The sequence below is a fragment of the Pseudophryne corroboree genome, chromosome 11 (assembly GCF_028390025.1).
Source record: "Pseudophryne corroboree isolate aPseCor3 chromosome 11, aPseCor3.hap2, whole genome shotgun sequence".
Lineage (NCBI taxonomy): Eukaryota > Metazoa > Chordata > Amphibia > Anura > Myobatrachidae > Pseudophryne > Pseudophryne corroboree.
This window is the reverse complement of record NC_086454.1, coordinates 366,420,130-366,564,308: the sequence shown is the minus strand read 5'-3', so window position 1 is coordinate 366,564,308 and position 144,179 is coordinate 366,420,130. Positions and strand designations below refer to the sequence as shown.

The 144,179-nt window shown below is 43.8% G+C and overlaps 1 protein-coding gene across 1 annotated transcript; it reads left to right on the top strand.

Annotated features, from left to right (window-relative positions):
• Positions 1-32,871: 32,871 nt before the first annotated feature.
• Positions 32,872-112,521, top strand: LOC134969848 (uncharacterized). Its single transcript, XM_063946053.1, has 3 exons — positions 32,872-34,405; positions 62,613-62,699; positions 112,339-112,521. The coding sequence occupies exons 1-3, from the start codon at positions 32,983-32,985 to the stop codon at positions 112,380-112,382; spliced, it is 1,554 nt and encodes a 517-aa protein (XP_063802123.1). The 5' UTR covers positions 32,872-32,982; the 3' UTR covers positions 112,383-112,521.
• Positions 112,522-144,179: the final 31,658 nt, after the last annotated feature.

Here is a 144,179-nt window from a genome sequence, read left to right as displayed (position 1 = left end):
ATAATAAACACCGGTCTCATCTGTGGTAAGAGATATATAAGTATCAGCGGTAACAGCGTCACGATACACATTGTTACTGATAATAAACACTGGTCTCATCTATGGTAAGAGATATATAAGTATCAGCGGTAACAGCGTCACGATACACATTGTTACTGATAATAAACACCGGTCTCATCTTTGGTAAGAGATATATAAGTATCAGCGGTAACAGCGTCACGATACCCATTGTTACTGATAATAAACACCGGTCTCATCTGTGGTAAGAGATATATAAGTATCAGCGGTAACAGCGTCACGATACACATTGTTACTGATAATAAACACTGGTCTCATCTATGGTAAGAGATATATAAGTATCAGCGGTAACAGCGTCACGATACACATTGTTACTGATAATAAACACCGGTCTCATCTTTGGTAAGAGATATATAAGTATCAGCGGTAACAGCGTCACGATACACACTGTTACTGATAATAAACACCGGTCTCATCTTTGGTAAGAGATATATAAGTATCAGCGGTAACAGCGTCACGATACACATTGTTACTGATAATAAACACCGGTCTCATCTTTGGTAAGAGATATATAAGTATCAGCGGTAACAGCGTCACGATACACATTGTTACTGATAATAAACACCGGTCTCATCTTTGGTAAGAGATATATAAGTATCAGCGGTAACAGCGTCACGATACACATTGTTACTGATAATAAACACCGGTCTCATCTATGGTAAGAGATATATAAGTATCAGCGGTAACAGCGTCACGATACACATTGTTACTGATAATAAACACCGGTCTCATCTGTGGTAAGAGATATATAAGTATCAGCGGTAACAGCGTCACGATACCCATTGTTACTGATAATAAACACCGGTCTCATCTGTGGTAAGAGATATATAAGTATCAGCGGTAACAGCGTCACGATACACATTGTTACTGATAATAAACACTGGTCTCATCTATGGTAAGAGATATATAAGTATCAGCGGTAACAGCGTCACGCTACACATTGTTACTGATAATAAACACCGGTCTCATCTGTGGTAAGAGATATATAAGTATCAGCGGTAACAGCGTCACGATACCCATTGTTACTGATAATAAACACTGGTCTCATCTTTGGTAAGAGATATATAAGTATCAGCGGTAACAGCGTCACGATACACATTGTTACTGATAATAAACACTGGTCTCATCTATGGTAAGAGATATATAAGTATCAGCGGTAACAGCGTCACGATACACATTGTTACTGATAATAAACACTGGTCTCATCTATGGTAAGAGATATATAAGTATCAGCGGTAACAGCGTCACGCTACACATTGTTACTGATAATAAACACCGGTCTCATCTGTGGTAAGAGATATATAAGTATCAGCGGTAACAGCGTCACGATACCCATTGTTACTGATAATAAACACTGGTCTCATCTTTGGTAAGAGATATATAAGTATCAGCGGTAACAGCGTCACGATACACATTGTTACTGATAATAAACACCGGTCTCATCTGTGGTAAGAGATATATACGTATCAGCGGTAACAGCGTCACGATACACATTGTTACTGATAATAAACACCGGTCTCATCGTTCGTAAGAGATATATAAGTATCAGCGGTAACAGCGTCACGATACACATTGTTACTGATAATAAACACCGGTCTCATCTATGGTAAGAGATATATAAGTATCAGCGGTAATAGCGTCACGATACACATTGTTACTGGTAATAAACACCGGTCTCATCTGTGGTAAGAGATATATAAGTATCAGCGGTAACAGCGTCACGATACACATTGTTACTGATAATAAACACCGGTCTCATCTGTGGTAAGATATATATAAGTATCAGCGGTAACAGCGTCACGATACACATTGTTACTGATAATAAACACCGGTCTCATCTGTGGTAAGATATATATAAGTATCAGCGGTAACAGCGTCACGATACACATTGTTACTGATAATAAACACCGGTCTCATCTTTGGTAAGAGATATATACGTATCAGCGGTAATAGCGTCACGATACACATTGTTACTGATAATAAACACCGGTCTCATCTTTGGTAAGAGATATATAAGTATCAGCGGTAACAGCGTCACGATACACATTGTTACTGATAATAAACACCGGTCTCATCTGTGGTAAGAGATATATAAGTATCAGCGGTAACAGCGTCACGATACACATTGTTACTGATAATAAACACTGGTCTCATCTTTGGTAAGAGATATATAAGTATCAGCGGTAACAGCGTCACGATACACATTGTTACTGATAATAAACACCGGTCTCATCTTTGGTAAGAGATATATAAGTATCAGCGGTAACAGCGTCACGATACACATTGTTACTGATAATAAACACCGGTCTCATCTTTGGTAAGAGATATATAAGTATCAGCGGTAACAGCGTCACGATACACATTGTTACTGATAATAAACACCGGTCTCATCTGTGGTAAGAGATATATAAGTATCAGCGGTAACAGCGTCACGATACACATTGTTACTGATAATAAACACCGGTCTCATCTTTGGTAAGAGATATATAAGTATCAGCGGTAACAGCGTCACGATACACATTGTTACTGATAATAAACACCGGTCTCATAGTTGGTAAGAGATATATAAGTATCAGCAGTAACAGCGTCACGATACACATTGTTACTGATAATAAACACCGGTCTCATCTTTGGTAAGAGATATATAAGTATCAGCGGTAACAGCGTCACGATACACATTGTTACTGATAATAAACACCGGTCTCATCTTTGGTAAGAGATATATAAGTATCAGCGGTAACAGCGTCACGATACACATTGTTACTGATAATAAACACCGGTCTCATCTTTGGTAAGAGATATATAAGTATCAGCGGTAACAGCGTCACGATACCCATTGTTACTGATAATAAACACCGGTCTCATCTGTGGTAAGAGATATATAAGTATCAGCGGTAACAGCGTCACGATACACATTGTTACTGATAATAAACACTGGTCTCATCTATGGTAAGAGATATATAAGTATCAGCGGTAACAGCGTCACGATACACATTGTTACTGATAATAAACACTGGTCTCATCTATGGTAAGAGATATATAAGTATCAGCGGTAACAGCGTCACGATACACATTGTTACTGATAATAAACACCGGTCTCATCTTTGGTAAGAGATATATAAGTATCAGCGGTAACAGCGTCACGATACACATTGTTACTGATAATAAACACCGGTCTCATCTTTGGTAAGAGATATATAAGTATCAGCGGTAACAGCGTCACGATACACATTGTTACTGATAATAAACACCGGTCTCATCTTTGGTAAGAGATATATAAGTATCAGCGGTAACAGCGTCACGATACACACTGTTACTGATAATAAACACCGGTCTCATCTTTGGTAAGAGATATATAAGTATCAGCGGTAACAGCGTCACGATACACATTGTTACTGATAATAAACACCGGTCTCATCTTTGGTAAGAGATATATACGTATCAGCGGTAACAGCGTCACGATACACATTGTTACTGATAATAAACACCGGTCTCATCTTTGGTAAGAGATATATAAGTATCAGCGGTAACAGCGTCACGATACACATTGTTACTGATAATAAACACCGGTCTCATCTGTGGTAAGAGATATATAAGTATCAGCGGTAACAGCGTCACGATACACATTGTTATTGATAATAAACACCGGTCTCATCTTTGGTAAGAGATATATAAGTATCAGCGGTAACAGCGTCACGATACACATTGTTACTGATAATAAACACCGGTCTCATCTATGGTAAGAGATATATAAGTATCAGCGGTAACAGCGTCACGATACACATTGTTACTGATAATAAACACCGATCTCATCTTTGGTAAGAGATATATAAGTATCAGCGGTAACAGCGTCACGATACCCATTGTTACTGATAATAAACACCGGTCTCATCTGTGGTAAGAGATATATAAGTATCAGCGGTAACAGCGTCACGATACACATTGTTACTGATAATAAACACTGGTCTCATCTATGGTAAGAGATATATAAGTATCAGCGGTAACAGCGTCACGATACACATTGTTACTGATAATAAACACCGGTCTCATCTTTGGTAAGAGATATATAAGTATCAGCGGTAACAGCGTCACGATACACATTGTTACTGATAATAAACACCGGTCTCATCTTTGGTAAGAGATATATAAGTATCAGCGGTAACAGCGTCACGATACACATTGTTACTGATAATAAACACCGGTCTCATCTGTGGTAAGAGATATATAAGTATCAGCGGTAACAGCGTCACGATACACATTGTTACTGATAATAAACACCGGTCTCATCTATGGTAAGAGATATATAAGTATCAGCGGTAACAGCGTCACGATACACATTGTTACTGATAATAAACACTGGTCTCATCTATGGTAAGAGATATATAAGTATCAGCGGTAACAGCGTCACGATACACATTGTTACTGATAATAAACACCGGTCTCATCTGTGGTAAGAGATATATAAGTATCAGCGGTAACAGCGTCACGTTACACATTGTTACTGATAATAAACACCGGTCTCATCTATGGTAAGAGATATATACGTATCAGCGGTAACAGCGTCACGATACACATTGTTACTGATAATAAACACCGGTCTCATCTGTGGTAAGAGATATATAAGTATCAGCGGTAACAGCGTCACGATACACATTGTTACTGATAATAAACACCGGTCTCATCTTTGGTAAGAGATATATAAGTATCAGCGGTAACAGCGTCACGATACACACTGTTACTGATAATAAACACCGGTCTCATCTTTGGTAAGAGATATATACGTATCAGCGGTAACAGCGTCACGATACACATTGTTACTGATAATAAACACCGGTCTCATCTTTGGTAAGAGATATATAAGTATCAGCGGTAACAGCGTCACGATACACATTGTTACTGATAATAAACACCGGTCTCATCTGTGGTAAGAGATATATAAGTATCAGCGGTAACAGCGTCACGATACACATTGTTACTGATAATAAACACCGGTCTCATCTTTGGAAAGAGATATATACGTATCAGCGGTAACAGCGTCACGATACACATTGTTACTGATAATAAACACCGGTCTCATCTGTGGTAAGAGATATATAAGTATCAGCGGTAACAGCGTCACGATACACATTGTTACTGATAATAAACACCGGTCTCATCTTTGGTAAGAGATATATAAGTATCAGCGGTAACAGCGTCACGATACACATTGTTACTGATAATAAACACCGGTCTCATCTTTGGTAAGAGATATATAAGTATCAGCGGTAACAGCGTCACGATACCCATTGTTACTGATAATAAACACCGGTCTCATCTGTGGTAAGAGATATATAAGTATCAGCGGTAACAGCGTCACGATACACATTGTTACTGATAATAAACACTGGTCTCATCTATGGTAAGAGATATATAAGTATCAGCGGTAACAGCGTCACGATACACATTGTTACTGATAATAAACACCGGTCTCATCTTTGGTAAGAGATATATAAGTATCAGCGGTAACAGCGTCACGATACCCATTGTTACTGATAATAAACACCGGTCTCATCTGTGGTAAGAGATATATAAGTATCAGCGGTAACAGCGTCACGATACACATTGTTACTGATAATAAACACTGGTCTCATCTATGGTAAGAGATATATAAGTATCAGCGGTAACAGCGTCACGATACACATTGTTACTGATAATAAACACTGGTCTCATCTATGGTAAGAGATATATAAGTATCAGCGGTAACAGCGTCACGATACACATTGTTACTGATAATAAACACCGGTCTCATCTTTGGTAAGAGATATATAAGTATCAGCGGTAACAGCGTCACGATACACATTGTTACTGATAATAAACACTGGTCTCATCTATGGTAAGAGATATATAAGTATCAGCGGTAACAGCGTCACGATACACATTGTTACTGATAATAAACACCGGTCTCATCTTTGGTAAGAGATATATAAGTATCAGCGGTAACAGCGTCACGATACACATTGTTACTGATAATAAACACCGGTCTCATCTTTGGTAAGAGATATATAAGTATCAGCGGTAACAGCGTCACGATACACATTGTTACTGATAATAAACACCGGTCTCATCTATGGTAAGAGATATATAAGTATCAGCGGTAACAGCGTCACGATACACATTGTTACTGATAATAAACACCGGTCTCATCTGTGGTAAGAGATATATAAGTATCAGCGGTAACAGCGTCACGATACCCATTGTTACTGATAATAAACACCGGTCTCATCTGTGGTAAGAGATATATAAGTATCAGCGGTAACAGCGTCACGATACACATTGTTACTGATAATAAACACTGGTCTCATCTATGGTAAGAGATATATAAGTATCAGCGGTAACAGCGTCACGCTACACATTGTTACTGATAATAAACACCGGTCTCATCTGTGGTAAGAGATATATAAGTATCAGCGGTAACAGCGTCACGATACCCATTGTTACTGATAATAAACACTGGTCTCATCTTTGGTAAGAGATATATAAGTATCAGCGGTAACAGCGTCACGATACACATTGTTACTGATAATAAACACTGGTCTCATCTATGGTAAGAGATATATAAGTATCAGCGGTAACAGCGTCACGATACACATTGTTACTGATAATAAACACCGGTCTCATCTTTGGTAAGAGATATATAAGTATCAGCAGTAACAGCGTCACGATACACATTGTTACTGATAATAAACACCGGTCTCATCTATGGTAAGAGATATATACGTATCAGCGGTAACAGCGTCACGATACACATTGTTACTGATAATAAACACTGGTCTCATCTATGGTAAGAGATATATAAGTATCAGCGGTAACAGCGTCACGCTACACATTGTTACTGATAATAAACACCGGTCTCATCTGTGGTAAGAGATATATAAGTATCAGCGGTAACAGCGTCACGATACCCATTGTTACTGATAATAAACACTGGTCTCATCTTTGGTAAGAGATATATAAGTATCAGCGGTAACAGCGTCACGATACACATTGTTACTGATAATAAACACCGGTCTCATCTGTGGTAAGAGATATATACGTATCAGCGGTAACAGCGTCACGATACACATTGTTACTGATAATAAACACCGGTCTCATCGTTCGTAAGAGATATATAAGTATCAGCGGTAACAGCGTCACGATACACATTGTTACTGATAATAAACACCGGTCTCATCTATGGTAAGAGATATATAAGTATCAGCGGTAATAGCGTCACGATACACATTGTTACTGGTAATAAACACCGGTCTCATCTGTGGTAAGAGATATATAAGTATCAGCGGTAACAGCGTCACGATACACATTGTTACTGATAATAAACACCGGTCTCATCTGTGGTAAGATATATATAAGTATCAGCGGTAACAGCGTCACGATACACATTGTTACTGATAATAAACACCGGTCTCATCTGTGGTAAGATATATATAAGTATCAGCGGTAACAGCGTCACGATACACATTGTTACTGATAATAAACACCGGTCTCATCTTTGGTAAGAGATATATACGTATCAGCGGTAATAGCGTCACGATACACATTGTTACTGATAATAAACACCGGTCTCATCTTTGGTAAGAGATATATAAGTATCAGCGGTAACAGCGTCACGATACACATTGTTACTGATAATAAACACCGGTCTCATCTGTGGTAAGAGATATATAAGTATCAGCGGTAACAGCGTCACGATACACATTGTTACTGATAATAAACACTGGTCTCATCTTTGGTAAGAGATATATAAGTATCAGCGGTAACAGCGTCACGATACACATTGTTACTGATAATAAACACCGGTCTCATCTTTGGTAAGAGATATATAAGTATCAGCGGTAACAGCGTCACGATACACATTGTTACTGATAATAAACACCGGTCTCATCTTTGGTAAGAGATATATAAGTATCAGCGGTAACAGCGTCACGATACACATTGTTACTGATAATAAACACCGGTCTCATCTTTGGTAAGAGATATATAAGTATCAGCGGTAACAGCGTCACGATACACATTGTTACTGATAATAAACACCGGTCTCATCTTTGGTAAGAGATATATAAGTATCAGCGGTAACAGCGTCACGATACACATTGTTACTGATAATAAACACCGGTCTCATCTTTGGTAAGAGATATATAAGTATCAGCGGTAACAGCGTCACGATACACATTGTTACTGATAATAAACACCAGTCTCATCTGTGGTAAGAGATATATAAGTATCAGCGGTAACAGCGTCACGATACACATTGTTACTGATAATAAACACCGGTCTCATAGTTGGTAAGAGATATATAAGTATCAGCAGTAACAGCGTCACGATACACATTGTTACTGATAATAAACACCGGTCTCATCTTTGGTAAGAGATATATAAGTATCAGCGGTAACAGCGTCACGATACACATTGTTACTGATAATAAACACCGGTCTCATCTTTGGTAAGAGATATATAAGTATCAGCGGTAACAGCGTCACGATACACATTGTTACTGATAATAAACACCGGTCTCATCTTTGGTAAGAGATATATAAGTATCAGCGGTAACAGCGTCACGATACCCATTGTTACTGATAATAAACACCGGTCTCATCTGTGGTAAGAGATATATAAGTATCAGCGGTAACAGCGTCACGATACACATTGTTACTGATAATAAACACTGGTCTCATCTATGGTAAGAGATATATAAGTATCAGCGGTAACAGCGTCACGATACACATTGTTACTGATAGTAAACACTGGTCTCATCTATGGTAAGAGATATATAAGTATCAGCGGTAACAGCGTCACGATACACATTGTTACTGATAATAAACACCGGTCTCATCTTTGGTAAGAGATATATAAGTATCAGCGGTAACAGCGTCACGATACACATTGTTACTGATAATAAACACCGGTCTCATCTTTGGTAAGAGATATATAAGTATCAGCGGTAACAGCGTCACGATACACATTGTTACTGATAATAAACACCGGTCTCATCTTTGGTAAGAGATATATAAGTATCAGCGGTAACAGCGTCACGATACACACTGTTACTGATAATAAACACCGGTCTCATCTTTGGTAAGAGATATATAAGTATCAGCGGTAACAGCGTCACGATACACATTGTTACTGATAATAAACACCGGTCTCATCTTTGGTAAGAGATATATAAGTATCAGCGGTAACAGCGTCACGATACACATTGTTACTGATAATAAACACCGGTCTCATCTTTGGTAAGAGATATATAAGTATCAGCGGTAACAGCGTCACGATACACATTGTTACTGATAATAAACACCGGTCTCATCTATGGTAAGAGATATATAAGTATCAGCGGTAACAGCGTCACGATACACATTGTTACTGATAATAAACACCGGTCTCATCTGTGGTAAGAGATATATAAGTATCAGCGGTAACAGCGTCACGATACCCATTGTTACTGATAATAAACACCGGTCTCATCTGTGGTAAGAGATATATAAGTATCAGCGGTAACAGCGTCACGATACACATTGTTACTGATAATAAACACTGGTCTCATCTATGGTAAGAGATATATAAGTATCAGCGGTAACAGCGTCACGCTACACATTGTTACTGATAATAAACACCGGTCTCATCTGTGGTAAGAGATATATAAGTATCAGCGGTAACAGCGTCACGATACCCATTGTTACTGATAATAAACACTGGTCTCATCTTTGGTAAGAGATATATAAGTATCAGCGGTAACAGCGTCACGATACACATTGTTACTGATAATAAACACTGGTCTCATCTATGGTAAGAGATATATAAGTATCAGCGGTAACAGCGTCACGATACACATTGTTACTGATAATAAACACTGGTCTCATCTATGGTAAGAGATATATAAGTATCAGCGGTAACAGCGTCACGCTACACATTGTTACTGATAATAAACACCGGTCTCATCTGTGGTAAGAGATATATAAGTATCAGCGGTAACAGCGTCACGATACCCATTGTTACTGATAATAAACACTGGTCTCATCTTTGGTAAGAGATATATAAGTATCAGCGGTAACAGCGTCACGATACACATTGTTACTGATAATAAACACCGGTCTCATCTGTGGTAAGAGATATATACGTATCAGCGGTAACAGCGTCACGATACACATTGTTACTGATAATAAACACCGGTCTCATCGTTCGTAAGAGATATATAAGTATCAGCGGTAACAGCGTCACGATACACATTGTTACTGATAATAAACACCGGTCTCATCTATGGTAAGAGATATATAAGTATCAGCGGTAATAGCGTCACGATGCACATTGTTACTGGTAATAAACACCGGTCTCATCTGTGGTAAGAGATATATAAGTATCAGCGGTAACAGCGTCACGATACACATTGTTACTGATAATAAACACCGGTCTCATCTGTGGTAAGATATATATAAGTATCAGCGGTAACAGCGTCACGATACACATTGTTACTGATAATAAACACCGGTCTCATCTGTGGTAAGAGATATATAAGTATCAGCGGTAATAGCGTCACGATACACATTGTTACTGATAATAAACACCGGTCTCATCTTTGGTAAGAGATATATACGTATCAGCGGTAATAGCGTCACGATACACATTGTTACTGATAATAAACACCGGTCTCATCTTTGGTAAGAGATATATAAGTATCAGCGGTAACAGCGTCACGATACACATTGTTACTGATAATAAACACCGGTCTCATCTGTGGTAAGAGATATATAAGTATCAGCGGTAACAGCGTCACGATACACATTGTTACTGATAATAAACACTGGTCTCATCTTTGGTAAGAGATATATAAGTATCAGCGGTAACAGCGTCACGATACACATTGTTACTGATAATAAACACCGGTCTCATCTTTGGTAAGAGATATATAAGTATCAGCGGTAACAGCGTCACGATACACATTGTTACTGATAATAAACACCGGTCTCATCTTTGGTAAGAGATATATAAGTATCAGCGGTAACAGCGTCACGATACACATTGTTACTGATAATAAACACCGGTCTCATCTTTGGTAAGAGATATATAAGTATCAGCGGTAACAGCGTCACGATACACATTGTTACTGATAATAAACACCGGTCTCATCTGTGGTAAGAGATATATAAGTATCAGCGGTAACAGCGTCACGATACACATTGTTACTGATAATAAACACCGGTCTCATCTTTGGTAAGAGATATATAAGTATCAGCGGTAACAGCGTCACGATACACATTGTTACTGATAATAAACACCGGTCTCATAGTTGGTAAGAGATATATAAGTATCAGCAGTAACAGCGTCACGATACACATTGTTACTGATAATAAACACCGGTCTCATCTTTGGTAAGAGATATATAAGTATCAGCGGTAACAGCGTCACGATACACATTGTTACTGATAATAAACACCGGTCTCATCTTTGGTAAGAGATATATAAGTATCAGCGGTAACAGCGTCACGATACACATTGTTACTGATAATAAACACCGGTCTCATCTGTGGTAAGAGATATATAAGTATCAGCGGTAACAGCGTCACGATACACATTGTTACTGATAATAAACACCGGTCTCATCTTTGGTAAGAGATATATAAGTATCAGCGGTAACAGCGTCACGATACACATTGTTACTGATAATAAACACCGGTCTCATCTATGGTAAGAGATATATACGTATCAGCGGTAACAGCGTCACGATACACATTGTTACTGATAATAAACACCGGTCTCATCTGTGGTAAGAGATATATAAGTATCAGCGGTAATAGCGTCACGATACACATTGTTACTGATAATAAACACCGGTCTCATCTTTGGTAAGAGATATATAAGTATCAGCGGTAACAGCGTCACGATACACATTGTTACTGATAATAAACACCGGTCTCATCTATGGTAAGAGATATATAAGTATCAGCGGTAACAGCGTCACGATACACATTGTTACTGATAATAAACACCGGTCTCATCTTTGGTAAGAGATATATAAGTATCAGCGGTAACAGCGTCACGATACACATTGTTACTGATAATAAACACCGGTCTCATCTTTGGTAAGAGATATATAAGTATCAGCGGTAACAGCGTCACGATACACATTGTTACTGATAATAAACACCGGTCTCATCTTTGGTAAGAGATATATAAGTATCAGCGGTAACAGCGTCACGATACACATTGTTACTGATAATAAACACCGGTCTCATCTATGGTAAGAGATATATAAGTATCAGCGGTAACAGCGTCACGATACACATTGTTACTGATAATAAACACCGGTCTCATCTGTGGTAAGAGATATATAAGTATCAGCGGTAACAGCGTCACGATACACATTGTTACTGATAATAAACACCGGTCTCATCTTTGGTAAGAGATATATAAGTATCAGCGGTAACAGCGTCACGATACACATTGTTACTGATAATAAACACCGGTCTCATCTTTGGTAAGAGACATATAAGAATCAGCGGTAACAGCGTCACGATACACATTGTTACTGATAATAAACACCGGTCTCATCTTTGGTAAGAGATATATAAGTATCAGCGGTAACAGCGTCACGATACACATTGTTACTGATAATAAACACCGGTCTCATCTTTGGTAAGAGATATATAAGTATCAGCGGTAACAGCGTCACGATACACATTGTTACTGATAATAAACACCGGTCTCATCTATGGTAAGAGATATATAAGTATCAGCGGTAACAGCGTCACGATACACATTGTTACTGATAATAAACACCGGTCTCATCTATGGTAAGAGATATATAAGTATCAGCGGTAACAGCGTCACGATACACATTGTTACTGATAATAAACACCGGTCTCATCTATGGTAAGAGATATATAAGTATCAGCGGTAACAGCGTCACGATACACATTGTTACTGATAATAAACACCGGTCTCATCTATGGTAAGAGATATATAAGTATCAGCGGTAACAGCGTCACGATACACATTGTTACTGATAATAAACACTGGTCTCATCTATGGTAAGAGATATATAAGTATCAGCGGTAACAGCGTCACGCTACACATTGTTACTGATAATAAACACCGGTCTCATCTGTGGTAAGAGATATATAAGTATCAGCGGTAACAGCGTCACGATACCCATTGTTACTGATAATAAACACTGGTCTCATCTTTGGTAAGAGATATATAAGTATCAGCGGTAACAGCGTCACGATACACATTGTTACTGATAATAAACACTGGTCTCATCTATGGTAAGAGATATATAAGTATCAGCGGTAACAGCGTCACGATACACATTGTTACTGATAATAAACACTGGTCTCATCTATGGTAAGAGATATATAAGTATCAGCGGTAACAGCGTCACGCTACACATTGTTACTGATAATAAACACCGGTCTCATCTGTGGTAAGAGATATATAAGTATCAGCGGTAACAGCGTCACGATACCCATTGTTACTGATAATAAACACTGGTCTCATCTTTGGTAAGAGATATATAAGTATCAGCGGTAACAGCGTCACGATACACATTGTTACTGATAATAAACACCGGTCTCATCTGTGGTAAGAGATATATACGTATCAGCGGTAACAGCGTCACGATACACATTGTTACTGATAATAAACACCGGTCTCATCGTTCGTAAGAGATATATAAGTATCAGCGGTAACAGCGTCACGATACACATTGTTACTGATAATAAACACCGGTCTCATCTATGGTAAGAGATATATAAGTATCAGCGGTAATAGCGTCACGATACACATTGTTACTGGTAATAAACACCGGTCTCATCTGTGGTAAGAGATATATAAGTATCAGCGGTAACAGCGTCACGATACACATTGTTACTGATAATAAACACCGGTCTCATCTGTGGTAAGATATATATAAGTATCAGCGGTAACAGCGTCACGATACACATTGTTACTGATAATAAACACCGGTCTCATCTGTGGTAAGAGATATATAAGTATCAGCGGTAATAGCGTCACGATACACATTGTTACTGATAATAAACACCGGTCTCATCTTTGGTAAGAGATATATACGTATCAGCGGTAATAGCGTCACGATACACATTGTTACTGATAATAAACACCGGTCTCATCTTTGGTAAGAGATATATAAGTATCAGCGGTAACAGCGTCACGATACACATTGTTACTGATAATAAACACCGGTCTCATCTGTGGTAAGAGATATATAAGTATCAGCGGTAACAGCGTCACGATACACATTGTTACTGATAATAAACACTGGTCTCATCTTTGGTAAGAGATATATAAGTATCAGCGGTAACAGCGTCACGATACACATTGTTACTGATAATAAACACCGGTCTCATCTTTGGTAAGAGATATATAAGTATCAGCGGTAACAGCGTCACGATACACATTGTTACTGATAATAAACACCGGTCTCATCTTTGGTAAGAGATATATAAGTATCAGCGGTAACAGCGTCACGATACACATTGTTACTGATAATAAACACCGGTCTCATCTTTGGTAAGAGATATATAAGTATCAGCGGTAACAGCGTCACGATACACATTGTTACTGATAATAAACACCGGTCTCATCTGTGGTAAGAGATATATAAGTATCAGCGGTAACAGCGTCACGATACACATTGTTACTGATAATAAACACCGGTCTCATCTTTGGTAAGAGATATATAAGTATCAGCGGTAACAGCGTCACGATACACATTGTTACTGATAATAAACACCGGTCTCATAGTTGGTAAGAGATATATAAGTATCAGCAGTAACAGCGTCACGATACACATTGTTACTGATAATAAACACCGGTCTCATCTTTGGTAAGAGATATATAAGTATCAGCGGTAACAGCGTCACGATACACATTGTTACTGATAATAAACACCGGTCTCATCTTTGGTAAGAGATATATAAGTATCAGCGGTAACAGCGTCACGATACACATTGTTACTGATAATAAACACCGGTCTCATCTGTGGTAAGAGATATATAAGTATCAGCGGTAACAGCGTCACGATACACATTGTTACTGATAATAAACACCGGTCTCATCTTTGGTAAGAGATATATAAGTATCAGCGGTAACAGCGTCACGATACACATTGTTACTGATAATAAACACCGGTCTCATCTATGGTAAGAGATATATACGTATCAGCGGTAACAGCGTCACGATACACATTGTTACTGATAATAAACACCGGTCTCATCTGTGGTAAGAGATATATAAGTATCAGCGGTAATAGCGTCACGATACACATTGTTACTGATAATAAACACCGGTCTCATCTTTGGTAAGAGATATATAAGTATCAGCGGTAACAGCGTCACGATACACATTGTTACTGATAATAAACACCGGTCTCATCTATGGTAAGAGATATATAAGTATCAGCGGGTAACAGCGTCACGATACACATTGTTACTGATAATAAACACCGGTCTCATCTTTGGTAAGAGATATATAAGTATCAGCGGTAACAGCGTCACGATACACATTGTTACTGATAATAAACACCGGTCTCATCTTTGGTAAGAGATATATAAGTATCAGCGGTAACAGCGTCACGATACACATTGTTACTGATAATAAACACCGGTCTCATCTTTGGTAAGAGATATATAAGTATCAGCGGTAACAGCGTCACGATACACATTGTTACTGATAATAAACACCGGTCTCATCTATGGTAAGAGATATATAAGTATCAGCGGTAACAGCGTCACGATACACATTGTTACTGATAATAAACACCGGTCTCATCTGTGGTAAGAGATATATAAGTATCAGCGGTAACAGCGTCACGATACACATTGTTACTGATAATAAACACCGGTCTCATCTTTGGTAAGAGATATATAAGTATCAGCGGTAACAGCGTCACGATACACATTGTTACTGATAATAAACACCGGTCTCATCTTTGGTAAGAGACATATAAGAATCAGCGGTAACAGCGTCACGATACACATTGTTACTGATAATAAACACCGGTCTCATCTTTGGTAAGAGATATATAAGTATCAGCGGTAACAGCGTCACGATACACATTGTTACTGATAATAAACACCGGTCTCATCTTTGGTAAGAGATATATAAGTATCAGCGGTAACAGCGTCACGATACACATTGTTACTGATAATAAACACCGGTCTCATCTATGGTAAGAGATATATAAGTATCAGCGGTAACAGCGTCACGATACACATTGTTACTGATAATAAACACCGGTCTCATCTATGGTAAGAGATATATAAGTAACAGCGTCACGATACACATTGTTACTGATAATAAACACCGGTCTCATCTTTGGTAAGAGATATATAAGTATCAGCGGTAATAGCGTCACGATACACATTGTTACTGATAATAAACACCGGTCTCATCTTTGGTAAGAGATATATAAGTATCAGCGGTAACAGCGTCACGATACACATTGTTACTGATAATAAACACCGGTCTCATCTGTGGTAAGAGATATATAAGTATCAGCGGTAACAGCGTCACGATACACATTGTTACTGATAATAAACACCGGTCTCATCTTTGGTAAGAGATATATAAGTATCAGCGGTAACAGCGTCACGATACCCATTGTTACTGATAATAAACACCGGTCTCATCTTTGGTAAGAGATATATACGTATCAGCGGTAACAGCGTCACGATACACATTGTTACTGATAATAAACACTGGTCTCATCTGTGGTAAGAGATATATAAGTATCAGCGGTAACAGCGTCACGATACACATTGTTACTGATAATAAACACCGGTCTCATCTATGGTAAGAGATATATAAGTATCAGCGATAACAGCGTCACGATACACATTGTTACTGATAATAAACACCGGTCTCATCTTTGGTAAGAGATATATAAGTATCAGCGGTAACAGCGTCACGATACCCATTGTTACTGATAATAAACACCGGTCTCATCTTTGGTAAGAGATATATAAGTATCAGCGGTAACAGCGTCACGATACCCATTGTTACTGATAATAAACACCGGTCTCATCTTTGGTAAGAGATATATACGTATCAGCGGTAACAGCGTCACGATACACATTGTTACTGATAATAAACACTGGTCTCATCTGTGGTAAGAGATATATAAGTATCAGCGGTAACAGCGTCACGATACACATTGTTACTGATAATAAACACCGGTCTCATCTTTGGTAAGAGATATATAAGTATCAGCGGTAATAGCGTCACGATACACATTGTTACTGATAATAAACACCGGTCTCATCTTTGGTAAGAGATATATAAGTATCAGCGGTAACAGCGTCACGATACACATTGTTACTGATAATAAACACCGGTCTCATCTGTGGTAAGAGATATATAAGTATCAGCGGTAACAGCGTCACGATACACATTGTTACTGATAATAAACACCGGTCTCATCTTTGGTAAGAGATATATAAGTATCAGCGGTAACAGCGTCACGATACACATTGTTACTGATAATAAACACCGGTCTCATCTATGGTAAGAGATATATAAGTATCAGCGGTAACAGCGTCACGATACACATTGTTACTGATAATAAACACCGGTCTCATCTTTGGTAAGAGATATATAAGTATCAGCGGTAACAGCGTCACGATACACATTGTTACTGATAATAAACACCGGTCTCATCTTTGGTAAGAGATATATAAGTATCAGCGGTAATAGCGTCACGATACACATTGTTACTGATAATAAACACCGGTCTCATCTTTGGTAAGAGATATATAAGTATCAGCGGTAACAGCGTCACGATACACATTGTTACTGATAATAAACACCGGTCTCATCTTTGGTAAGAGATATATAAGTATCAGCGGTAACAGCGTCACGATACACATTGTTACTGATAATAAACACCGGTCTCATCTGTGGTAAGAGATATATAAGTATCAGCGGTAACAGCGTCACGATACACATTGTTACTGATAATAAACACCGGTCTCATCTATGGTAAGAGACATATAAGTATCAGCGGTAACAGCGTCACGATACACATTGTTACTGATAATAAACACCGGTCTCATCTGTGGTAAGAGATATATAAGTATCAGCGGTAACAGCGTCACGATACACATTGTTACTGATAATAAACACCGGTCTCATCTGTGGTAAGAGATATATAAGTATCAGCGGTAACAGCGTCACGATACACATTGTTACTGATAATAAACACCGGTCTCATCTGTGGTAAGAGATATATACGTATAAGCGGTAACAGCGTCACGATACACATTGTTACTGATAATAAACACCGGTCTCATCTTTGGTAAGAGATATATAAGTATCAGCGGTAACAGCGTCACGATACACATTGTTACTGATAAGAAACACCGGTCTCATCTATGGTAAGAGATATATAAGTATCAGCGGTAACAGCGTCACGATACACATTGTTACTGATAATAAACACCGGTCTCATCTATGGTAAGAGATATATAAGTATCAGCGGTAACAGCGTCACGATACACATTGTTACTGATAATAAACACCGGTCTCATCTGTGGTAAGAGATATATAAGTATCAGCGGTAACAGCGTCACGATACACATTGTTACTGATAATAAACACCGGTCTCATCTGTGGTAAGAGATATATAAGTATCAGCGGTAACAGCGTCACGATACACATTGTTACTGATAATAAACACCGGTCTCATCTGTGGTAAGAGATATATAAGTATCAGCGGTAACAGCGTCACGATACACATTGTTACTGATAATAAACACCGGTCTCATCTGTGGTAAGAGATATATAAGTATCAGCGGTAACAGCGTCACGATACACATTGTTACTGATAATAAACACCGGTCTCATCTGTGGTAAGAGATATATAAGTATCAGCGGTAATAGCGTCACGATACTCATTGTTACTGATAATAAACACCGGTCTCATCTGTGGTAAGAGATATATAAGTATCAGCGGTAACAGCGTCACAATACACATTGTTACTGATAATAAACACCGGTCTCATCTTTGGTAAGAGATATATAAGTATCAGCGGTAACAGCGTCACGATACACATTGTTACTGATAATAAACACCGGTCTCATCTGTGGTAAGAGATATATAAGTATCAGCGGTAACAGCGTCACGATACACATTGTTTCTGATAATAAACACCGGTCTCATCTATGGTAAGAGATATATAAGTATCAGCGGTAACAGCGTCACGATACACATTGTTACTGATAATAAACACCGGTCTCATCTATGGTAAGAGATATATAAGTATCAGCGGTAACAGCGTCACGATACACATTGTTACTGATAATAAACACCGGTCTCATCTATGGTAAGAGATATATAAGTATCAGCGGTAACAGCGTCACGATACACATTGTTACTGATAATAAACACCGGTCTCATCTTTGGTAAGAGATATATAAGTATCAGCGGTAACAGCGTCACGATACACATTGCTACTGATAATAAACACCGGTCTCATCTTTGGTAAGAGATATATAAGTATCAGCGGTAACAGCGTCACGATACACATTGTTACTGATAATAAACACCGGTCTCATCTGTGGTAAGAGATATATAAGTATCAGCGGTAACAGCGTCACGATACACATTGTTACTGATAATAAACACCGGTCTCATCTGTGGTAAGAGATATATAAGTATCAGCGGTAACAGCGTCACGATACACATTGTTACTGATAATAAACACCGGTCTCATCTATGGTAAGAGATATATAAGTATCAGCGGTAACAGCGTCACGATACACATTGTTACTGATAATAAACACCGGTCTCATCTTTGGTAAGATATATACGTATCAGCGGTAACAGCGTCACGATACACATTGTTACTGATAATAAACACCGGTCTCATCTTTGGTAAGAGATATATAAGTATCAGCGGTAACAGCGTCACGATACACATTGTTACTGATAATAAACACCGGTCTCATCTGTGGTAAGAGATATATAAGTATCAGCGGTAACAGCGTCACGATACACATTGTTACTGATAATAAACACCGGTCTCATCGTTGGTAAGAGATATATAAGTATCAGCGGTAACAGCGTCACGATACACATTGTTACTGATAATAAACACCGGTCTCATCTGTGGTAAGAGATATATAAGTATCAGCGGTAACAGCGTCACGATACACATTGTTACTGATAATAAACACCGGTCTCATCTTTGGTAAGAGATATATAAGTATCAGCGGTAACAGCGTCACGATACACATTGTTACTGATAATAAACACCGGTCTCATCTGTGGTAAGAGATATATAAGTATCAGCGGTAACAGCGTCACGATACACATTGTTACTGATAATAAACACCGGTCTCATCTGTGGTAAGAGATATATAAGTATCAGCGGTAACAGCGTCACGATACACATTGTTACTGATAATAAACACCGGTCTCATCTGTGGTAAGAGATATATAAGTATCAGCGGTAACAGCGTCACGATACACATTGTTACTGATAATAAACACCGGTCTCATCTTTGGTAAGAGATATATACGTATCAGCGGTAACAGCGTCACGATACACATTGTTACTGATAATAAACACCGGTCTCATCTATGGTAAGAGATATATAAGTATCAGCGGTAACAGCGTCACGATACACATTGTTACTGATAATAAACACCAGTCTCATCTGTGGTAAGAGATATATAAGTATCAGCGGTAACAGCGTCACGATACACATTGTTACTGATAATAAACACCAGTCTCATCTTTGGTAAGAGATATATACGTATCAGCGGTAACAGCGTCACGATACACATTGTTACTGATAATAAACACCGGTCTCATCTTTGGTAAGAGATATATACGTATCAGCGGTAACAGCGTCACGATACACATTGTTACTGATAATAAACACCGGTCTCATCTTTGGTAAGAGATATATAAGTATCAGCGGTAATAGCGTCACGATACACATTGTTACTGATAATAAACACCAGTCTCATCTGTGGTAAGAGATATATAAGTATCAGCGGTAACAGCGTCACGATACACATTGTTACTGATAATAAACACCAGTCTCATCTTTGGTAAGAGATATATACGTATCAGCGGTAACAGCGTCACGATACACATTGTTACTGATAATAAACACCGGTCTCATCTTTGGTAAGAGATATATAAGTATCAGCGGTAACAGCGTCACGATACACATTGTTACTAATAATAAACACCGGTCTCATCTGTGGTAAGAGATATATAAGTATCAGCGGTAACAGCGTCACGATACACATTGTTACTGATAATAAACACCGGTCTCATCTGTGGTAAGAGATATATAAGTATCAGCGGTAACAGCGTCACGATACACATTGTTACTGATAATAAACACCGGTCTCATCTGTGGTAAGAGATATATAAGTATCAGCGGTAACAGCGTCACGATACACATTGTTACTGATAATAAACACCGGTCTCATCTGTGGTAAGAGATATATACGTATCAGCGGTAATAGCGTCACGATACACATTGTTACTGATAATAAACACCGGTCTCATCTATGGTAAGAGATATATAAGTATCAGCGGTAACAGCGTCACGATACACATTGTTACTGATAATAAACACCGGTCTCATCGTTGGTAAGAGATATATAAGTATCAGCGGTAACAGCGTCACGATACACATTGTTACTGATAATAAACACCGGTCTCATCTTTGGTAAGAGATATATAAGTATCAGCGGTAACAGCGTCACGATACACATTGTTACTGATAATAAACACCGGTCTCATCTATGGTAAGAGATATATAAGTATCAGCGGTAACAGCGTCACGATACACATTGTTACTGATAATAAACACCGGTCTCATCTTTGGTAAGAGATATATACGTATCAGCGGTAACAGCGTCACGATACACATTTTTACTGATAATAAACACCGGTCTCATCTGTGGTAAGAGATATATAAATATCAGCGGTAACAGCGTCACGATACACATTGTTACTGATAATAAACACCGATCTCATCTGTGGTAAGAGATATATAAGTATCAGCGGTAACAGCGTCACGATACACATTGTTACTGATAATAAACACCGGTCTCATCTTTGGTAAGAGATATATAAGTATCAGCGGTAACAGCGTCACGATACACATTGTTACTGATAATAAACACCGGTCTCATCTATGGTAAGAGATATATAAGTATCAGCGGTAACAGCGTCACGATACACATTGTTACTGATAATAAACACCGGTCTCATCTTTGGTAAGAGATATATAAGTATCAGCGGTAACAGCGTCACGATACACATTGTTACTGATAATAAACACCGGTCTCATCTTTGGTAAGAGATATATAAGTATCAGCGGTAATAGCGTCACGATACACATTGTTACTGATAATAAACACCGGTCTCATCTTTGGTAAGAGATATATAAGTATCAGCGGTAACAGCGTCACGATACACATTGTTACTGATAATAAACACCGGTCTCATCTGTGGTAAGAGATATATAAGTATCAGCGGTAACAGCGTCACGATACACATTGTTACTGATAATAAACACCGGTCTCATCTATGGTAAGAGACATATAAGTATCAGCGGTAACAGCGTCACGATACACATTGTTACTGATAATAAACACCGGTCTCATCTTTGGTAAGAGACATATAAGTATCAGCGGTAATAGCGTCACGATACACATTGTTACTGATAATAAACACCGGTCTCATCTATGGTAAGAGATATATAAGTATCAGCGGTAACAGCGTCACGCTACACATTGTTACTGATAATAAACACCGGTCTCATCTGTGGTAAGAGATATATAAGTATCAGCGGTAACAGCGTCACGATACACATTGTTACTGATAATAAACACCGGTCTCATCTGTGGTAAGAGATATATAAGTATCAGCGGTAACAGCGTCACGATACACATTGTTACTGATAATAAACACCGGTCTCATCTGTGGTAAGAGATATATACGTATAAGCGGTAACAGCGTCACGATACACATTGTTACTGATAATAAACACCGGTCTCATCTTTGGTAAGAGATATATAAGTATCAGCGGTAACAGCGTCACGATACACATTGTTACTGATAAGAAACACCGGTCTCATCTATGGTAAGAGATATATAAGTATCAGCGGTAACAGCGTCACGATACACATTGTTACTGATAATAAACACCGGTCTCATCTATGGTAAGAGATATATAAGTATCAGCGGTAACAGCGTCACGATACACATTGTTACTGATAATAAACACCGGTCTCATCTGTGGTAAGAGATATATAAGTATCAGCGGTAACAGCGTCACGATACACATTGTTACTGATAATAAACACCGGTCTCATCTGTGGTAAGAGATATATAAGTATCAGCGGTAACAGCGTCACGATACACATTGTTACTGATAATAAACACCGGTCTCATCTGTGGTAAGAGATATATAAGTATCAGCGGTAACAGCGTCACGATACACATTGTTACTGATAATAAACACCGGTCTCATCTGTGGTAAGAGATATATAAGTATCAGCGGTAACAGCGTCACGATACACATTGTTACTGATAATAAACACCGGTCTCATCTGTGGTAAGAGATATATAAGTATCAGCGGTAATAGCGTCACGATACTCATTGTTACTGATAATAAACACCGGTCTCATCTGTGGTAAGAGATATATAAGTATCAGCGGTAACAGCGTCACAATACACATTGTTACTGATAATAAACACCGGTCTCATCTTTGGTAAGAGATATATAAGTATCAGCGGTAACAGCGTCACGATACACATTGTTACTGATAATAAACACCGGTCTCATCTGTGGTAAGAGATATATAAGTATCAGCGGTAACAGCGTCACGATACACATTGTTTCTGATAATAAACACCGGTCTCATCTATGGTAAGAGATATATAAGTATCAGCGGTAACAGCGTCACGATACACATTGTTACTGATAATAAACACCGGTCTCATCTATGGTAAGAGATATATAAGTATCAGCGGTAACAGCGTCACGATACACATTGTTACTGATAATAAACACCGGTCTCATCTATGGTAAGAGATATATAAGTATCAGCGGTAACAGCGTCACGATACACATTGTTACTGATAATAAACACCGGTCTCATCTTTGGTAAGAGATATATAAGTATCAGCGGTAACAGCGTCACGATACACATTGCTACTGATAATAAACACCGGTCTCATCTTTGGTAAGAGATATATAAGTATCAGCGGTAACAGCGTCACGATACACATTGTTACTGATAATAAACACCGGTCTCATCTGTGGTAAGAGATATATAAGTATCAGCGGTAACAGCGTCACGATACACATTGTTACTGATAATAAACACCGGTCTCATCTGTGGTAAGAGATATATAAGTATCAGCGGTAACAGCGTCACGATACACATTGTTACTGATAATAAACACCGGTCTCATCTATGGTAAGAGATATATAAGTATCAGCGGTAACAGCGTCACGATACACATTGTTACTGATAATAAACACCGGTCTCATCTTTGGTAAGAGATATATACGTATCAGCGGTAACAGCGTCACGATACACATTGTTACTGATAATAAACACCGGTCTCATCTTTGGTAAGAGATATATAAGTATCAGCGGTAACAGCGTCACGATACACATTGTTACTGATAATAAACACCGGTCTCATCTGTGGTAAGAGATATATAAGTATCAGCGGTAACAGCGTCACGATACACATTGTTACTGATAATAAACACCGGTCTCATCGTTGGTAAGAGATATATAAGTATCAGCGGTAACAGCGTCACGATACACATTGTTACTGATAATAAACACCGGTCTCATCTGTGGTAAGAGATATATAAGTATCAGCGGTAACAGCGTCACGATACACATTGTTACTGATAATAAACACCGGTCTCATCTTTGGTAAGAGATATATAAGTATCAGCGGTAACAGCGTCACGATACACATTGTTACTGATAATAAACACCGGTCTCATCTGTGGTAAGAGATATATAAGTATCAGCGGTAACAGCGTCACGATACACATTGTTACTGATAATAAACACCGGTCTCATCTGTGGTAAGAGATATATAAGTATCAGCGGTAACAGCGTCACGATACACATTGTTACTGATAATAAACACCGGTCTCATCTGTGGTAAGAGATATATAAGTATCAGCGGTAACAGCGTCACGATACACATTGTTACTGATAATAAACACCGGTCTCATCTTTGGTAAGAGATATATACGTATCAGCGGTAACAGCGTCACGATACACATTGTTACTGATAATAAACACCGGTCTCATCTATGGTAAGAGATATATAAGTATCAGCGGTAACAGCGTCACGATACACATTGTTACTGATAATAAACACCAGTCTCATCTGTGGTAAGAGATATATAAGTATCAGCGGTAACAGCGTCACGATACACATTGTTACTGATAATAAACACCAGTCTCATCTTTGGTAAGAGATATATACGTATCAGCGGTAACAGCGTCACGATACACATTGTTACTGATAATAAACACCGGTCTCATCTTTGGTAAGAGATATATACGTATCAGCGGTAACAGCGTCACGATACACATTGTTACTGATAATAAACACCGGTCTCATCTTTGGTAAGAGATATATAAGTATCAGCGGTAATAGCGTCACGATACACATTGTTACTGATAATAAACACCAGTCTCATCTGTGGTAAGAGATATATAAGTATCAGCGGTAACAGCGTCACGATACACATTGTTACTGATAATAAACACCAGTCTCATCTTTGGTAAGAGATATATACGTATCAGCGGTAACAGCGTCACGATACACATTGTTACTGATAATAAACACCGGTCTCATCTTTGGTAAGAGATATATAAGTATCAGCGGTAACAGCGTCACGATACACATTGTTACTAATAATAAACACCGGTCTCATCTGTGGTAAGAGATATATAAGTATCAGCGGTAACAGCGTCACGATACACATTGTTACTGATAATAAACACCGGTCTCATCTGTGGTAAGAGATATATAAGTATCAGCGGTAACAGCGTCACGATACACATTGTTACTGATAATAAACACCGGTCTCATCTGTGGTAAGAGATATATAAGTATCAGCGGTAATAGCGTCACGATACTCATTGTTACTGATAATAAACACCGGTCTCATCTGTGGTAAGAGATATATAAGTATCAGCGGTAACAGCGTCACAATACACATTGTTACTGATAATAAACACCGGTCTCATCTTTGGTAAGAGATATATAAGTATCAGCGGTAACAGCGTCACGATACACATTGTTACTGATAATAAACACCGGTCTCATCTGTGGTAAGAGATATATAAGTATCAGCGGTAACAGCGTCACGATACACATTGTTTCTGATAATAAACACCGGTCTCATCTATGGTAAGAGATATATAAGTATCAGCGGTAACAGCGTCACGATACACATTGTTACTGATAATAAACACCGGTCTCATCTATGGTAAGAGATATATAAGTATCAGCGGTAACAGCGTCACGATACACATTGTTACTGATAATAAACACCGGTCTCATCTATGGTAAGAGATATATAAGTATCAGCGGTAACAGCGTCACGATACACATTGTTACTGATAATAAACACCGGTCTCATCTTTGGTAAGAGATATATAAGTATCAGCGGTAACAGCGTCACGATACACATTGCTACTGATAATAAACACCGGTCTCATCTTTGGTAAGAGATATATAAGTATCAGCGGTAACAGCGTCACGATACACATTGTTACTGATAATAAACACCGGTCTCATCTGTGGTAAGAGATATATAAGTATCAGCGGTAACAGCGTCACGATACACATTGTTACTGATAATAAACACCGGTCTCATCTGTGGTAAGAGATATATAAGTATCAGCGGTAACAGCGTCACGATACACATTGTTACTGATAATAAACACCGGTCTCATCTATGGTAAGAGATATATAAGTATCAGCGGTAACAGCGTCACGATACACATTGTTACTGATAATAAACACCGGTCTCATCTTTGGTAAGAGATATATACGTATCAGCGGTAACAGCGTCACGATACACATTGTTACTGATAATAAACACCGGTCTCATCTTTGGTAAGAGATATATAAGTATCAGCGGTAACAGCGTCACGATACACATTGTTACTGATAATAAACACCGGTCTCATCTGTGGTAAGAGATATATAAGTATCAGCGGTAACAGCGTCACGATACACATTGTTACTGATAATAAACACCGGTCTCATCGTTGGTAAGAGATATATAAGTATCAGCGGTAACAGCGTCACGATACACATTGTTACTGATAATAAACACCGGTCTCATCTGTGGTAAGAGATATATAAGTATCAGCGGTAACAGCGTCACGATACACATTGTTACTGATAATAAACACCGGTCTCATCTTTGGTAAGAGATATATAAGTATCAGCGGTAACAGCGTCACGATACACATTGTTACTGATAATAAACACCGGTCTCATCTGTGGTAAGAGATATATAAGTATCAGCGGTAACAGCGTCACGATACACATTGTTACTGATAATAAACACCGGTCTCATCTGTGGTAAGAGATATATAAGTATCAGCGGTAACAGCGTCACGATACACATTGTTACTGATAATAAACACCGGTCTCATCTGTGGTAAGAGATATATAAGTATCAGCGGTAACAGCGTCACGATACACATTGTTACTGATAATAAACACCGGTCTCATCTTTGGTAAGAGATATATACGTATCAGCGGTAACAGCGTCACGATACACATTGTTACTGATAATAAACACCGGTCTCATCTATGGTAAGAGATATATAAGTATCAGCGGTAACAGCGTCACGATACACATTGTTACTGATAATAAACACCAGTCTCATCTGTGGTAAGAGATATATAAGTATCAGCGGTAACAGCGTCACGATACACATTGTTACTGATAATAAACACCAGTCTCATCTTTGGTAAGAGATATATACGTATCAGCGGTAACAGCGTCACGATACACATTGTTACTGATAATAAACACCGGTCTCATCTTTGGTAAGAGATATATACGTATCAGCGGTAACAGCGTCACGATACACATTGTTACTGATAATAAACACCGGTCTCATCTTTGGTAAGAGATATATAAGTATCAGCGGTAATAGCGTCACGATACACATTGTTACTGATAATAAACACCAGTCTCATCTGTGGTAAGAGATATATAAGTATCAGCGGTAACAGCGTCACGATACACATTGTTACTGATAATAAACACCAGTCTCATCTTTGGTAAGAGATATATACGTATCAGCGGTAACAGCGTCACGATACACATTGTTACTGATAATAAACACCGGTCTCATCTTTGGTAAGAGATATATAAGTATCAGCGGTAACAGCGTCACGATACACATTGTTACTAATAATAAACACCGGTCTCATCTGTGGTAAGAGATATATAAGTATCAGCGGTAACAGCGTCACGATACACATTGTTACTGATAATAAACACCGGTCTCATCTGTGGTAAGAGATATATAAGTATCAGCGGTAACAGCGTCACGATACACATTGTTACTGATAATAAACACCGGTCTCATCTGTGGTAAGAGATATATAAGTATCAGCGGTAACAGCGTCACGATACACATTGTTACTGATAATAAACACCGGTCTCATCTGTGGTAAGAGATATATACGTATCAGCGGTAATAGCGTCACGATACACATTGTTACTGATAATAAACACCGGTCTCATCTATGGTAAGAGATATATAAGTATCAGCGGTAACAGCGTCACGATACACATTGTTACTGATAATAAACACCGGTCTCATCGTTGGTAAGAGATATATAAGTATCAGCGGTAACAGCGTCACGATACACATTGTTACTGATAATAAACACCGGTCTCATCTTTGGTAAGAGATATATAAGTATCAGCGGTAACAGCGTCACGATACACATTGTTACTGATAATAAACACCGGTCTCATCTATGGTAAGAGATATATAAGTATCAGCGGTAACAGCGTCACGATACACATTGTTACTGATAATAAACACCGGTCTCATCTTTGGTAAGAGATATATACGTATCAGCGGTAACAGCGTCACGATACACATTTTTACTGATAATAAACACCGGTCTCATCTGTGGTAAGAGATATATAAATATCAGCGGTAACAGCGTCACGATACACATTGTTACTGATAATAAACACCGATCTCATCTGTGGTAAGAGATATATAAGTATCAGCGGTAACAGCGTCACGATACACATTGTTACTGATAATAAACACCGGTCTCATCTTTGGTAAGAGATATATAAGTATCAGCGGTAACAGCGTCACGATACACATTGTTACTGATAATAAACACCGGTCTCATCTATGGTAAGAGATATATAAGTATCAGCGGTAACAGCGTCACGATACACATTGTTACTGATAATAAACACCGGTCTCATCTTTGGTAAGAGATATATAAGTATCAGCGGTAACAGCGTCACGATACACATTGTTACTGATAATAAACACCGGTCTCATCTTTGGTAAGAGATATATAAGTATCAGCGGTAACAGCGTCACGATACACATTGTTACTGATAATAAACACCGGTCTCATCTTTGGTAAGAGATATATAAGTATCAGCGGTAACAGCGTCACGATACACATTGTTACTGATAATAAACACCGGTCTCATCTTTGGTAAGAGATATATAAGTATCAGCGGTAATAGCGTCACGATACACATTGTTACTGATAATAAACACCGGTCTCATCTTTGGTAAGAGATATATAAGTATCAGCGGTAACAGCGTCACGATACACATTGTTACTGATAATAAACACCGGTCTCATCTGTGGTAAGAGATATATAAGTATCAGCGGTAACAGCGTCACGATACACATTGTTACTGATAATAAACACCGGTCTCATCTATGGTAAGAGACATATAAGTATCAGCGGTAACAGCGTCACGATACACATTGTTACTGATAATAAACACCGGTCTCATCTTTGGTAAGAGACATATAAGTATCAGCGGTAATAGCGTCACGATACACATTGTTACTGATAATAAACACCGGTCTCATCTGTGGTAAGAGATATATAAGTATCAGCGGTAACAGCGTCACAATACACATTGTTACTGATAATAAACACCGGTCTCATCTTTGGTAAGAGATATATAAGTATCAGCGGTAACAGCGTCACGATACACATTGTTACTGATAATAAACACCGGTCTCATCTGTGGTAAGAGATATATAAGTATCAGCGGTAACAGCGTCACGATACACATTGTTTCTGATAATAAACACCGGTCTCATCTATGGTAAGAGATATATAAGTATCAGCGGTAACAGCGTCACGATACACATTGTTACTGATAATAAACACCGGTCTCATCTTTGGTAAGAGATATATAAGTATCAGCGGTAACAGCGTCACGATACACATTGTTACTGATAATAAACACCGGTCTCATCTGTGGTAAGAGATATATAAGTATCAGAGGTAACAGCGTCACGATACACATTGTTACTGATAATAAACACCGGTCTCATCTTTGGTAAGAGATATATAAGTATCAGCGGTAACAGCGTCACGATACACATTGCTACTGATAATAAACACCGGTCTCATCTTTGGTAAGAGATATATAAGTATCAGCGGTAACAGCGTCACGATACACATTGTTACTGATAATAAACACCGGTCTCATCTGTGGTAAGAGATATATAAGTATCAGCGGTAACAGCGTCACGATACACATTGTTACTGATAATAAACACCGGTCTCATCTGTGGTAAGAGATATATAAGTATCAGCGGTAACAGCGTCACGATACACATTGTTACTGATAATAAACACCGGTCTCATCTATGGTAAGAGATATATAAGTATCAGCGGTAACAGCGTCACGATACACATTGTTACTGATAATAAACACCGGTCTCATCTGTGGTAAGAGATATATAAATATCAGCGGTAACAGCGTCACGATACACATTGTTACTGATAATAAACACCGGTCTCATCTGTGGTAAGAGATATATAAATATCAGCGGTAACAGCGTCACGATACACATTGTTACTGATAATAAACACCGGTCTCATCTTTGGTAAGAGATATATACGTATCAGCGGTAACAGCGTCACGATACACATTGTTACTGATAATAAACACCGGTCTCATCTGTGGTAAGAGATATATAAGTATCAGCGGTAATAGCGTCACGATACACATTGTTACTGATAATAAACACCGGTCTCATCTGTGGTAAGAGATATATAAGTATCAGCGGTAATAGCGTCACGATACACATTGTTACTGATAATAAACACCGGTCTCATCTGTGGTAAGAGATATATAAGTATCAGCGGTAACAGCGTCACGATACACATTGTTACTGATAATAAACACCGGTCTCATCTTTGGTAAGAGATATATAAGTATCAGCGGTAACAGCGTCACGATACACATTGTCACTGATAATAAACACCGGTCTCATCTTTGATAAGAGATATATAAGTATCAGCGGTAACAGCGTCACGATACACATTGTTACTGATAATAAACACCGGTCTCATCTTTGATAAGAGATATATAAGTATCAGCGGTAACAGCGTCACGATACACATTGTTACTGATAATAAACACCAGTCTCATCGTTGGTAAGAGATATATAAGTATCAGCGGTAACAGCGTCACGATACACATTGTTACTGATAATAAACACCGGTCTCATCTTTGGTAAGAGATATATAAGTATCAGCGGTAATAGCGTCACGATACACATTGTTACTGATAATAAACACCGGTCTCATCTTTGGTAAGAGATATATAAGTATCAGCGGTAATAGCGTCACGATACCCATTGTTACTGATAATAAACACCGGTCTCATCTTTGGTAAGAGATATATAAGTATCAGCGGTAACAGCGTCACGATACACATTGTTACTGATAATAAACACCGGTCTCATCTGTGGTAAGAGATATATAAGTATCAGCGGTAACAGCGTCACGATACACATTGTTACTGATAATAAACACCGGTCTCATCTTTGGTAAGAGATATATACGTATCAGCGGTAACAGCGTCACGATACACATTGTTACTGATAATAAACACCGGTCTCATCTTTGGTAAGAGATATATAAGTATCAGCGGTAACAGCGTCACGATACACATTGTTACTGATAATAAACACCGGTCTCATCTGTGGTAAGAGATATATAAGTATCAGCGGTAACAGCGTCACGATACACATTGTTACTGATAATAAACACCGGTCTCATCGTTGGTAAGAGATATATAAGTATCAGCGGTAACAGCGTCACGATACACATTGTTACTGATAATAAACACCGGTCTCATCTGTGGTAAGAGATATATAAGTATCAGCGGTAACAGCGTCACGATACACATTGTTACTGATAATAAACACCGGTCTCATCTTTGGTAAGAGATATATAAGTATCAGCGGTAACAGCGTCACGATACACATTGTTACTGATAATAAACACCGGTCTCATCTGTGGTAAGAGATATATAAGTATCAGCGGTAACAGCGTCACGATACACATTGTTACTGATAATAAACACCGGTCTCATCTGTGGTAAGAGATATATAAGTATCAGCGGTAACAGCGTCACGATACACATTGTTACTGATAATTGTGGTGGATCCTGCGGAGGTCTCAGGAGGACCGTGGTTGCTAGGGGCTGGAGGAGGCAAGGAAGCCTGGAATCTGGTCAGCCCGAGCAGCCTGAGCAACAAGACTCTGCCCATGAATGGAGGATGCCTAGTCCCTGGAGGGTATGCAAGCCCAGATGGAAACGCAGACCACGGAGAGAGAGGAAGCAAAAGCGGGGTAAAAGAGCAGGTATTAGGGTAAGACTTTATCTGTGCCCCTATAGACCAGCGCTTCCCAGTTTATTTATGGCAAACGTAAGATCTCTTACGAACAAATTGGATGAGATCCATGTGAGACTGGCAAACAAGTCCCCTTTAAAGACCTGCTCTCTCATGATTTTCACAGAGACATGGCTGAATGACTCTATCCTGGACTCTGTAGTTCAGCTTACAGATAGATCATTATTTAGATCAGACAGAACCATGGAATCTGGGAAAACGCGAGGAGGTGGACTATGTGTATACGTAAATAATAACTGGTGTACTGATGCCAGTCTTGTTGCGACTTTTTGCTCTGTAAATGTGGAATATATGGTGGTAAAGTGTCGACCATTCTATTTGCCAAGAGAATTTTCAGTGGCGTTGGTAATGGCCGTATACATTCCTCCCTCTGCTCATGTAGAATCTGCATTAGATATCTTGCACGCTGCTATAGTTAAACTGGAAACTAAATATGTTGAGGGGGTTCTTTTAGTAGCAGGGGATTTTAATCAGGCTAGATTGAAGGTAGTTTTACCAAAATTCTATCAATATGTTAAAGTCCCTACTAGAGGGGGAAATGTGTTGGACCATGTCTATTGTAATATTAAGGATGCTTATGCGACTTTTAGATATCCCAATATTGGTCATTCTGATCACATGTCCCTATTTTTGGTTCCAGCATACAAAACCGTAGTCCAACGGTTTAGGCCGACTAGTACTAGTATTACAGTTTGGCCTGAGGGGGCAATGCAGAAACTTCAGGATGCTTTGGAATTTACTGATTGGGGGTTGTTCATTGAAGAATCATTGGGGGATGATAATAATGTGAATGTGGACTCCCTTACTTCCATGGTCCTTGGTTATGTGTGTTGTTGCATACAGAGTGTAACAATTAAAAAGTGTGTTCGTACTTACGCAAATGATAAACCATGGATAAATGGTACGGTTCGAACCTTATTAAGTGAGAGAGACAAAGCTTTTAGATCTGGTGACCAAAATGTTTTTAGGGCTGCCCGTCAAAAATTAAAAAAGGGTATAATAGAGGCAAAAAGGGCCTTTTCTGTTAAACTCGAAAGCAAGTTTAAAAATGATAAAGATGCAAAAAGTCTGTGGAAAGGTATTCAAGATATCTCTGACTACAAAGTTAATAAGAACCCCTCTCATAAAGAGGCTGACAGTTCCCTAGGGGAGACATTAAACATATTTTACTCTCGTTTTGATAGCATGGCTGTTTCCCCTGTAGACTGGGATGGGAATCTGGAGAACGCGGAGCCCCTGGTACTGGATGAATTGTCTGTCAGACGGTGCTTTGCCAGTTCTAAATCAGGTAAGGCCCCCGGCCCAGATGGGATTCCGGGAAATGTTATCAAGACATGTGCTGAGCAGTTGGCTGGGATTTTTACTATAATTTTTAACCTTTCTCTTGCCACTTGTCATGTGCCTAAGTGTTTTAAGTCATCTATTATTGTCCCGGTCCCCAAAAATGGTAAGGCCAGTGAGCCAAACGATTACCGACCAATTGCTCTGACATCTCTTATAATGAAGGCCTTTGAAAGATTGGTTATGGGACACATAAAAAAAAGTATCCCAGCCAATCTGGATCCTTTTCAATTTGCATATAAAGCAAATAGGTCGACAGATGACGCTGCTATCACCTTGATTCATCGTGTGGCTACCCATCTAGAATCCACATGTTCCTCTGCGAGAATTTTGTTCGTGGATTACAGTTCGGCATTTAATACAGTAATCCCAACATCATTAGTGTTTAAATTATCTGAGTTGGGATTGAATAACTTTGTATGTAGATGGATCTTGGATTTCTTGACTAACAGGCCCCAATCTGTTAGATTGTACAATTCCCTGTCAAGCGAACTTGTAATCAGTACAGGGGTGCCTCAGGGTTGTGTACTGAGTCCCCTGCTGTACTCTCTGTTTACCTATGATTGCCATTCAAATTCGGAGTCAGTTCACATTATTAAATTTGCCGATGATATCGCAGTCGTAGGTTTAATAAGTAAGGACGATGAGTCAGAATATAGATCTGAGGTCGCTAGGTTAGAAGCTTGGAGTCAAACTAATCACTTAATTTTAAATGTAAAAAAAACAAAAGAAATGATTGTAGATTTTAGGAAAATTCACATGCAGCCTTCTTGTCCCCTAGTTGTAAATAACCAGGTTGTGGAGACAGTTGAGTCCTTTAAATTCCTGGGTATTAACATCTCCAATGACCTGTCTTGGGGTATCCATACACGATGTGTTGTTAAAAAATCTCAACAACGCCTGTTTTTATTGAGGAAAATGCGCATGGCAGGGATACGTAAGGAGATTTTAGTAAACTTTTATTCAGCAATTTTAGAGAGTGTCCTCACATACGGAATTATAGTATGGTTTGGAAACTGTACTGCTATAGAACGTAAGTCCCTTCAGAGAGTGGTTAAAACTGCAAGTAGAGTAATTGGAGTCAGCCTGCCCTGTATTCAGGATATATATGAAAAAAGGCTCCTCACTAAGGTGAAAAGTATTCTGGGAGATCTATCTCATCCAAATGGGGGGATGTTTTCTGTGTTGCCATCTAATAGGCGTTACCGTTCTATTCTTTGTCGGACAAACCGGTTAAGGGGTAGTTTTTTCCCAAAAGCAATAAACATGTTAAACCAGATAGGACCGAGATAAATTGACAATTGGGAATGTCTTGGGTTTAGGAGTGCTCTCTTCGTTCTGTTCTTATGGTCTCTGTATATGCTTGCTTTTTAGTTTCGTTGATTGTTCATTGAACTATTGATGACAATAAAGTATTATTATTATATTATTATTATTATAATAAACACCGGTCTCATCTGTGGTAAGAGATATATAAGTATCAGCGGTAACAGCGTCACGATACACATTGTTACTGATAATAAACACCGGTCTCATCTTTGGTAAGAGATATATACGTATCAGCGGTAACAGCGTCACGATACACATTGTTACTGATAATAAACACCGGTCTCATCTATGGTAAGAGATATATAAGTATCAGCGGTAACAGCGTCACGATACACATTGTTACTGATAATAAACACCAGTCTCATCTGTGGTAAGAGATATATAAGTATCAGCGGTAACAGCGTCACGATACACATTGTTACTGATAATAAACACCAGTCTCATCTTTGGTAAGAGATATATACGTATCAGCGGTAACAGCGTCACGATACACATTGTTACTGATAATAAACACCGGTCTCATCTTTGGTAAGAGATATATACGTATCAGCGGTAACAGCGTCACGATACACATTGTTACTGATAATAAACACCGGTCTCATCTATGGTAAGAGATATATAAGTATCAGCGGTAACAGCGTCACGATACACATTGTTACTGATAATAAACACCGGTCTCATCTTTGGTAAGAGATATATAAGTATCAGCGGTAATAGCGTCACGATACACATTGTTACTGATAATAAACACCAGTCTCATCTGTGGTAAGAGATATATAAGTATCAGCGGTAACAGCGTCACGATACACATTGTTACTGATAATAAACACCAGTCTCATCTTTGGTAAGAGATATATACGTATCAGCGGTAACAGCGTCACGATACACATTGTTACTGATAATAAACACCGGTCTCATCTTTGGTAAGAGATATATAAGTATCAGCGGTAACAGCGTCACGATACACATTGTTACTAATAATAAACACCGGTCTCATCTGTGGTAAGAGATATATAAGTATCAGCGGTAACAGCGTCACGATACACATTGTTACTGATAATAAACACCGGTCTCATCTGTGGTAAGAGATATATAAGTATCAGCGGTAACAGCGTCACGATACACATTGTTACTGATAATAAACACCGGTCTCATCTGTGGTAAGAGATATATAAGTATCAGCGGTAACAGCGTCACGATACACATTGTTACTGATAATAAACACCGGTCTCATCTGTGGTAAGAGATATATACGTATCAGCGGTAATAGCGTCACGATACACATTGTTACTGATAATAAACACCGGTCTCATCTATGGTAAGAGATATATAAGTATCAGCGGTAACAGCGTCACGATACACATTGTTACTGATAATAAACACCGGTCTCATCGTTGGTAAGAGATATATAAGTATCAGCGGTAACAGCGTCACGATACACATTGTTACTGATAATAAACACCGGTCTCATCTTTGGTAAGAGATATATAAGTATCAGCGGTAACAGCGTCACGATACACATTGTTACTGATAATAAACACCGGTCTCATCTATGGTAAGAGATATATAAGTATCAGCGGTAACAGCGTCACGATACACATTGTTACTGATAATAAACACCGGTCTCATCTTTGGTAAGAGATATATACGTATCAGCGGTAACAGCGTCACGATACACATTTTTACTGATAATAAACACCGGTCTCATCTGTGGTAAGAGATATATAAATATCAGCGGTAACAGCGTCACGATACACATTGTTACTGATAATAAACACCGATCTCATCTGTGGTAAGAGATATATAAGTATCAGCGGTAACAGCGTCACGATACACATTGTTACTGATAATAAACACCGGTCTCATCTGTGGTAAGAGACATATAAGTATCAGCGGTAATAGCGTCACGATACACATTGTTACTGATAATAAACACCGGTCTCATCTGTGGTAAGAGATATATACGTATCAGCGGTAACAGCGTCACGATACACATTTTTACTGATAATAAACACCGGTCTCATCTTTGGTAAGAGATATATAAGTATCAGCGGTAACAGCGTCACGATACACATTGTTACTGATAATAAACACCGGTCTCATCTGTGGTAAGAGATATATACGTATAAGCGGTAACAGCGTCACGATACACATTGTTACTGATAATAAACACCGGTCTCATCTTTGGTAAGAGACATATAAGTATCAGCGGTAATAGCGTCACTATACACATTGTTACTGATAATAAACACCGGTCTCATCTTTGGTAAGAGACATATAAGTATCAGCGGTAACAGCGTCACGATACACATTGTTACTGATAATAAACACCAGTCTCATCTATGGTAAGAGATATATAAGTATCAGCGGTAACAGCGTCACGATACACATTGTTACTGATAATAAACACCGGTCTCATCTGTGGTAAGAGACATATAAGTATCAGCGGTAATAGCGTCACGATACACATTGTTACTGATAATAAACACCGGTCTCATCTATGGTAAGAGATATATAAGTATCAGCGGTAACAGCGTCACGATACACATTTTTACTGATAATAAACACCGGTCTCATCTTTGGTAAGAGATATATAAGTATCAGCGGTAACAGCGTCACGATACACATTGTTACTGATAATAAACACCAGTCTCATCTATGGTAAGAGATATATAAGTATCAGCGGTAACAGCGTCACGATACACATTGTTACTGATAATAAACACCGGTCTCATCTGTGGTAAGAGATATATAAGTATCAGCGGTAACAGCGTCACGATACACATTGTTACTGATAATAAACACCGGTCTCATCTATGGTAAGAGATATATACGTATCAGCGGTAACAGCGTCACGATACACATTGTTACTGATAATAAACACCGGTCTCATCTTTGGTAAGAGATATATAAGTATCAGCGGTAATAGCGTCACGATACACATTGTTACTGATAATAAACACCGGTCTCATCTATGGTAAGAGATATATAAGTATCAGCGGAAATAGCGTCACGATACACATTGTTACTGATAATAAACACCGGTCTCATCTGTGGTTAGAGATATATAAGTATCAGCGGTAACAGCGTCACGATACACATTGTTACTGATAATAAACACCGGTCTCATCTATGGTAAGAGATATATAAGTATCAGCGGTAACAGCGTCACGATACCCATTGTTACTGATAATAAACACCGGTCTCATCGTTGGTAAGAGATATATAAGTATCAGCGGTAACAGCGTCACGATACACATTGTTACTGATAATAAACACCGGTCTCATCTATGGTAAGAGATATATAAGTATCAGCGGTAATAGCGTCACGATACACATTGTTACTGATAATAAACACCGGTCTCATCTGTGGTAAGAGATATATACGTATCAGCGGTAATAGCGTCACGATACACATTGTTACTGATAATAAACACCGGTCTCATCTATGGTAAGAGATATATAAGTATCAGCGGTAACAGCGTCACGATACACATTGTTACTGATAATAAACACCGGTCTCATCGTTGGTAAGAGATATATAAGTATCAGCGGTAACAGCGTCACGATACACATTGTTACTGATAATAAACACCGGTCTCATCTTTGGTAAGAGATATATAAGTATCAGCGGTAACAGCGTCACGATACACATTGTTACTGATAATAAACACCGGTCTCATCTTTGGTAAGAGATATATAAGTATCAGCGGTAACAGCGTCACGATACCCATTGTTACTGATAATAAACACCGGTCTCATCGTTGGTAAGAGATATATAAGTATCAGCGGTAACAGCGTCACGATACACATTGTTACTGATAATAAACACCGGTCTCATCTATGGTAAGAGATATATAAGTATCAGCGGTAATAGCGTCACGATACACATTGTTACTGATAATAAACACCGGTCTCATCTGTGGTAAGAGATATATACGTATCAGCGGTAATAGCGTCACGATACACATTGTTACTGATAATAAACACCGGTCTCATCTATGGTAAGAGATATATAAGTATCAGCGGTAACAGCGTCACGATACACATTGTTACTGATAATAAACACCGGTCTCATCGTTGGTAAGAGATATATAAGTATCAGCGGTAACAGCGTCACGATACACATTGTTACTGATAATAAACACCGGTCTCATCTTTGGTAAGAGATATATAAGTATCAGCGGTAACAGCGTCACGATACACATTGTTACTGATAATAAACACCGGTCTCATCTATGGTAAGAGATATATAAGTATCAGCGGTAACAGCGTCACGATACACATTGTTACTGATAATAAACACCGGTCTCATCTTTGGTAAGAGATATATACGTATCAGCGGTAACAGCGTCACGATACACATTTTTACTGATAATAAACACCGGTCTCATCTGTGGTAAGAGATATATAAATATCAGCGGTAACAGCGTCACGATACACATTGTTACTGATAATAAACACCGATCTCATCTGTGGTAAGAGATATATAAGTATCAGCGGTAACAGCGTCACGATACACATTGTTACTGATAATAAACACTGGTCTCATCTGTGGTAAGAGATATATAAGTATCAGCGGTAACAGCGTCACGATACACATTGTTACTGATAATAAACACCGGTCTCATCTATGGTAAGAGATATATAAGTATCAGCGGTAACAGCGTCACGATACACATTGTTACTGATAATAAACACTGGTCTCATCTTTGGTAAGAGATATATAAGTATCAGCGGTAACAGCGTCACGATACACATTGTTACTGATAATAAACACCGGTCTCATCTATGGTAAGAGATATATAAGTATCAGCGGTAACAGCGTCACGATACACATTGTTACTGATAATAAACACTGGTCTCATCTTTGGTAAGAGATATATAAGTATCAGCGGTAACAGCGTCACGATACACATTGTTACTGATAATAAACACCGGTCTCATCTATGGTAAGAGATATATAAGTATCAGCGGTAACAGCGTCACGATACACATTGTTACTGATAATAAACACCGGTCTCATCTTTGGTAAGAGATATATAAGTATCAGCGGTAACAGCGTCACGATACACATTGTTACTGATAATAAACACCGGTCTCATCGTTGGTAAGAGATATATAAGTATCAGCGGTAACAGCGTCACGATACACATTGTCACTGATAATAAACACCGGTCTCATCTATGGTAACAGATATATAAGTATCAGCGGTAACAGCGTCACGATACACATTGTTACTGATAATAAACACCGGTCTCATCTGTGGTAAGAGATATATAAGTATCAGCGGTAACAGCGTCACGATACACATTGTTACTGATAATAAACACCGGTCTCATCTATGGTAAGAGATATATAAGTATCAGCGGTAACAGCGTCACGATACACATTGTTACTGATAATAAACACCGGTCTCATCTTTGGTAAGAGATATATAAGTATCAGCGGTAACAGCGTCACGATACACATTGTTACTGATAATAAACACCGGTCTCATCTATGGTAAGAGATATATAAGTATCAGCGGTAACAGCGTCACGATACACATTGTTACTGATAATAAACACCGGTCTCATCTGTGGTAAGAGATATATAAGTATCAGCGGTAACAGCGTCACGATACACATTGTTACTGATAATAAACACCGGTCTCATCTGTGGTAAGAGATATATACGTATAAGCGGTAACAGCGTCACGATACACATTGTTACTGATAATAAACACCGGTCTCATCTTTGGTAAGAGATATATAAGTATCAGCGGTAACAGCGTCACGATACACATTGTTACTGATAATAAACACCGGTCTCATCTTTGGTAAGAGATATATAAGTATCAGCGGTAACAGCGTCACGATACACATTGTTACTGATAATAAACACCGGTCTCATCTGTGGTAAGAGATATATAAGTATCAGCGGTAACAGCGTCACGATACACATTGTTACTGATAATAAACACCGGTCTCATCTATGGTAAGAGATATATAAGTATCAGAGGTAACAGCGTCACGATACACATTGTTACTGATAATAAACACCGGTCTCATCTGTGGTAAGAGATATATAAGTATCAGCGGTAACAGCGTCACGATACACATTGTTACTGATAATAAACACCAGTCTCATCTGTGGTAAGAGATATATACGTATAAGCGGTAACAGCGTCACGATACACATTGTCACTGATAATAAACACCAGTCTCATCTGTGGTAAGAGATATATAAGTATCAGCGGTAACAGCGTCACGCTACACATTGTTACTGATAATAAACACCGGTCTCATCTGTGGTAAGAGATATATAAGTATCAGCGGTAACAGCGTCACGATACACATTGTTACTGATAATAAACACCGGTCTCATCTGTGGTAAGAGATATATAAGTATCAGCGGTAACAGCGTCACGATACACATTGTTACTGATAATAAACACCGGTCTCATCTGTGGTAAGAGATATATAAGTATCAGCGGTAACAGCGTCACGATACACATTGTTACTGATAATAAACACCGGTCTCATCTATGGTAAGAGATATATACGTATCAGCGGTAACAGCGTCACGATACACATTGTTACTGATAATAAACACCGGTCTCATCTTTGGTAAGAGATATATAAGTATAAGCGGTAACAGCGTCACGATACACATTGTTACTGATAATAAACACCGGTCTCATCTTTGGTAAGAGATATATAAGTATCAGCGGTAACAGCGTCACGATACACATTGTTACTGATAATAAACACCAGTCTCATCTGTGGTAAGAGATATATAAGTATCAGCGGTAACAGCGTCACGATACACATTGTTACTGATAATAAACACCGGTCTCATCTTTGGTAAGAGATATATAAGTATCAGCGGTAACAGCGTCACGATACACATTGTTACTGATAATAAACACCGGTCTCATCTGTGGTAAGAGATATATAAGTATCAGCGGTAACAGCGTCACGATACACATTGTTACTGATAATAAACACCGGTCTCATCTGTGGTAAGAGATATATACGTATAAGCGGTAACAGCGTCACGATACACATTGTTACTGATAATAAACACCGGTCTCATCTTTGGTAAGAGATATATAAGTATCAGCGGTAACAGCGTCACGATTATCAGTAACAATTTGTTACTGATAATAAACACCGGTCTCATCTGTGGTAAGAGATATATAAGTATCAGCGGTAATAGCGTCACGATACACATTGTTACTGATAATAAACACCGGTCTCATCTTTGGTAAGAGATATATAAGTATCAGCGGTAATAGCGTCACGATACCCATTGTTACTGATAATAAACACCGGTCTCATCTATGGTAAGAGATATATAAGTATCAGCGGTAACAGCGTCACGATACACATTGTTACTGATAATAAACACCGGTCTCATCTATGGTAAGAGATATATAAGTATCAGCGGTAACAGCGTCACGATACACATTGTTACTGATAATAAACACCGGTCTCATCTTTGGTAAGAGATATATAAGTATCAGCGGTAACAGCGTCACGATACACATTGTTACTGATAATAAACACCGGTCTCATCTTTGGTAAGAGACATATAAGTATCAGCGGTAATAGCGTCACTATACACATTGTTACTGATAATAAACACCGGTCTCATCTTTGGTAAGAGACATATAAGTATCAGCGGTAACAGCGTCACGATACACATTGTTACTGATAATAAACACCAGTCTCATCTATGGTAAGAGATATATAAGTATCAGCGGTAACAGCGTCACGATACACATTGTTACTGATAATAAACACCGGTCTCATCTGTGGTAAGAGACATATAAGTATCAGCGGTAATAGCGTCACGATACACATTGTTACTGATAATAAACACCGGTCTCATCTATGGTAAGAGATATATAAGTATCAGCGGTAACAGCGTCACGATACACATTTTTACTGATAATAAACACCGGTCTCATCTTTGGTAAGAGATATATAAGTATCAGCGGTAACAGCGTCACGATACACATTGTTACTGATAATAAACACCAGTCTCATCTATGGTAAGAGATATATAAGTATCAGCGGTAACAGCGTCACGATACACATTGTTACTGATAATAAACACCGGTCTCATCTGTGGTAAGAGATATATAAGTATCAGCGGTAACAGCGTCACGATACACATTGTTACTGATAATAAACACCGGTCTCATCTATGGTAAGAGATATATACGTATCAGCGGTAACAGCGTCACGATACACATTGTTACTGATAATAAACACCGGTCTCATCTTTGGTAAGAGATATATAAGTATCAGCGGTAATAGCGTCACGATACACATTGTTACTGATAATAAACACCGGTCTCATCTATGGTAAGAGATATATAAGTATCAGCGGAAATAGCGTCACGATACACATTGTTACTGATAATAAACACCGGTCTCATCTGTGGTTAGAGATATATAAGTATCAGCGGTAACAGCGTCACGATACACATTGTTACTGATAATAAACACCGGTCTCATCTATGGTAAGAGATATATAAGTATCAGCGGTAACAGCGTCACGATACCCATTGTTACTGATAATAAACACCGGTCTCATCGTTGGTAAGAGATATATAAGTATCAGCGGTAACAGCGTCACGATACACATTGTTACTGATAATAAACACCGGTCTCATCTATGGTAAGAGATATATAAGTATCAGCGGTAATAGCGTCACGATACACATTGTTACTGATAATAAACACCGGTCTCATCTGTGGTAAGAGATATATACGTATCAGCGGTAATAGCGTCACGATACACATTGTTACTGATAATAAACACCGGTCTCATCTATGGTAAGAGATATATAAGTATCAGCGGTAACAGCGTCACGATACACATTGTTACTGATAATAAACACCGGTCTCATCGTTGGTAAGAGATATATAAGTATCAGCGGTAACAGCGTCACGATACACATTGTTACTGATAATAAACACCGGTCTCATCTTTGGTAAGAGATATATAAGTATCAGCGGTAACAGCGTCACGATACACATTGTTACTGATAATAAACACCGGTCTCATCTTTGGTAAGAGATATATAAGTATCAGCGGTAACAGCGTCACGATACCCATTGTTACTGATAATAAACACCGGTCTCATCGTTGGTAAGAGATATATAAGTATCAGCGGTAACAGCGTCACGATACACATTGTTACTGATAATAAACACCGGTCTCATCTATGGTAAGAGATATATAAGTATCAGCGGTAATAGCGTCACGATACACATTGTTACTGATAATAAACACCGGTCTCATCTGTGGTAAGAGATATATACGTATCAGCGGTAATAGCGTCACGATACACATTGTTACTGATAATAAACACCGGTCTCATCTATGGTAAGAGATATATAAGTATCAGCGGTAACAGCGTCACGATACACATTGTTACTGATAATAAACACCGGTCTCATCGTTGGTAAGAGATATATAAGTATCAGCGGTAACAGCGTCACGATACACATTGTTACTGATAATAAACACCGGTCTCATCTTTGGTAAGAGATATATAAGTATCAGCGGTAACAGCGTCACGATACACATTGTTACTGATAATAAACACCGGTCTCATCTATGGTAAGAGATATATAAGTATCAGCGGTAACAGCGTCACGATACACATTGTTACTGATAATAAACACCGGTCTCATCTTTGGTAAGAGATATATACGTATCAGCGGTAACAGCGTCACGATACACATTTTTACTGATAATAAACACCGGTCTCATCTGTGGTAAGAGATATATAAATATCAGCGGTAACAGCGTCACGATACACATTGTTACTGATAATAAACACCGATCTCATCTGTGGTAAGAGATATATAAGTATCAGCGGTAACAGCGTCACGATACACATTGTTACTGATAATAAACACTGGTCTCATCTGTGGTAAGAGATATATAAGTATCAGCGGTAACAGCGTCACGATACACATTGTTACTGATAATAAACACCGGTCTCATCTATGGTAAGAGATATATAAGTATCAGCGGTAACAGCGTCACGATACACATTGTTACTGATAATAAACACTGGTCTCATCTTTGGTAAGAGATATATAAGTATCAGCGGTAACAGCGTCACGATACACATTGTTACTGATAATAAACACCGGTCTCATCTATGGTAAGAGATATATAAGTATCAGCGGTAACAGCGTCACGATACACATTGTTACTGATAATAAACACTGGTCTCATCTTTGGTAAGAGATATATAAGTATCAGCGGTAACAGCGTCACGATACACATTGTTACTGATAATAAACACCGGTCTCATCTATGGTAAGAGATATATAAGTATCAGCGGTAACAGCGTCACGATACACATTGTTACTGATAATAAACACCGGTCTCATCTTTGGTAAGAGATATATAAGTATCAGCGGTAACAGCGTCACGATACACATTGTTACTGATAATAAACACCGGTCTCATCGTTGGTAAGAGATATATAAGTATCAGCGGTAACAGCGTCACGATACACATTGTCACTGATAATAAACACCGGTCTCATCTATGGTAACAGATATATAAGTATCAGCGGTAACAGCGTCACGATACACATTGTTACTGATAATAAACACCGGTCTCATCTGTGGTAAGAGATATATAAGTATCAGCGGTAACAGCGTCACGATACACATTGTTACTGATAATAAACACCGGTCTCATCTATGGTAAGAGATATATAAGTATCAGCGGTAACAGCGTCACGATACACATTGTTACTGATAATAAACACCGGTCTCATCTTTGGTAAGAGATATATAAGTATCAGCGGTAACAGCGTCACGATACACATTGTTACTGATAATAAACACCGGTCTCATCTATGGTAAGAGATATATAAGTATCAGCGGTAACAGCGTCACGATACACATTGTTACTGATAATAAACACCGGTCTCATCTGTGGTAAGAGATATATAAGTATCAGCGGTAACAGCGTCACGATACACATTGTTACTGATAATAAACACCGGTCTCATCTGTGGTAAGAGATATATACGTATAAGCGGTAACAGCGTCACGATACACATTGTTACTGATAATAAACACCGGTCTCATCTTTGGTAAGAGATATATAAGTATCAGCGGTAACAGCGTCACGATACACATTGTTACTGATAATAAACACCGGTCTCATCTTTGGTAAGAGATATATAAGTATCAGCGGTAACAGCGTCACGATACACATTGTTACTGATAATAAACACCGGTCTCATCTGTGGTAAGAGATATATAAGTATCAGCGGTAACAGCGTCACGATACACATTGTTACTGATAATAAACACCGGTCTCATCTATGGTAAGAGATATATAAGTATCAGAGGTAACAGCGTCACGATACACATTGTTACTGATAATAAACACCGGTCTCATCTGTGGTAAGAGATATATAAGTATCAGCGGTAACAGCGTCACGATACACATTGTTACTGATAATAAACACCAGTCTCATCTGTGGTAAGAGATATATACGTATAAGCGGTAACAGCGTCACGATACACATTGTCACTGATAATAAACACCAGTCTCATCTGTGGTAAGAGATATATAAGTATCAGCGGTAACAGCGTCACGCTACACATTGTTACTGATAATAAACACCGGTCTCATCTGTGGTAAGAGATATATAAGTATCAGCGGTAACAGCGTCACGATACACATTGTTACTGATAATAAACACCGGTCTCATCTGTGGTAAGAGATATATAAGTATCAGCGGTAACAGCGTCACGATACACATTGTTACTGATAATAAACACCGGTCTCATCTGTGGTAAGAGATATATAAGTATCAGCGGTAACAGCGTCACGATACACATTGTTACTGATAATAAACACCGGTCTCATCTATGGTAAGAGATATATACGTATCAGCGGTAACAGCGTCACGATACACATTGTTACTGATAATAAACACCGGTCTCATCTTTGGTAAGAGATATATAAGTATAAGCGGTAACAGCGTCACGATACACATTGTTACTGATAATAAACACCGGTCTCATCTTTGGTAAGAGATATATAAGTATCAGCGGTAACAGCGTCACGATACACATTGTTACTGATAATAAACACCAGTCTCATCTGTGGTAAGAGATATATAAGTATCAGCGGTAACAGCGTCACGATACACATTGTTACTGATAATAAACACCGGTCTCATCTTTGGTAAGAGATATATAAGTATCAGCGGTAACAGCGTCACGATACACATTGTTACTGATAATAAACACCGGTCTCATCTGTGGTAAGAGATATATAAGTATCAGCGGTAACAGCGTCACGATACACATTGTTACTGATAATAAACACCGGTCTCATCTGTGGTAAGAGATATATACGTATAAGCGGTAACAGCGTCACGATACACATTGTTACTGATAATAAACACCGGTCTCATCTTTGGTAAGAGATATATAAGTATCAGCGGTAACAGCGTCACGATTATCAGTAACAATTTGTTACTGATAATAAACACCGGTCTCATCTGTGGTAAGAGATATATAAGTATCAGCGGTAATAGCGTCACGATACACATTGTTACTGATAATAAACACCGGTCTCATCTTTGGTAAGAGATATATAAGTATCAGCGGTAATAGCGTCACGATACCCATTGTTACTGATAATAAACACCGGTCTCATCTATGGTAAGAGATATATAAGTATCAGCGGTAACAGCGTCACGATACACATTGTTACTGATAATAAACACCGGTCTCATCTATGGTAAGAGATATATAAGTATCAGCGGTAACAGCGTCACGATACACATTGTTACTGATAATAAACACCGGTCTCATCTTTGGTAAGAGATATATAAGTATCAGCGGTAACAGCGTCACGATACACATTGTTACTGATAATAAACACCGGTCTCATCTTTGGTAAGAGATATATAAGTATCAGCGGTAACAGCGTCACGATACACATTGTTACTGATAATAAACACCGGTCTCATCTGTGGTAAGAGATATATAAATATCAGCGGTAACAGCGTCACGATACACATTGTTACTGATAATAAACACCGGTCTCATCGTTGGTAAGAGATATATAAGTATCAGCGGTAACAGCGTCACGATACACATTGTTACTGATAATAAACACCGGTCTCATCTATGGTAAGAGATATATAAGTATCAGCGGTAATAGCGTCACGATACACATTGTTACTGATAATAAACACCGGTCTCATCTGTGGTAAGAGATATATAAGTATCAGCGGTAACAGCGTCACGATACACATTGTCACTGATAATAAACACCGGTCTCATCTTTGGTAAGAGATATATAAGTATCAGCGGTAACAGCGTCACGATACACATTGTTACTGGTAATAAACACCGGTCTCATCTGTGGTAAGAGATATATAAGTATCAGCGGTAACAGCGTCACGATACACATTGTTACTGATAATAAACACTGGTCTCATCTTTGGTAAGAGATATATAAGTATCAGCGGTAACAGCGTCACGATACACATTGTTACTGATAATAAACACCGGTCTCATCTTTGGTAAGAGATATATAAGTATCAGCGGTAACAGCGTCACGATACACATTGTTACTGATAATAAACACCGGTCTCATCTTTGGTAAGAGATATATAAGTATCAGCGGTAACAGCGTCACGATACACATTGTTACTGATAATAAACACCGGTCTCATCTTTGGTAAGAGATATATAAGTATCAGCGGTAACAGCGTCACGATACACATTGTTACTGATAATAAACACCGGTCTCATCTATGGTAAGAGATATATAAGTATCAGCGGTAACAGCGTCACGATACACATTGTTACTGATAATAAACACCGGTCTCATCTGTGGTAAGAGATATATAAGTATCAGCGGTAACAGCGTCACGATACACATTGTTACTGATAATAAACACCGGTCTCATCTGTGGTAAGAGATATATAAGTATCAGCGGTAATAGCGTCACGATACACATTGTTACTGATAATAAACACCGGTCTCATCTATGGTAAGAGATATATAAGTATCAGCGGTAACAGCGTCACGATACACATTGTTACTGATAATAAACACCGGTCTCATCTTTGGTAAGAGATATATAAGTATCAGCGGTAACAGCGTCACGATACACATTGTTACTGATAATAAACACCGGTCTCATCTTTGGTAAGAGATATATAAGTATCAGCGGTAACAGCGTCACGATACACATTGTTACTGATAATAAACACCGGTCTCATCTGTGGTAAGAGATATATAAGTATCAGCGGTAACAGCGTCACGATACACATTGTTACTGATAATAAACACCGGTCTCATCTATGGTAACAGATATATAAGTATCAGCGGTAATAGCGTCACGATACACATTGTTACTGATAATAAACACCGGTCTCATCTGTGGTAAGAGATATATAAGTATCAGCGGTAACAGCGTCACGATACACATTGTTACTGATAATAAACACCGGTCTCATCTATGGTAACAGATATATAAGTATCAGCGGTAATAGCGTCACGATACACATTGTTACTGATAATAAACACCGGTCTCATCTGTGGTAAGAGATATATAAGTATCAGCGGTAACAGCGTCACGATACACATTGTTACTGATAATAAACACTGGTCTCATCTGTGGTAAGAGATATATAAGTATCAGCGGTAACAGCGTCACGATACACATTGTTACTGATAATAAACACCGGTCTCATCTATGGTAAGAGATATATAAGTATCAGCGGTAACAGCGTCACGATACACATTGTCACTGATAATAAACACCGGTCTCATCTATGGTAACAGATATATAAGTATCAGCGGTAACAGCGTCACGATACACATTGTTACTGATAATAAACACCGGTCTCATCTGTGGTAAGAGATATATAAGTATCAGCGGTAACAGCGTCACGATACACATTGTTACTGATAATAAACACCGGTCTCATCTATGGTAAGAGATATATAAGTATCAGCGGTAACAGCGTCACGATACACATTGTTACTGATAATAAACACCGGTCTCATCTTTGGTAAGAGATATATAAGTATCAGCGGTAACAGCGTCACGATACACATTGTTACTGATAATAAACACCGGTCTCATCTATGGTAAGAGATATATAAGTATCAGCGGTAACAGCGTCACGATACACATTGTTACTGATAATAAACACCGGTCTCATCTGTGGTAAGAGATATATAAGTATCAGCGGTAACAGCGTCACGATACACATTGTTACTGATAATAAACACCGGTCTCATCTGTGGTAAGAGATATATACGTATAAGCGGTAACAGCGTCACGATACACATTGTTACTGATAATAAACACCGGTCTCATCTTTGGTAAGAGATATATAAGTATCAGCGGTAACAGCGTCACGATACACATTGTTACTGATAATAAACACCGGTCTCATCTGTGGTAAGAGATATATAAGTATCAGCGGTAACAGCGTCACGATACACATTGTTACTGATAATAAACACCAGTCTCATCTGTGGTAAGAGATATATACGTATAAGCGGTAACAGCGTCACGATACACATTGTCACTGATAATAAACACCAGTCTCATCTGTGGTAAGAGATATATACGTATAAGCGGTAACAGCGTCACGATACACATTGTTACTGATAATAAACACCGGTCTCATCTGTGGTAAGAGATATATAAGTATCAGCGGTAATAGCGTCACGATACACATTGTTACTGATAATAAACACCGGTCTCATCTGTGGTAAGAGATATATAAGTATCAGCGGTAACAGCGTCACGATACACATTGTTACTGATAATAAACACTGGTCTCATCTGTGGTAAGAGATATATAAGTATCAGCGGTAACAGCGTCACGATACACATTGTTACTGATAATAAACACCGGTCTCATCTATGGTAAGAGATATATAAGTATCAGCGGTAACAGCGTCACGATACACATTGTCACTGATAATAAACACCGGTCTCATCTATGGTAACAGATATATAAGTATCAGCGGTAACAGCGTCACGATACACATTGTTACTGATAATAAACACCGGTCTCATCTGTGGTAAGAGATATATAAGTATCAGCGGTAACAGCGTCACGATACACATTGTTACTGATAATAAACACCGGTCTCATCTATGGTAAGAGATATATAAGTATCAGCGGTAACAGCGTCACGATACACATTGTTACTGATAATAAACACCGGTCTCATCTTTGGTAAGAGATATATAAGTATCAGCGGTAACAGCGTCACGATACACATTGTTACTGATAATAAACACCGGTCTCATCTATGGTAAGAGATATATAAGTATCAGCGGTAACAGCGTCACGATACACATTGTTACTGATAATAAACACCGGTCTCATCTTTGGTAAGAGATATATAAGTATCAGCGGTAACAGCGTCACGATACACATTGTTACTGATAATAAACACGGGTCTCATCTGTGGTAAGAGATATATAAGTATCAGCGGTAACAGCGTCACGATACACATTGTTACTGATAATAAACACCGGTCTCATCTATGGTAACAGATATATAAGTATCAGCGGTAACAGCGTCACGATACACATTGTTACTGATAATAAACACCGGTCTCATCTGTGGTAAGAGATATATACGTATAAGCGGTAACAGCGTCACGATACACATTGTTACTGATAATAAACACCGGTCTCATCTGTGGTAAGAGATATATACGTATAAGCGGTAACAGCGTCACGATACACATTGTTACTGATAATAAACACCGGTCTCATCTTTGGTAAGAGATATATAAGTATCAGCGGTAACAGCGTCACGATACACATTGTTACTGATAATAAACACCGGTCTCATCTTTGGTAAGAGATATATAAGTATCAGCGGTAACAGCGTCACGATACACATTGTTACTGATAATAAACACCGGTCTCATCTGTGGTAAGAGATATATAAGTATCAGCGGTAACAGCGTCACGATACACATTGTTACTGATAATAAACACCGGTCTCATCTGTGGTAAGAGATATATACGTATAAGCGGTAACAGCGTCACGATACACATTGTTACTGATAATAAACACCGGTCTCATCTTTGGTAAGAGATATATAAGTATCAGCGGTAACAGCGTCACGATACACATTGTTACTGATAATAAACACCGGTCTCATCTTTGGTAAGAGATATATAAGTATCAGCGGTAACAGCGTCACGATACACATTGTTACTGATAATAAACACCGGTCTCATCTGTGGTAAGAGATATATAAGTATCAGCGGTAACAGCGTCACGATACACATTGTTACTGATAATAAACACCAGTCTCATCTGTGGTAAGAGATATATACGTATAAGCGGTAACAGCGTCACGATACACATTGTCACTGATAATAAACACCAGTCTCATCTGTGGTAAGAGATATATACGTATCAGCGGTAACAGCGTCACGATACACATTGTTACTGATAATAAACACCGGTCTCATCTGTGGTAAGAGATATATAAGTATCAGCGGTAACAGCGTCACGATACACATTGTTACTGATAATAAACACCGGTCTCATCTGTGGTAAGAGATATATAAGTATCAGCGGTAACAGCGTCACGATACACATTGTTACTGATAATAAACACCGGTCTCATCTATGGTAAGAGATATATACGTATCAGCGGTAACAGCGTCACGATACACATTGTTACTGATAATAAACACCGGTCTCATCTTTGGTAAGAGATATATAAGTATAAGCGGTAACAGCGTCACGATACACATTGTTACTGATAATAAACACCGGTCTCATCTTTGGTAAGAGATATATAAGTATCAGCGGTAACAGCGTCACGATACACATTGTTACTGATAATAAACACCAGTCTCATCTGTGGTAAGAGATATATAAGTATCAGCGGTAACAGCGTCACGATACACATTGTTACTGATAATAAACACCGGTCTCATCTGTGGTAAGAGATATATAAGTATCAGCGGTAACAGCGTCACGATACACATTGTTACTGATAATAAACACCGGTCTCATCTTTGGTAAGAGATATATAAGTATCAGCGGTAACAGCGTCACGATACACATTGTTACTGATAATAAACACCGGTCTCATCTGTGGTAAGAGATATATAAATATCAGCGGTAACAGCGTCACGATACACATTGTTACTGATAATAAACACCGGTCTCATCGTTGGTAAGAGATATATAAGTATCAGCGGTAACAGCGTCACGATACACATTGTTACTGATAATAAACACCGGTCTCATCTATGGTAAGAGATATATAAGTATCAGCGGTAATAGCGTCACGATACACATTGTTACTGATAATAAACACCGGTCTCATCTGTGGTAAGAGATATATAAGTATCAGCGGTAACAGCGTCACGATACACATTGTCACTGATAATAAACACCGGTCTCATCTTTGGTAAGAGATATATAAGCATCAGCGGTAACAGCGTCACGATACACATTGTTACTGGTAATAAACACCGGTCTCATCTGTGGTAAGAGATATATACGTATAAGCGGTAACAGCGTCACGATACACATTGTTACTGATAATAAACACCAGTCTCATCTATGGTAAGAGATATATAAGTATCAGCGGTAACAGCGTCACGATACACATTGTTACTGATAATAAACACCGGTCTCATCTTTGGTAAGAGATATATAAGTATCAGCGGTAACAGCGTCACGATACACATTGTTACTGATAATAAACACTGGTCTCATCTTTGGTAAGAGATATATAAGTATCAGCGGTAACAGCGTCACGATACACATTGTTACTGATAATAAACACCGGTCTCATCTTTGGTAAGAGATATATAAGTATCAGCGGTAACAGCGTCACGATACACATTGTTACTGATAATAAACACCGGTCTCATCTTTGGTAAGAGATATATAAGTATCAGCGGTAACAGCGTCACGATACACATTGTTACTGATAATAAACACCGGTCTCATCTTTGGTAAGAGATATATAAGTATCAGCGGTAACAGCGTCACGATACACATTGTTACTGATAATAAACACCGGTCTCATCTATGGTAAGAGATATATACGTATCAGCGGTAACAGCGTCACGATACACATTGTCACTGATAATAAACACCGGTCTCATCTTTGGTAAGAGATATATAAGTATCAGCGGTAACAGCGTCACGATACACATTGTTACTGGTAATAAACACCGGTCTCATCTGTGGTAAGAGATATATACGTATAAGCGGTAACAGCGTCACGATACACATTGTTACTGATAATAAACACCAGTCTCATCTATGGTAAGAGATATATAAGTATCAGCGGTAACAGCGTCACGATACACATTGTTACTGATAATAAACACCGGTCTCATCTTTGGTAAGAGATATATAAGTATCAGCGGTAACAGCGTCACGATACACATTGTTACTGATAATAAACACTGGTCTCATCTTTGGTAAGAGATATATAAGTATCAGCGGTAACAGCGTCACGATACACATTGTTACTGATAATAAACACCGGTCTCATCTTTGGTAAGAGATATATAAGTATCAGCGGTAACAGCGTCACGATACACATTGTTACTGATAATAAACACCGGTCTCATCTTTGGTAAGAGATATATAAGTATCAGCGGTAACAGCGTCACGATACACATTGTTACTGATAATAAACACCGGTCTCATCTGTGGTAAGAGATATATAAGTATCAGCGGTAATAGCGTCACGATACACATTGTTACTGATAATAAACACCGGTCTCATCTGTGGTAAGAGATATATAAGTATCAGCGGTAACAGCGTCACGATACACATTGTTACTGATAATAAACACCGGTCTCATCTGTGGTAAGAGATATATAAGTATCAGCGGTAATAGCGTCACGATACACATTGTTACTGATAATAAACACCGGTCTCATCTGTGGTAAGAGATATATAAATATCAGCGGTAACAGCGTCACGATACACATTGTTACTGATAATAAACACCGGTCTCATCTGTGGTAAGAGATATATAAGTATCAGCGGTAACAGCGTCACGATACACATTGTTACTGATAATAAACACCGGTCTCATCTGTGGTAAGAGATATATAAGTATCAGCGGTAACAGCGTCACGATACACATTGTTACTGATAATAAACACCGGTCTCATCTGTGGTAAGAGATATATAAGTATCAGCGGTAATAGCGTCACGATACACATTGTTACTGATAATAAACACCGGTCTCATCTATGGTAAGAGATATATAAGTATCAGCGGTAACAGCGTCACGATACACATAAGCCGTCCATTGATTTTATTAACGGCCTCGCCGTCCACCCCCCTACCTTCTTTTCTCCCCAATAAACACGCGGACAACTGAATTGCGATTTAAAAGGTCACAGCCAAATTTATTGATTGGATTAGAATTGGTACTCTATAAGTGGGTGGCGAGAAAGCAGTGCATACCCCCGGCTACAGCCTCCATATTAATTTCTCCTCAATTAAACAACGGGGCGGAACCTAAGTCCCGCCCTTGCGCAAGTTAGCTGAGCGGTACCACTTCCCCTCATCGGCATAGCACCGGTCCACCCTTAAGATGACGACCGTGTCGGCCCTTGAGGCCACGACAAATTCGCCGAGTATCTGGGGAAGTGCCGGCCAACCGACGTTGCGCTACTACAGACCGCCGAGGAGCACTGCTTGCCGCGCCTGCTGGACCTCTTTTGCCAGACCATAATTAAAGACCGAATTGGCCTGACGTTGCCACCTCCGGACGTAAACTTCAATTCAAATTCCAGTTACCTCACCTTCGCCCTGGTGATAGCGAAAACTCTGGATTGCCTGTCGGTGCCACCACCGAAATTAAAAAATGTTCAATTCCTAAATACCAGGGCCAAATTGCCCTACCAACTGGGCGGGAGGGTGGGTGCCTTCTTGTATCCTTGATCAGCCTGAAAGAGGGAGCCTGCCTGGCACTCCTGCTCTTTTGTACCTCCCAGGTAACTCTCCTCCCCCTCTTACCTATAGGATGCTGCTATGCTACCTGCTCTATCCCCCCCCCCCCTCCCCTCCCCTCCCCTTTTCTCTCCTTCCTTGCCCTAGGCTCCTTCTTTAAAAAACCCAGGACGCTTATTTATTCTCGGGCCTAGTTTGTCCCTCGAATTCTTTAAGCCGTCCATTGATTTTATTAACGGCCTCGCCGTCCACCCCCCTACCTTCTTTTCTCCCCAATAAACACGCGGACAACTGAATTGCGATTTAAAAGGTCACAGCCAAATTTATTGATTGGATTAGAATTGGTACTCTATAAGTGGGTGGCGAGAAAGCAGTGCATACCCCCGGCTACAGCCTCCATATTAATTTCTCCTCAATTAAACAACGGGGCGGAACCTAAGTCCCGCCCTTGCGCAAGTTAGCTGAGCGGTACCACTTCCCCTCATCGGCATAGCACCGGTCCACCCTTAAGATGACGACCGTGTCGGCCCTTGAGGCCACGACAAATTCGCCGAGTATCTGGGGAAGTGCCGGCCAACCGACGTTGCGCTACTACAGACCGCCGAGGAGCACTGCTTGCCGCCATAGCCTGGTTCCTAGAACCCAGGCCCGCCACCCCCTGCTACCTCATGCCTTCCACTGACGCTTTCTGCTATGTTGCCCAAGAATATAGCTAAACCTTCCTCTGTCAGGTGTACCCCGCCTTGCCTGAATAGTCCCTCCTCTCCGAACCTCAACAACGGGTGCCTGGCGATCGTATCGCCTTCTCCCGTTAAGAGACGGGCTACCGCCCTGTTCACCTTTCTTCTGACCCTTTGTAACCCCGTGCCCCCCTGTGCCCTTGGGACTATCTCGGACCATGTGATCCGTGTATTAGGCCACCGGCCCTTCAACCCTTGTATGCCGGCTTGAATTGCCGTAATCGGCTCGCTCCCCTAGCTTTTTCCTAGATCGCTGCCCCCTAGACCTTTTGCCCTCCTGAAAAGTAGAATTACAAATAACCGTTACCCCCTGTTGTATGCGGACCTATGGTGCGAACTTTCGCGCGACCCATATGAAGGTGAAAACCACAAAACCTCTTTTTGTTTGAGGGCAAAATTGGAAAAAGTCCTTCATTCCCCCATTTATGGCGGGCAGCTTAAGGCCTTGGGTTTCGCGAAAGACGCCGAGCTGCCTTCTAGTCTTGCTTTTCCGCGCGTAAGTGTACCTTGTACGCTCCTGATTTCCCCCTGGCCAGATTTTTGGTCTCGCCCGCTGGCAACCCCTTACGTGCCACTACTGCCATGTCTTGTCAGTTGATAATTACACTTTCAAATGGCCTGACGATGCCTCCACCGAAAAAAAAAAAAAAAAAACAATTTCTACATCCTAACGGTGCCAATAAAAAATTTCTACATCCTAACGGTGCCGAAATTAAAAACACAACAATTCTACATCCTAACGGGTTCAATCCGGTTAGGTATACTCATCATATAGCGCCCTATGATCTATACCTAGCAACTGACATATGACATAAGACACCCGAGAGTGCATACAAACTCCACAAAGAATGCTCTTAACTGGATTGAACCCATGACCTAAGCACTGTGAGGCCGTAATACTACCCATTGCCACATACTGGTGCGTTTACGCTGACTTGATATTCATGCCTTGCGCCAGACTATAGTTGTCCTACGTTATCCCGTCTACCGCTAAGGCACATGCAGCCTTGACCCCTACTTTATGCAGAGATGAGGTATTATTCAGCCCTTAAACCTTCGCTTTGCGCCTGGACCTTTTGCTTTCCTTTTCCTTCTGTCCTGTCTACCTTATTATGATACCATAAGTGACCATCATATTGCACGTTCACTAAAGTAGCTTTGATGGGTTTTTACTGTGATCGCTACCGCTACTTGTTGCATTTTGTATGACCGTTCGGTTCTGGAACAAACTTATTCAGCGCTTAAAGGCATAGCTAGTAAATGTAATATGAATTAAGAACTGGGATTGAACCCATGACCTCAGCGCTGTGAGGCCGTAATGCTAACCATTGCCCCATAAATGGTGCGTTTCTGCTATTCTGCTACCTAAGTGAACATAATACTGCGTATTCCCCAAAGCCGCTTTGATGGTTTTTCTATTGAGATCGCTATCGCTACTTGCTTTGTCTCCCAGGCCTGCCTTTTGTATGACACTCAGGTTATATAACAAGCGGTTATCATTATAACTATATACCACATAATACAATGCCAGGGGATTAAACCATGCGTTTAGCACAGTGGAAGTTGTACTGCGTAGCGCTGGGCTGTACCGCGCTATGCAAATCGTGGTCTGTCTATTTTTTATTTATTTTTATTTATTCATTATTATTATTATTATTATTATTATTATTATTTTTGGTTTTTGTTACTGCCTCGTTATGCTCTGTGTACCCATGCATTTTTCTAATGTATGGACTGTGCAAGGCATTGCAAATCGCCTGTGACGCCTTCCTACTAACTGCAATACAATAATAATGGAGCTAAGGCCACGGGTAATACTGCAAAAATTTGCTAGTATGAACGTTATGGTGCGTGACTGTCCCCCACTGATCTGTATTATACTGTTCTTATATACCTACTATCAATGCAATAGTACATGCTCACGGCAATGCGATGACTGTTCTGCCTTATATTATATAATTCATCGCTATTCCCCTCTATAATGTGCAAAATACCCCCCGGCCATTCGATCCGGTATTAAGCTTTATATTAGCCCGCTAGTATACCTATGATGCTGAAATATGCTCTTGCCGCCATGCCCTCAGTAATCATTACGCTGTATACCTAGTACGACCCGTACCCTGTAATATACCCATGCGGCAATGACATCGCTGATTTGCTTTATCTCGTATACTTCCCCTTTCACACTGCCGCCCGTACCCGGTATTTTGCCATTTTAACTGGCTTCCTAAACGGGTCAAAACTGCGATGTGAAAAGGGGTCCCCTTCAATTTACCGCTTTCAACTACAGGTATTTTGAACGGTAAAAGAAGGGTCCTCCCCGTTTCAGTCCCATTTCACTGTGCAGTGTGAAAGGGTCTGAAACGGTATTTGCAAGCCCCAGCAGGTCATAGGCTGTCTCCATGTGTGATGTCAGCAGCCACAACCAGGAAACAGCTTGGAAAACACCGGAGACCCATGTGAGAGTGGCTTTATAAACTTTTATACTGCAAAGCCACTATAAAATGTCTCATTGGAGTGATGAAGAGGTGAGGGAGCTGCTTTAGGATCAGAGGGGATGAGGAAATCTGCAGACAAATTACTGGGACAGTCAAGAATACCCTCATATATAAAAACATAGCAAAATGCTTCAAGCTGCTGGGTTCCATCGTACTACTATCCAAATTTATTAATAATTAATTAATTAATACTTATTAATAATGTGTGGTTAGAAAAGTCCATTTATAGCGACAACCACTGTTTTCTATGGGTGAAACGGGTTCAGTGTGAAAGGTACCAAAAAAAAATTAATGAAATGGTAATATACTGGTTACAACATGAGATGTGAAAGGGGTTTAACTGCTCAAACCCGTTTTAAGAACCGTTTCAAATACCGTTTCAAAAGCAGGTTTTGCGATGTGAGCAGCATTGCTAGTACCTATTCTACCCTGCAATATATACACGCCGTTGCACTTCTGCGATCCTTGCATCACTCGCATATTATAACCTTATCATACTTTATACGCTGTAATTTAATACTGACTGCAATGTAACCACTGACCCATGTTATACTGTCTACTATGACACTATTACACACTATGCGCTGCCATAACCCCCACAACCCTGTAATTCTACCCAGCCCCCCACTGCCCTTTTATTTCCTTTATTTATGTATTTTTATTTTTACACCCCCTCCCTCGTATACCTTACACTGGTCACCCTGCTGGGAGGGGTTATGTGCAGGGGAGAAGATGAAAGGGAACCACCACCATTGTTGGAGGAGGGGAGATAAGATAACCCCCAGCCAGATAGCGTCTGCTGGACATGCTATCAGTAATTAAGAAGGGGGGAAGCTATTGTATTACTGTGAGAGCAAAGATTTTATGCGGGAAGCCTTAGCAACGGGGAAGGGGGGGGGGGGGGTTGCTTAGATGTGGTGTTTGCTATCCCTGCAGCAGCTGAATGTCCCATGCGTTTGTCTTTTAAAACCAACTCCAAGGCTGGAGTGATTATCTTATGTTTTCTTACCAGACAGTCGCTTTAACCCACTAAGCCATAGCGCAGAAGCCATACCCCTAGCCTGTAAATACCTGATACTTATCTGGGTGGTCCCTCTGCGTGCCTCCTAAGGAATCATTAGATTGCAAAGTTTCGCGTGGGCTCCCCCTGAAGCTAAGCCGTAGGGAGAAGCGAGACGAGTAGCCTGATCATCTGTAAGTAAGTACAGTAAGTGAGAGGGAAAAGTACCATATTACAAAGTAACATGACCGAAAAGGGGACATTCATGGAAATAATTAATTAACTAACAACCCAATAACTTGAATTAATAAATAGGCTGGCTGATTGATATGGGTATTGGTACTGGCTAGCGCCCGTGCAGCCTGGCGGATATGGCGGGGCTGATACCCGGTGGAGTGGGCTGCGGCGGGCCAGCAGCTTGCCCACTGCGGATAATGGGCTGTGGGGAAGTGCTGTCCCGCATGCCACCCGAGGGGGGGGGGGGGGGGGGAGCGCTGCAAGCTGCTGCCCCCATCCCACTTGCTCTGGCTGTGCAAAATGAGTGTTTAGCAACTATTTTTCTATATAAACATTACTCAATTACCGACATAGGAGTATACACAGATAAAATGTAAGCTAACATGGTGCTGTTATAAAGAATGAGAAACTGTGACCTGTAAAATGTGGATTACTCCAAATGATCTTTACATTTTTGAAATCTTACTTTCCTATAATGTTATATTTTCATGTTATATTTTTATTGTATCATATTTACTTACCACTTTGCTCTTATTATTTTTATTGTATCATATTTATTTACCACTTTGTTCTTATTTTGATTAAAGATTTAGAACACATTCTGCTGTACCGTTTACCTTTAATTTTTAGTTAAAAACATGAAAATACTAATAAAAGTATTTTAAAAAGGAAAGCATGTTAAGTTTCTTAGTGAGAAGTAGAGTATTCCACCCACAGCAATCACGGGCTCCTGCGGTGGTGTCTGTCCCGCCGGAGCCGCTATCTGTGCCTGCTGTCGCTGCTGGGCGCGTACCTGCGTGTGTCGGTACGCGCCGCTACTGTGCAGCGTCGCTGGGGGTGTGAGTGCGGGCTCTGGCGGCGGCCTGTTAAGTTTCTTAGGACCTGACCCGCCGTAGACGGGGATTGTAGCTGCTGCTGTGGCTGGGCGGCGCCGAGCGTGACGCGATCGCTCGGCGCCGGAAGGAGGGGGGGGGTGCGGCCTGCGGCTGGCTACGGGCTGGCTCGCCGGAGCCTGCTTCCGGGCCGCCGCGCGCCAGCCACGTGCGTAGGGGTGACGCGGTCGGCGGTCTCGCCGATCCCGTCCGGGGCCCTCGGGAGTGAGCAGCGTGCTGTGAACCGTGCGCTGCCTGGTCCGCCTGGATGAGGCGCCGGGGGGCGGGGGCATTCCTCCTGGGTCTGGGCATTCTGGTGTGCGGGCGCTAGATGACTGGGCTGCGTTTGGTGCAGTGAGTATATTTTGTGGTGAACTGTAAGGAGGGGGGTCTAGATTTTGGGCTGCAGTGTGTGTATAACTGAAGTGTATGAGAGGGGGCTTATAATAAAATTGTACTTATTCCTTTCCCTTGATTCCAGGAGCTGTGAGGTGGGTGCCTTCTTGTATCCTTGATCAGCCTGAAAGAGGGAGCCTGCCTGGCACTCCTGCTCTTTTGTACCTCCCAGGTAACTCTCCTCCCCCTCTTACCTATAGGATGCTGCTATGCTACCTGCTCTATCCCCCCCCCCCTCCCCTCCCCTCCCCTTTTCTCTCCTTCCTTGCCCTAGGCTCCTTCTTTAAAAAACCCAGGACGCTTATTTATTCTCGGGCCTAGTTTGTCCCTCGAATTCTTTTGTTACTGATAATAAACACCGGTCTCATCTTTGGTAAGAGATATATAAGTATCAGCGGTAACAGCGTCACGATACACATTGTTACTGATAATAAACACCGGTCTCATCTTTGGTAAGAGATATATAAGTATCAGCGGTAACAGCGTCACGATACACATTGTTACTGATAATAAACACCGGTCTCATCTGTGGTAAGAGATATATAAGTATCAGCGGTAATAGCGTCACGATACACATTGTTACTGATAATAAACACCGGTCTCATCTGTGGTAAGAGATATATAAGTATCAGCGGTAACAGCGTCACGATACACATTGTTACTGATAATAAACACCGGTCTCATCTGTGGTAAGAGATATATAAGTATCAGCGGTAACAGCGTCACGATACACATTGTTACTGATAATAAACACCGGTCTCATCTGTGGTAAGAGATATATAAGTATCAGCGGTAACAGCGTCACGATACACATTGTTACTGATAATAAACACCGGTCTCATCTGTGGTAAGAGATATATAAGTATCAGCGGTAACAGCGTCACGATACACATTGTTACTGATAATAAACACCGGTCTCATCTTTGGTAAGAGATATATACGTATCAGCGGTAACAGCGTCACGATACACATTGTTACTGATAATAAACACCGGTCTCATCTGTGGTAAGAGATATATAAGTATCAGCGGTAATAGCGTCACGATACACATTGTTACTGATAATAAACACCGGTCTCATCTATGGTAAGAGATATATAAGTATCAGCGGTAACAGCGTCACGATACACATTGTTACTGATAATAAACACCGGTCTCATCTGTGGTAAGAGATATATAAGTATCAGCGGTAATAGCGTCACGATACACATTGTTACTGATAATAAACACCGGTCTCATCTGTGGTAAGAGATATATAAGTATCAGCGGTAATAGCGTCACGATACACATTGTTACTGATAATAAACACCGGTCTCATCTATGGTAAGAGATATATAAGTATCAGCGGTAACAGCGTCACGATACACATTGTTACTGATAATAAACACCGGTCTCATCTTTGGTAAGAGATATATAAGTATCAGCGGTAACAGCGTCACGATACACATTGTTACTGATAATAAACACCGGTCTCATCTTTGGTAAGAGATATATAAGTATCAGCGGTAACAGCGTCACGATACACATTGTTACTGATAATAAACACCGGTCTCATCTGTGGTAAGAGATATATAAGTATCAGCGGTAATAGCGTCACGATACACATTGTTACTGATAATAAACACCGGTCTCATCTGTGGTAAGAGATATATAAGTATCAGCGGTAACAGCGTCACGATACACATTGTTACTGATAATAAACACCGGTCTCATCTGTGGTAAGAGATATATAAGTATCAGCGGTAACAGCGTCACGATACACATTGTTACTGATAATAAACACCGGTCTCATCTGTGGTAAGAGATATATAAGTATCAGCGGTAACAGCGTCACGATACACATTGTTACTGATAATAAACACCGGTCTCATCTGTGGTAAGAGATATATAAGTATCAGCGGTAACAGCGTCACGATACACATTGTTACTGATAATAAACACCGGTCTCATCTTTGGTAAGAGATATATAAGTATCAGCGGTAACAGCGTCACGATACACATTGTTACTGATAATAAACACCGGTCTCATCTGTGGTAAGAGATATATAAGTATCAGCGGTAACAGCGTCACGATACACATTGTTACTGATAATAAACACCGGTCTCATCTTTGGTAAGAGATATATACGTATCAGCGGTAATAGCGTCACGATACACATTGTTACTGATAATAAACACCGGTCTCATCTTTGGTAAGAGATATATACGTATCAGCGGTAATAGCGTCACGATACACATTGTTACTGATAATAAACACCGGTCTCATCTTTGGTAAGAGATATATAAGTATCAGCAGTAACAGCGTCACGATACACATTGTTACTGATAATAAACACCGGTCTCATCTGTGGTAAGAGATATATAAGTATCAGCGGTAACAGCGTCACGATACACATTGTTACTGATAATAAACACCGGTCTCATCTGTGGTAAGAGATATATACGTATAAGCGGTAACAGCGTCACGATACACATTGTTACTGATAATAAACACCGGTCTCATCTGTGGTAAGAGATATATACGTATAAGCGGTAACAGCGTCACGATACACATTGTTACTGATAATAAACACCAGTCTCATCTGTGGTAAGAGATATATAAGTATCAGCGGTAACAGCGTCACGATACACATTGTTACTGATAATAAACACCGGTCTCATCTATGGTAAGAGATATATAAGTATCAGCGGTAACAGCGTCACGATACACATTGTTACTGATAATAAACACCGGTCTCATCTTTGGTAAGAGATATATAAGTATCAGCGGTAACAGCGTCACGATACACATTGTTACTGATAATAAACACCGGTCTCATCTTTGGTAAGAGATATATAAGTATCAGCGGTAACAGCGTCACGATACACATTGTTACTGATAATAAACACCGGTCTCATCTGTGGTAAGAGACATATAAGTATCAGCGGAAATAGCGTCACGATACACATTGTTACTGATAATAAACACCGGTCTCATCTGTGGTAAGAGATATATAAGTATCAGCGGTAACAGCGTCACGATACACATTGTTACTGATAATAAACACCGGTCTCATCTTTGGTAAGAGATATATAAGTATCAGCGGTAATAGCGTCACGATACACATTGTTACTGATAATAAACACCGGTCTCATCTTTGGTAAGAGATATATAAGTATCAGCGGTAACAGCGTCACGATACACATTGTTACTGATAATAAACACCGGTCTCATCTGTGGTAAGAGATATATAAGTATCAGCGGTAATAGCGTCACGATACACATTGTTACTGATAATAAACACCGGTCTCATCTGTGGTAAGAGATATATAAGTATCAGCGGTAACAGCGTCACGATACACATTGTTACTGATAATAAACACCGGTCTCATCTGTGGTAAGAGATATATAAGTATCAGCGGTAATAGCGTCACGATACACATTGTTACTGATAATAAACACCGGTCTCATCTGTGGTAAGAGATATATAAGTATCAGCGGTAACAGCGTCACGATACACATTGTTACTGATAATAAACACCGGTCTCATCTGTGGTAAGAGATATATAAGTATCAGCGGTAACAGCGTCACGATACACATTGTTACTGATAATAAACACCGGTCTCATCTGTGGTAAGAGATATATAAATATCAGCGGTAACAGCGTCACGATACACATTGTTACTGATAATAAACACCAGTCTCATCTGTGGTAAGAGATATATAAGTATCAGCGGTAACAGCGTCACGATACACATTGTTACTGATAATAAACACCGGTCTCATCTTTGGTAAGAGATATATAAGTATCAGCGGTAACAGCGTCACGATACACATTGTTACTGATAATAAACACCGGTCTCATCTTTGGTAAGAGATATATAAGTATCAGCGGTAACAGCGTCACGATACACATTGTTACTGATAATAAACACCGGTCTCATCTTTGGTAAGAGATATATAAGTATCAGCGGTAACAGCGTCACGATACACATTGTTACTGATAATAAACACCGGTCTCATCTGTGGTAAGAGATATATAAGTATCAGCGGTAACAGCGTCACGATACCCATTGTTACTGATAATAAACACCAGTCTCATCTATGGTAAGAGATATATAAGTATCAGCGGTAACAGCGTCACGATACACATTGTTACTGATAATAAACACCGGTCTCATCTGTGGTAAGAGATATATACGTATCAGCGATACAGTTTTTATGTTGTCTGTGGATCTAATAGTTCACACAATGTAAATTCCTGGTAATATCTATTGTTGCTCTTAGTCACCGGTTAATTTTCTGGCTCAGTAAAAATATACAAAGGGAAGGGTCATGACATGTATTTAAAACCATACTTACCTACTCTCCCGGATTCTGCGGGAGACACCCGTTTTTTTGAGTAGTCCCCCGCAGCCCCGGAAGAGTGGGCACAGCTCCCGCATTCTGCCCACTTCTCAGTGAAGTGGGCAAAATGTGGAGAAAGACGCAGCAAAATCGCGGACTGGTGGAGGGGGCAGAGCCTAATGACGCGATTATATGCTAATCGCGTCATTTAGCTCTGCCCCCTATGCAAATATTAACCAGCGGTGGGCTTTTCCTGGCGAGTAGGCGGGGCTTAATGATGTCATTATATCAGCCCCGCCCTCGTCGCCACCCACCTGCTTCTCCTCTCCGGGCATCTCCCGGAGAGGAGATTTGAAATGTCGGTAAGTATGTTTAAAACATAGGCCCTCACTCCGAGTTGTTCGCTCGCAAGCTGCTTTTAGCAGCATTGCACACGCTAAGCCGCCGCCTACTGGGAGTGAATCTTAGCTTAGCAAAATTGCGAACAAAAGAATCGCAATATTGCGAAAAGACTTCTCTGTGCAGTATCTGAGTAACTCGAGACTTACTCGGCATCTGCGATCAGTTCAGTGCTTGTCGTTCCTGGTTTGACGTCACAAACACACCCAGCGTTCGCCCAGACACTCCTCCGTTTCTCTCGCCACTCCCGCGTTTTTCCCAGAAATGGTAGCGTTTTTTCACACACACCCATAAAACGGCCAGTTTCCGCCCAGAAACACCCACTTCTTGTCAATCACATTACGATCACCAGAACGAAGAAAAAACCTCGTAATGCAGTGAGTAAAATTCCTAACTGCATAGCAAATTTACTTGGCGCAGTCGCAGTGCGAACATTGCGCATGCGCAATTAGGGGAAAATCGCTGCGATACGAAGAAAATTACCGAGCGAACAACTCGGAATGACCCCCATAGGTAATTGTAGAAACTGTAGAAACATCTAATATAATGACATTCTAAAACAGACAGACCTTATCAGGGGTTAATATAAAGTTTTTAACACTATATGTAACCAGGTACGGCCAGTAAATGTACTGTAACTCTATACTGATCTTTTTATTTTAATGCGTATACACGGTCTAGTCACGTTATTATGACACCTCCTACATGTGACATCGGCAGGGCGTAGCCCATGAAGTATGTCACGTGAAGTGCGTCAGCTTGGTGGGTATATCAGGTGTGCGCTGGCTTGGTGGGTATATAAGGTGTGTGCTGGCTTGGTGGGTATATAAGGTGAGTGATAGGCCGTCTGCACACATATCACTCGTTGCCGGCTTGGTGGGTATATAAGGTGTGTGATAGGCCGTCTGCACACATATCACTCGTTGCTGGCTTGGTGGGTATATAAGGTGTGTGATAGGCCGTCTGCACACATATCACTCGTTGCTGGCTTGGTGGGTATATAAGGTGTGTGATAGGACGTCTGCACACATATCACTCGTTGCTGGCTTGGTGGGTATATAAGGTGTGTGATAGGCCGTCTGCACACATATCTCTCGTTGCTGGCTTGGTGGGTATATAAGGTGTGTGATAGGCCGTCTGCACACATATCACTCGTTGCTGGCTTGGTGGGTATATAAGGTGTGTGATAGGCCGTCTGCACACATATCTCTCGTTGCTGGCTTGGTGGGTGTATAAGGTGAGTGATAGGCCGTCTGCACACATATCACTCGTTGCCGGCTTGGTGGGTATATAAGGTGTGTGATAGACCGTCTGCACACATATCTCTCGTTGCTGGCTTGGTGGGTATATAAGGTGTGTGATAGGCCGTCTGCACACATATCTCTCGTTGCTGGCTTGGTGGGTATATAAGGTGTGTGATAGGCCGTCTGCACACATATCACTCGTTGCTGGCTTGGTGGGTATATAAGGTGTGTGATAGGTTGTCTGCACACATATCACTCGTTGCTGGCTTGGTGGGTATATAAGGTGTGTGATAGGCCGTCTGCACACATATCTCTCGTTGCTGGCTTGGTGAGTATATAAGGTGTGCACTGGCTTGGTGGGTATATAAGGTGAGGGATAGGCCGTCTGCACACATATCACTCGTTGCTGGCTTGGTGGGTATATAAGGTGTGTGATAGGCCGTCTGCACACATATCTCTCGTTGCTGGCTTGGTGGGTATATAAGGTGTGTGATAGGCCGTCTGCACACATATCACTCGTTGCTGGCTTGGTGGGTATATAAGGTGTGTGATAGGCCGTCTGCACACATATCTCTCGTTGCTGGCTTGGTGGGTATATAAGGTGTGTGATAGGACGTCTGCACACATATCACTCGTTGCTGGCTTGGTGGGTATATAAGGTGTGTGATAGGCCGTCTGCACACATATCTCTCGTTGCTGGCTTGGTGGGTATATAAGGGGTGTGATAGGCCGTCTGCACACATATCACTCGTTGCTGGCTTGGTGGGTATATAAGGTGTGTGATAGGCCGTCTGCACACATATCACTCGTTGCTGGCTTGGTGGGTATATAAGGTGTGTGATAGGCTGTCTGCACACATATCACTCGTTGCTGGCTTAGTGGGTATATAAGGTGTGTGATAGGCCGTCTGCACACATATCTCTCGTTGCTGGCTTGGTGGGTATATAAGGGGTGTGATAGGCCGTCTGCACACATATCACTCGTTGCTGGCTTGGTGGGTATATAAGGTGTGTGATAGGCCGTCTGCACACATATCACTCGTTGCTGGCTTGGTGGGTATATAAGGTGTGTGATAGGACGTCTGCACACATATCACTCGTTGCTGGCTTGGTGGGTATATAAGGTGTGTGATAGGCCGTCTGCACACATATCTCTCGTTGCTGGCTTGGTGGGTATATAAGGGGTGTGATAGGCCGTCTGCACATATATCACACGTTGCTGGCTTGGTGGGTATATAAGGTGTGAGAGGCCGTCTGCACACATATCACTCGTTGCTGGCTTGGTGGGTATATAAGGTGTGTGATAGGCCGTCTGCACACATATCTCTCGTTGCTGGCTTGGTGGGTATATAAGGTGTGTGCTGGCTTGGTGGGTATATAAGCTGTGTGCTGGCTTGGTGGGTATATAAGGTGTGTGATAGGCCGTCTGCACACATATCACTTGTTGCTGGCTTGGTGGGTATATAAGGTGTGTGATAGGCCGTCTGCACACATATCACTCGTTGCTGGCTTGGTGGGTATATAAGGTGTGTGATAGGCCGTCTGCACACATATCTCTCGTTGCTGGCTTGGTGGGTATATAAGGTGTGTGATAGGACGTCTGCACACATATCTCTCGTTGCTGGCTTGGTGGGTATATAAGGTGTGTGATAGGCCGTCTGCACACATATCACTCGTTGCTGGCTTGGTGGGTATATAAGGTGTGTGCTGGCTTGGTGGGTATATAAGGTGTGTGATAGGCCGTCTGCACACATAGCACTCGTTACTGGCTTGGTGGGTATATAAGGTGAGTGATAGGCCGTCTGCACACATATCACTCGTTGCTGGCTTGGTGGGTATATAAGGTGTGTGATAGGCCGTCTGCACACATATCACACGTTGCTGGCTTGGTGGGTATATATGGTGTGTGATAGGACGTCTGCACACATCACTCGTTGCTGGCTTGGTGGGTATATAAGGTGTGTGATAGGCCGTCTGCACACATATCACTCGTTGCTGGCTTGGTGGGTATATAAGGTGTGTGATAGGCCGTCTGCACACATATCACACGTTGCTGGCTTGGTGGGTATATAAGGTGTGTGATAGGCTGTCTGCACACATATCACCCGTTGCTGTCATGGGTAAAAGGGGCGATTTATCAGAGTGTCAGAAAGGGATGATTATCGGCGTTCGGGCCAGGGGTGGCGTTATTTCTGACAGCGCAGTGTGTGACCTGTCCGCGTGCTGCTGCGGTGAAGGTGTATCGTGACTGGACAAATGGCACCATTGCAAATAACCAGTGTGGAAACTGCGGAGCACCGCGTGTCATTGATGTGAGAGGTGAACGTCTGCTACGAAAGTGCGTGAGGGGCGACCGACATGCTACAGTGGAGCAGCTCACCGTCACAATGACCCTGTGCCAAACTTCCAGCACCTTACTGAGTCACTCCCAGCCGTCTAGCTGCTGACCGTGCTGCACCCGGCGGTCACTCTGACTATTGGCTGGTGCTCATAATAATGTGTATTAATGTAATTAATGTGGTGCATGCAGAGAAACAGACAGAACTTTCTGGGCCCCATAATAACATTTTGAAGGGGCCCCTGTCCCAATGCTTGAGACACCTCTCTGCCGCAGTTGTTAATTTGTTGCCCTATATCAGTGCCCTAGTTAATGTTATGCCCCATAGTAGTGCCCTAGTTAATATTATGCCCCGTAGTAGTGCCCTAGTTAATATTATGCCCCATAGTAATGCCCTAGGTAATATTATGCCCCGTAGTAGTGCCCTAGTTAATATTATGCCCCATAGTAGTGCCCTAGTTAATGTTATGCCCCATAGTAGTGCCCTAGTTAATATTATGCCCCGTAGTAGTGCCCTAGTTAATGTTATGCCCCATAGTAGTGCCCTAGTTAATATTATGCCCCGTAGTAGTGCCCTAGTTAATGTTATGCCCCATAGTAGTGCCCTAGTTAATATTATGCCCCGTAGTAGTGCCCTAGTTAATATTATGCCCCGTAGTAGTGTCCTAGTTAATGTTATGCCCCATAGTAGTGCCCTAGTTAATATTATGCCCTGTAGTAGTGCCCTAGTTAATGTTATGCCCCATAGTAGTGCCCTAGTTAATATTATTCCCTATAGTAGTGCGCTAGTTAATGTTATGCCCCGTAGTAGTGCCCTAGTTAATATCATTCCCCATAGTAGTGCTTTAGTTAATGTTATGCCCCATAGTAGTGCGCTAGTAAATATTATGCCCTGTAGTAGTGCCCTAGTTAATGTTATGCCCCGTAGTAGTGCCTTAGTTAATGTTATGCCCCACAGTAGCGCCCTAGTTAATATTATGCCCTGTAGTAGTGTCCTAGTTAATGTTATGCCCTGTAGTAGTGCCCTAGTTAATATTATTCCCTGTAGTAGTGCCCTAGTTAATGTTATGCCCCGTAGTAGTGCCCTAGTTAATATTATTCCCCATAGTAGTGCCTTAGTTAATGTTATGCCCCATAGTAGTGCCCTAGTTAATATTATGCCCCGTAGTAGTGCCCTAGTTAATATTATGCCCCATAGTAGTACCTTAGTTAATGTTATGCCCTGTAGTAGTGCCCTAGTTAATATTATTCCCCATAGTAATGCCCTAGTTAATATTATTCCCCATAGTAGTGCCTTAGTTAATGTTATGCCCCATAGTAGTGCCCTAGTTAATATTATGCCCCGTAGTAGTGCCCTAGTTAATATTATGCCCCATAGTAGTACCTTAGTTAATGTTATGCCCCGTAGTAGTGCCCTAGTTAATATTATTCCCTGTAGTAGTGCCCTAGTTAATGTTATGCCCCGTAGTAGTGCCTTAGTTAATATTATTCCCCATAGTAGTGTCCTAGTTAATGTTATGCCCCGTAACATAGTAACATAATAACATAGTATCTAAGGTTGAAAAAAGACAATTGTCCATCGAGTTCAACCTGTTTGTGGTCTCCTATGCATGATTATTTTGTATAAAATTTTGACTGAAGTTGATGACTGCCGTTACGTTTTACCCCTCTTTTTTATAATAACCATAGTGCGTGACTATGCCCCGTAACCCTGGATATCCTTATCCATTAGGAATTTATCTAACCCATTCTTAAAGGTGTTGACTGAGTCGGCCATTACAACTCCCTCAGGCAGGGAATTCCAAACACGTATCGTCCGTACCGTAAAAAAGCCTTTACGCCGTATTGTGCGGAATCTCCTCTCCTCTAACCTGAGCGAGTGTCCACGAGTTCTCTGTGTTGATCTAACCAAAAACAGGTCCTGCACAAGATCTGTATATCGTCCCCTTATATATTTGTAAATGTTGATCATGTCCCCTCTTAATCTCCTCTTTTCCAGTGTAAACATGCCTAGTCTTGCAAGCCTTTCCTCATATTCCATCGTCTCCATACCCTTAATTACTTTGGTCGCCCGCCTCTGAACCTTTTCTAGCTCCAGGATATCCTTTTTGTAGTAAGGTGCACAGAATTGTACACAGTATTCAAGGTGTGGCCTCACAAGTGATTTATATAATCACTCTGATTTGTATAATACTCTCGTCCCTAGCATCAATTCCCCATTTTATGCATTCCAATATCTTATTAGCCTTCTTTGCTGCAGTCCTACTTTGGGTACTACTGCTTAGTTTGCTATCTATGAGGACACCCAAGTCCTTTTCCAGTACAGAATCCCCTAATTTTACCCCATTTAGTAGGTAGGTGTTATTTTTGTTCTTGTTACCACAGTGCATTACTTTACATTTGTCTGTATTGAAGCGCATTCTCCATTTCGATGCCCAAGCTTCTAATTTAACTAAGTCGTTCTGAAGCGGCTCAGCATCTCCCTCCGCATTTATAACTTTACATAATTTGGTATCATCTGCAAAAATTGACACCATGCTCTCTAGACCTTCTGTTAGGTCGTTAATGAAAATATTGAATAGCGGTCCTAATACTGAGCCTTGCGGCACACCACTTAGCACTTCAGTCCAAGTTGAAAAGATACATTAACCACAACGCGCTGCTCCCTATTATCTAACCAGTTTTTGACCCAAGTGCATATTGTGCTTCCTAGCCCTGTTTCTTGTAGCTTGTAGATAAGTCTCATGTGTGGTACAGTGTCGAATGCTTTGGCAAAATCTAAAAGATTACATCCACGTCTTTACCCTGATCTAGGTTTGCGCTTACTGTTTCATAAAAGCCAAGTAAGTTGGTTTGACAGGATCTGTCCTTCATATACCCATGTTGATTCCTTTTAATGACCGTCACCTTATTGACTTCAAGGAACTTCTGAATACTATCTCTTAGAATACCTTCCAATACTTTCCCCACTATAGATGTAAGACTAACTGGTCTATAATTACCTGGTTCAGCTTTACTTCCCTATTTGAATATAGGCACTACTTCCGCTATACGCCAGTCTTTGGGAACCATACCTGATATTACTGAATCCTTAAAGATCAAAAATAGCGGTTTTGCAAGTTCAGAGTGAAGCTCCATTAGAACCCTTGGGTGAATACCATCGGGACCTGGTGACTTATTAATCTTTAAATGTTTTAATCGGTCACAGACTACTTCCTCGCTTAAATAAGTACCTATCAGTGGGATATTCTCATTATTGAGATTATGTGTTAGTCCCTGAATTGGGTCCTCTCTAATAAATACTGTTGAAAAAAACTCATTTAGTGTTTCCGCTATGTCATTATCATTTTTGCTTATGACTCCCAACTTGTCTTTTAAAGGGCCTATACTCTCCTTCTTTAATCTCTTGCTATTAATGTATTTAAATAATTTTTTAGGATTCGCTTTGCTTTCCTTTGCTACTAGTTTTTCAGTTTCTACTTTAGCCACTCTTATTTCCTTTTTGCATATTTTGTTACATTCCTTATAGTGCTGAAATGACTCTGCTTCCTCGTCAGATTTGTATTTTTTAAATGCTCGCCTTTTCTTGCCCATAAGTTCCTTAATCTTTTTGTTACGCCACATCGGTTTATAATTTTTATTCCTTTTTTTGCTGCTCGTAGGAATAAATTTGAGAGTATTTTTAGCTAGCAGGAATTTTAGTACCTCCCATTTCTCCGTAGTATTTTTTCCTAAAAACAAACCTTCCCATTCAATATCCCTGAAAAATACGCTCATCGTTTCAAAATTCGCTTTGCTAAAGTTTAGAGTCCTAGTTGAGCTAGTATAGGGCTGTTTATGGAAACTGATATTGAATGTGACCATATTGTGGTCGCTGTTTCCTATGGGTTCTCCTACTATAAAAAAGCTGATACCAAATCCCCATTGTTTGTTAATACCAGGTATAAGATTGCATTGTACCTAGTTGGTTCCTCAATTAGTTGGACTAAGTAGTTATCATTAAGTGTGTTTAAAAACATATTGCCCCTAGCAGTATCACATGAATCGTTTTTCCAGTTTATCTCTGGATAGTTAAAATCTCCCATCACTACTATGTCTCCTACTCCTGCTGCTTTTTCAGTTTGCTTTAGTAACAATTCCTCATCAGATGCGTTGATACCGGGCGGCCTATAGCATACACCCAATACTAACTTTTTTATTCCTTTTTCCCCGCATGCAATTTCTACCCATAATGTCTCGACAGTGTCTACAGTCCCCTCCTGAATATCTTCCCATATATTAGGTTTTAAAAACGGCTTTACGTAAAGACACACCCCTCCACCCTTTTTATTTAGTCAGTCTCTCCTAAACAGTGTATAGCCCTCTAGATTGACAGTCCAATCATGAGATTCATCCCACCAAGTTTCAGTAATGCCTATAATATCATACTGTTTGCTTGCTGCAAGTATTTCTAGTTCACCCTTTTTACCAGTAATGCTTCTGGCGTTTACATACATACAACTAAGATAAGTATTTTCCCCTGCGTTAGGGACATCTTTCACCTTATGTAGCAATGATGACCTGTAATCGTCATTGGTTAGTGCTTTGGTAAAATCTCTTTTAGTACGCATGTTAGTAACCTTACCGCCTGCTCTTACCCTCCCCCCAACTTCTCCCCCTTTTCGTTTACTACCGCCATCCCCACTATTCTCACTGCATGACCCGTAGTTTCTAGCTAAACCCTCCCCCCAGGCTCCTAGTTTAAAATCTCCTCCAACCTTCTAACCATCCTTCCCCCCAGCACCGCTGCCCCCTCCACAGTCAGGTGCAATCCGTCGCGACAAAAGAGATGGTGCCTGACTGAGAAGTCCGCCCAGTGTTCCAGGAACACAAACCCCTCTTTCCTGCACCAATCCCTAAGCCACACATTTACCTCCCTAATCTCCCTCTGCCTCCCTGGACTAGCGCGTGGCACGGGTAATAATTCCGAGAATATTACCTTAGATGTCCTTGCCTTCAGTTTCTTTCCTAAGTCCCTATAGTCTTTCTTAAGGACATCCCACCTTCCGCCCACTTTGTCATTGGTGCCAACGTGCACCAAGACCGCCGGGTCTTTCCCAGCTCCTCCCAACAATCTATCTACCCGGTCCGCGATGTGCCGTACCCGAGCACCCAGGAGACAACAGACTGTACGGCGATCACGGTCCCGGTAGCAGATTGCCCTATCTGCCTTCCTGATGATAGAATCCCCTACCACCACCATCTGACTAGGTACCTCACTATCTTTTATCCCAACCGCGCCAGAGGGACCGTTCCTCTGGATGCTAGAGGGAGCAGACTCCTGCGGCACCGTCATTTCTTCACTTTCATCCTCCGATTCCTCGTCCAGTCGGGCAAATTTGTTCAGGTTTGATACTTCGGAGATGATGAGCCTCCCCCTCTTTTTCTTCCTTCTAACTGTGACCCAGCTGGCTACCTGATCATCATCCTCTTCTACCAGTGACCCCTCCCGCAACTCCTCCACCGTTCTGTCTAAACTTCGCTCGAGATTGTGAATCTCCCTCAGTCGCGTAACGGTTTGCTCTAGATCAGTTACCTGGGCTTCCAGGGCAACCATTCACACACACCTCGTGCAGATGTAATCACACTGGGCCGGTAGCTCCAGGTGTGCATACATCTTGCACGACATGCACTGAGTGAGGTCCCCAATCACAGCCCCTCCCATATTGTTTGTAAGGTCTAACTCCCTGTTACTCTCAAAGAAAAAGAAGCAAAAAGAAAAAGTAGAAGACAAACAATCTGGGCATACACTCACTTATACAATAATTAAGCTGGCTTATACTTATCTATCTTTGTGCGGTTCTTGGTCCTTCGCTTTTATGTAGCCGTAGTACTCCAGTGCCCCCTCTGAGTGGGACCTCTCCTGCCGCACCGATACTCCACTTAGCAGTTGCAGTTGTTCCAGCTAACTGCACCTCCTTTTCACTCGGCTTCCAGCTGCGTTTGCTGATTCCAACTCACATACACATACAAATCCAAGCAATACTTTAAAATACAAGCACTTACAATGAGCCGTAGTTGTGCCCTAGTTAATGTTAGGCCCCACAGTAGTGCCCTAGTTAATATTATTCCCCGTAGTAGTTCCCTAGTTAATGTTATGCCCCGTAGTAGTGCCCTAGTTAATATTATTCCCTGTAGTAGTGCCCTAGTTAATGTTATGCCCCATAGTAGTGCCCTAGTTATTATTATGCCCTGTAGCAGTGCCCTAGTTAATATTATGCCCCGTAGTAGTGTCCTAGTTAATATTATGCCCCGTAGTAGTGCCCTAGTTAATAATATTCCCTGTAGTAGTGTCCTAGTTAATATTATGCCCCGTAGTAGTGCCCTAGTTAATAATATTCCCTGTAGCAGTGCCCTAGTTAATGTTATGCCCCGTAGTAGTGCCCTAGTTAATGTTATGCCCCGTAGTAGTGCCCTAGTTAATATTATGCCCCATAGTAGTGCCCTAGTTAATGTTATGCCGCGTAGTAGTGCCCTAGTTAATATTATTCCCCGTAGTAGTGCCCTAGTTAATGTTATGCCCCGTAGTAGTGCCCTAGTTAATATTATGCCCCGTAGTAGTGCCCTAGTTAATGTTATGCCCCACAGTAGTGCCCTAGTTAATCTTATTCCCCGTAGTAGTGCCCTAGTTAATGTTATACCCCGTAGTAGTGCCCTAGTTAATGTTATACCCCGTAGTAGTGCCCTAGTTAATGTTATTCCCCGTAGTAGTGCCCTAGTTAATGTTATACCCCGTAGTAGTGCCCTAGTTAATGTTATGCCCCGTAGTAGTGCCCTAGTTAATGTTATGCCCCACAGTAGTGCCCTAGTTAATCTTCTTCCCCGTAGTAGTGCCCTAGTTAATGTTATACCCCGTAGTAGTGCCCTAGTTAATGTTATACCCCGTAGTAGTGCCCTAGTTAATGTTATACCCCGTAGTAGTGCCCTAGTTAATGTTATGCCCCGTAGTAGTGCCCTAGTTAATATTATTCCATGTAGTAGAGCCCTAGTTAATGTTATACCCCGTAGTAGTGCCCTAGTTAATGTTATGCCCCGTAGTAGTGCCCTAGTTAATATTATTCCCCATAGTACTGCCCTAGTTAATGTTATGCCCCGTAGTAGTGCCCTAGTTAATATTATTCCCTGTAGTAGTGCCCTAGTTAATGTTATACCCCGTAGTAGTGCCCTAGTTAATGTTATACCCCGTAGTAGTGCCCTAGTTAATGTTATGCCCCGTAGTAGTGCCCTAGTTAATATTATTCCCTGTAGTAGTGCCCTAGTTAATGTTATGCCCTGTAGTAGTGCCCTAGTTAATGTTATGCCCCGTAGTAGTGCCTTAGTTAATATTATTCCCTGTAGTAGTGCCCTAGTTAATATTATTCCCTGTAGTAGTGCCCTAGTTAATATTATTCCCTGTAGTAGTGCCCTAGTTAATATTATGCCCTGTAGTAGTGCCCTAGTTAATGTTATTCCCTGTAGTAGTGCCCTAGTTAATGTTACGCCCCATAGTAGTGCCCTAGTTAATATTATTCCCTGTAGTAGTGCCCTAGTTAATGTTATGCCCCATAGTAGTGCCCTAGTTAATATTATTCCCTGTAGAAGTGTCCTAGTTAATGTTATGCCCCGTAGTAGTGCCATAGTTAAAATATTATTCCCTGTAGTAGTGTCCTAGTTAATGTTACGCCCCATAGTAGTGCCCTAGTTAATATTATTCCCTGTAGAAGTGTCCTAGTTAATGTTATGCCCCGTAGTAGTGCCATAGTTAATATTATGCCCCATAGTAGTGCCCTAGTTAATATTATTCCCTGTAGAAGTGTCCTAGTTAATGTTATGCCCCGTAGTAGTGCCATAGTTAATATTATGCCCCGTAGTAGTGCCCTAGTTAATATTATTCCCTGTAGTAGTGCCCTAGTTAATGTTATGCCCTGTAGTAGTGCAATAGTTAATATTATTCCCTGTAGTAGTGCCCTAGTTAATGTTATGCCCTGTAGTAGTGCCCTAGTTAATATTATTCCCTGTAGTAGTGCCCTAGTTAATGTTACGCCCCATAGTAGTGCCCTAGTTAATATTATTCCCTGTAGTAGTGCCCTAGTTAATGTTATGCCCCATAGTAGTGCCCTAGTTAATATTATTCCCTGTAGAAGTGTCCTAGTTAATGTTATGCCCCATAGTAGTGCCCTAGTTAATATTATGCCCCATAGTAGTGCCCTAGTTAATGTTACGCCCCATAGTAGTGCCCTAGTTAATGTTATGCCCCATAGTAGTGCCCTAGTTAATATTATTCCCTGTAGAAGTGACCTAGTTAATGTTATGCCCTGTAGTAGTGCCCTAGTTAATATTATGCCCCATAGTAGTGCCCTAGTTAATGTTATGCCCCATAGTAGTGCCCTAGTTAATATTATTCCCTGTAGAAGTGCCCTAGTTAATGTTATGCCCCGTAGTAGTGCCCTAGTTAATGTTATGCCCCACAGTAGTGCCCTAGTTAATATTATTCCCTGTAGTAGTGCCCTAGTTATTATGCCCTGTAGTAGTGCCTTAGTTAATGTTATGTCCCCTAGTAGTGCCCTAGTTAATATTATTCCCTGTAGTAGTGCCCTAGTTAATGTTATGCCCCACAGTAGTGCCCTAGTTAATATTATTCCCCTAGTAGTGCCCTAGTTAATGTTATGTCCCGTAGTAGTGCCCTAGTTAATGTTATGCCCAATAGTAGTGCCCTAGTTAATGTTATGCCCCATAGTAGTGCCCTAGTTAATGTTATGCCCCATAGTACTGCCCTAGTTAATGTTATGCCCCATAGTAATGCCCTAGTTAATGTTATGCCCCATAGTAGTGCCCTAGTTAATATTATTCCCTGTAGTAGTGCCCTAGTTAATGTTATGCCCCACAGTAGTGCCCTAGTTAATATTATTCCCTGTAGTAGTGCCCTAGTTAATGTTATGCCCCACAGTAGTGCCCTAGTTAATATTATTCCCTGTAGTAGTGCCCTAGTTAATGTTATGCCCATAGTAGTGCCCTAGTTAATATTATTCCCTGTAGTAGTGCCCTAGTTAATGTTATGCCCCATAGTAGTGCCCTAGTTAATATTATTCCCTGTAGTAATGCCCTAGTTAATGTTATGCCCCATAGTAGTGCCCTAGTTAATATTATTCCCTGTAGTAGTGCCCTAGTTATTATGCCCTGTAGTAGTGCCTTAGTTAATGTTATGTCCCGTAGTAGTGCCCTAGTTAATGTTATGTCCCGTAGTAGTGCCCTAGTTAATGTTATGTCCCGTAGTAGTGACCTAATTAATATTATTCCCTGTAGTAGTGCCCTAGTTAATGTTATGCCCATAGTAGTGCCCTAGTTAATATTATTCCCTGTAGTAGTGCCCTAGTTAATGTTACGCCCCATAGTAGTGCCTTAGTTAATGTTATGTCCCGTAGTAGTGCCCTAGTTAATGTTATGTCCCATAGTAGTGCCCTAGTTAATGTTATATTCCGTAGTAGTGTCCTAGTTAATGTTATGCCCCATAGTAGTGCCCTAGTTAATATTATTCCCCGCAGTAGTGCCCTAGTTAATATTATTCCCCGCAGTAGTGCCCTAGTTAATATTATGCCCTGTAGTAGTGACCTAGTTAATATTATGCCCTGTAGTAGTGACCTAGTTAATGTTATGCCCCGTAGTAGTGCCCTAGTTAATATTATGTCCCGTAGTAGTGCCCTAGTTAATGTTATGCCCCATAGTAGTGCCCTAGTTAATGTTATGCCCCATAGTAGTGCCCTAGTTAATGTTATGTCCCGTAGTAGTGCCCTAGTTAATGTTATATTCCGTAGTAGTGTCCTAGTTAATGTTATGCCCCATAGTAGTGCCCTAGTTAATATTATTCCCCGCAGTAGTGCCCTAGTTAATATTATTCCCCGCAGTAGTGCCCTAGTTAATATTATGCCCTGTAGTAGTGCCCTAGTTAATATTATGCCCTGTAGTAGTGACCTAGTTAATATTATGCCCCATAGTAGTGCCCTAGTTAATGTTATGTCCCCGTAGTAGTGCCCTAGTTAATGTTATATTCCGTAGTAGTGTCCTAGTTAATGTTATGCCCCATAGTAGTGCCCTAGTTAATATTATTCCCCGCAGTAGTGCCCTAGTTAATATTATTCCCCGCAGTAGTGCCCTAGTTAATATTATGCCCTGTAGTAGTGACCTAGTTAATATTATTCCCTGTAGTAGTGCCCTAGTTAATGTTATGCCCCATAGTAGTGCTCTAGTTAATATTATGCCTTGTAGTAGTGTCCTAGTTAATGTTATGCCCCATAGTAGTGCCCTAGTTAATATTATTCCCCGCAGTAGTGCCCTAGTTAATATTATTCCCCGCAGTAGTGCCCTAGTTAATATTATGCCCTGTAGTAGTGACCTAGTTAATATTATTCCCTGTAGTAGTGCCCTAGTTAATGTTATGCCCCATAGTAGTGCTCTAGTTAATATTATGCCCTGTAGTAGTGCCCTAGTTAATGTTATGCCCCATAGTAGTGCCCTAGTTAATATTATGCCTTGTAGTAGTGCCCTAGTTAATGTTATGCCCCATAGTAGTGCCCTAGTTAATATTATTCCCCGCAGTAGTGCCCTAGTTAATATTATGCCCTGTAGTAGTGTCCTAGTTAATGTTATGCCCCATAGTAGTGCCTTAGTTAATGTTATGCCCTGTAGTAGTGCCCTAGTTAATGTTATGCCCCGCAGTAGTGTCCTAGTTAATGTTATGCCCCGCAGTAGTGCCCTATTTATTTTATGACCCATAGTAGTGCCATAGTTCACATTCTGTCTCATTATGTCACATTATACAACACAGTTCCCCCAATTCCCATTACAACATACAGTGAACCTAATTAATATTATGTCACATAACAGTGTCCCAGTTCATATTATGTAACATAATGTCCTCCAGTTCATTTTATACCACATTATAAATTAATGAGCAGGTCCAGGGGCATACCGTGATATATTACAGGCCCCAAGGCAAAAGTTTGTAAGGAGCCCTATGTATCACCCAATGGTGAAAAATGTATATACAGTAACACATATTTAGTGCATTTTAAAGTATATAAAGTATATAGCAAGTATATGGTTCATTTTAAAGGTTTTTTGTGATGACAACACTTACTATAAAGCAAACACACATAAGGCTACTGCTACACCAGGGCCGTCTTTTCGTATGGGCTCAATGGGCACTTGCCCAATGGCCCCATGAGTATAAGGACCCTAGGCTGAAAGCTTAAGGTCCCCTTTTTCCAGTGGTACCAGATTTATGAAAATCGGCCCCGGGGAACTAGAAATATCTGACTTCAAAGCAGTGGTCCCCATCCAAGCCCGTTAATTGCTCTTCCCAGCCAGATATCTCGGATTCTGTCTGACTTAGAGTTTTTCTGAGGATATAATCCAAAAACTGGGACTCTCCCCTTTTGGTAGATATTAGCAGCTTGTCTCTACTATGCCTAGAACCGGAGATATCAGCCTTCCAGCAGCCGCTCCAGCTCCACACGCCTGGTATGCCGTTTTATATTTTTGGTGGATTGCTCTGGCTCCTGAACTCTGATCCCCAAGTCCCCAGTACCTCTTGAAATGTGTCCCCAGCACCTCCTGACAGGTGTCCCCAGTACCCCCTGAAAGGTGTCCCCAGTACCTCCAGAAAGGTGTCCCCAGTACCTCCAGAAAGGTGTCCCCAGTATCCCCAGAAAGGTGTCCCAGTACCTCCAGAAAGATGTCCCCTGTACCTCCTGAAAGGTGTCCCCTATACCCCCTGAAAGGTGTCCCCTGTACCCCCTGAAAGGTGTCCCCTGTACCTCCTGAAAGGTGTCCCCAGTACCCCCTGAAAGGTGTCCCCAGTACCCCCTGAAAGGTGTCCCCAGTACCTCCAGAAAGGTGTCCCCAGTACCCCCAGAAAGGTGTCCCCTGTTTCCTCCAGAAAGGTGTCCCCTGTTTCCTCCAGAAAGGTGTCCCCTGTACCTCCTGAAAGGGGTCCCCTGTACCCCCTGAAAGGTGTCCCCTGTACCCCCTGAAAGGTGTCCCCAGTACCCCCTGAAAGGTGTCCCCAGTACCTCCAGAAAGGTGTCCCCAGTACCCCCAGAAAGGTGTCCCCTGTTTAGTCCAGAAAGGTGTCCCCTGTTTCCTTCAGAAAGGTGTCCCCTGTACCTCCTGAAAGGGGTCCCCTGTACCTCCTGAAAGGGGTCCCCTGTACCTCCAGAAAGGTGTTCCCTGTACCTCCAGAAAGGTGTCCCCAGTACCTTCTGAAAGGTGTCCCCAGTACCCCCAAAAAGGTGTCCCCTGTTTCCTCCAGAAAGGTGTCTCCTGTAGTGGCAAACGCAGGATTTTAAAAGGGGGGTTTCCAAATAATGCGCTGTGTGCTCTGGGGGACATTGCCGGAGGGGGGAGCTTTCACTCCCCCGCTTCAGCAGACAAGATGTTAATACATCTTGTCGATGTCACTTCCTGCTTCACCTCGTTAATGAGGCGAAGCAGGAAGCGTTATAGCAGCACGACGCATGCCGCTATAATGCATTTACCCCATAGACTGATGCACCATGAACATCCCCCCTTAGCCACATAGACTGATGCATTACAAACACCCCCCTCCCCCACAGACTGAAGCACCATGACTACCCACCCTCCCCCACGTAAACTGATGCACCACAAGCACCCCCACTTCCCCACATAGACTGATGCACCATGACCAACCCCCCTCCCCCACATAGACTGATGCACTACAACCATCCCCCCCATATATAGACAGCACGCAGGCACCATTATCATCCCCCCCCCCCTTCCTTCCTCCATAAACTGGCAGCAGCACAGACATCACGACCATCCCTCCACCACCACCCCCCCTTCCCTCACCCCCCACACACTGACAGGCAGACAGCACCTGTCCCACACTCATGTTGGCACATCAAAGCATAATTTATTATGAAATACCGGCGCCCGCTCTCCCCCCCGCGCTGATGCTGGCACTGATGACAGCATAATTTAATATGAAGTACTGGCGCCCGCCGCCACCCCCCCCTGCCCCCCAGTCCCCACACTAATGCTGGCCGATGACAGCATAGTCTGTTGTTAAGTACTGGCGCCCGCCTGTCCGTACCCAGCATATTCACACACACAATCACCTCCTAGTCCTCGCTGGAGTCCGCTGAGCTCAGTGCCGTGGGCTGGCCGCTGGCGGGGAGTGAACACGCGCTATGCGCCTCTCACCTCTCAGCCTGAGAGGAGCTGCAGCACCCCCTACATGCAGCAGACAGCCTCTCAGTACATATTTGAGGCTGCTGCTGCAGCCGCGCAGGGAGACTGTCACACTGTGAGGCTTAAGTGGCAGTCAGACCGCGTAATGTATTTTAAAAAATAAGAAAATCGGTAAACTGCTGTGCGATAGATCGGCAGCTGGGGGGGTTTCTAGGTACTCGGAAACCCCCCCTGCGTGCGCGTGTGCCCTGTTTCCTTCAGAAAGGTGTCCCCTGTACCTCCTGAAAGGGGTCCCCTGTACCTCCTGAAAGGGTCCCCTGTACCTCCTGAAAGGGGTCCCCTGTACCTCCAGAAAGGTGTTCCCTGTACCTCCAGAAAGGTGGGACTCTCTAGAGATTAATGGCACTTAATTAATTAATTACAGCTCCAGGTCCTACATGCTGAGCGGAAGATAGAACACCCCCTACCGCCTGCGGGACATCAAAGCTGCTGTTGATAGCACCCCCCACCCCTACCGCTGGAGGATGGGTAGGGGCCCCAGTGTATTGCTTTACCCAGGGGCCCACACTGCTGTTAAGACGGCCCTGTGCTACATAGGTGTACAGAGACATTTTTATAGGACATATACTTTAGCATTTGCCAGTGAACATTATGGCCCTCATTCCGAGTTGTTCGCTCGGTATTTTTCATCGCATCGCAGTGAAAATCCGCTTAGTACGCATGCGCAATGTTCGCACTGCGACTGCGCCAAGTAACTTTACTATGAAGAAAGTATTTTTACTCACGGCTTTTTCTTCGCTCCGGCGATCGTAATGTGATTGACAGGAAATGGGTGTTACTGGGCGGATACACGGCGTTTCAGGGGCGTGTGGCTGAAAACGCTACCGTTTCCGGAAAAAACGCAGGAGTGGCCGGGGAAACGGTGGGAGTGCCTGGGCGAACGCTGGGTGTGTTTGTGACGTCAACCAGGAACGACAAGCACTGAAATGATCGCACAGGCAGAGTAAGTCTGGAGCTACTCTGAAACTGCTAACTCGTTTGTAATCGCAATATTGCGCATACGTCGGTCGCAATTTTAAGAAGCTAAGATTCACTCCCAGTAGGCGGCGGCTTAGCGTGTGTAACTCTGCTACATTCGCCTTGCGAGCGAACAACTCGGAATGAGGGCCCATGTACACAAGCATGGCAGTTTCTGAATGCCAAGTCTCCAGGGCTATATATACGCTGATGTTCAAAAGATGTAACACGTTCCTAAATGGGCAATGGGCACATGCTGGCATAAAGAAATAACCAGTGGCCGCTCACAATAGTCTTCCCATGAGAAGGTAATAGTGGCTGCAAACACAAGAGCACACTTCCTGTCTATGCCCAGCCTAGAGGGGCTCACGCAGGGCGTTTCTACAGAGGAGGGGGCCCGTGTGCACCACACCCATTGCACCCATTACAGAAACGCCAATGGGCTCATGTAAGAGACATGTTTAACTACCAGACATCAACTACAGGTATATTTCTATAAGAAAACCTCATAGTTGTAACAGCATAACAATAAGAATGTTACGACATACAGTAGCGCCATACCTTGGCAATGCCGCAGCGATAGGGACGTTGAAAGTAACTGTCACATTGCCGCCGCATTTCATGTACATCATCCATCTGAAAAATAAGGAATGGCGGCTGCGCTACTCACACTGCACACTTATCAGCAATGAGGAAAGACACGCCCATAACCACCTGTAGCAGCGTGCGCCACACCCGCCAGTAATAATGACATCATACAGTTATAAAACCCAAACACAATATTTGCACGCTCACGTTTTATGCCTGTGGCAACTATTAGGCCCGGGGGAAGGTAACTGTAGTCTATTATTTATATAGCGCACACATATTCCGCAGCGCTGTACAGAGAATATTTGCCCATTCACATCAGTCCCTGCCCCAGTGGAGCTTACACTCTATATTCCCTATCACACGTACACACATTCACTAGGGTTCATTTTGTTGGGAGCCAATTAACCTACCAGTATATTTTTGGGGATTGTGGGAGGAAACCCGCGCAAGTACGGGGAGAATATACAAACTCCACACAGTTAGGGTCATGGTTGGAATGGAACCCATGACCTCAGTGCTGTGAGGCAGCAATGCTAACCATTACACCATCCGTGCTGCCCTACTGTAGTCTGAACCTGCAGATACAAAGGGAAAAACTACACAGTAAATGGAAGTCCTCATATGGCACTGAAGGGGTTTCCTGCTCACAGACATGTGAAAAGCTGATCTAAGCTGAATATATATGAAATAAAGCTGCAATGGAAGAAACTGTGAGCCTGTCAGATACACCTAGGGGGGGCAACAAATTATCTATGAGGCCTGACTTGTATACATGGAACACTGGTGTCTAGGGCACAGGTTCTCAAACTCGGTCCTCAGGACCCCACACAGTGCATGTTTTGCAGGTCTCCTCACAGAATCACAAGTGAAATAATTAGCACCACCTGTGGACCTTTTAAAATGTGTCAGTGAGTAATTAATACACCTGTGCACCTGCTGGATTACCTGCAAAACATGCACTGTGTGGGGTCCTGAGGACCGAGTTTGAGAACCCCTGGTCTAGGGCATTAGACGCCATGCAGAGACACATTGGATCATTGACATTGCCTCTACTGTGCTTAGGTGAGAGGGTTACATGCACACAGGCTTGGACTGGCCCACAGGGGTACAGGGGAAACCACCTGCCATAAGGATCAGGTTCCAGACTGTGCATAGGTGAGAGGGTTACATGCACACCCTATTAGCAAGCACAGAATACCTAGATATACTTTCTACAAGAAGAGCAGCCGACAGCAGGGGGTGGTCATCCTTGGGCAGGTTTACTAGCTCCCTATGCCATACACCCCCCCCCCCCCCCGAGTAGATGACATCACGTGGAAAGGGCGGAGACACCAGCACCGGTAAGCACAGAACTGTCCGATACTCCTGGGACCTGTTTCACGCTTCAGTGTCTACAGAAAGCTCTGCCGGTCCTGTAGCAGAAACTGTGGCTGCAGGGTGGCAGTCCAGAGTGCCAGCCAGATGCAGGGACCAAGGGGTCGCAACAGTGCCCCCGATTGTAAATCCCTAGTTACCATCCTTTTCTGAGGGATCACCTATCACTGAGAGCTGCTACTGTACTGTCCTGATTGGCTGACCAAAGTGTCTGTCACTGTGGAGAAACCTAGCGATGATGAGGAAACATTGGATCCTTCCCACTGCAGCGTTAAACATTGACCATCGTAACCATTTGACCGATGGTTCTGATGAAACATCAAATGACTCCGATCCCTAACCCATATTAATGGACGGGAAATTAGATATTCGTCCATTTGTTGGTTAAATCTTATTCCCCGTTTCCCCGTGTGACTTGCGTCGGTGATGGATGATCCCAGCGAGGAGAGGTAACGTTACTCAGCCGCTATCTTGTACAATTACATTCCTGGCAGATTGACTACTGTATTTCTTATCTCATTTCATACCAAATGAGAATCGGGGCCGAGCATCGTCGCAGATGAAACAAATACTACCAAGCTGCAGCGCACTAATTAAGGGACAAGAAGTTAATAATCACTTTCTTTCAGGAAGAAGTGACGGGAAGGAAAATGTATTGATCACATGCCGCAAGCGTTTCTGAGACCCGTTTAACCTCTTCCTGACCACCTGACAAAGGCTGCATACTCTGTAATGATGGCCATGATGATGTCAATGATCACAGGCCATATTAAAGGCTGGGGGGACCATGTGTAGTGCCCCCGGCCGTGCAGTAGGGCAGCCACCATATTGGTTCCTGGCAGCGCCATCTTTCCCGTGATCTATTTGAGCGATGATTATGCACTGAAGCAGCAAAGACACTGGCACAGAATATTTCATGGCTTTATGCGTGGTGTACGGGCCGAAGCCAGTTTATGTACGGACTTCTTAAAGTCTATCAAATACGCTTTGATGTTGTTAGAGATGTATCCAGTCTGCGGCATGGCCGCACGGCAGCACTTTGCCGCACCTGGCTTGCCACAAATACAGCAAGCTGCAGGCTAGATGAGCATGACTACATCTGTATGTGAAAGTAATGTGGAGTGCCGCCGCGGACTGACCACATTACTGACGCGTTTCGGTATCAATCACATGACATGTGACTGCCAGGAATCCTCTGCACCGATCATTCTGTGACAGGAGGACCAGCACTGTCCGGTATCCGGTCTTTAGGTCAACATTCATAAGGTCGACATGCATTAGGTCACCTGGTCATTAAGTCGACACATGAAAAGGTCAACATGAGATTTTCACTTGTTTTTTTTTTTTACTTTTTCATACTTTACGATCCACGTGGATTATGACTGGGAATAGTAACCTGTGCCGAGCGCAGGAAAGCCAAATCGACCTAATGACCGTGTCGACCCAACAATCCAAACCCCACTTTCCCATGATGCTCAGGCAGTGTTGCAAGTAATAAAGTATTGAGAACAAGAGAAGTGATACTGTGTCGTTTTCCGTGCACAGATACTAAGAACAAGGGGCCTCTTTATCAATTGTTGCAAAAAAAAGCAGATCTCAATGAGCAGAAATTCTCACTGCACGTCGCGCCCAGAATAAAATAGTGTGCAAGTAATTTCTCTTCACTCTAAAGCAGGGACAGCTACTGACCCGGAGAACCCATAACGCTCGTATTGCTGCACATGCGCGACCTTAAGTGACGCATGCGCACTGTGAGAGCCGGAGGGCTCTATATGGATGCGGCTTCGTACTCCGGAAAGAGATCTAGCTTTTGCTTTTCTGACATTGATAAACGTCACAATCATTAACGACGCACGTGTGCCCCGATTGTGCTATTAACTGTGATCCTTCCTGCGTTATAGCGGGGGCACACGCAGGATTTCTGAAGGGGGGTTTATGAATGTTTCATTTTAGAGCGATTGTTGACAGCCCATGAAGAATGGCGACTATACGCTACACTGATAGAACGCATCCCGCCATGTGATATCCTGTGACGCTATTAGCGTGTAACAAGCTGCAGTCTGCCCCAAAGTGCAGTGTATGCAATAAAGTACGGAATGGCCGGGAATCTCCTGGAACGGTTGGCAAGTCTACCGCTTTCCTTGCCAGCGCCCTGCACCCCCCCTCAGCCGCCCAAAGCACAGAACAAGTGGGCGGTCCAAGGAGATCCGGACGCGATTTGCGCGGAGTTGCGTCATTATACCTCTGCCCCCGCTCAACAGTGCTTGTTTTCTCGGTGCTGTAGAGCTGGGGGCGGAGCCATGATGACACAATCGTGATACCATGCCACCGGACTGCCCACCTCCCTGCCAGTCACGCCCCTGTACAGCCAATCTTGTCACCGGCCACGCCCCCCGGACAGCCCACCTTGTCACCGCCCAGCCCCGACCCCCCCACCCCCACCCCCACCCCACCCCTCCCCCCGGACAGCCCACCTTGCCACATGTATAATATAGCCAAGAGGCTTGATAAATAAGTCTCAAATAATGGAAATGACACCAAATGTTAGAAAAGCCATACAATCCTATAAAGTACAAACGCCTATTCACAATGGTGAGTAAAATCAGATACTGAGAACAACCTCCAACGCGCAGAACGTGGTAAGTATATAAAACCAGGTCAGTTGCAGCGAGCGGACATAATCATTTTTATGCAACCTCCAAAAACTATTCTGTACACACTGATTTTTCTACACAAAAAAACACAGATTCCTTCCCCTGGTTGTACAGATGATTATTCCAGGACACTGGCTACAATGCCTTTGTTGCTCTTTGTGCGAGAGACGTATTGGGAGGAACGATCATATTCCCACACAGGGAAGAAACAAAAGTATGTGCGGGGGGGAAATGATAAGCAATGTCATGTCTAGCAGCGAATGTCCTCTGCGGTGCTGGGGCCAGGAATTGTCGCGCCCCCCGGCACACGAGGAAGACGCCGAGACAATGACTGCAATCACACTCAGCGCTATGAAAGGGCTCTGGAGAGAAAGCTGAGGAGGACCCATCATGTTCGCAGATAAATTCTACCCACAATTATTCATTCCTAGCCTCCTGACATGTAGATTAATGAGTTTGATAACCAGAGCTTCCAGCACGTAGGTTCAGCCGTGTTCCACCAGCTTCCTTCCCTCTCCTAACCAGGAATCACACCTTGCTCTGTCGTGTTTAACATGAAACAGGAAAGCCGGAATCGATCCATGTGCTGCCGTCACCAACGTCTCTGCAGCTGAGGAATGGTGTCAGACAAGTATGGAAGTGAGCGGCAGAGAGACCTTCGGAGCCATGCGGGGAACAGCCCAGAGATCGGAGGACGTAAGGATCAGCAATCTGTGGTGATACTTTCCCTTATACCCTTTCCAGACTGCTAATGCCGGGCCACATCCTGGCTGACACATGGCTGAGTCACCCTTCAGACTGGCAGTCCCAGCCGGGATCATTGGCGGGCCGATGACGTCACCATGTCAAAGCGGAGGCGGTGCTTGGAGATGACATCTTCCTATTAATGTTCAACCCTGGTCGCTACCCAAGTTGAAACGACGAGTCACTGGACCCGGGTTATTTCACAGGGTGCTTTCCCACTGCACAATTACCCCTGTTGCTGCGTGTTCATGTGCAATAACCCACGATATTGGTGGCGGCCAGTGAAGATGCCTGGGAAAGCACACATGGGGATGGGTCTGAATGCTGGGAGCCTGTCTCACCCCCTACTCGCTGTAAATCTCGCCTCTCTACACTAGCTACAGTGTCCACTGAGTCTCCTACCTGCATCCCTGTGTCTTCTCTTGCTGCTGCTGACTGAGCTCAGATTACAGTGCACTTCCTGGTCACATGACACATTTAAGTGTCCAACACTGCATAAGTCCCACGCCCACACTCAGAGACATGCCTCTATTGGTTCCCTTTCTGTGCAGCATTACTACATATGGTGTGGCCCCGTCCCCAGCTCTGCAAAACAGTGCAGAGAGGATGTTTATGTTATAGATATCATCTGTGTTTTATTCTAATTTTTTTTTTTTTATAAAATCGCAGGAGTTTGACAGGAATGGGGGCCAGAAAGGGGTATTAATAATTATTATATAGGGGAAGTACTCATAAATCTCATCCATACACAATAATAATGTCAGGATGTATATCGGTATTGGGACAAAATATAACCAGGTGATATCCTGTGTCACTATACACTACACTGATAGAACGCATCCCGCCATGTGATATCCTGTGTCACTATACACTACACTGATAGAACGCATCCCGCCATGTGATATCCTGTGTCACTATACACTACACTGATAGAACGCATCCCGCTATGTGATATCCTGTGTCACTATACACTACACTGATAGAAGGCATCCCGCCATGTGATATCCTGTGTCACTATACACTACACTGATAGAACACATCCCGCCATGTGATATCCTGTGTCACTATACACTACACTGATAGAGAACGCATCCCGCCATGTGATATCCTGTGTCACTATACACTACACTGATAGAACGCATCCCACCATGTGATATCCTGTGTCACTATACACTACACTGATAGAACGCATCCCGCCATGTGATATCCTGTGTCACTATACACTACACTGATAGAACGCATCCCGCCATGTGATATCCTGTGTCACTATACACTACACTGATAGAACGCATCCTGCCATGTGATATCCTGTGTCACTATACACTACACTGATAGAACGCATCCGGCCATGTGATATCCTGTGTCACTATACACTACACTGATAGAAGGCATCCCGCCATGTGATATCCTGTGTCACTATACACTACACTGATAGAACGCATCCTGCCATGTGATATCCTGTGTCACTATACACTACACTGATAGAACGCATCCCGCCATGTGATATCCTGTGTCACTATACACTACACTGATAGAACGCAGCCCGCCATGTGATATCCTGTGTCACTATACACTACACCGATAGAACGCATCCCGCCATGTGATATCCTGTGTCACTATACACTACACCGATAGAACGCATCCCGCCATGTGATATCCTGTGTCACTATACACTACACTGATAGAACGCATCCCGCCATGTGTTATCCTGTGTCACTATACACTACACTGATAGAGAACGCATCCCGCCATGTGATATCCTGTGTCACTATACACTACACTGATAGAACGTATCCCGCCATATGATATCCTGTGTCACTATACACTACACTGATAGAACACATCCCGCCATGTGATATCCTGTGTCACTATACACTACACCGATAGAACGTATCCCTCCATGTGATATCCTGTGTCACTATATGCTACACTGATAGAACGCATCCCGCCATGTGATATCCTGTGTCACTATACACTACACTGATAGAGAACGCATCCCGCCATGTGATATCCTGTGTCACTATACACTACACTGATAGAACGCATCCCGCCATGTGATATCCTGTGTCACTATACACTACACCGATAGAACGCATCCCGCCATGTGATATCCTGTGTCACTATACGCTACACCGATAGAACGCATCCCGCCATGTGATATCCTGTGTCACTATACACTACACCGATAGAACGTATCCCTCCATGTGATATCCTGTGTCACTATACGCTACACTGATAGAACGCATCCCGCCATGTGATATCCTGTGTCACTATACACTACACTGATAGAACGCATCCCGCCATGTGATATCCTGTGTCACTATACACTACACCGATAGAACGTATCCCTCCATGTGATATCCTGTGTCACTATACGCTACACTGATAGAACGCATCCCGCCATGTGATATCCTGTGTCACTATACGCTACACTGATAGAACACATCCCGCCATGTGATATCCTGTGTCACTATACACTACACTTATAGAACGCATCCCGCCATGTGATATCCTGTGTCACTATACACTACACTGATAGAACGCATCCCGCCATGTGATATCCTGTGTCACTATACACTACACTGATAGAACGCATCCCGCCATGTGATATCCTGTGTCACTATACACTACACTGATAGAGAACGCATCCCGCCATGTGATATCCTGTGTCACTATACACTACACTGATAGAACGCATCCCGCCATGTGATATCCTGTGTCACTATACACTACACCGATAGAACGCATCCCGCCATGTGATATCCTGTGTCACTATACGCTACACCGATAGAACGCATCCCGCCATGTAATATCCTGTGTCACTATACACTACACTGATAGAACGCATCCCGCTATGTGATATCCTGTGTCACTATACACTACACTGATAGAACGCATCCCGCCATGTGATATCCTGTGTCACTATACGCTACACTGATAGAACGCATCCCGCCATGTGATATCCTGTGTCACTATACGCTACACTGATAGAACGCATCCCGCCATGTGATATCCTGTGTCACTATACACTCAGGCCCGGCGACAGGGGGGGTCAAAGGGGACAGCCGTCCCGGGCCCCGACGTTGTGAGGGGCCCCAAGGTCCAGCGGCAGCAGTGGCCCCCCTGTCCGTTCTCCCTCCGTCGTCCGTCCCCGCGCCGCCGCACAGGAAAATGACGGGCGCCCGCTGAGATTGTGTTACCAGCGGGCGCCCGTCTCCCTGCACAGCGGCAGCCGGAGGCAGGAGCTCAGTACTGAGCTCCGGCCTCCGGCGCCGTCACTGTGTGCTGCGTGCGCTATGGGAGAGACGTCAGTCATGACGTCTCTCTCATAGTACTGAGGAGAGGACGCCAGGAGGATGTCTGGAAGCGGGAACGGGGATCGGTAAGTATGTCCTTTTTTTTTATCTTTCTTAGTGCAGCGGGGGCACCTACTGGGGGCAATTTACGGGGGACATTACTACTGACGAGGGGGCAGCAGCAAGGGGCATTACTGCTGGGGGGGGCATTACTACTGGGGTGCATTACTACTGGGGGGAGTCATCTATTGGGGCATTACTACTGGGGGCATTATTACTGGGGGACATTACCACTGGGGGGGAGTCATCTATTGGGGCATTACTACTGGGGGCATTACTACTGGGTGGGAGTCATCTATTGGGGCATTATTACTGGGGGCATTATTACTGGGGGGCATTACTACTGGGGGGGGAGTCATCTATTGGGGCATTACTACTGGGAGCATTATTACTGGGGGGCATTACCACTGGGGGGGAGTCATCTATTGGGGCATTACTACTGGGGGCATTACTACTGGGGGGGAGTCATCTATTGGGGCATTATTACTGGGGGCATTATTACTGGGGGGCATTACTACTGGGGGGGAGTCATCTATTGGGGCATTACTACTGGGGGCATTATTACTGGGGGATATTTTTACTGGGGGCATCTACTGGGGGCAAACTGCTGGGGGACATTATTACTGGGGGCAAACTACTGGGGGACATTATTACTGGGGCCAACTACAAGGGGGCAAACCACTGGGGGTAAGCTACAAGGGGGCAAACTACAAAGGGCTAACTACTGGGGGCATACTGCAGGAGGGCATTACTACTGGCGGCGTAACTACAGGGGCATTACTACTGGTGGCGTAACTACAGGGGCATTACTACTTGGGGGCTAAACTACAGGGAGGCCAAACTACTGGGCGATAACTACAGGGGCCAAACTACTGGGGGCATTACTACTGGGGGCTAAACTACAAGGGGGGCATAACTACAATGGTGCAAACTACAGGGGGGCATTACTATTGGTGGCTAAACTACAAGCAGGCAAACTACTGGGGGCATTACTACTGGGAGGCTAAACTAAAGGGGGGGTAAACTACTGGGGTCATAACTGCAGGGGCATAACTACTAGGGTGCTAAATGACTGGGGGTATTACTACAGGCAACATTACTACTGGGGGCAATACGGGCATTGCATAAGGGGCACCACTACTATGGGGTCTGTATAAGGGGCACTACCAGTACAATGGACATTGCATAATGAGCGCTACAACTGTGGGCATTGTATAAGAAGCGCTACTGTGGTGGGCATTGTGTATTACGGGGTGCTACTACTGTGGGCATTATTACGCTGCCCCTCACACACTGCCCCCTGTACCCAGCACCACACACATTTCCCCCTGCACCTTGACCTTCACACGCTGCCCCTGCGCACTGCACCATGCACCGAAGCCGCACGCAAATGTACTTGCCCCTTCCATGGTGCCCCCCCTATCATTTTCTTCTGGATCCGCCCCTGAGCGGCGGCAGCATGTAACAGATCTAAATAATTATATATATTGCGGCATCGCGCCCGCTGCGGGCCGCCTGCTGTGCAGTTAAAAGTAATCAATAACTGACCTTTTTTTTCATCTCCTCCACCCCCATGATCTGTGGTCACCACTTAGCATCCCCAAGCCCAGCCCCAGGTCAGCTGTCACACAACGCTACCTCCGGACCTCCCCTCCTCTCCCAGTCATCCCCGCCCGCCCTGTCTCTGCTGTGAGGAGCGTGAGCAGGCAGGCAGGAGCAGGATTGCGGGACTGCTGGCAGCTTGTTGCGGCGGGGTGCATCAAGCTGGTCACTCGGAGGCTGAGCCTCGTTGATTCACGGCGCTGGCGGCTGTGTCTGGTAAGTCAAGTGTCTGCATTGCAGGTGCACTCGGCTCTCCAGCAGGAGTTTGGGGCTTTGGGTTTGGGATGGGCTGCGTGCAGGCACATATCATGGATGCATGTGCATGCATTACATCTGCCCTGTAAACCTGGTATTACTGTAGGTAAGAGCGTAGATTGCAGGGCGAGAAAAGGTAGGGATGGCCATTATGGTGGGGCATGCTGGCTCGTTACAGGTGAGTATAACTCTCTCCCCCTCCCATAATGTGTAAAAATGGGGACTGCCTGCCATAATGTGTAAAAATGGGGGACTCTGCCTGCCTAATGTGTAAAAAAGGGAGACTCTGCCTGACGTAATGTGTAAAAAAGGGGATTCTGCTGCCATAATGTGTAAAAAATGGGACTCTGCTGCTGTAATGTGTAAAAAGGGAGACTCTGCCTGACGTAATGTGTAAAAGGAGCTCTGTGGTCACGCCCCTATATTTGTATATCGGGGGGGCCCACAGGGATATCAGTGTACCGGGCCCCAAGATTTCTGTTGCCGGCCCTGTATACACTACACTGATAGAAGGCATCCCGCCATGTGATATCTTGTGTCACTATACACTACACTGATAGAACACATCCCGCCATGTGATATCCTGTGTCACTATACACTACACTGATAGAAGGCATCCCGCCATGTGATATCCTATGTCACTATACACTACACCGATAGAACCCATCCCACCATGTGATATCCTGTGTCACTATACACTACACTGATAGAACGCATCCCGCCATGTGATATCCTGTGTCACTATACACTACACTGATAGAACGCATCCCGCCATGTGATATTCTGTGTCACTATACACTACACTGATAGAACGCATCCCGCTATGTGATATCCTGTGTCACTATACACTACACCGATAGAACGCATCCCGCCATGTGATATCCTGTGTCACTATACGCTACACTGATAGAGAACGCATCCCGCCATGTGATATCCTGTGTCACTATACACTACACTGATAGAACGCATCCCGCCATGTGATATCCTGTGTCACTATACGCTACACTGATAGAACGCATCCCGCCATGTGATATCCTGTGTCACTATACACTACACTGATAGAACGCATCCCGCCATGTGATATCCTGTGTCACTATACGCTACACTGATAGAGCGCATCCCGCCATGTGATATCCTGTGTCACTATACGCTACACTGATAGAACGCATCCCGCCATGTGATATCCTGTGTCACACTCACTATACGCTACACTGATAGAACGCATCCCGCCATGTGATATCCTGTGTCACTATACACTACACTGATAGAACGCATCCCGCCATGTGATATCCTGTGTCACTATACACTACACTGATAGAAGGCATCCCGCCATGTGATATCCTGTGTCACTATACGCTACACTGATAGAACGCATCCCGCCATGTGATATCCTGTGTCACACTCACTATACGCTACACTGATAGAACGCATCCCGCCATGTGATATCCTGTGTCACTATACACTACACTGATAGAACGCATCCCGCCATGTGATATCCTGTGTCACTATACACTACACTGATAGAAGGCATCCCGCCATGTGATATCCTGTGTCACTATACACTACACTGATAGAACGCATCCCGCCATGTGATATCCTGTGTCACTATACACTACACTGATAGAGAACGCATCCCGCCATGTGATATCCTGTGTCACTATACACTACACTGAGAGAACGCATCCCGCCATGTGATATCCTGTGTCACTATACACTACACTGATAGAACGCATCCCGCCATGTGATATCCTGTGTCACTATACACTACACTGATAGAACGCATCCCGCCATGTGATATCCTGTGTCACTATACGCTACACTGATAGAACGCATCCCGCCATGTGATATCCTGTGTCACTATACACTACACTGATAGAACGCATCCCGCCATGTGATATCCTGTGTCACTATACACTACACTGATAGAGAACGCATCCCGCCATGTGATATCCTGTGTCACTATACACTACACTGATAGAACGCATCCCGCCATGTGATATCCTGTGTCACTATACACTACACTGATAGAGAACGCTTCCCGCCATGTGATCCTGTGTCACTATACACTACACTGATAGAACGCATCCCGCCATGTGATATCCTGTGTCACTATACACTACACTGATAGAACGCATCCCGCCATGTGATATCCTGTGTCACTATACACTACACCGATAGAACGCATCCCGCCATGTGATATCCTGTGTCACTATACACTACACTGATAGAACGCATCCCGCCATGTGATATCCTGTGTCACTATACACTACACTGATAGAGAACGCATCCCGCCATGTGATATCCTGTGTCACTATACACTACACTGATAGAACGCATCCCGCAATGTGATATCCTGTGTCACTATACACTGCACTGATAGAACGCATCCCGCCATGTTATATCCTGTGTCACTATACACTGCACTGATAGAACGCATCCCGCCATGTGATATCCTGTGTCACTATACACTACACTGATAGAACGCATCCCGCAATGTGATATCCTGTGTCACTATACGCTACACTGATAGAACGCATCCCGCAATGTGATATCCTGTGTCACTATACGCTACACTGATAGAACGCATCCCGCAATGTGATATCCTGTGTCACTATACACTACACTGATAGAGAACGCATCCCGCCATGTGATATCCTGTGTCACTATACACTACACTGATAGAACGCATCCCGCCATGTGATATCCTGTGTCACTATACGCTACACTGATAGAACGCATCCCGCCATGTGATATCCTGTGTCACTATACACTACACTGATAGAACGCATCCCGCCATGTGATATCCTGTGTCACTATACGCTACACTGATAGAGCGCATCCCGCCATGTGATATCCTGTGTCACTATACGCTACACTGAGAGAACGCATCCCGCCATGTGATATCCTGTGTCACTATACGCTACACTGATAGAACGCATCCCGCCATGTGATATCCTGTGTCACTATACGCTACACTGATAGAACGCATCCCGCCATGTGATATCCTGTGTCACTATACACTACACTGATAGAACGCATCCCGCCATGTGATATCCTGTGTCACTATACACTACACTGATAGAATGCATCCCGCCATGTGATATCCTGTGTCACTATACACTACACCGATAGAACGCATCCCGCCATGTGATATCCTGTGTCACTATACACCGCACTGATAGAATGCATCCCGCCATGTGATATCCTGTGTCACTATACACTGCACTGATAGAACGCATCCCGCCATGTGATATCCTGTGTCACTATACACTACACTGATAGAACGCATCCCGCCATGTGATATCCTGTGTCACTATACGCTACACTGATAGAACGCATCCCGCCATGTGATATCCTGTGTCACTATACGCTACACTGATAGAACGCATCCCGCCATGTGATATCCTGTGTCACTATACGCTACACTTAGAGAACGCATCCCGCCATGTGATATCCTGTGTCTATACACTACACTGATAGAACGCATCCCGCCATGTGATACCCTGTGTCACTATACACTACACTGATAGAACACATCCCGCCATGTGATATCCTGTGTCACTATACACTACACTGATAGAACGCATCCCGCCATGTGATATCCTGTGTCACTATACACTACACTGATAGAACGCATCCCGCCATGTGATATCCTGTGTCACTATACACTACACTGATAGAACGCATCCTGCCATGTGATATCCTGTGTCACTATACACTACACTGATAGAACGCATCCCGCCATGTGATATCCTGTGTCACTATACACTACACTGATAGAGAATGCATCCCGCCATGTGATATCCTGTGTCACTATACGCTACACTGATAGAACGCATCCTGCCATGTGATATCCTGTGTCACTATACACTACACTGATAGAACGCATCCCGCCATGTGATATCCTGTGTCACTATACACTACACTGATAGAGAACGCATCCCGCCATGTGATATCCTGTGTCACTATACACTACACTGATAGAACGCATCCCGCCATGTGATATCCTGTGTCACTATACACTACACTGATAGAACGCATCCCGCCATGTGATATCCTGTGTCACTATACACTACACTGATAGAGAACGCTTCCCGCCATGTGATCCTGTGTCACTATACACTACACTGATAGAACGCATCCCGCCATGAGATATCCTGTGTCACTATACACTACACTGATAGAACGCATCCCGCCATGTGATATCCTGTGTCACTATACACTACACTGATAGAACGCATCCCGCCATGTGATATCCTGTGTCACTATACACTACACTGATAGAGAACGCATCCCGCCATGTGATATCCTGTGTCACTATACACTACACTGATAGAACGCATTCCGCCATGTGATATCCTGTGTCACTATACACTACACTGATAGAACGCATCCCGCCATGTGATATCCTGTTTCACTATACACTACACTGATAGAGAACGCTTCCCGCCATGTGATCCTGTGTCACTATACACTACACTGATAGAACGCATCCCGCCATGTGATATCCTGTGTCACTATACACTACACTGATAGAACGCATCCCGCCATGTGATATCCTGTGTCACTATACACTACACTGATAGAACGCATCCCGCCATGTGATATCCTGTGTCACTATACACTACACTGATAGAGAACGCATCCCGCCATGTGATATCCTGTGTCTATACACTACACTGATAGAACGCATCCCGCCATGTGATATCCTGTGTCACTATACACTACACTGATAGAACGCATCCCGCCATGTGATACCCTGTGTCACTATACACTACACTGATAGAACGCATCCCGCCATGTGATATCCTGTGTCACTATACACTACACGGATAGAACGCATCCCGCCATGTGATATCCTGTGTCACTATACACTACACTGATAGAGAACGCATCCCGCCATGTGATATCCTGTGTCACTATACACTACACTGATAGAACGCATCCCGCCATGTGATATCCTGTGTCACTATACACTACACTGATAGAACGCATCCCGCCATGTGATATCCTGTGTCACTATACACTACACTGATAGAGAACGCATCCCGCCATGTGATATTCTGTGTCACTATACACTACACTGATAGAACGCATCCCGCCATGTGATATCCTGTGTCACTATACACTACACTGATAGAGAACGCATCCCGCCATGTGATATTCTGTGTCACTATACACTACACTGATAGAACGCATCCCGCCATGTGATATCCTGTGTCACTATACACTACACTGATATAGAACGCATCCCGCCATGTGATATCCTGTGTCACTATACACTACACTGATAGAACGCATCCCGCCATGTGATATCCTGTGTCACTATACGCTACACTGATAGAACGCATCCCGTCATGTGATATCCTGTGTCACTATACGCTACACTGATAGAACGCATCCCGCCATGTGATATCCTGTGTCACTATACGCTACACTGATAGAAGGCATCCCGCCATGTGATATCCTGTGTCACTATACGCTACACTGATAGAACACATCCCGCCATGTGATATCCTGTGTCACTATACACTACACTGATAGAGAACGCATCCCGCCATGTGATATCCTGTGTCACTATACACTACACTGATAGAACGCATCCCGCCATGTGATATCCTGTGTCACTATACACTACACTGATAGAACACATCCCGCCATGTGATATCCTGTGTCACTATACACTACACTGATAGAACGCATCCCGCCATGTGATATCCTGTGTCACTATACACTACACTGATAGAACGCATCCCGCCATGTGATATCCTGTGTCACTATACACTACACTGATAGAACGCATCCCGCCATGTGATATCCTGTGTCACTATACACTACACTGATAGAACGCATCCCGCCATGTGATATCCTGTGTCACTATATACTACACTGATAGAACGCATCCCGCCATGTGATATCCTGTGTCACTATACGCTACACTGATAGAACGCATCCCGCCATGTGATATCCTGTGTCACTATACGCTACACTGATAGAACGCATCCCGCCATGTGATATCCTGTCACTATACACTACACTGATAGAACGCATCCCGCCATGTGATATCCTGTGTCACTATACACTACACTGATAGAACGCATCCCGCCATGTGATATTCTGTGTCACTATACACTACACTGATAGAGAACGCATCCCGCCATGTGATATCCTGTGTCACTATACACTACACTGATAGAACGCATCCCGCCATGTGATATCCTGTGTCACTATACACTACACTGATAGAACGCATCCCGCCATGTGATATCCTGTGTCACTATACGCTACACTGATAGAACACATCCCGCCATGTGATATCCTGTGTCACTATACACTACACTGATAGAACGCATCCCGCCATGTGATATCCTGTGTCACTATACACTACACTGATAGAATGCATCCTGCCATGTGATATCCTGTGTCACTATACACTACACTGATAGAACGCATCCCGCCATGTGATATTCTGTGTCACTATACACTACACTGATAGAGAACGCATCCCGCCATGTGATATCCTGTGTCACTATACACTACACTGATAGAACGCATCCCGCCATGTGATATCCTGTGTCACTATACACTACACTGAGAGAACGCATCCCGCCATGTGATATCCTGTGTCACTATACACTACACCGATAGAACGCATCCCGCCATGTGATATCCTGTGTCACTATACACTACACTGATAGAACGCATCCCGCCATGCGATATCCTGTGTCTATACACTACACTGATAGAACGCATCCCGCCATGTGATATCCTGTGTCACTATACGCTACACTGATAGAACGCATCCCGCCATGTGATATCCTGTGTCACTATACGCTACACTGATAGAACGCATCCCGCCATGTGATATTCTGTGTCACTATACGCTACACTGATAGAACACATCCCGCCATGTGATATCCTGTGTCACTATACACTACACTGATAGAACACATCCCGCCATGTGATATCCTGTGTCACTATACACTACACTGGATCCCGCCATGTGATATCCTGTGTCACTATACACTACACTGATAGAACGCATCCCGCCATGTGATATCCTGTGTCACTATACACTACACTGATAGAACGCATCCCGCCATGTGATATCCTGTGTCACTATACACTACACTGATAGAACGCATCCCGCCATGTGATATCCTGTGTCACTATACACTACACTGATAGAACGCATCCCGCCATGTGATATCCTGTGTCACTATACGCTACACTGATAGAACACATCCCGCCATGTGATATCCTGTGTCACTATACACTACACTGATAGAACGCATCCCGCCATGTGATATCCTGTGTCACTATACACTACACTGATAGAATGCATCCTGCCATGTGATATCCTGTGTCACTATACACTACACTGATAGAACGCATCCCGCCATGTGATATTCTGTGTCACTATACACTACACTGATAGAGAACGCATCCCGCCATGTGATATCCTGTGTCACTATACACTACACTGATAGAACGCATCCCGCCATGTGATATCCTGTGTCACTATACACTACACTGAGAGAACGCATCCCGCCATGTGATATCCTGTGTCACTATACACTACACCGATAGAACGCATCCCGCCATGTGATATCCTGTGTCACTATACACTACACTGATAGAACGCATCCCGCCATGCGATATCCTGTGTCTATACACTACACTGATAGAACGCATCCCGCCATGTGATATCCTGTGTCACTATACGCTACACTGATAGAACGCATCCCGCCATGTGATATCCTGTGTCACTATACGCTACACTGATAGAACGCATCCCGCCATGTGATATTCTGTGTCACTATACGCTACACTGATAGAACACATCCCGCCATGTGATATCCTGTGTCACTATACACTACACTGATAGAACGCATCCCGCCATGTGATATCCTGTGTCACTATACACTACACTGATAGAACGCATCCCGCCATGTGATATCCTGTGTCACTATACACTACACTGATAGAACGCATCCCGCCATGTGATATCCTGTGTCACTATACACTACACTGATAGAACGCATCCCGCCATGTGATATCCTGTGTCACTATACGCTACACTGATAGAACACATCCCGCCATGTGATATCCTGTGTCACTATACACTACACTGATAGAACGCATCCCGCCATGTGATATCCTGTGTCACTATACACTACACTGATAGAATGCATCCTGCCATGTGATATCCTGTGTCACTATACACTACACTGATAGAACGCATCCCGCCATGCGATATCCTGTGTCTATACACTACACTGATAGAACGCATCCCGCCATGTGATATCCTGTGTCACTATACGCTACACTGATAGAACGCATCCCGCCATGTGATATCCTGTGTCACTATACGCTACACTGATAGAACGCATCCCGCCATGTGATATTCTGTGTCACTATACGCTACACTGATAGAACACATCCCGCCATGTGATATCCTGTGTCACTATACACTACACTGATAGAACACATCCCGCCATGTGATATCCTGTGTCACTATACACTACACTGGATCCCGCCATGTGATATCCTGTGTCACTATACACTACACTGATAGAACGCATCCCGCCATGTGATATCCTGTGTCACTATACACTACACTGATAGAACGCATCCCGCCATGTGATATCCTGTGTCACTATACGCTACACTGATAGAACGCATCCCGCCATGTGATATCCTGTGTCACTATACACTACACTGATAGAACGCATCCCGCCATGTGATATCCTGTGTCACTATACGCTACACTGATAGAGCGCATCCCGCCATGTGATATCCTGTGTCACTATACGCTACACTGATAGAACGCATCCCGCCATGTGATATCCTGTGTCACACTCACTATACGCTACACTGATAGAACGCATCCCGCCATGTGATATCCTGTGTCACTATACACTACACTGATAGAACGCATCCCGCCATGTGATATCCTGTGTCACTATACACTACACTGATAGAAGGCATCCCGCCATGTGATATCCTGTGTCACTATACGCTACACTGATAGAACGCATCCCGCCATGTGATATCCTGTGTCACACTCACTATACGCTACACTGATAGAACGCATCCCGCCATGTGATATCCTGTGTCACTATACACTACACTGATAGAACGCATCCCGCCATGTGATATCCTGTGTCACTATACACTACACTGATAGAAGGCATCCCGCCATGTGATATCCTGTGTCACTATACACTACACTGATAGAACGCATCCCGCCATGTGATATCCTGTGTCACTATACACTACACTGATAGAGAACGCATCCCGCCATGTGATATCCTGTGTCACTATACACTACACTGAGAGAACGCATCCCGCCATGTGATATCCTGTGTCACTATACACTACACTGATAGAACGCATCCCGCCATGTGATATCCTGTGTCACTATACACTACACTGATAGAACGCATCCCGCCATGTGATATCCTGTGTCACTATACGCTACACTGATAGAACGCATCCCGCCATGTGATATCCTGTGTCACTATACACTACACTGATAGAACGCATCCCGCCATGTGATATCCTGTGTCACTATACACTACACTGATAGAGAACGCATCCCGCCATGTGATATCCTGTGTCACTATACACTACACTGATAGAACGCATCCCGCCATGTGATATCCTGTGTCACTATACACTACACTGATAGAGAACGCTTCCCGCCATGTGATCCTGTGTCACTATACACTACACTGATAGAACGCATCCCGCCATGTGATATCCTGTGTCACTATACACTACACTGATAGAACGCATCCCGCCATGTGATATCCTGTGTCACTATACACTACACCGATAGAACGCATCCCGCCATGTGATATCCTGTGTCACTATACACTACACTGATAGAACGCATCCCGCCATGTGATATCCTGTGTCACTATACACTACACTGATAGAGAACGCATCCCGCCATGTGATATCCTGTGTCACTATACACTACACTGATAGAACGCATCCCGCAATGTGATATCCTGTGTCACTATACACTGCACTGATAGAACGCATCCCGCCATGTTATATCCTGTGTCACTATACACTGCACTGATAGAACGCATCCCGCCATGTGATATCCTGTGTCACTATACACTACACTGATAGAACGCATCCCGCAATGTGATATCCTGTGTCACTATACGCTACACTGATAGAACGCATCCCGCAATGTGATATCCTGTGTCACTATACGCTACACTGATAGAACGCATCCCGCAATGTGATATCCTGTGTCACTATACGCTACACTGATAGAACGCATCCCGCAATGTGATATCCTGTGTCACTATACGCTACACTGATAGAACGCATCCCGCAATGTGATATCCTGTGTCACTATACGCTACACTGATAGAACGCATCCCGCAATGTGATATCCTGTGTCACTATACACTACACTGATAGAGAACGCATCCCGCCATGTGATATCCTGTGTCACTATACACTACACTGATAGAACGCATCCCGCCATGTGATATCCTGTGTCACTATACGCTACACTGATAGAACGCATCCCGCCATGTGATATCCTGTGTCACTATACACTACACTGATAGAACGCATCCCGCCATGTGATATCCTGTGTCACTATACGCTACACTGATAGAGCGCATCCCGCCATGTGATATCCTGTGTCACTATACGCTACACTGAGAGAACGCATCCCGCCATGTGATATCCTGTGTCACTATACGCTACACTGATAGAACGCATCCCGCCATGTGATATCCTGTGTCACTATACGCTACACTGATAGAACGCATCCCGCCATGTGATATCCTGTGTCACTATACACTACACTGATAGAACGCATCCCGCCATGTGATATCCTGTGTCACTATACACTACACTGATAGAATGCATCCCGCCATGTGATATCCTGTGTCACTATACACTACACCGATAGAACGCATCCCGCCATGTGATATCCTGTGTCACTATACACTACACTGATAGAATGCATCCCGCCATGTGATATCCTGTGTCACTATACACTGCACTGATAGAACGCATCCCGCCATGTGATATCCTGTGTCACTATACACTACACTGATAGAACGCATCCCGCCATGTGATATCCTGTGTCACTATACGCTACACTGATAGAACGCATCCCGCCATGTGATATCCTGTGTCACTATACGCTACACTGATAGAACGCATCCCGCCATGTGATATCCTGTGTCACTATACGCTACACTTAGAGAACGCATCCCGCCATGTGATATCCTGTGTCTATACACTACACTGATAGAACGCATCCCGCCATGTGATACCCTGTGTCACTATACACTACACTGATAGAACACATCCCGCCATGTGATATCCTGTGTCACTATACACTACACTGATAGAACGCATCCCGCCATGTGATATCCTGTGTCACTATACACTACACTGATAGAACGCATCCCGCCATGTGATATCCTGTGTCACTATACACTACACTGATAGAACGCATCCCGCCATGTGATATCCTGTGTCACTATACACTACACTGATAGAACGCATCCCGCCATGTGATATCCTATGTCACTATACACTACACTGATAGAACGCATCCTGCCATGTGATATCCTGTGTCACTATACACTACACTGATAGAACGCATCCCGCCATGTGATATCCTGTGTCACTATACACTACACTGATAGAGAATGCATCCCGCCATGTGATATCCTGTGTCACTATACGCTACACTGATAGAACGCATCCTGCCATGTGATATCCTGTGTCACTATACACTACACTGATAGAACGCATCCCGCCATGTGATATCCTGTGTCACTATACACTACACTGATAGAGAACGCATCCCGCCATGTGATATCCTGTGTCACTATACACTACACTGATAGAACGCATCCCGCCATGTGATATCCTGTGTCACTATACACTACACTGATAGAACGCATCCCGCCATGTGATATCCTGTGTCACTATACACTACACTGATAGAGAACGCTTCCCGCCATGTGATCCTGTGTCACTATACACTACACTGATAGAACGCATCCCGCCATGAGATATCCTGTGTCACTATACACTACACTGATAGAACGCATCCCGCCATGTGATATCCTGTGTCACTATACACTACACTGATAGAACGCATCCCGCCATGTGATATCCTGTGTCACTATACACTACACTGATAGAGAACGCATCCCGCCATGTGATATCCTGTGTCACTATACACTACACTGATAGAACGCATTCCGCCATGTGATATCCTGTGTCACTATACACTACACTGATAGAACGCATCCCGCCATGTGATATCCTGTTTCACTATACACTACACTGATAGAGAACGCTTCCCGCCATGTGATCCTGTGTCACTATACACTACACTGATAGAACGCATCCCGCCATGTGATATCCTGTGTCACTATACACTACACTGATAGAACGCATCCCGCCATGTGATATCCTGTGTCACTATACACTACACTGATAGAACGCATCCCGCCATGTGATATCCTGTGTCACTATACACTACACTGATAGAGAACGCATCCCGCCATGTGATATCCTGTGTCTATACACTACACTGATAGAACGCATCCCGCCATGTGATATCCTGTGTCACTATACACTACACTGATAGAACGCATCCCGCCATGTGATACCCTGTGTCACTATACACTACACTGATAGAACGCATCCCGCCATGTGATATCCTGTGTCACTATACACTACACGGATAGAACGCATCCCGCCATGTGATATCCTGTGTCACTATACACTACACTGATAGAGAACGCATCCCGCCATGTGATATCCTGTGTCACTATACACTACACTGATAGAACGCATCCCGCCATGTGATATCCTGTGTCACTATACACTACACTGATAGAACGCATCCCGCCATGTGATATCCTGTGTCACTATACACTACACTGATAGAGAACGCATCCCGCCATGTGATATTCTGTGTCACTATACACTACACTGATAGAACGCATCCCGCCATGTGATATCCTGTGTCACTATACACTACACTGATAGAGAACGCATCCCGCCATGTGATATTCTGTGTCACTATACACTACACTGATAGAACGCATCCCGCCATGTGATATCCTGTGTCACTATACACTACACTGATATAGAACGCATCCCGCCATGTGATATCCTGTGTCACTATACACTACACTGATAGAACGCATCCCGCCATGTGATATCCTGTGTCACTATACGCTACACTGATAGAACGCATCCCGTCATGTGATATCCTGTGTCACTATACGCTACACTGATAGAACGCATCCCGCCATGTGATATCCTGTGTCACTATACGCTACACTGATAGAAGGCATCCCGCCATGTGATATCCTGTGTCACTATACGCTACACTGATAGAACACATCCCGCCATGTGATATCCTGTGTCACTATACACTACACGGATAGAACGCATCCCGCCATGTGATATCCTGTGTCACTATACACTACACTGATATAGAACGCATCCCGCCATGTGATATCCTGTGTCACTATACACTACACTGATAGAACGCATCCCGCCATGTGATATCCTGTGTCACTATACACTACACTGATAGAGAACGCATCCCGCCATGTGATATCCTGTGTCTATACACTACACTGATAGAACGCATCCCGCCATGTGATATCCTGTGTCACTATACACTACACTGATAGAACGCATCCCGCCATGTGATACCCTGTGTCACTATACACTACACTGATAGAACGCATCCCGCCATGTGATATCCTGTGTCACTATACACTACACGGATAGAACGCATCCCGCCATGTGATATCCTGTGTCACTATACACTACACTGATAGAGAACGCATCCCGCCATGTGATATCCTGTGTCACTATACACTACACTGATAGAACGCATCCCGCCATGTGATATCCTGTGTCACTATACACTACACTGATAGAACGCATCCCGCCATGTGATATCCTGTGTCACTATACACTACACTGATAGAGAACGCATCCCGCCATGTGATATTCTGTGTCACTATACACTACACTGATAGAACGCATCCCGCCATGTGATATCCTGTGTCACTATACACTACACTGATAGAGAACGCATCCCGCCATGTGATATTCTGTGTCACTATACACTACACTGATAGAACGCATCCCGCCATGTGATATCCTGTGTCACTATACACTACACTGATATAGAACGCATCCCGCCATGTGATATCCTGTGTCACTATACACTACACTGATAGAACGCATCCCGCCATGTGATATCCTGTGTCACTATACGCTACACTGATAGAACGCATCCCGTCATGTGATATCCTGTGTCACTATACGCTACACTGATAGAACGCATCCCGCCATGTGATATCCTGTGTCACTATACGCTACACTGATAGAAGGCATCCCGCCATGTGATATCCTGTGTCACTATACGCTACACTGATAGAACACATCCCGCCATGTGATATCCTGTGTCACTATACACTACACTGATAGAGAACGCATCCCGCCATGTGATATCCTGTGTCACTATACACTACACTGATAGAACGCATCCCGCCATGTGATATCCTGTGTCACTATACACTACACTGATAGAACACATCCCGCCATGTGATATCCTGTGTCACTATACACTACACTGATAGAACGCATCCCGCCATGTGATATCCTGTGTCACTATACACTACACTGATAGAACGCATCCCGCCATGTGATATCCTGTGTCACTATACACTACACTGATAGAACGCATCCCGCCATGTGATATCCTGTGTCACTATACACTACACTGATAGAACGCATCCCGCCATGTGATATCCTGTGTCACTATATACTACACTGATAGAACGCATCCCGCCATGTGATATCCTGTGTCACTATACGCTACACTGATAGAACGCATCCCGCCATGTGATATCCTGTGTCACTATACGCTACACTGATAGAACGCATCCCGCCATGTGATATCCTGTCACTATACACTACACTGATAGAACGCATCCCGCCATGTGATATCCTGTGTCACTATACACTACACTGATAGAACGCATCCCGCCATGTGATATTCTGTGTCACTATACACTACACTGATAGAGAACGCATCCCGCCATGTGATATCCTGTGTCACTATACACTACACTGATAGAACGCATCCCGCCATGTGATATCCTGTGTCACTATACACTACACTGATAGAACGCATCCCGCCATGTGATATCCTGTGTCACTATACGCTACACTGATAGAACACATCCCGCCATGTGATATCCTGTGTCACTATACACTACACTGATAGAACGCATCCCGCCATGTGATATCCTGTGTCACTATACACTACACTGATAGAATGCATCCTGCCATGTGATATCCTGTGTCACTATACACTACACTGATAGAACGCATCCCGCCATGTGATATTCTGTGTCACTATACACTACACTGATAGAGAACGCATCCCGCCATGTGATATCCTGTGTCACTATACACTACACTGATAGAACGCATCCCGCCATGTGATATCCTGTGTCACTATACACTACACTGAGAGAACGCATCCCGCCATGTGATATCCTGTGTCACTATACACTACACCGATAGAACGCATCCCGCCATGTGATATCCTGTGTCACTATACACTACACTGATAGAACGCATCCCGCCATGCGATATCCTGTGTCTATACACTACACTGATAGAACGCATCCCGCCATGTGATATCCTGTGTCACTATACGCTACACTGATAGAACGCATCCCGCCATGTGATATCCTGTGTCACTATACGCTACACTGATAGAACGCATCCCGCCATGTGATATTCTGTGTCACTATACGCTACACTGATAGAACACATCCCGCCATGTGATATCCTGTGTCACTATACACTACACTGATAGAACACATCCCGCCATGTGATATCCTGTGTCACTATACACTACACTGGATCCCGCCATGTGATATCCTGTGTCACTATACACTACACTGATAGAACGCATCCCGCCATGTGATATCCTGTGTCACTATACACTACACTGATAGAACGCATCCCGCCATGTGATATCCTGTGTCACTATACACTACACCGATAGAACGCATCCCGCCATGTGATATCCTGTGTCACTATACACTACACTGATAGAACGCATCCCGCCAGGTGATATCCTGTGTCACTATACGCTACACTGATAGAACACATTCCGCCAGGTGATATCCTGTGTCACTATACACTACGCTGATAGAACGCATCCCGCCATGTGATATCCTGTGTCACTATACACTACACTGATAGAACGCATCCCGCCATGTGATATCCTGTGTCACTATACGCTACACTGATAGAACGCATCCCGCCATGTGATATCCTGTGTCACTATACACTACACTGATAGAACGCATCCCGCCATGTGATATCCTGTGTCACTATACACTACACTGATAGAACGCATCCCGCCATGTGATATCCTGTGTCACTATACACTACACTGATAGAACGCATCCCGCCATGTGGTATCCTGTGTCACTATACACTACACTGATAGAACGCATCCCGCCATGTGATATCCTGTGTCACTATACACTACACTGATAGAACGCATCCGGCCATGTGATATCCTGCCAGGTTATATCCTGTTATTATGTTATTAACTGGTAATCTGTTCACAGATCTTCCTGACACGGAACCAAGTACCAGAGTGGAACTGTCCTAACTAAGTTTTTGGAGTCAGACAGAAGGCGCTCAACTAAGAGCCAGGAGAGAGCGCCTGTACTCGGTACCATAAACTTCACACGTCCAGATGCATCCGCACATCATTCAAGCCCACTTATCTAAATAAATAAAGTCTCTGACAACCAGATGTGGCGTGAAAGGGGTCGGCTTTTATTGACTGAGAGGAAGGCCTATTAAATCTAAACTTGGATGAAAAACTCCCTCTCTAACTAAGGTGGCGGGGAGAAGAACGGTTAAAATATTTATCACACATAGCATAAAGCAGACAGCACATGAAAATAAAATATCTCAAAATTACCATTGAAATAATATCCTAAATGTTGGAGGGCCTTCTGCCCAGATGTTCCGGGATCGGCCTTCTGCCACCATCCCTGAGGGCATTCTGCCCAGATGTTCAGGGATCGGCCTTCTGCCACCATCCCTGACCATCCCGAATCCAATGCAACTATGGGCCATCTGCCTTTTCCTCCATGGCCAGGGGTCGACCTCCTGCCACTACCCCTGCCACAACACAACTCGTAAGGACAGAGCTAAATTCCGCCCCTACGGAATAAGAAATTGGGCTACCAGCCCCAAGATCCCTGTATGCTGCTCCCCAACTAATAGCATATGGGCTCACCTGGTACGGTGATGCCCATAGTAAAATTATAAAATTAACCAAAACTCAATTCCAAAACTTAAGCAAATTAAACCTAATAAATCAAAATTAAATAACCATTCTGAACCGGCCAACTGCCAGGTTCCTCCAAACCTGCCACCGCCACCAAAAACCCTAAACTCAACAAACAAACAGGACCTCGAGACTCAGATGATGTCTTCAAAATATGGGCAGACCTGCAGCTGACAGGTGAACCCCATCTGACCAGTACAGCTCAATCGCACCCGGGCTAAAAGCTCCTCGTCAAACCCTCCGGGGCACGATGTCCAAATAGATGACAGTACAAGCAGGCTAATCAGCCATCAACTGCAAAGGATGGCGCCGAATTTCACAGCGCATGCTAGGCCAGACCTACGCCCTAAATCGTTGCCCCCACAATGCACAATCAGGAAAAAATGTATAACCCAAACTGACCACAGCCGACAGCAACCATTCGCAGAAGCTGTCCCACCAGAGGCCCCTGCGCCCCCAGCCAGTGCATGGGCTGCAGCTCCGGGAACCTCTCAACATCACTGGCCACAGATGAAATGGATAGCCAGTAAAACTAAGAATGGCCAATCAACCAAGCAATTAGCAGATCTAGCCGCCGTCCTGTAAAAGAATTGTGTATAAAGGCATGAATAAGTGGAAACAGCGCCGATGCGGAAAGAGTAAGTCCCATAATCGACCGGTGATAGACCCAGGTCCAATAAACAGCGCTCCAACAACCGACAGTAAATGGTACCTAGTAAGTTGGGAACCGTCACTATGAACAAGCCCCCCGTCAGGCGAATTTCGGCAGAAAGCCCGAATGAGCCCTGGCCGCCACCACCGTGCAAATGCGGCGTATAATGGCCCGACCCACATGGCTCGTCAGCATGGGCGAAGCTGCAGCATGGGAGTGCGCCACCAGCTCGCCCACCCTGAACGCACCACGTTAAGCCAACACAAAACCATCCTGAAAAGGCGAACTTCGCAGTCCGAGGAGCCGATCCTCCCCAGCGACCCCAAAACCCGCCTCAACAAGAAAACAGCGCCAGGAAAAGGACGTAGTAAAGTCCCTCTCCCTGTGAAGACGCAAAAGTGTGATATGCCCGCACGCACCCGTCCGACATACGTACGCAACGATCCGTTGACATAAAATCGCTAAACGAAGCCAAAAATTTATTCAGGAAAGGTCTTACCCTTATGACCCCTTTCCCGCAGGACACGGTTCCAGCGCTCCCTAAAAAGCCAAATAAGTCGCATATGTTGTCAGGTACCTAACGCACAGAATCAGGACCTTCGTCACCCCAAGAAGGTGCCAAGGGAGCTAACCGGCCAAAGCGTAACCCCTCAAACGGGAAAGGAGGCATCAGCCATTCCGTTACGGACATCCGGAACATGTTCGGCTCGCAACGTGATGTTGTTCACCAAACGTGTCAAAACTATTTGGGCAAGAACCCTAAATACCGGCAAGGAAGTAGACCTCAGTCTCATCATGGCAAAGACAACTCCCGTGTCGTCACGCTCCAATCTAACCTCCGTAGTGCGCAGGCAGTGGTCCCATACTTTCAATGCCATCTTCCAACGCCAACCTAATAGGAAAATGCAGAGCAACCCCAGTTTCCTGTTAAGCTATAGACAATCCAATCCCCCGGCTAACCCGCAGCGCACCCCCTATCCGAGGAATAAGCGCCAAAGCGAAAGGTCCCAGCGGCAACGTGATGTTGTTCACAAACTTGTCAAAAATATTTGGGCAAGAACCCTAAATACCGGCAAGGAAGTAGACCTCTGTCTCTACATGGCAAAGACCACGCCCATGTCGTCACATGCAAATCTAACCTCCTCGGTGCACAGGCAGTGGTCCCATACTTCCAAAGCCATCTTCCAATGTCAACCTAATAGGAGAATGCAGAGCAACCCCAGTTTCCTGTTAAGCTACGGACAATCCAATCCCCCGGCTAACTCGCAGCGCACCCCCTATCCGAGGAGTAAGCGCCAAAGCGAAAAGGTCCCTGCTGCGTCCGTCAAAACTCCAAGACCATACTGGGCACAGCCGGTTGTAGCTACAATACATACCCCGTTACATTGGAAAAGAAAGGCGTCCCAAACGTGCAATTCCTACAAATCCATGAAATAATCTCAAAATGACGCAGACTTCTAATTCCTACTGACGCTTTTAAATCCCTACAAAAACACCCTGCCGGTGAAGTCAAGCGAACTCACTCTAAATAGCGTCGTCTGAAGAGCGTGTTTGCCTGTAACTAGCGCTAACAATACCCCATCATGGAGACGGCGCATATTATCTTCTGTATGCCTGCAAAGACCCGCCGGAGTATCAATTTGGATACCCCAATACACCAAAAAATCCATAGGACCCTCTGTCTTTTCACCCGCAATTGTCACTCTACAAACCTCAAACAATGCAAGCGAGCAGTCTAGCAAAATCCTACCAATCCGAATGGGGCAGGGTAAAAGAAAAATCCTACAGGTAGTGCATAATTTGAATACCCCAATACACCAAGAAAACATAGGACCCTCTGTCTTTTCCCCGCAATAGGCACTCGAAAAACCTCAAACCATTCAAGCTAGTAGTTCAGCAGAAACATACCGATCCAAATTCGGGGGGAGGTTAAAAGAAATTCCTCCAGGTAGTGCATAATTCCCGGCTCCCCCGAGGCTTCTTATAAACCCAGTGTAAGAACGTGCTAAAAAATGCAAACTACGCGCAAGAAATTGAACAACCCATGGGCAAAAATACGAAATGCCGACGGGTGCAAAGGAAGGAGGTTGAAATCCGACTCGACAACCAATACGCACATGAGCGTCCCGCTGCCAAACGATCTGACCATCTCCAATGCAGAGTCAAAGGACATGCAAACCACCCTACAATGTACCCCCGGGATAGCATCATTCACTGATGCCCCCTAAATGATCTGAAGGATCCTGCATAAGCCCAAAGGTCCCATCGACCTTTCACGGGATAACCCCCACCGGTAACAGCATGAAGTCACAATTGGGAGCCACCCGACAGGCCCCACCATGCGTCCGAAATGAACCACAGCAGAGACCGCCGCCTTCAAAAAGTCAGGGAAATACGCGCGGGGCTTAAGTGCCACATGAAACAGACTGGAATTGACTAGCAATATGTAAGGGGAAGCCAACAGTAAAACCTGGTCGCAGCAACCCCGCGTCGGCCCAACACGGATATCTACGCCGCCCGGGGAAAAGCGCCAGCTATTTAATCGCAGAGGGAGCCTTACCCCACGACGGAGCCCGGCGGACCGCGGTTCAGCCGAGACGACTGCGTAGCAGCCCCCTTTTGTCGCTGGATTGCTGCAGCCTTAGATAGCGTGGCTCCCCGCCACACCTAATGACGGAGTGCCGAAACGACACTTCCCTTCCAACGCACACTGGCCAATGTGACATGCAAAGCAGTTACCGCTCCCCGCACATGACGGGCCAGCCCTAAAGCTATAGCACCACGGGCCAGGCAGCTTCCCACAACTATAAAGCCGTAACCTTCAGTCGTGACTCCGGCGACCTGGGTAACGAGAAAATGCCGCGCCCATGTTGCTAGTTGCTACCCTATAAAAAACCTCATCGTATTGTCTCCGCTTATCCCCAATATGTAGTGAAACTAATATGAATCAGAGATCGGTAGCGCATCACCCTCCTATATTCCAAGGGCCGAAAATTCAAGCAACAATCCGCAAATATACACATCCATCTAACCCCCTTCTGATAAAAACGGAAGGTATCTGCCCCCCGTCCAATCTTCATCGCTGCTAGCAACGCTCCTATAATCACTGGTCAGTGCGAATATAGTAATCAAGCGACCGTCCCGTAACCGGTCCCGAGTAAGCCAGGGAAGAGTAAATAACCCGCCGTATGCGCTTCTTCCTACTGCGCTGAGTGGAGCCCTTACCCGTACACCTGCTTGCACCCGAGGATGAGGACCGGGTACCAGAGTCCACTCCATTTACCGAAGCTACCCACACTCTCCCTGGACCAGTCCAGATCCTAAGAGGACCCACCATCCTGCGCTGCCATGGCCGCAGATGCTGTTCCGCATTGCCCACGTACGGACGCTACCCCTCTGTCCATGGCGATTTGCGACCTGTGCTCTGTGGAAACAAAAGAGACATCGTTCCCGGACGCAGGCACCCCGCTCAGGCCGGAAACCAGGCCCAGGCAACCAGATAAACGTATTGATGTCAACACCGGGTATACCCCGTCGGCATCAAGGACCCCAATGAGCCCACGCAGTCCACTGCCGAAGGGCCCTAAGACAAGCTAATCCTGGCCTGTGTGCGCCACCTAATCCGCCTATTACTGGCATTACCGCACGCGCCTAAGCCCTGCGTGCTCCCATCCCCAGAAGTGGTCTGGCATCTGTCTCAGTAGCGTAATTAGCGGGGTCCCCGGCACAAACTGCTAAAGGAGCTCGACTACCTCGCGCAGACCTCCTGTCAGCACTACCCTGAGTCCCCTTGAGATGAGTACGGCCTGTTCCGCAAGCCAGGAGTGCACACGCTCCCCAGCCCGGCCAGGCGCCGCACTTCCCCGGACCCTGCGGATCGGCAACCCCCACCGGCAACGGAGCACTCGTCCGAGCACCCCAGCCTGCTGGCCGTCGTCCCGTGCAACTACTGAGCCGTCTGCAGCGCCCACCACCGGAGAGGCCGGCGCCGGAGACGCTCCCCGCGGCTGCACACGCGCCACTGGGCGAGCCCGCCCCCGGACGCCCGAGTCCCCCGCGCCTCAGGCCTGACTCAGCCTGCCCGGAATTAAACAACAGCTGCCAAACGCGCGAGCAAACCCGTGCCGCGTCTGCCGGCACTAACAGCCTGCTAGACATATTCAGTACAACAATTATAGGAAAAGAAGGTAAAGGTAAAGAAATATAAAGTAAGAGAAGCAAGAGAATAAGTATTAGAGAGAGAGAGAAATGGAGCAGAAAATAGATAGAGAACACAGAGTAACCAGTGAATAATAATACAGGACAGAATCACACTACTTATCAGTCCAACCATAAAACTGGAAAGAGGCAGAAAGTTCTAGGCTGAATTCCTACATCCCTAGCAGCACCACCCCCGACTCTATCACCACCAATCAAATCCAAACAGCACATACACAATGTTCCACCCCCAAAAGCCTTAACCCCTGACAAGCCGCAGTGATGCTTTGGCTGACATGCTAAAATGCCCAGTCCGGTGAGTTTATGCTGTTCTGACACACAGGATGCCCTACACAGTCTTGAAGCAGATATAACACATACTGTAATAAGACTGCTTATACTGCTGCCTGAAGACTTGTACCCTATCAGTATCTATTGACATACCGCTGCCTGAAGACCTGTGCCCTATCAGTATCTATGGACATACCGCTGCCTGAAGACCTGTGCCCTATCAGTATCTATGGACATACCGCTGCCTGAAGACCTGTGCCCTATCAGTATCTATGGACATACCGCTGCCTGAAGACCTGTGCCCTATCAGTATCTATGGATATACCGCTGCCTGAAGACCTGTGCCCTATCAGTATCTATGGACATACCGCTGCCTGAAGACCTGTGTCCTATCAGTATCTATGGACATACCGCTGCCTGAAGACCTGTACCCTATTAGTATCTACGGACATACCGCTGCCTGAAGACCTGTGTCCTATCAGTATCTACAGACATACCGCTGCCTGAAGACCTGTGTCCTATCAGTATCTACAGACATACCGCTGCCTGAAGACCTGTGTCCTCTCAGTATCTACGGACATACAGCTGCCTGAAGACCTGTGTCCTCTCAGTATCTATGGACATACCGCTGCCTGAAGACCTGTGCCCTATCAGTATCTATGGACATACCGCTGCCTGAAGACCTGTGCCCTATCAGTATCTATGGACATACCGCTGCCTGAAGACCTGTGCCCTATCAGTATCTATGGACATACCGCTGCCTGAAGACCTGTGCCCTATCAGTATCTATGGACATACCGCTGCCAGAAGACCTGTGCCCTATCAGTATCTATGGACATACCGCTGCCTGAAGACCTGTGCCCTATCAGTATCTACGGACATACCGCTGCCTGAAGACCTGTGCCCTATCAGTATCTACGGACATACCGCTGCCTGAAGACCTGTGCCCTATCAGTATCTCTGGACATACCGCTGCCTGAAGACCTGTGCCCTATCAGTATCTATGGACATACCGCTGCCTGAAGACCTGTGTCCTATCAGTATCTATGGACATACCGCTGCCTGAAGACCTGTGTCCTATCAGTATCTATGGACATACCGCTGCCTGAAGACCTGTACCCTATCAGTATCTATGGATATACCGCTGCCTGAAGACCTGTGTCCTATCAGTATCTATGGACATACCGCTGCCTGAAGACCTGTGCCCTATCAGTATCTATGGACATACCGCTGCCTGAAGACCTGTGTCCTATCAGTATCTATGGATATACCGCTGCCTGAAGACCTGTACCCTATCAGTATCTATGGACATACCGCTGCCTGAAGACCTGTACCCTATCAGTATCTATGGACATACCGCTGCCTGAAGACCTGGACCCTATCAGTATCTATGGACATACTGCTGCCTGAAGACCTGTACCCTATCAGTATCTATGGACATACCGCTGCCTGAAGACCTGTGCCCTATCAGTATCTATGGACATACCGCTGCCTGAAGACCTGTGCCCTATCAGTAACTATGGACATACCGCTGCCTGAAGACCTGTGCCATATCAGTATCTATGGACATACCGCTGCCTGAAGACCTGTGTCCTATCAGTATCTATGGACATACCGCTGCCTGAAGACCTGTGCCCTATCAGTATCTATGGACATACCGCTGCCTGAAGACCTGTGCCCTATCAGTATCTATGGACATACCGCTGCCTGAAGACCTGTGTCCTATCAGTATCTATGGACATACCGCTGCCTGAAGACCTGTGTCCTATCAGTATCTATGGACATACCGCTGCCTGAAGACCTGTACCCTATCAGTATCTATGGATATACCGCTGCCTGAAGACCTGTGTCCTATCAGTATCTATGGACATACCGCTGCCTGAAGACCTGTGCCCTATCAGTATCTATGGACATACCGCTGCCTGAAGACCTGTGTCCTATCAGTATCTATGGATATACCGCTGCCTGAAGACCTGTACCCTATCAGTATCTATGGACATACCGCTGCCTGAAGACCTGTACCCTATCAGTATCTATGGACATACCGCTGCCTGAAGACCTGGACCCTATCAGTATCTATGGACATACTGCTGCCTGAATACCTGTACCCTATCAGTATCTATGGACATACCGCTGCCTGAAGACCTGTGCCCTATCAGTATCTATGGACATACCGCTGCCTGAAGACCTGTGCCCTATCAGTATCTATGGACATACCGCTGCCTGAAGACCTGTGCCCTATCAGTAACTATGGACATACCGCTGCCTGAAGACCTGTGTCCTATCAGTATCTATGGACATACCGCTGCCTGAAGACCTGTTGTCATGACTAAGGTTTTTGTGAACCCGGTGCTAGCGAAGTCTGCGCGGGCGACTGGAGGACTACACGAATACCACCACTGACCTGGTTTGGAAGTGTTGTGGACTCGGGGTCTCTTCCGGTGACTGGGAAGAGGAACCGCGGCAGAGATGGCCGAATCCAGGTTCTCCTCATGCAGGATGAGGTCGGCAGACAGGAAGCACGTGTGGGCGCTGAAGGTGTCCTGAAAGACAGAACTGGAAAGGCGCTGATGAATCAGTGAAGAATAACAGGTACAACTGTGCTAAAGGGCACGGGGTGCTTGGGGACACTGAGATGCTTGGAGACACTGAGGTGCTTGGAGACACTAAGGTGCTTGGAGACACTGAGGTGCTTGGAGACACTGAGGTGCTTGGAGACACTGAGGTGCTTGGAGACACTGAGGTGCTTGGAGACACTGAGGTACTTGGAGACACTGAGGTACTTGGAGGCACTGAGGTGCGTAGAGGCAGTGGGGTGCGTAGAGACACTGGGGTGCGTGGAGGCACTGGGGTGCATAGAGACACTGGGGTGCGTAGGCACGGAGGTGCTGGAAGCACGGAGATGCTGAGGCACGGAGGTGCTGGAAGCACGGAGATGCTGAGGCACGGAGGTGCTGGAAGCACGGAGGTGCTGAAAGCACGGAGGTGCTGAGGCACGGAGGTGCAGAGGCACGGAGGTGCTGGAAGCACGGAGGTACCGAGGCACGGAGGTGCTGGAAGCACGGAGGTACTGAGGCACGGAGGCACGGAGGTGCTGGAAGCACGGAGATGCTGAGGCACGGAGGCACGGAGGTGCTGGAAGCACGGAGATGCTGAGGCACGGAGGTGCTGAGGCACGGAGGCACAGAGGTGCTGGAAGCACTGAGATGCGGAGGCACGGAGGTGCGGGAAGCACGGAGATGCTGAGGCACGGAGGCACGGAGGTGCTGGAAGCACGGAGATGCTGAGGCACGGAGGTGCTGAGGCACGGAGGCACGGAGGCACAGAGGTGCTGGAAGCACGGAGATGCTGAGGCACGGAGGCACGGAGGTGCTGGAAGCACGGAGATGCTGAGGCACGGAGGCACGGAGGTGCTGGAAGCACGGAGATGCTGAGGCACGGAGGTGCTGAGGCACGGAGGCACAGAGGTGCTGGAAGCACGGAGATGCTGAGGCACGGAGGCACGGAGGTGCTGGAAGCACGGAGATGCTGAGGCACGGAGGCACGGAGGTGCTGGAAGCACGGAGATGCTGAGGCACGGAGGTGCTGGAAGCACGGAAGTACTGAGCTCTGGAGATCCGATCTACAACAGTAGTAAAACTGAAACACGACAGCTGTGGTTTTCAGTGGAGAACACGGAATTCAGTACTGTGCCTCTAAGACGAAACATTGCAGCTGTGCCTTTACATTGAGACTCAGGGAAATGGTGAAATCAAATGGCAACACACAAGTAAACCAAACGGTAACAAGGGAACAGAGTTTCCACAGGAACTTAGGTACAAAGGTTACCTTAAGGGAGCTCAGCATAAAGACTCACACAAGGCTGTATGTGACACAAGGAACTGGCCCAGATTCTAACTCAGCCTCCTGATTTATACTTCCTGGTCCTTGATGATTGGTGAGCAGGATTAGGTGATGCAGACAGTCTCAGGCTGGCAGAGGATTGGACAACTCTGGGTCAGGTGAACAGACACTGTCATGTGACTACTCTAGCCAAGGCTGTGATGTAGAATGAGGCCTAGCAGGCCGAGAGAACACTGAAGCCTGGACTTCTGCAAAACACAGGATGCTGGCTTTTAGACCTAAAGTTCAGATTACTGAATTCAGCCTCACACAGGAGATCACCACAGGTGGAGCTAATTAACTATTACCTCTCAGGCAGAGAACTCAGGAAAACTCATAGTGCTGACAAGCTGTTTAACGCCGTGAGTGAAAGGACACAGGATCCAGGACAGATGGCAGGGGTAAGTCACCAAATATAAAACTACAGTCAGGATTGTGACAGTATCCCCCTCTTCAAGGGTGGACTCCGGACACCCATCTTGAATCTTAGAGGAACTTGATGAATAACTTCTAAATAGCTTCTAAAAAGTGGAAACCAGAGGGTCCAGAAACAAAACTTAAGCTGGATTCTTTAGAAGTGATAAAGCTAAATATTTATCTTATTTAAAACCCTTTAAGAGGCCTAAGAACACTGTACGCTATTGACGTATGGAGTACCGTAAGGGTACGCACGTTGCGTTGCAATCGCTTAGCCGAGGTCGAGACGCTCAAGCGTCACGTTCGCTCACGGCCAAGAGATCACAGGCAGGCACGCTATTGGCTGCCGACTAACGTAATGGTTCGCTATAGCGTAGCGGACGCTCGGGACCACGAGGAGATCACCAGCGGCGCAGACGCTCACAATGTTAAACCTTTATCTCTAAACCATAAACAATGTAATATGCAGTAAAACCTTAGTGTAGAGATAGGGTGAAGATGCAACACAGTGTAACCTTATTAACTTAAAAGCTGTTTGAGCGTCACCGACGCTCTGTGAATACTTAACACTATAATAAATACACAACTACCGGGCTTACGGTCTAACGCCTTATATGAATGTTATTACTTGCAAAAAGAGTAATACAGTACAAGTCACACACTACAATATAACACAGACTAACTAACCAGATAACTACACAGGGAATACAATATAATACTATTACGTTTAAGAGAATATGAGAGAAAGAGGAGAAGAGAGAGAGAGATATGGCCCATAATAACAAGAAAGACAATATGATTGCGGAGAAAACTTACGCACAAAGGGGAACGATCGCATGCGCCTCTGGACATCCAGCTCCCGATTATCAGCAATGAGAACCGTTGAAGAGTGAGAGCTGGATGTGATCGGCTTGTCTATTTATGCCCCACACACAATACAATTCAATGGTCCCTACAATCTCATTGTTCATTGGACACAGGAATTCCTCCTCGCATTATAACAAAAGGTCATAGGTTGATTCATACAGGTGGGCTGTGACGATTTCCAACTGCTCAGGTGGGTGGGAAACTAGGTTTCCCGCCGCATGGATAAGTAAGTGCAAATAATAGTAAATGGACATAAACTTCTTATGTCCATAACTATTCGCACGAGCGATTAATTCGCTTCAAACCAACACCGGAATATTGCTAATTAAATATTCTTCCGATGGATACTAAACACCACTGTATTACTCCTGTCTGACCCTTCGTATCAAACAAAGAGGGATTTCTCTGTCCACGAACATGCTACATTAACCAAACTTTCAGAATCTATCAAAGGGACCATGATCTACAAAATACATTATATAGTGAAAATATGTAACAATTGAGTCGCACGCTACGAACACATGAACTCTACCGTAAATGCACATACCGTGCGCCTGCGGGTGCCCGCAACAGCGAGTATGCGCACGCACGGGAGAGCGCACGCATGCACAGCGCGGACCTGTATGAGGTGCAAATATGGCAGTGTGCATCGTGATATTTTTCTGACTTTGACAGTCCACCCTTTGGCAGTCAACAATAACTGCCACTTCCTAAAACATTTCAAAACGAGAAAAATATATGTCAGGGGTTAATACATTTACATGGTTGGGTAGGGGAGGAGAGGAGAAGGTAGGAAAAGGGTATGACCTAGTGAGATAGAAGAAGCATGTGTGTATGAATCCGTGTTTGGGGGTCATGTATCATCGTGCCATACGTGTTTTAAATCAAGCTTCGAGGTATTGCGAAGTATACATTTGAATTCCTTCTTATCCCGTGGTACGGGTCTGTGGATGGGCTGTCAAACTTTACCGAGCTCTTTTCGGCTGTGGTTGTAACAAAATGGGGAGCACATTTTAGTTGATGATACATGAATGGGGGGGATATGTGGTTGCTGATATCTGTGCCTGTATTCCCTATCGACTATGTGCGTCATTACCTGAAGGTTGCAGAGATGAAGAAAAGACATAATTACGGTAAATGCAGTGGTATTCTATGTCAGGTTAATGAACATTTGTCGGTTGAAGTCTTGTTCGGTGTCTGTTGAATGCAGTCTTCTTTGTGCTTTTGCCAAAAGGCGTGTGGGCAAAAAGCTTTGTCAATGTCCATAGACTTACAAAAGTGTTGGGCTAGCGTAATTTTAAAATTTCTAGGGAAACTGGGGGTCTATGGCAAAGTTCATCAAATATCTGTGTATAAGGTTGTCAAAACTTCTTCTTTAATCCATCAGTTGTCTGTATACAGGATCATCAAATTCCTCGTCCAAGTGGGTCTTTTTACCTTGGAGAAAACGGAAAAACAGGTGAAAGAAACGGACCGTAGAAATCGCATTTTCATCACATCATTGTTTCTACATTTGGGTCATAAATCAAATCCATTGGAATTACAATTTCCTCACTCCTTAAACTCATCACCCTGGTACTTCGTTTACACTTCGTTAAAGCCTGACCGCATCTAAATATCAAGCCAATCGTTATGACAACACCTAAGATACATAGAAGAAACTTCCCAACATCCATTATGACTCCTTGAGCCCATTCTCCTAAACCAGAGAACCAATTTCGCGGGTTCAACCATGACACCCAACTAGTCAGCTCATTACTCACAGCAGCAAGGGTGAGATTGTGTCTCCTGCGAAATTCCCACTTCAATTGGAGAATATCGTCCATCTTTTGGTCTATGACCTCGACCGGGTCCTCGGTACTATTCGTTATATATGTGCAGCATTTCACGCCGTACTGCGTTGCCAGTGTGACACAATATCCACCTGTCACTGCCGTGAGATAATTGAGAATCATTCTATGCTGAACCAGTTCTGTTTTATAAGCCTGAAGCTCTCTTCCAGTATACCTAAACGTGTCATCATACATTTCTGTGATATTGTCTAACAAATTTGCGAGCGCAGATATGTATTTATAATTCAACACTCCTCTGGCGGTGCGAGTGATGTCTAACGCGATTAGAAACTGAATCCCGGTGGATTCATGGATCATGTCAGAGGCCGGATGCTCTGTTCTTTCTATCAGGTGCCGTTTAACTACGTGCTCGTAGTGGGTATGAGTATAAGGAGCTTGGGCAACACGGTGAATATCTTTCATTTTGGCATGTGATACAGTCATTACTTCAGGCAGTACTTTTCCAATATAACACAATCCTTCAGAGTTTGGGGCAAGCCACTTATACGCCTTCCTCCCGCATATGAAATATGCATCATCGGGGAGAACATATGGGACGGAGTAGGACATAACCATATTACACATCTTCCATGTGAAATCTCCTAACCCTAATTCTCCCATCTGTCTAGTACACGTATCAGCTTGTACGATATGTGCACAGTATCCTGGTGATACCTCTCCAACTCTCGTAATCCTACTTCCTAGGGTATACCTATATCGGAAAGATTTTCCTCTACTGGCTATGTGGCGTATAAGCTCTGTATCTGTAGGCATTCTATCTGCTCTATATGAAAAGGTCATGGTTTGGTTACTCCATGACACTTCCCAATTTCCCGGCTTTCGGGGATTGGAAATGTTAAAACATATTAGGGATCTATCCACATGATATTGGTGGAGCTTCAAACTAGGAGGACTGGAGATATTAAACCTCCTGTCCACCGGCCTCCCACCACTTAGCTCAAGTACCTCCCCTATCGTTAAAGGAAATGGTACTAGTCCTGATTTGCTATGACCTTGAGGTACTTGAGAGCATACCCAACAATCTGTTTGATTTAACACACTACCCACTAAAGAGTGATAGTCACTCAAGGGATGCCGGTCCATGTGGATATTAAAACTGGATTGGCATTTCTTGATGCACCCATCCTCAACTACATTGTCACAGAGCCTACAGATACAGTTTTCTTCAGCTAACAATCCTTCACAATTCCTTCTATGGTCTATGTTATCGGATCGTTTTCTGATACTCGCCTTTGCTTGTTGATTATGTTGTTCTCGGAAAACTACGCCTCCATCTCTGTCATCAGAACCCATTCCAGAACCTCTCTCGACCTCCATGGTACTCTCGCCGGAACAGACTGCTCTGGTCAACATCATGGTCAACAGGAAAATCCGGATCACAGTCTCTTGAGGCAAGTCCATCTTAGGAGGAAACGAAGAAGAATGAGAAGGGGGGAAAAATAATTTGAGGGGGAGGGGATGGGAAGTGGAGAAAAACAATAAAAGGGAACAGGGGATCGACAACTGCTTTTGATCTTGTGATTCTCGATGCTCAGGTGCCGCCTCAGTCCTCCTGGAACAGACACTCCAGTGATACAACTTCCTCTACCGTCTGTTCCTTATCACGGGACCTCTCTGGATCAGCAACCTTCTTACAATGGGACGAATGAACCCAAGTCTCTCTCTCGGCAACTTTCAATGCTGTAGTGCTAGTCAATAAGACTTGGTATGGTCCTTCCCATCTGTCAATAAGGCAACCTGAGCGTAGAAAATTCCGTATCATTACATAATCCCCAGGTTCAATGTCATGACAATTACTATCTGGTAAATCAGGAATCACCAACTTCAAATTATCATTTTGATTCCTTAACTGTTTACTCATGTTAATTAAGTATTTTACAGTCACTTCATTGTTACACTTCAAATCATCCTGAGGGTTAATCATAACATGCGGTTGTCGACCAAACAAGATTTCAAAAGGGGACAGATTAAGAGGTGACCTGGGAGTGGTTCTGATGCTGTACAGTACAATGGGTAAAGCTTCTGGCCATGTCAATCCTGTCTCTGCCATAACTTTGCTCAGTTTATTTTTAATAGTGCTGTTCACTCTTTCCACCTTCGCACTCGCCTGTGGACGGTATGGAGTGTGCAGCTTGCTATCAATTCCCATCAACTTACACATTCCTTGAAAGACATCACCTGTAAAATGGGTACCCCTATCACTTTCAATTATTCTAGGGATACCATATCTACATACAAATTCCTGCACAATTTTCTTAGCAGTAAACATAGCGGTATTTGTGGCCGCAGGAAATGCTTCGACCCAATTTGAGAATACATCTATACAAACAAGTACATATTTCAAATTTCGACAAGGGGGTAATTGAATAAAGTCAATCTGTATTACCTGAAAAGGACCGCCTGTAGGTGGGATATGAGATGGTTCTGTTGGTATTGCCTTTCCGATATTCTTTCTCAAGCATGTAAGGCATGACATTGCTCTCTTACTTGCATGAGATGAAAATCCTGGGGCGCACCAATATGCTCTTACCAACTTGCACATTCCTTCCTTGCCCAGATGAGTCAGCCCGTGAGCTGCCTCAGCTAAACATGGGAGATATGCTCTGGGGGCCACCGGTTTACCTTGTCCATCCGTCCAGAGTCCTGAGGACTCCTGGCCATATCCCTTCGCCTTCCAGACTGCCTTTTCCTGTGTGGAACACAAATTTTGCATTTCACACAACTTCTGTGTGTTGATGGTATTAAATACCATCAGTTGTGTGGTGTCTGTCTGTCTGGGGGTACCAGCTGCTAACTTAGCTGCTTCGTCTGCTCGGCTGTTACCAAGTGATACTGGGTCTTGGCTATATGTGTGTGCTTTACACTTGATAACAGCCACTCTGTCGGGTTCCTGTATCGCTGTTAGAAGCATTTTAATGTGAGCTGCATGCGCTACCGGTGTACCAGCTGCCGTCATTAAATTTCTGAGGCGCCATAGGGCTCCGAAATCATGGACTACCCCGAATGCGTATCTAGAGTCGGTGTAGATATTGGCTGATTTGCCCTTAGCCAATTCACATGCTCTGGTTAGGGCGACCAGTTCAGCAACCTGGGCTGAGTGAGGTGGGCCTAGCGGTTCCGCTTCTATGGTGCCTTGGTCATCTACGACTGCGTATCCAGTACACAAGTCTCCCGAGTCTGACTGTCTGTGACAACTACCGTCCGTGTAGAAAGTTAGATCTACATCTTCCAGTGGGTTGTCACTGATGTCAGGCCTTGCGGTAAAATTTTGGGTCAAATATTCCATACAATCATGTGTGTCCTCCTTTGTATTAAATTCTCCTTCCCCACCACTCTCATCCTCCACCCTTTGTGCCTGTCCAGGCACACCTGGGAGATATGTTGCAGGATTTAATGCACTGCATCTCCTTATGGTGATGTTAACGGGGGCCATTAGTGCCAATTCCCATCTTGTAAACCGCGCTGATGAGACGTGCCTGGTTTGGGCAGAATTTAGCAAGGCTGACACTGCATGTGGTGTATGAATTGTGAGGTTGTGACCTAGCACTACATCTTCGCTTTTCGTTACTAGCAATGCTATCGCAGCAACGCTTCGCAAGCATGTGGGGAGGGATCGCGCTACCGTATCTAGCTGAGCGCTGTAGTATGCTACTGGCCTGCTGGCATCACCGTGCTTTTGGGTTAAGACACCTGCCGCGCAACCAGCACTTTCTGTTCCGTACAGCTCAAAGGGTTTCCCATAGTCTGGCATACCTAATGCTGGTGCCTGCGTTAGGCACTGTTTAAGTCTCTCAAATGCCATCTCAGACTCGTCTGTATGCGAAATCCGATCAGGTTTGTTTGAGGAGACCATCTCCTGCAAAGGTAACGCTAGAATGGAAAACCCTGGGATCCAGTTACGGCAATACCCACACATTCCTAAAAATGTTCTGATCTGTTGCTGGGTTTGTGGCAGAGTCATGTCTCTAATTGCTTGAATTCTATCAGCGGTCAGGTGTCTCAGTCCTTGTGTTAGACAGTGTCCCAAATATTTTACCTTAGTTTGGCATAATTGTAACTTGTCTTTGGAAACCTTGTGTCCTGTGTCTGAAAGATGAAACAGGAGCTGTTTCGTATCCTTCAGGGATGCTTCCAATGAATCAGAACACAGTAGTAGATCATCCACGTACTGTATTAATACTGATCCACTCTCTGGTTGGAAAGACTGTAAACAATCATGCAAAGCCTGGGAAAATATACTTGGACTGTCTATGAAACCTTGTGGTAATCGAGTCCATGTGTATTGGACTCCTCTGTATGTGAATGCAAACAAATATTGGCTGTCAGGGTGCAGAGGTACCGAAAAGAAAGCGGAGCAGAGGTCAATAACAGTGAAAAATTTCGCAGTGGGAGGGATTTGCATAAGGATGACAGCTGGATTTGGCACTACGGGGAACTGACTCTCAACTATTTTGTTAATCCCCCTTAGATCCTGCACTAGCCGGTAACCCCTCCCCCCACTCTTTTTCACAGGGAAGATGGGACTATTGGCAGTGCTGGACGTTCTTACCAGAATGCCCTGTTGTAGCAAGCGCTCTATTACGGGATAAACTCCTAACTCCACCTCTGGCTTCAGAGGGTACTGTGGGATTTTTGGAGCTATCCTACCATCTTTTACTTGCACAACTACCGGAGCTACGTTTGCCATTAATCCAGTGTCCTGTCCATCTTTAGTCCAAAGTGACTCTGGTATCTGGGATGTCATTTCTTCTACTTGGGATGGAGTCCTATTTGTCATAATGGTATGTGACATTAATTTTGATGGGGAGTCTAACATGTCTCGCACTTCCTGAGCGTGATTCTCAGGTATGTCCAAGAATACACCTTCAGGAGTACAATAAATGACGCACCCCATTTTACACAATAAGTCTCTTCCCAGGAGATTAGTCGGTGCCGATGCAGCCAGCAAAAAGGAATGCTTGGTATGTAAAGGCCCTATTGTAATCTCGGCTGGTTTGCTAACAGGGTAGTGCTGGACTACTCCCGTTACCCCTATGGCTGGAATTGTCTTACCAGTGGTTCTCATGCCCACTGTCGAATTTATCACTGATTTGGCCGCCCCCGTATCTACAAGAAAGTTTAATGATTTACCAGCTACATTAATTGCAATTTCGGGTTCACTCCCAAGACTTGCAATCAATTTTACTGGCTGCAGATTACAGGTATGGCCACACCCCTATTGGGTATGGTGACCTCCCTGAATCCCGCTGGCAGCAACTACTTGTGAAGGGGTTAAATGGGAACTGCCAGGAGTTTGCCAGTCTCCTTTTGGGGGATATCTTTTTGTTTCCCCTGTATGTGGCTCATAACTCCGTCTCTGTGGACCCTGATCCCAATTTCGTGTGTCATGTCGTTGTCTAGGGGGTTGGTATGATCTTTGTGAATCTTTCGCTCTACAGTCTCGTGCTATGTGTCCCTGTTTATGACAAAAATAACATGTTACCACATTTGACTTACCCACAGGGTTTGGTGATCTATACAAAGGCTGCTTTGTGGTCAGGGCCTGTATACTTACGGCCATTAACTTATCACCTTGTGACTCCCAGTGTCTGGTGATATTCCGGTAGTGATCAATAGCAGCCTCTCTCAAAGTAGCCACCGACAGACCTCGCCAACATGGTTGCGTGGTCTGTACCCTTGTCTTTAATGCTTCTTTTAAACCATCCATTAGCACAGATACTGCTACTTCTTGATGATTTGCATTGGTCCTAATGTCCTCTATGCCAGTGTATTTTGCCATTTCTAATAATGCCCGGTGAAAATAATCAGCAGCTGTTTCTGACTCTTTTTGTTTAATGGAAAAAATTCTATTCCATTTGGCTACAGCTGGGAAATACTCCTTTAACTGTAAATTTATCCTTTTTACATTATCTTTGTTGTACACATCTGTAAGAGGTACATCCTGATCCAGTCCACAGTCAGCTAAGAATTGAGCTGCGTCGACATTGGAGGGTAAACATGCCCTCAGCAATATCTGCCAGTCTTTGTTATTGGGCTCTAAAGTGTTCCCTAGGTCTCTGATGTATTTCTGGCTAGCAACTAAGTCTTTTCTAGGATCAGGGAATTCAGACACTATGGTTCTTAATTCCATTCGGGAAAACGGGCTGTACATGGCAATGTTCCTGATAGGAGTGACTCCTGTAGTGTCCGTTTTCCCATTTGGAACAGCTATTACCCTCACGGGAGCAAGTTTAACAACATCATTCTGTGTAGATTCTACAGTCTGTGGTGAAATGGTTTCAGCATAGTGTATGGTGCCGTACTTACCCGTTGATACGACCTCACCTGTCCCTCCGCTAGGTGGCTTTGTTACTAATCTTATGGGTTGGGCCGTGCCTACTGTTGTTTCTGATATGGTGGCTGCTAGAGAGAGCGCCGATATTGTTGCCGATTCGTCCTCTTGATCACACTCCTGGGGAAAGTTCAAAACAGGGTACAACTTGCACGGGTTAATACTTGCATTGGTTAACTTATTAACATTATCCTTAACATTTATACAGTTGCTAAGTGCCTGTTTGTTACCCCCTGATGCGTCATTCTCCGCAACCAATTTCTCTCCTGATATGTATGGTGGCGGCGGGGCCGTGGCTATCAGTTTCTTGATAGGATTAGATCCCGCCGCCAGAGCCAATCCTCTCTGTATTTCACCCTCCTGTTGCCATAACTGCAAATATTCATAATGTTGGATTCGTCTCTTTGTTGATTTAATGAGACATATCCTCCTCCTTAAATTCATTAACACTTCTGGGCTGAAGCTACCTACTCTTGGGAATTTCTCCCCGTCATGCATTGTCATTCTTTCCCATTCATCACATAAAACTTCTGTGTGTGAGCCGTATTTTTCACACATTACGTACCTTGCCGACCCGATTGGTCGGTTTATAGAATCAACCCGAACCGAGGTTGATCGCCCCCTTCCTGAACAACTGGCCCCCATAATTTGCAGGTGTTGCTTGCTCTACCTCTGACCTTTATATCAGGGTCTTCAGCGAACCCTTACAAAAAACCAAAATATTCACGATAGGTTGACGGTGGTGGTTTACCGAGTACCCCACTCACTCGCCCACGCCGACCAATACGCCCACACACTGATATAGTGCTGGCGTACTCGACCCAGGGCCCCTATGAACCTTTGTTTACTGGAACATGTGGGTGTGATCCGCAGAGCATTAACCCTTTCCAGTAACTGTGGGGTTGTTGGATAATTCCTGAGTGACCAGCGAACTTCCCTTTTAAAAATAAAAAATTACACAAATCACGTCAGAATGTACAAATAGCGTTTATGACCGGGTTCGTACACAAATGGTACTGGTCAGACTAACTAATGCACACAATTACGTGCGGTACAATCGTTCAGTACATAAGCAACTAATCTTATGTACGGAGCGACCAGTGGAATCGACATTCAGCAGCTGTGAATTCCTTCAGCCTGAGCTTTATGGCCTATATGGGTTACGCTCCAACCCTTCTTGGTGTTGGGCTACTTGACTCTATAGCGGACTTCCTTGTCTGCTGTACCTGGACCTCCTGGTCTGTTATGCGACCTCCTGGTCTGTTACAGTATGACCTCCTGGCCTGCTACACTCTAATGCTCTTTATATGTTTAACAAGGGATGCCTCCCTAGCCACCATGTATGTCACTTACACGTATGTACTTCACGAGAACTCGATGATTTCTGTGGTTCAATCCCCAAAATTGTAAAACTTATATAATTGCAAACACTCACTCACCACATGTACACTTTTGTTTCTATTTCTATTTCTGCGCAGAAATTTTTTTTTCTTTAGACCAGATGTGTTGTAAATTTGGAGAAGGATCTGTTAATTTAAATTTCGGATATTAAAATAGATTTGCGCTATTTATCGCCTGTTGCGCTATTTATCGCCTGTTGCGCTATTTATCGCCTGTTGAAAATCAACACTATCGTGTGACTTGAGTTACGTGGGCGTACCCAGACGCTCCGTTGCGTAATTTACGCTGCGTGCGTCGGCCTTTGCGTACGCGAGTCTCAGCCCTTTGTTAGAGACACGTGTACACAAAACCAATGTCCACCGTAACACAACTAACACGTTTATCAATGTAGATGATCCTCGATCCTCTACTGAACCCCACACCAATCTCTCCTTGTCTCTTTAGGTAGAGCTGCGTGTGTGCTTTACACTTTATCCCTTAACGCATTACTTTTACACTTTAACTATGAAATAGCGACAAATCTCTTTTAGCACGTTTATCAATTATAAAATGGCAAACAGCAGAGTGATATGAAAATACACGAATGAAAAAAGAAATGCAGATATGTGCGTGCGTACGCAAGACAGAAATAAACAGTTTTAAAAGATACTAGCGTGTTGTTCTTACCTCCGGTTCCGGATTCCTTCAGCACCCTTTACTAAGCGAAGCAGACGCTTATCCCGTCAGCACTGCGAAGAATATGATCTCCCGCCCTTTGCTGATGGATAATGTCTGCTGAAATTACCTAGCAGAGATATGTGAAGGACAGGACGAGCCGCCAATTGATAAAGCTAAATATTTATCTTATTTAAAACCCTTTAAGAGGCCTAAGAACACTGTACGCTATTGACGTATGGAGTACCGTAAGGGTACGCACGTTGCGTAGCAATCGCTTAGCCGAGGTCGAGACGCTCAAGCGTCACGTTCGCTCACGGCCAAGAGATCACAGGCAGGCACGCTATTGGCTGCCGACTAACGTAATGGTTCGCTATAGCGTAGCGGACGCTCGGGACCACGAGGAGATCACCAGCGGCGCAGACGCTCACAATGTTAAACCTTTATCTCTAAACCATAAACAATGTAATATGCAGTAAAACCTTAGTGTAGAGATAGGGTGTAGATGCAACACAGTGTAACCTTATTAACTTAAAAGCTGTTTGAGCGTCACCGACGCTCTGTGAATACTTAACACTATAATAAATACACAACTACCGGGCTTAGGGTCTAACGCCTTATATGAATGTTATTACTTGCAAAAAGAGTAATACAGTACAAGTCACACACTACAATATAACACAGACTAACTAACCAGATAACTACACAGGGAATACAATACAATACTATTACGTTTAAGAGAATACGAGAGAAAGAGGAGAAGAGAGAGAGAGAGATATGGCCCATAATAACAAGAAAGACAATATGATTGCGGAGAAAACTTACGCACAAAGGGGAACGATCGCATGCGCCTCTGGACATCCAGCTCCCGATTATCAGCAATGAGAACCGTTGAAGAGTGAGAGCTGGATGTGATCGGCTTGTCTATTTATGCCCCACACACAATACAATTCAATGGTCCCTACAATCTCATTGTTCATTGGACACAGGAATTCCTCCTCGCATTATAACAAAAGGTCATAGGTTGATTCATACAGGTGGGCTGTGACGATTTCCAACTGCTCAGGTGGGTGGGAAACTAGGTTTCCCGCCGCATGGATAAGTAAGTGCAAATAATAGTAAATGGACATAAACTTCTTATGTCCATAACTATTCGCACGAGCGATTAATTCGCTTCAAACCAACACCGGAATATTGCTAATTAAATATTCTTCCGATGGATACTAAACACCACTGTATTACTCCTGTCTGACCCTTCGTATCAAACAAAGAGGGATTTCTCTGTCCACGAACATGCTACATTAACCAAACTTTCAGAATCTATCAAAGGGACCATGATCTACAAAATACATTATATAGTGAAAATATGTAACGATTGAGTCGCACGCTACGAACACATGAACTCTACCGTAAATGCACATACCGTGCGCCTGCGGGTGCCCGCAACAGCGAGTATGCGCATGCACGGGAGAGCGCACGCATGCGCAGCGCGGACCTGTATGAGGTGCAAATATGGCAGTGTGCATCGTGATATTTTTCTGACTTTGACAGAAGTCTTCCTGATCTTCATCTTCAGAACAGGTAGACCATCCATCATAGACAAGACTGGAATTTCCTTCATCCGAAAGGACTGAGGAATAAACTGTAGAAGGTTCCTCTCCTCGTTTTGTAGTGCGAGAAGATTGTGCTTTCGAAGCTAACACTCCACTGAGGCTTAAATTAAATCTTGTTCTATAACGAGGACTTTTCATACAGAGACCTGTAGAGCTTTTTGGTGATTCTGGAACCTCTTCATGCGTGGAAGCATAACAGGAAGGAACAGCACCTCCCAGGAAAGGAGTAGCATCATAAACTGGATCAAATTCAGAGTCTGAGTCCAAGTCTAACGGAAAATACGAATCTCCTTTAGATACACAGTTTGAAAATGACCTAGAAGTGCACTGTAACTTTAAATTCTTTGGCGGAGAACTTAGTATTGAGCTAGGAGAGACTCCTACATGACCAACCTGAATGGTCGGATTCTTACGGAAGGGGATACTTGGACTATCTTTGGCAGGACTGCACAAACTTACTTTTGTATCAGACTGTTGTAGTTTGAATGAAGACGAACTGAGATTCTTTTTGGAGCATGATCTTTTAACTAAGTCAGATTCCGAGGACTTTGGAGTAAATTCTTCAAAGAATGCATTACTAAAAGTCTGTAAATCATGGAACACAGGATCATTCCTCTCAAAAAGCCTGTTGGCCCACTCCAAAGCTCTTCCTCTGAATGCCAGGAATAAATATCGAGTAACGTTGGAAGGAGTTACTGCACCTGAAGGATCAGACTCCATCAGAGAGAGAAATTGTTCAACCAGAGCGGCATATTGCAATAAATCTCCATCAAAGTAAATAGGAGGTAAACCATCAGACGAAAGGTTAGAGGCTGAAACTGGAGAAAGCTTTGGCTGGACGAGTAGGACTGGATTGGATTTGAGAACACTTGAATTGGCTGGAGCCAACGAAGACTGACCAGGCTGGTCCTGGAGTATCGCTGGACCGGATGGAACCGGGACGGGCTGAGCCCCTTCTTCACGGGGCTGAACTAAGGCAGGAGCCCCCTCTTCACGGGGCTGGGCTGAGGCAAGAGCCCCCTCTTCGCGGGGCTGGGCTGAGACAAGAGCCCCCTCTTCACGGGGCTGGGCTGAGGCAAGAGCCCCCTCTTCGCGGGGCTGGGCTGAGACAAGAGCCCCCTCTTCACGGGGCTGGGCTGAGGCAAGAGCCCCCTCTTCACGGGGCTGGGCAGCACTCTGTAGACTCTCTGGCTGGGCAGCACTCTGTAGACTCTTTGGCTGGGCAGCACTCTGTAGACTCTTTGGCTGGGCAGCACTATGTAGTCTCTTTGGCTGGGCAGCGCTCTGTAGTCTCTCTGGGGCTGGACCCTCTGAACCCCTCACTGGGGCTGTAGACACGGACTCCCCTCCTTGGGCTGTAGATACGGACGCCCCTCCTTGGGCTGAAGACAAAGACGCCCCTCCTTGGGCTGAAGACAAAGACGCCCCTCCTTGGGCTGAAGACAAAGACGCCCCTCCTTGGGCTGAAGACACGGACGCCCCTCCTTGGGCTGAAGACACGGACGCCCCCTTTTGGGCTGAAGACACGGACGCCCCTCCTTGGGCTGGACACTCTGAAGACGCCCCTCCTGGGGCTGGACACTCTGAAGACGCCCCTCCTGGGGCTGGACACTCTGAAGACGCCCCTCCTGGGGCTGGACACTCTGAAGACGCCCCTCCTGGGGCTGGACACTCTGAAGACGCCCCTCCTGGGGCTGGACACTCTGAAGACGCCCCTCCTGGGGCTGGACACTCTGAAGACGCCCCTCCTGGGGCTGGACACTCTGAAGACGCCCCCCCTGGGGCTGGACACTCTGAAGACGCCCCCCCTGGGGCTGGACACTCTGAAGACGCCCCTCCTGGGGCTAGACACTTTGAAGACGCCCCTCCTGGGGCTGGACACTCTGAAGACGCCCCTCCTGGGGCTGGACACCCGGACTCCTCTGTGACTCTAAATGGCTTGAATATTCTTCTCTGGACACCCAACTTGGGATAAGGTCTTTTAATCACCGGACCCCAGTCATAAATTTGAGTCTCTTTCAGAGTAGCCATCTTGATACCCCCGTCAGCAGTAGCAGGATCGGTTACTGTGGATGACTTGTAGACATGAGCACTGTGATACTGAGATTTGTCACCATTCCCTGGCTTGCGAAGAATGCAGTCTTTAACAAAATGACCGGAATTTCCACAGTAAAGACAGAGGTGTAGCTCCCTACGCCGCTGACGTTCAGCTTCAGAGAGCTTGGGCCGTGGATAGCTCTGATGAACAACTTTTCCTTGCACAGAGGAAGAGACTCTATTAACTGGTTGGGACAAAACAGGATCAACAACGTTGGTAGTATTCTTGAGGAGATCAGGCATCACAGAGAGAATACTAGGCAAAAGTTCTTGTAACTGTAGTAACATCTGGTAGAAAATCTGCAGTTGGTCAGGAGTCTTAGAGCAGAAGGTCAGAGAATCTCTGGAGAAAGAATTCCGCTGCAGACACTGTGCCAATTGATGCTGAGTCGACTCCAGACCTTCCAAGCGTCCTGCAATATTGCTTAGGAGGTCCTGCGTCAGACAAACACTTTCGGCCGGGTCCATGTGGCCAGTTCCTACTGTCATGACTAAGGTTTTTGTGAACCCGGTGCTAGCGAAGTCTGCGCGGGCGACTGGAGGACTACACGAATACCACCACTGACCTGGTTTGGAAGTGTTGTGGACTCGGGGTCTCTTCCGGTGACTGGGAAGAGGAACCGCGGCAGAGATGGCCGAATCCAGGTTCTCCTCATGCAGGATGAGGTCGGCAGACAGGAAGCACGTGTGGGCGCTGAAGGTCTCCTGAAAGACAGAACTGGAAAGGCGCTGATGAATCAGTGAAGAATAACAGGTACAACTGTGCTAAAGGGCACGGGGTGCTTGGGGACACTGAGATGCTTGGAGACACTGAGGTGCTTGGAGACACTAAGGTGCTTGGAGACACTGAGGTGCTTGGGGACACTGAGATGCTTGGGGACACTGAGGTGCTTGGAGACACTGAGGTGCTTGGAGACACTGAGGTGCTTGGAGACACTGAGGTGCTTGGAGACACTGAGGTACTTGGAGACACTGAGGTGCGTGGAGGCACTGAGGTGCGTAGAGGCAGTGGGGTGCGTAGAGACACTGGGGTGCGTGGAGGCACTGGGGTGCGTAGAGACACTGGGTGCGTAGGCACGGAGGTGCTGGAAGCACGGAGATGCTGAGGCACGGAGGTGCTGAAAGCACGGAGGTGCTGAGGCACGGAGGTGCAGAGGCACGGAGGTGCTGGAAGCACGGAGGTACTGAGGCACGGAGGTGCTGGAAGCACGGAGGTACTGAGGCACGGAGGTGCTGGAAGCACGGAGATGCTGAGGCACGGAGGCACGGAGGTGCTGGAAGCACGGAGATGCTGAGGCACGGAGGCACGGAGGTGCTGGAAGCACGGAGATGCTGAGGCACGGAGGTGCTGAGGCACGGAGGCACAGAGGTGCTGGAAGCACGGAGATGCTGAGGCACGGAGGCACGGAGGTGCTGGAAGCACGGAGATGCTGAGGCACGGAGGCACGGAGGTGCTGGAAGCACGGAGATACTGAGGCACGGAGGTGCTGAGGCACGGAGGCACAGAGGTGCTGGAAGCACAGAGATGCTGAGGCACGGAGGCACGGAGGTGCTGGAAGCACGGAGATGCTGAGGCACGGAGGCACAGAGGTGCTGGAAGCACGGAGATGCTGAGGCACGGAGGTGCTGAGGCACGGAGGTGCTGGAAGCACGGAAGTACTGAGCTCTGGAGATCCGATCTACAACAGTAGTAAAACTGAAACACGACAGCTGTGGTTTTCAGTGGAGAACACGGAATTCAGTACTGTGCCTTTAAGACGAAACATTGCAGCTGTGCCTTTACATTGAGACTCAGGGAAATGGTGAAATCAAATGGCAACACACAAGTAAACCAAACGGTAACAAGGGAACAGAGTTTCCACAGGAACTTAGGTACAAAGGTTACCTTAAGGGAGCTCAGAATAAAGACTCACACAAGGCTGTATGTGACACGAGGAACTGGCCCAGATTCTAACTCAGCCTCCTGATTTATACTTCCTGGTCCTTGATGATTGGTGAGCAGGATTAGGTGATGCAGACAGTCTCAGGCTGGCAGAGGATTGGACAACTCTGGGTCAGGTGAACAGACACTGTCATGTGACTACTCTAGCCAAGGCTGTGATGTAGAATGAGGCCTAGCAGGCCGAGAGAACACTGAAGCCTGGACTTCTGCAAAACACAGGATGCTGGCTTTTAGACCTAAAGTTCAGATTACTGATTTCAGCCTCACACAGGAGATCACCACAGGTGGAGCTAATTAACTATTACCTCTCAGGCAGAGAACTCAGGAAAACTCATAGTGCTGACAAGCTTTTTAACTCCGTGAGTGAAAAGACACAGGATCCAGGACAGATGGCAGGGGTAAGTCACCAAATATAAAACTACAGTCAGGATTGTGACACCTGTGCCCTATCAGTATCTATGGACATACCGCTGCCTGAAGACCTGTGCCCTATCAGTATCTATGGACATACTGCTGCCTGAAGACCTGTGCCCTTTCAGTATCTATGGACATACCGCTGCCTGAAGACCTGTGTCCTATCAGTATCTATGGACATACCGCTGCCTGAAGACCTGTGCCCTATCAGTATCTATGGACATACCGCTGCCTGAAGACCTGTGTCCTATCAGTATCTATGGACATACCGCTGCCTGAAGACCTGTGCCCTATCAGTATCTATGGACATACCGCTGCCTGAAGACCTGTGTCCTATCAGTATCTATGGACATACCGCTGCCTGAAGACCTGTGCCCTATCAGTATCTATGGACATACCGCTGCCTGAAGACCTGTGCCCTATCAGTATCTATGGACATACCGCTGCCAGAAGACCTGTGTCCTATCAGTATCTATGGACATACCGCTGCCTGAAGACCTGTGCCCTATCAGTATCTATGGACATACCGCTGCCTGAAGACCTGTGCCCTATCAGTATCTATGGACATACCGCTGCCTGAAGACCTGTGTCCTATCAGTATCTATGGCCATACCGCTGCCTGAAGACCTGTGTCCTATCAGTATCTATGGACATACCGCTGCCTGCAGACCTGTGCCCTATCAGTATCTATGGACATACCGCTGCCTGAAGACCTGTGTCCTATCAGTATCTATGGACATACCGCTGCCTGAAGACCTGTGTCCTATTAGTATCTATGGACATACCGCCGCCTGAAGACCTGTGCCCTATCAGTATCTATGGACATACCGCTGCCTGAAGACTTGTGCCCTATCAGTATCTATGGACATACCGCTGCCTGAAGACCTGTGCCCTATCAGTATCTATGGACATACCGCTGCCTGAAGACCTGTGCCCTATCAGTATCTATGGACATACCGCTGCCTGAAGACCTGTGTCCTATCAGTATCTATGGCCATACCGCTGCCTGAAGACCTGTGTCCTATCAGTATCTATGGACATACCGCTGCCTGCAGACCTGTGCCCTATCAGTATCTATGGACATACCGCTGCCTGAAGACCTGTGTCCTATCAGTATCTATGGACATACCGCTGCCTGAAGACCTGTGTCCTATTAGTATCTATGGACATACCGCCGCCTGAAGACCTGTGCCCTATCAGTATCTATGGACATACCGCTGCCTGAAGACTTGTGCCCTATCAGTATCTATGGACATACCGCTGCCTGAAGACCTGTGCCCTATCAGTATCTATAGACATACCGCTGCCTGAAGACCTGTGCCCTATCAGTATCTATAGACATACCGCTGCCTGAAGACCTGTGCCCTATCAGTATCTATGGACATACCGCTGCCTGAAGACCTGTGCCCTATCAGTATCTATAGACATACCGCTGCCTGAAGACCTGTGTCCTATCAGTATCTATGGCCATACCGCTGCCTGAAGACCTGTGTCCTATCAGTATCTATGGACATACCGCTGCCTGAAGACCTGTGCCCTATCAGTATCTATGGACATACCGCTGCCTGAAGACCTGTGCCATATCAGTATCTATGGACATACCGCTGCCTGAAGACCTGTGCTCTATCAGTATCTATGGACATACCGCTGCCTGAAGACTTGTGCCCTATCAGTATCTATGGACATACCGCTGCCTGAAGACCTGTGCCCTATCAGTATCTATGGACATACCGCTGCCTGAAGACCTATGCCCTATCAGTATCTATGGACATACCGCTGCCTGAAGACTTGTGCCCTATCAGTATCTATAGACAGACCGCTGCCTGAAGACCTGTGTCCTATCAGTATCTATGGACATACCGCTGCCTGAAGACCTGTACCCTATCAATATCTCTGGACATACCGCTGCCTGAAGACCTGTGCCCTATCAGTATCTATGGACATACCACTGCCTGAAGACCTGTGTCCTATCAGTATCTATGGACATACCGCTGCCTGAAGACCTGTGCCCTATCAGTATCTATTGACATACCGCTGCCTGAAGACCTGTGCCCTATCAGTATCTATGGACATACCGCTTCCTGAAGACCTGTGTCCTATCAGTATCTATGGACATACCGCTGCCTGAAGACCCCTATCAGTATCTATGGACATACCGCTGCCTGAAGACCTGTGTCCTCTCAGTATCTATGGACATACCGCTGCCTGAAGACCTGTGTCCTATCAGTATCTATGGACATACCGCTGCCTGAAGACCTGTGCCCTATCAGTATCTATGGATATACCGCTGCCTGAAGACCTGTACCCTATCAGTATCTATGGACATACTGCTGCCTGAAGACCTGTGCCCTATCAGTATCTATGGATATACCGCTGCCTGAAGACCTTTGCCCTATCAGTATCTATGGATATACTGCACCTATTTTCTTTTTTTGATAACTATGCTATCATTGTACTCCCTGTTTCAACCCCATAAAACCTATGGGGGCTTATTTTTCAAATGAAAATGCAGGATTGCAGCAGATGCGCTTTGCAGTCCCCTGTATATACATTCAGGGGAATCTTAACATTTGTGGGTAACCCCCCCCCCCCTTTCCCAACACACCTGCTACCCCTATATCCCACAAATATGTTTGATAACTATGCCCCTAGAAGGGGTTAGGGGGAGGTAATGTATCGGGGCCCGTGTGCCTATCTTGCTGTTGAAGGGCTGCAATTGTTTTCTTCGGTGCACAATAATATTTTGTAAGAGCTAGACAAGAGGGCATCAGTGGTACTCTCATTACATGACAGATCCAATGGAAAGGTCTATAGTACACTCTCCTCTGTGTGTGTTTAGATATATACTGTATAGTGATAGCCATTTACCTGAGGACACAGGCCAGCCTTCTGCCGTCAGCTGCTCTCACCATCTCCTGAAGCTGCTTTGTGCTCTGCCTGGATAAATCCTACTCAGCTGTTTGCATCTCATGCTCCCTAAAGCGGCCACTGACAATGATCTTACTGTAGGTTTGGTGCTCTTTGTGACCTCGTGCTCAGGGCGGGATGTATCAACATACATCGCCGCCCTCGCCGCCTATCGCAGCGACGTTGATCGCATATTTACTAACATAAGCGATCAATATCGCAACCTGGTGACAGGGCCCCCCAGCGATACCTGTGAGGTGGTGTGCGGGGGTCTCCGTCATCTCCCTGGGCTCTCCCTCTCCTCAGCTGCCGGGAACAAGGCAGCAGGCTGTCCCGGCGCCTCCTCCTCCCCCTTCAGCCGGAAGGACCTCCTGCTGCGTTGCTAGGGGGAGGAGGAGATTACCTTCCGGGTCCAGGCTTCCTGGAGGAAGGTATGCCGGGGAAGAGGGGGGTCAGCGTCTGTGGCGGCCAGCGAAAAGAAGCCCATAGGCTTCTATAGGGTATCGCCATCCAGAGATGTTAGTGCATACGAAAATGCAATAAAACCCCCGAAAACGGGGGTTTTATCGGATTTTCCCTTTATTACATCCCGCCCTCAGTGAGTTATTAGGCCTTCACTCTTTATGTTATGCACCGTTTTGCACTGTCTAGTGATAACAGATGATTACTTCTCCTGTCACTCTCCTTATTCACAACTGTAGCTACCACTGCCATGTATGGACTTGATTCAGCTATGCCAGGGGTAGCCAACCAGTCAGTGGCAAAGAGCCAGAAAAGATCTGTAGTCAAGGGTAAGAGCCATATCATGCGCGCGGCAAAGGCGCGCAAGCAAAAATGGGGGCGTGGCATAGTTGTCACAAAGCCACACCCCATTTTTATGCGCACACCTTTCGGTTTGACGTTTGTAGGAGCATAACCTTGTCATAACCCCATTTTTAGTCATGTTGTACAGTGCCACATACATATAATGCCCCAGTACAGTGCCACATACATATAAAAACACCAAAAAATGGGTGCCCCCACAGTGCCAGATACACATCTCCCCAGTGCCAGATATGCCCCCAGTGTCAAATATGCCCCCACTGCCAGATACTCGTCCCCCCAGTGCCAGATACACATGTCCCCCCAGTGCCAGATATGCCCCCAGTGCCAGATACAAATGTCCCCCCAGTTCCAGATATGCCCCCAGTGCCAGAAACACGTCCCGCCAGTAACAGATATGCCCCCAGTGCCAGATACATGTCCCCCCAGTGCTGCGCGCGCCTCTCCTGCCCCTCAGTCTCCACTCTCCGGCGGCGTTGATTCTCTCTAAATAGGCGCCAGTCCGTGAGCCAGAGTTCACGGACCTGCAGCTAAGACTCCTGATTGGCTGCCGGTCCGCGAGCTCTGATTGGCTCACGGGCCGGCGCCGGGCACTGCAGGCTAGGGCAGCAGGAGGTGCCGCGGGAGCTTACGAGCCGCATGCGGAGATAGAAAGAGCTGCATGCGGCTCAAGAGCCGCGGGTTTGCCACTGCTGAGCTATGCCATCCCTCTCCGCTCTTCCCTCTTACCACCCCACCTTCAAAGGTAAATCCCCGCACTTCCTACT

Coding starts and splice junctions, on each gene's coding strand:
- LOC134969848 (XM_063946053.1), top strand. CDS start 32,983: ATGCCTAGTCCCTGGAGGGTATGCAAGCCCAGATGGAAACGCAGACCA. Junction 34,406..62,612: donor CTTTGCCAGTTCTAAATCAG/GTAAGGCCCCCG, acceptor CCTTGATTCCAG/GAGCTGTGAGGTGGGTGCCT. Junction 62,700..112,338: donor TGCTCTTTTGTACCTCCCAG/GTAACTCTCCTC, acceptor ATCTGTTCACAG/ATCTTCCTGACACGGAACCA.